The 144,179-nt window shown below is 43.6% G+C and overlaps 9 protein-coding genes across 9 annotated transcripts; 5 read left to right on the top strand and 4 right to left on the bottom strand.

Annotated features, from left to right (window-relative positions):
- Positions 1–15,204: 15,204 nt before the first annotated feature.
- LOC105945923 (protein spinster homolog 1-like) lies at positions 15,205–19,694 on the top strand. Its single transcript, XM_031906578.1, has 11 exons — positions 15,205–15,388; positions 16,014–16,079; positions 16,205–16,347; positions 16,522–16,673; positions 16,771–16,834; positions 17,621–17,760; positions 18,175–18,327; positions 18,597–18,786; positions 18,979–19,044; positions 19,314–19,412; positions 19,509–19,694. The coding sequence occupies exons 1-11, from the start codon at positions 15,283–15,285 to the stop codon at positions 19,692–19,694; spliced, it is 1,365 nt and encodes a 454-aa protein (XP_031762438.1). The 5' UTR covers positions 15,205–15,282.
- An 11,425-nt stretch (positions 19,695–31,119) lies between these two features.
- Positions 31,120–119,416, top strand: LOC116412189 (zonadhesin-like). The gene is made up of 5 exons (XM_031905844.1): positions 31,120–31,209; positions 31,288–31,333; positions 35,374–35,424; positions 36,726–37,079; positions 119,101–119,416. Exons 2-5 carry the CDS (start codon positions 31,294–31,296, stop codon positions 119,298–119,300), a joined length of 645 nt encoding a protein of 214 aa, XP_031761704.1. The 5' UTR covers positions 31,120–31,209; positions 31,288–31,293; the 3' UTR covers positions 119,301–119,416.
- On the bottom strand, positions 42,397–46,035 carry LOC116412192 (chymotrypsin inhibitor-like). Its single transcript, XM_031905850.1, has 3 exons — positions 45,972–46,035; positions 44,295–44,369; positions 42,397–42,731 (listed from the first exon to the last, which is right to left on the bottom strand). Exons 1-3 carry the CDS (start codon positions 46,009–46,011, stop codon positions 42,544–42,546), a joined length of 303 nt encoding a protein of 100 aa, XP_031761710.1. The 5' UTR covers positions 46,012–46,035; the 3' UTR covers positions 42,397–42,543.
- On the top strand, positions 58,300–72,299 carry LOC101734301 (flap endonuclease 1). Its single transcript, XM_004916405.4, has 11 exons — positions 58,300–58,484; positions 60,992–61,082; positions 62,030–62,132; positions 62,561–62,588; positions 64,274–64,335; positions 65,366–65,502; positions 66,750–66,810; positions 66,962–67,090; positions 68,348–68,496; positions 70,388–70,562; positions 71,774–72,299. The coding sequence occupies exons 1-11, from the start codon at positions 58,403–58,405 to the stop codon at positions 71,852–71,854; spliced, it is 1,098 nt and encodes a 365-aa protein (XP_004916462.1). The 5' UTR covers positions 58,300–58,402; the 3' UTR covers positions 71,855–72,299.
- Positions 73,603–78,619, bottom strand: LOC116412190 (serine protease inhibitor swm-1-like). The gene is made up of 3 exons (XM_031905846.1): positions 78,551–78,619; positions 75,104–75,148; positions 73,603–74,041 (listed from the first exon to the last, which is right to left on the bottom strand). The coding sequence occupies exons 1-3, from the start codon at positions 78,588–78,590 to the stop codon at positions 73,701–73,703; spliced, it is 426 nt and encodes a 141-aa protein (XP_031761706.1). The 5' UTR covers positions 78,591–78,619; the 3' UTR covers positions 73,603–73,700.
- Positions 91,300–93,614, bottom strand: LOC108648061 (SCO-spondin). The gene is made up of 3 exons (XM_031905845.1): positions 93,510–93,614; positions 92,786–92,830; positions 91,300–91,748 (listed from the first exon to the last, which is right to left on the bottom strand). Exons 1-3 carry the CDS (start codon positions 93,547–93,549, stop codon positions 91,402–91,404), a joined length of 432 nt encoding a protein of 143 aa, XP_031761705.1. The 5' UTR covers positions 93,550–93,614; the 3' UTR covers positions 91,300–91,401.
- Positions 111,017–112,934, bottom strand: LOC116412191 (zonadhesin-like). Its single transcript, XM_031905847.1, has 3 exons — positions 112,865–112,934; positions 112,145–112,180; positions 111,017–111,438 (listed from the first exon to the last, which is right to left on the bottom strand). Exons 1-3 carry the CDS (start codon positions 112,902–112,904, stop codon positions 111,104–111,106), a joined length of 411 nt encoding a protein of 136 aa, XP_031761707.1. The 5' UTR covers positions 112,905–112,934; the 3' UTR covers positions 111,017–111,103.
- Positions 119,417–125,485: 6,069 nt separating the features above from the next.
- LOC116412193 (chymotrypsin inhibitor-like) lies at positions 125,486–129,136 on the top strand. Its single transcript, XM_031905852.1, has 4 exons — positions 125,486–125,541; positions 127,288–127,352; positions 127,811–127,846; positions 128,744–129,136. The coding sequence occupies exons 2-4, from the start codon at positions 127,313–127,315 to the stop codon at positions 128,935–128,937; spliced, it is 270 nt and encodes an 89-aa protein (XP_031761712.1). The 5' UTR covers positions 125,486–125,541; positions 127,288–127,312; the 3' UTR covers positions 128,938–129,136.
- Positions 129,137–132,267: 3,131 nt separating this feature from the next.
- On the top strand, positions 132,268–135,813 carry rdd3 (riddle 3). The gene is made up of 4 exons (XM_031905851.1): positions 132,268–132,313; positions 133,935–133,999; positions 134,382–134,417; positions 135,423–135,813. Exons 2-4 carry the CDS (start codon positions 133,960–133,962, stop codon positions 135,614–135,616), a joined length of 270 nt encoding a protein of 89 aa, XP_031761711.1. The 5' UTR covers positions 132,268–132,313; positions 133,935–133,959; the 3' UTR covers positions 135,617–135,813.
- The last annotated feature ends 8,366 nt before the right edge of the window (positions 135,814–144,179 follow it).

Below are 144,179 nucleotides of genomic sequence, written 5' to 3'. Positions count from 1 at the left end.
GTCCAAGTCAAAGGAGCTACTGTAGCTCTATCAGTGTGTGCTAATGCTAATATGGAGCCTGCTTTTCGGCTTTGCTGTTTGTATGTCCTACCTTGTGTTGGTTTCCTTTGGCTGAGAGTGGTTTATATCTAGCTGCCCTTTCCAGTCAGTTATATGGGTGTAAAAGGTTTGTGTGTGTCCCCAACAGAGGCTCTATAAGGAGGTTGGCATGGGCACACTGGGATACTGTGATGGTGCAGTTATGAGCAATAGGAGGCTGAGATAGAAGTAATGGAGAAGTACCAGGCTAGTAAAGGATTTAGGTTAATTGACTGGTACATAGTTTAAAGCCCTGCGCAGAGCCAATTTTTGAAACCCAGACTTGTGGGCCACAACCCGCTACCCGAACCCACATTTTGACCTGCTTGTACCCGTCTCCCGACCCACAAATGCCTTATCTGTAACCCAATCTGCGACCCACTGACCACCATTAAACAGGAAGTGCTGTTGCTGCAGACTGGAAATGCCATCATCAGAAGTAGGCAGTAGTAGAACAAAAAAGGTTTTAAATGTTTGAAGCAATAAAATACAGGTAATATAGATAATATAATACATTATAAATAAGAAATATAGGTAAGACCTGCAACCAGACCCGCAGACTCACATCTATACCTGCATCCAACAATCCTACCCACAACCCACCACAGGGTACCTCCTTTTTTAGCGGGTAACCCGCAAGTACCCGACCCGCTGCAGGACCAAACACCTTGTTGAAACCACATCTAAAGCTGCCTCCAGCTTGCCCCAAAATGGCCAGAGTTTAGAGTCTAGAGTTTTTGTCAGAGCTGCAAATCAAATAGTGATGGTAGGACCTGACCTGAAGGTTGAATGGTAGGACTTGACTTAAATGCTCTCATATATAGGTATGAGTGGTGCTTCTATCTACAACAAATTCCAGAAAAAGAGGACAAACCTTACCCACAACTGTAACAGCAGTGAATGCCTCCTGAGGGGGTCCCTGTAGTGTTGACAGATATATTGTCCACCATCTTTACAGAAACATTAGGGGGAGACATTCAGTTTGTTACCACAGAAATCTACCAACTGGTATCAGCTGTCCCTCAGGGCTGGAAAAAACAGCAGCATTAATGAGAACCGCTAAGTGACGTATAATCAGTATACAGTCATAGAGATTCATTGCAACACAGTCAGTATTTATTGTAGCACCATCATTTGTACCTGAGGAGCTTAGGACAGAATAAACATTAGGAGGAATGAGCCTGCTCCTGTGCACTGAAATAGGGCATTTTCCCAGTAAAGCAGTTGCAAGGAGAGTAACAATTAGATAGTAACACTGGGAACAGCACTTATGGATACAGGATACTACTAGAACTATTGCACAGTCACAGTCAGGACATTATAGGAGTCATACTTACAAAAATTTCCAGGGGGGGGCAAAGTCATCAATCAAAAACAGCCTGTTTTATAGACTAAGCCTGCACACAATAACTAGGTTTCAAGTTTGTAGGAAATTAATTGGTTGGAAAAGACCATAAAGTCATTCACAACAAGCCAGAATAATCACTACAGAAATGTCCTATGAGCACGCCTTTAACCCCAGACATGCCAATAAAAAAATTGCAGAAAGCATTTCGTCACCTACACTTGCAGGATCAGAAAACCTACACCAAAGTTTTCCCTGCTGCTCCCAAGCTGCTTGTCTCTCTTTCTTTATGCCTCCCTCCTGTACTAAAAAATCCAAGATGGATGAGCGTGGCCATCTAGGATTTTTTTTCTCAAGTAGCAGGTTGCTGAGAAGAACCAAGGACAAGCAGAGCAATGTGGGACATTTAAAAAGGGATCTGGGCTTGTAAAATCCCAGGAGGGGACAAGTGCACCCCTCTTGCCCCTATTTGTGGACATCCATGCCAGGAAAAATTCCAGTGGGCCCCGGTCCTAAGAGACCCTGATTTCCATGGGCCCTGGCAATGGAGTGAAGTACAAAAGGGAGCACACACTTTGCAGGCACAACTGTGTACAACTTTGTTTGCACAGTGTGAGGGAATGTATAGACAATACTGTATAGCACCACAAAGTAAATTAGAAGGTACAAAGAGCTTTTATATTTAGAGTTACAGGTGCAGCTGTTTGGCAGAAGGATAATTTCCATTGTGTAATGCTGTGATGTTACGGCTGCACAGTCGCTTCCTTGTGGTTTCATTTAGTAGATGGATACTGCGCTCTTCTGGCTGGCTGAGGAACAGGCACATGATACATTGCACTAGCTGGAAAAAGTGCCTGCAAATATAAAAGGTGAGGATTTAAAAGGACAAAGGCTAGAGGAGACTGGAAGAGGGGTAACTGAACAATGAAACTTATACCAGCAACAAATTAAAGCAGAAGGGGCAGGAGAAATGGGGACTGAAGACACAGTTAGAAAAGAATGGGAGAAGAGAATAGGTGAATTTAGGAAAACAAAATCCTGCAAACTGTAATATAGTGTTTAGCAGGGGGTGGATCTTCCTTTTTGCCCCTACTGTGTCTTGCCCTACTGAGCCTACTTTCCCTGGTCTATTCCCCTTTTCCTACCCAAAACTCTTTCTCTGCAGAGCTCTGCTAACCCTACTTATATCCCCTACAGCTCTGCCCCCTGTTACAGACAATATATTGCTTAAAATGATTTGTTTCAAAGGTGTTATTTTATTTTATTGTTTACTAGCAAATATAGAGCCCTTTTAGCAATCATGGATTTTGCTTGTTAGACATTTTTAAAATAGAAATAAATGCCCCATGTGCATTAGTTTTATTTAATAAAGACAGGCAGGTAGATTTGGGGACCTCAATGTAAATCCACCCATGATGTAGCCCCTATGCAGTGCTGCCTAACTCATTGTTGTTACATGTATAGATATTCACCTGTCTTTGTTGTTCTTTTTGACTCTTTAAAAGGTTCTCTGCTCTTTACAGTTGTTCAATGCAAATATTAGTGATAGGATAACTCACCTACTGACTTGGTCACTGCTCCGAGCACCCAGCAGACTGGCAAGAAAGGAAGGACTGACTGAAGGAAGAAAGAGGCTGTAATATAATATATATCCATATAATAAATAATGGAGGGAAGGAAATCTACATACAAAGGTACCCAGGGACAGGTAGTAACGCCACAAACTGCTCTGTTAAAAAAACAGAGAAATGAATTCCATGCAGTCATACATAAATCACTGGCATCATTATAGTAACATAGCATAAACAAACATAAAATAGAGCAAGACCCATACACAGATTAACGTTTAGTATGATATAATGGCCTGTTCTTTGCAACTTTTCAATTGGTCTTCATTTTTCATTTTGTAAAGTTCTTTTAATTATTTTACTTCTACTTCTGACTCTTTCCAGCTTTCAAATAGGGGTCCCAGAAGCCAAAAACGAATGCTCTGTGAGGCTATAATGTTATTATTACTTTTTATCTTTCTATTTAGGCCCTTCCCTATCCACTGCCTGGTTGCTAGGTTAAATTGGATCCAAGCAACCAGATAGCTACTAAAATTCTAAGGAGCTGCTGAACAAAAATAAAAAAACTGCAAATATTAAAAAGTGAAGACCAACTGCAGATTGTCTCAGAATAGCATTCTCTACATCAGTGACCCCCAACTAGTGGCTCGGGGGTAACATGTTGCTCCCCAACCCCTTGGGTGTTGCTCTCAGTGCCCCCAAACCAGGGAGTTATTTTTCAATTCCTGACTTGGATGTAAGATTTGGTTGAATAAAAACAAGATTTCCTACCAAATAAAGCCCCCTGTAAGCTGATAGGGTGCATAGAGGCCCCTAATAGCCAATCACAGCCCGTATTTGGCTCCTCCATGAACTTTTATGGTGCTTGTGTTGCTCTCCAAGTCTTTTTACATTTGATTGTGGCTCACGAGTAAGAAAGGTTTGGGACCCCTGCTCTACATCATACTAAAAGTTAATGTAAAGGTGAACACAGTGGGGTGGAACTACATGGGTGGGTTTATTTTTGAGACCATACTCTCCCTAATTTTTTTCTCAGAAGGCATATCACTACAGTATACTGCCATGATCCCAATGATACGTGCAACAGTAACAGTTCCTTCATGCTTATTGTTAGCATAAATTAAATAATTTCATCCGAACAAACTCAATACACAGGCAAAGTAGAGAAAAAATCATATAATTAATTGTGGGTGAGAGATGGGTCTGCAGCTGTTGCTAAATAAAAGAGCATTATTTCAGCCTCACCCAGAATTAATCACTCATTAATCCCAGTGCACAAAATCATATAGAAAGTCACGTTTGCCTAAAGTGATACTTTACCTTTAGCCCCTGACTTGGGAAAGTTGCTCTGAGAAAGGCACAAAATTATTGCATGCAGTAATTAAGCTTTGAGAGGGTCGTAATTAGGGAGGTACTAAACATAGCAAGTCAAGTGCAGGCTCCGGTAGCTAAATGGATTTCTGCCAAAAAGTTTCTGTTTATTAGCAGTACCCTATAACTAAACAGTGATAAATATATATATATATATATATATATATACCATTCTTCCTTTACAAGGTTGAAAGACTCTATAGAATCCCCTTGCTACTTGTTCTCTGTGCTTTTCTGCTGTAAATACAAGTTACCCTTTTCAATCCCACAGGATGGGCGTCAGGCAGCTGGGCCTAATGAATGGCCTTTGCCTAGGGACTAGGGTAAGATGTTTATGCAAGAAAAGTAGATAATGCTAATATCTATTTTAAGTACAAACTGTATTGCATCCATTAAACATAAAGCATTTTTATTGGGCTTGTGCTCATTTTAGGTTATTATTGCCCAATTGGCATGTTTATGAGCCCAGCACAAAGGTCTCTTTATTCGGTGGGGCAGGCAGAATATCCCACCGGCTAATGATTGCATTGAGTTGTCAGCACAGAGGTTAGTTCCCTTCACAAGAGAGTCATCCAATGTAAACTATTATACTTTATCATCCCTTTATGTGATGGAATGGATTCTGGGCGAGACTTTTATATACTGTATCTGTAACCTTGTTTTAACGTTGGGTATAAAAACTATATTCTAAGTATGCATTTTCTTCTGCAGAAAAATATACTTACTTACATGTCAAATAGTTTGGTGCAAATACCTGCCCCAAGCATAGATCATATTATAGACCATATGGAGTAATAATTTCCTGTTGCTGCCAGGAAGAAATACACTTAGCAGGTAACACATGGCAATCAGTTGTCCCTCAGAAATTAAAGCTGTTTCTAAGGTATTGTAATGAATTGTTTCACTATAATTTGTACGTTGGGGTCTAGATAGAAACTGCTCCTTTCTGTAAACATGGGGCAATAATAATATTTCCAGTTACCTATAATACTGAAAATCTCAGATGAACCAAGAGGATTTCTAATTTCCAAAAGTTCACTGATTTATCCATCAGTGGCAAATTATTTAAAGAGATTGTTCACCTTTAAACCAAGTTTTAGTATGTTGCATAGAGTAACATTCTGAGACAATTTGCAATTGGTCTTTTTTATATTACTGAGTTGCTTTTTGTTCAGATCTCCAGTTTGGAATTTTGAATGAGATGCTAGAAAGATATGTAATAAAGAGTTACAATAGCAATAATATTGTAGCTTCAAAGAGCAATAGATTTCAGCTGCCAGGGTCAGTGACCCCCATTTGAAAGCTGGAGAAAAGCAAAAAAAGTCAAAAACTATAAATAATTATCACCAATTGAAAAGTTGCTAAGAACTGGCCATTCTATAACAGACTAAAACTTAACTTATGATGAACCACCCCAGTAATATAAATAGTTCAAATGCATCAATAACGTGTTATTTACCATATGAGCCATGGCCCTCATGCTGCAAACATTCCCTTGACTCAGGCCCAGATTTATTGTAAGAAATATGGGGCAGCTTTTATATGATACAAAAATAGGCAACAGATCTGACAAACCAGCCAGAATGAGTTTTAAAATTTTTTTGAGTTTTTAAATTCAAAATGCACCAAACGTTAGATTATGTGCTCTGTTTTGTAGCAGTGGGGCCCATTGTGGCCTCATCCAGCCTATATCCCTTTACCTGTTGTTGAACTGCAGACTCTAAATGGCTGCTGCGAGTTGTATTTTACCAACAATAACAACAGGATGCAGACTGGGCTACACTGATGTAAAGTGTTACTGTTGGCATCTAGCCCATCAGTCTCTATTCTGATCAATTATCTCTAACTCGCCCTACCATAGCAACCTTACCTCAGACTTCCCCTTTTGTTGCCATAGTGCCCAAATGTAACCAGATTGTAACTATCATACCCTACTGTTGGCATACTGTCCTACTATCGTCATGACTCACTGTCACCATCATACTCATGTTGTTGCCTACTTTCACTACTTTTTCCTGCTATTGCCATCCTGCCATTCTGCTGCCACATTGCCCTGTTCCTAGCTTGCCTCTTATTCTGGCCAACTGATCCTTCTGTCTCTGTCCTTCTGTTGCCATTTTGTCCCAATGTCTCCATGACCCATGTGTTTTTCCCTACTGAGCCTGTTTCCCACCTACTCTATTCCTCTTTTCCTTAATATAGAAATTAATGCCCCATGTGCATACATGATTACCCAATGAGCACTAGTGTTCCTAGCAATGTGGTTAAAATGTAATTCAAATTAGAGATGTTCAGCAAAATAAAGTCAGTATTGTTAGTTAGAAAGTTGGGGGCAGTTAGCCAGAAAACTGAGATGAATGGGGCACAGTACTTGCCCCCAAACATTTTGTGACAGACACAGTACATGTCCCCCTGCTATTTCATGACAGACACAGTACCTGCCCCCAAGCATTTCATGACAGACACAGTACTTGCTGCAAAAATATTCATGACGGACACGATACTTGCCCCAAAACTTTCTTGACAGACAAAGTACTTGCCCCCAAGCATTTCATGACAGAAACAGTACTTGCCCCCCTGTTATTTAATGACGGACACAGTACTTGCCCCCAAACTTTTCATGACAGACATAGTACATACCTCATAGCAGTTTATGACAGGCACAGTACTTGCCTCAAAACATTTTATAGACACAGTACTTGCCCCAAAACATTTCATGATGGACTCAGTACCTGCTCCCAAGCATTTCATACCAGACACAGTACCTGCACCCAAAAAATTTATGACGGACACGGTACTTGCCCCAAAACTTTCTTGACAGACACAGTACTTGCCCCCAAACATTTCATGACAGACACAGTACTTGCCCCCAAACGTTTCATGACAGACAAAGTACATGTCCCCCTGTTATTTCATGACGAACATGATACATGCGCCCAAACATTTCATAATGGACACGGTACTTCCCCCAAGCATTTCATGACAGACACAGTACTTGCCCCAAAACTTTTCATGACAGACACAGTACATACCTCATAGCAGTTTATGACAGGCATAGTACTTGCACCATAACATTTCATGACGATCACATTACTTACCCAAAGCATTTCATGGACCCAGTACTTGCCCAAAACATTTCATGATGGATACAGTACTTGCCCCTAAACATTTCATGACAGAAACCATGCATGTCCCCTATTATTTCATGACAGACCCGGTATTTGTCCCTCTGCCATTTCATGACAGACACAGTACCTATCCCCAAACACTTCCTGATAGACACAGTACATGTCCCCCTGTTATTTCATAAGACACAGTACTTGTCCCCAAACATTTAATGTCAGACACAGTACATGTCCCCCTGCTATTATATGACGGACAAAGTACTTACCCCCATGTCAGTACAATTTTGTGATAGACGCAGTACTTGCCCCAAGCATTTCATGACAGGCACAGTACATGTCCCCAAATATCTCCTTATAGACACAGTACATGCCCCCCTGTTATTTTATGACAGACACAGTACTTGCCCCCAAACACTTCCTGACAGACTCAGTATATGGCCCCCTGTTATTTCATGAAAGACACTGTACTTGTCCTCAAACATTTAATGTCAGACACAGTACATGTCCCAGTACAATTTCGTGACAGACGCAGTAATTGCCCGCAAGCATTTCATGACAATACATGCCCCCCTGTTATTTCATGACAGATACAGTACTTGTTCCCAAACATTTGATAACAGACGCAGTACTTGCCTCCAAAAATTTCATGAAGTTCACATTAATTGCCTCCAAATATTTAATGTCAGACACAGTACTTGCCCCCAAACACTTCCCGACAGACACAGTACATGTCCCCCTGTTATTTCATGATAGACACAGTACATGTCCCCCTGTTATTTCATGATAGACACAGTACATGTCCCCCTGTTATTTCATGATAGACACAGTACTTGCCCCCAAACATTTAATATCAGAAACAGTACATGTCCCCCTGTTATTTCATGATAGACACAGTACTTGCCCCCAAACATTTAATATCAGAAACAGTACATGTCCCCCTGTTATTTCATGATAGACACAGTACTTGCCCCCAAACATTTAATATCAGAAACAGTACATGTCCCCCTGTTATTTCATGATAGACTCAGTATATGGCCCCCTGTTATTTCATGACAGACACAGTACTTGCCCCCAAACATTTAATATCAGAAACAGTACATGTCCCCCTGTTATTTCATGACAGACACAGTACTTGTCCCCAAACACTTCCCGACAGACACAGTACATGTCCCCCTGTTATTTCATGACAGACACAGTACTTGCCCCCAAACACTTCCCGACAGACAAAGTACATGTCCCCTTGTTATTTCATGACAGACACAGTACTTGTCCCCAAACACTTCCTGATAGACTCAGTATACGTCCCCCTATTATTTCTAGACAGTGCTGAAGTAAATCAGGAAAGCGCTGAGGGACTGTGGAGCTAGCCAGGGGCACGAGGAGTTAACTGCTCAGGTTACTGGGCAGGAAAAAGAATCACTGCTCACCCCCCTCCCCTTTGCCTGCCAGCTCTCTCACAGCAGCGTCTCACCTCCCCTGCAGCACGGAGCGGCATCTCCCTCCCCCCGCCCTTCTAGCTAGTGAACTTTTAGGCCCGTAATTCCGCTTAATTCACATGTTTATTTTTCCTTTCAGGTTCTGATTCTTAAAAAAAAAAAAATTTATAAAAATATCTGATATATGGTTATTATTTTGTGGTCTGTCACAGCAAAGGGCGGGTGATAGTCCTTGGCCATTTAATTTCTGCTGTTGTTTGGTGGTTTCCACATGCCCACTGTGTTCACAGTGGCCGGCATTCGTTATAATAACAAAAAGTTTGTTGTGAAGTTGGGAAAGTTTGAAATTCATGGCAAGGACTATTTCTGATGTTGGATTCTTTAATAAAGCTGTGGCGGAACACCACCCACAAAAAATTGGTATCAGCGTGTCTTTCTTGTGTCATGTGCTTATATTGGGGGGAGAAGGTTGGAAGGGAGGGAACAAGTCTCCGCAGTCACCGCAGTCATAACAAACACAGTACTTCCTACACTTCCTGATAGACTCAGTATACGTCCCCCTGTTATTTCATGACAGACACAGTACATGTCCCCCTGTTATTTCATGACAGACACAGTACATGTCCTCCTGTTATTTTATGACAGACACAGTACATGTCCCCCTGTTATTTCATGACAGACACAGTACATGTCCTCCTGTTGTTTCATGACAGACACAGTACATGTCCCCCTGTTATTTCATGACAGACACAGTACTTGCCCCCCTGTTATTTCATGACAGACACAGTACATGTCCCCCTGTTATTTCATGACAGACACAGTACATGTCCCCCTGTTATTTCATGACAGACACAGTACATGTCCCCCTGTTATTTCATGACAGACACAGTACATGTCCTCCTGTTATTTCATTACAGACACAGTACATGTCCTCCTGTTATTTCATTACAGACACAGTACATGTCCTCCTGTTATTTCATGACAGACACAGTACATGTCCCCCTGTTATTTCATGACAGACACAGTACATGTCCCCCTGTTATTTCATGACAGACACAGTACATGTCCCCCTGTTATTTCATGACAGACACAGTACATGTCCTCCTGTTATTTCATTACAGACACAGTACATGTCCTCCTGTTATTTCATGACAGACACAGTACATGTCCCCCTGTTATTTCATGACAGACACAGTACATGTCCTCCTGTTATTTCATTACAGACACAGTACATGTCCTCCTGTTATTTCATTACAGACACAGTACATGTCCTCCTGTTATTTCATGACAGACACAGTACTTGTCCCCCTGTTATTTCATTACAGACACAGTACATGTCCCCCTGTTATTTCATGACAGACACAGTACATGTCCTCCTGTTATTTCATGACAGACACAGTACATGTCCCCCTGTTATTTCATGACAGACACAGTACATGTCCCCCTGTTATTTCATGACAGACACAGTACATGTCCCCCTGTTATTTCATTACAGACACAGTACATGTCCTCCTGTTATTTCATTACAGACACAGTACATGTCCTCCTGTTATTTCATTACAGACACAGTACATGTCCTCCTGTTATTTCATTACAGACACAGTACATGTCCTCCTGTTATTTCATTACAGACACAGTACATGTCCTCCTGTTATTTCATGACAGACACAGTACTTGTCCCCCTGTTATTTCATTACAGACACAGTACATGTCCTCCTGTTGTTTCATGACAGACACAGTACTTGCCCCCCTGTTATTTCATGACAGACACGGTACTTGTCCTCAAGCATTTCACAGCAGACATGACATAGCGCCTACACATTGCTGTATTGAACTGATGGAAGGAAATATACATACAAATATAAATTAAGTGCAGCAATACATAAATCACTGGTATCGTTATGGTAATATAGAATAAACAAGGATAAAAAGAGAGCAAGGCCCATACACAGATGCCTTTTGCCTGCCGGTGCCCAGCCAGATTCAGCCATTACTAACAGCTGTGTGTGTGGCTGTAATGAATCACTGAGCTCTCACACAAACTAAGGGCACACATACAGTACGTGCTAGCTGCCATGCCATGGCTAGAGCTGTGCCTGCTATGTGTTACTATTTGAATGACTGGATTGGTACTTGGTATGTGGCTGGCATTAGCCAAGCTAAAAAATTGCCAGTGCTGAAATGCTGAATTTCACAACCAATCCATAGCTGCTGACAAATTCCCTCACCACTAGTTTTCTCATAACAGCTGCTGATATTTGTTTATATCCGTGCTGTATGTAACAGTGCCATAGGTTCTGTATATGTGACCGATACATAAGATAAAGACAACCCATATAGGTCATTTGGGGTTTTATTATGAATCTCTTGATCTGTGGCTGTTGGGGGTTGAAATTTAAATTGCTATCTGTTTACTGTTTGGGGGCAAGTACTGCACCCACCCTAACTTGGCCCTTTGCAAGCCAATCTTTTGCAACTTAGGCCGAAGCCTAACCATCCCCCTCAGAAAGGAATTAGATTTAATATCACAGGGGGTCATGCAATGCACATCAAGATCTTAAAGCAATAAATACAGGGTGCTCATTGTAAGGGGGTACCTGTAAGTCCCCATAATGTAATAACTAAAAAACAAGAGAAGCAGAGCACTCCATTACAGGCATGGGACCTGTTATCCAGGACCTGGGGTTTTCCGGATAAGAGATCTTTCCGTAATTTCAATCTCCATAACTTAAGACTACTAATAAATAATTTAAATATTTAATAAACCCAATAGACTTGTTTTGCCTCCAATAAGGGGTAATTATATCTTTATTTGGAATCAAGTACAGGTACTGTTTTATTATTACAGAGAAAAGGGAATCATTTAACCATTAAATAAACCCAATAGGGCTGTTCTGCCCCCAATAAGGGGTAATTATATCTTAGTTGGGATCAAGTACAGGTACTGTTTTATTATTACAGAGAAAAGGGAATCATTTAACCATGAAATAAACCCAATAGGGCTGTTCTGCCCCAATAAGGGGTAATTATATCTTAGTTGGGATCAAGTACAGGTACTGTTTTATTATTACAGAGAAAAGGGAATCATTTAACCATGAAATAAACCCAATAGGGCTGTTCTGCCCCCAATAAGGGGTAATTATATCTTAGTTGGGATCAAGTACAGGTACTGTTTTATTATTACAGAGAAAAGGGAATCATTTAACCATGAAATAAACCCAATAGGGCTGTTCTGCCCCAATAAGGATTAATAATATCTTAGTTGGGATCAAGTACAGGTACTGTTTTATTAACAGAGAAAAAGGAAATAATTTTAAAAAATTAAAATTATTTGCTTTTTATGGAGTCTTATGGGAGGTGGCCTATCTGTAATTCAGGACTTTCTGGATAACAGGTTTCTGGATAAGGGATCCTATACCTGTATATGAAAAAAAATTTGCTTGCTTTATTTTACACCCAATGCATATTACCTTTATTTTTGTATTTCTTATGCACGCGCCCCTGATGAAGACCCCCTCGGTGACCCCCTTGGTATCTGAGCAAGCTGAAAATTACGGTTGTCACTATTGCACTTGCTTGAGAATGCATAGAAAACAGCCATTTGTGCTATTTTTCCATTCATTTTCATGCAACATGCATAATGCTGATGAACCCATGCATATTATAAATATATGGAACATCACAGAAAAAGACATGGATCAGGACATAAACTGTAGTCTCCAATTTATTTTTGCATTATTTATTTGCATTATATTTATATAATAAATGTACCCCTTGGTGTTCATTCCCACTTCTACTTATTGTTTTTTTTTTTAGGGTAAATTATTACTGATTTACACTTTCAAATACTGTATCTGTTTCATTTTTTTTTTAAATACCACATGTGATGTCATCACAATATGTTGATGGAAGGTTGTCCCAGTTTGTGATTGATGCAATCATTTACAGTTGGGAGGCAATGGAGTGTAAGCGGGAAAGCTAAAATGGAGCTGTCAGCTGCTAGAAACCATGTATTCCTCATTGGCATTACTTGAAACAATGGCATGTATCCATGGCAACCCACAGAAGAAGTGTTGTGTGTGATGTCACAACAGGTTGAAAAGAAGATCAGAGTTGATTGTGATGTCATAATGCTGATAAGAGAACCATGGCTACTTATTGAGTTAGTGATAGATTCAGTCAAAGCTGAGATGTGATGGCGTGTAGGTAAGAAAGATTAGTTGCTAGAATCCATATATTAATTCCTTTGTATGTATGTATGTATGTATAATTTTATTTATAAAGCGCTACTTATGTACGCAGCGCTGTACAGTAGAATACATTAATACAAACAGGGGGTTAATAAGATAAAAGATAAATAAAAGTATAACAATAAATACAAATAAATACAAGATACAGTTACAATAATTTAAGCGTCAAAGACACAAGAGGATGGAGGTCCCTGCCCCGTAGAGCTTACAATCTTTGTATTACCCGGTACAGTGGACAGGGATTTTGATATAAAATGTAGATTTGTATGGAGTGGGATATTTTCGATATTTATGTGGGCTGTTCGAACACCAGTAGTGATGAGTGGATTTTTTTGCCAGGCCTGGATTCGCAGCGAATTTCTGCATTTCAGCACTGGCGAATTGTTTTGCAAAACTTTTGTAAAATTCCACATGAAAATTCACAGTTACGTAAAAAAGGACACGGTTACGTACAAAGTGTAGCTGCATCACAAAATAGGCATGTTCATATCACAAAATGTCATGCACAAGAAAACGTTATGTGGCACCTGCATTGCGCGAATTTTTACATAGCGAATTTTCTGGCGAAACAGGACAGATTTGCTCATTACTAAACACCACTTTAGTTTTTCTATGTTCCACCAGAAGAAAAACATGTGAAAAATTATGCATTTTTTTCCACGGCAAAAGGGCGCAAGTTTTGTTGCTTTTTTTTTATGCCGCATAATTTATAGTCATGAGCGAACCTGTCCCTTTTCGCTTTGCGAAAGAGCGAAAATGTTGTGCGCATCATTTTTTGACATCACAAATTTCGCCGCCCGTTTCGCAAAAACATCCACCAATGGCGAAACGCGGAAATTCGCTGCAAATCCATGCCTGGGGAATTATTTCACCCATCACTAATACTATATCTAACCCTTATGTCCATTGGCGCTGTTTAATTATATTATGACATTATATTTCTGACATTGATTTATAATACTATTTATAATGACTAATAATTATTAGTAATATTATTATTATTATCCGTATTATTATCATTAATAATGATATAATTTATTATATTATTGTATTTATATTTCTGACATTCCTGGTTGCTTTAGGTTCCCTATGGCAGCCAGGAATATTGTGTTTTTGTTGCTTTTTTTTATGCCGCATAATTTATAGTCATGAGCGAACCTGTCCCTTTTCGCTTTGCGAAAGAGCGAAAATGTTGTGCGCATCATTTTTTGACGTCACAAATTTCGCCACCCGTTTCGCAAAAACATCCACCAATGGCGAAACGCGGAAATTCGCTGCAAATCCATGCCTGGGGAATTATTTCACCCATCACTAATACTATATCTAACCCTTAAGTCCATTGGCGCTGTTTAATTATATTATGACATTATATTTCTGACATTGATTTATAATACAGGTATCGGACCCCTTATCCGGAAACCCGTTATCCAGAAAGCTCTGAATTACGGAATGCCCATCTCCCATAGACTCCATTTTAATCAAATAATTCAGAATTTTAAAACTGATTCCCTTTTTCTATGTAGAAATAAAACAGAGCCTTGTAATTGATTCCAACTAAGATATAATTAATCCTTATTGGATGCAAAACAATCCTATTGGGTTTAATTAATGTTTTATTGATTTTTTTGTAGACTTAAGGTATTGAGATCCAAATTACGGAAAGACCCCTTATCCGGAATACCCTTGGTCCCGAGCATTCTGGATAATGGGTCCTATACCTGTACTATTTATAATGACTAATAATTATTAGTAATATTATTATTATTATTCGTATTATTATCATTAATAATGATATAATTTATTATATTATTGTATTTATATTTCTGACATTCCTGGTTGCTTTAGGTTCCCTATGGCAGCCAGGAATGTTGTGTTTTTGGTCAGAGCTCAGAGCCTACATTTTTTTTAGTCAGATATTTGGTTTGTAACCGACGTCTTTGTTTCCTGTCCGTTCTCCCTCACGGAACATGAGACAGAGATGAGGGTTTTTTTGCCAGAAGCCTAATTTTATTCTCTATTTATTGCAGTTCTACTACATCCCATCAAATCTCAGACGATTCTATTCCCAAAAACATTAAATCTAAACCTATAAAAACACTTAAAGAAGAAATGAATGAAACAAAGCCGGAAATCTCCCGTATCAGAAGTTTCCTGAATTGGGGTCTGATACTATTTATAACAGTAGTCATGGTTTTTGATAGATATTTTACAGAAGGTAAGGGGCAATGCAATCTGAACAACTTTAGTATTCTGTGTCCTGAGCATACAATTAGCAAGCTAATTCCCTTAGAAAAAGCAGATTTCTTCTCTCTCATCTGCTTAATGCCCTGGCATAGTCTTTGGCTCTTCCACAATTCCCTCTTCTTTTGCTGCTTTTCCCAAAGCTCTAATTTCAGACGGGTCATTTGGACCTATCAATATCACCCATTTTTATATAACTGACATTTGCCGTGTTAGATCCAAGCTTTGGGGGTAATTCTAGCATGCAGCAAGGGCCAACGCCAATTATTTTCTTGAATCTCTATGCTGGCATTTACCCCCACTCATTCAACTTTTCCCTCTGTTGTTGAACTGGATCATATAAGCTATACTATAGTAAAACTATTATTAATGTGGACCCCAAACAAAGTCCTCTGCATAAAAGCACCATTTGTATGAGATGGACTTGTATGAGCTGCGGGTGAGGCTACAATCAATGTGCGTTTATCAGTATATAAGCTGAGGGGGCTATTCTTCTTCCCAGAGTCCTTTATAGCTTTACCATTATCTCTATGTGTAATGTGAAAAACTACCATGTTACTAACTTCACTTCATTGTTTGTCCTTTTATTGTATTTATAGCCGTGACGCCATTAATTGAAGAAGAATACGGCATCGATACAAAGAACACTGCACTAGTAGATGGACGTAAGGGCACATTTCCTTGTGTTACTATAATGCTATGTCTTTCTTTCCATTGTTGGCTTTGTGTTTGCTCCATCTCTGGCTCTTACTAGCTATGTCTCACAATCTCATTCTTTCTCCCCCTACAGTATTTGCACTTGCCTTCACCATTCTGGCTATAAGTCCTGTCTTTCGATTTTTTGGAAATCGGTTAAGCCAGAAGGTTATAATGTGTATAGGGATGACACTTTGGGCCCTGCTAGCTTTCGCCTTCTGTTTTGTACCCAAGCAGGTAATATTCAGTGTTTTTTCTGCTCATATTCTGTGATATTCAGATACAATATGAAACAATGTAAAGTCATGGCTAGCAGTAGATTTACTAAACATATAGTGAATAATTCCGCCATGGCTCTTAGCCTGAATCATATCAATGTGTTTAATAAGGATTATGTCCCTTTTCTTGTAGTGGTTCTGGCTCATCCTACTCCTGCGAGGATTAGTGGACGTGATAGCAGATTTTTTCTTAAGCTGTGCGTTACCACTGATTGGACACATGTTCTCAGCGTCCAATCGAAGACTCGCCATATTTGGATTTCAGCTGTGTAGCTTTCTTTTCAGGTAAGTACTAAGTCTTACATGTGAGTGTATATTGGTTTCTTCTGCTTGTGCTCATTCTTTTATATTAACCCTGAATTCTTTCCATTCTCCCCTTCAGGCTAATAGCAATATGCATAGCAGCATTAGTGGCCAACCAATACTCCTGGCACGTGGCACGACTGGTAAGTGATATATTCAGCGCCATAAAGCTTAGAGTAAGATATCTGTTAGCATTTAGTTCATTGAATAGACATATAACTCATCTGGCATCTATAAAATACTGTTTTGTATATCACAGCACATAAATATAACTTTCAGAAAAAAAGCACAACTAACTGAAAACAATCTTCAACGTAGGCATTATAGTGACCGACTGGCTAGATGATTATTTTTTCTGGCATTAGGCCTTTGAAATGCACCAGGAACCATAGTCCCCTTTGGGCTGTTTCTGGTAATATATGTGGTCCAGATTTAGAGGGAGCAGAGTATCTGCTCAGCCATTGGCCAGTTCTTTTGCTTTTACATTCAGCCAGTGTTAATCACGCAGTCGGCTAAAGGTGGCCATACACGGGCCGACTATAGCTGCCGATATCGGTCCCTTGGACCGATATCGGCAGCTAATCGGCCCGTGTATGGGGAGAGCAGATCGGCCTGGCCGACCGATATATGGCCTGAAATTGGCCAGATCTCGATCGTCCAGGTTAGAAAATCTGGTCGGATCGGGGACTGCATCGGCTCGTTGATGCGGTCCCCGATCCGACTGCCCCATTGCCGCCCACATAATCCGATCGTCTGGCCCCAGGGCCAAACGATCGGATTATTATTTTTTTTACCTAAATGGTCCCGATATTGCCCACCCGTAGGTGGGGATATCGGGGGAAGATCCGCTCGCTTGGCGACATCGCCAAGCGAGCGGATCTGCTCGTGTATGGCCACCTTAACTGTCAGTTGTCTTTATCTGGATACAGATAGCGCCATGCCTTGGAGTCCTTTGTTTGAGCTTACTACTGGTATTTATGAAGGACCCACTTGGAGGCAACACGGAAGATGAGGATGATGAACCTCAAGAGAAATGTTCCCCTTTTTCAAATTTGAAGCCTCTGCTGACGTGAGTATCTCTTTATCTTTAGGCAAAAGGAGCTGACTCTCTAGTCCCTCTGACATGTTTAGTTTAGCGAATACAAAAGCACTCATGTTATGTGGGATTGCAATGATTAATGTGACAAGAAGCCAAAGTAAATAAATAGAAGCTACAGAATTTCTATTAAACATTTGTATTGTCTATATCTAAATAAGCTGTATGATGTCTGCACTGAATGGGTGGGCATTCAGATTTATGTGACAATAAAAATGTCTCCCATTGGGGAACATTAAAGCAAATATATTTGCAATAATAACCAGAAGCTCAGTTTTATGGAAACTATTTTGATATTGTTATTACAATGTAATATCTTTTCATTTTTTTGATGAATATGAAATAAAACTTATTCATGTGCCACTAATGTCACCTTTCCTCTTTCAGGTGGAGCTTTGCCCTTATTATGATAGGTTCCCTTAGTGTGGACTTTATTCATGAGGGCATGTTTGAAATTATTCCTGATTTCTTGGTCAGAAGAAGAAATGAGACGGAGAAACAATGGCCCCTTTTCTTGTCTCAGAATTACTACAGTGACTTGTAAGTTTCATTTTCATACTCTTTTTGGCTTAATCCAAACTTCTGTATATTATTATTATTATTACTATTATTATTAATAATAATACTACTATATATGTGTTAATAAATCTCCAACATATTTGTAACTTGTATTTATGTTATATAATCCTATTGGTAACCTAGCAATGGTTTTCCTGGCAGTAGAACATACACAAGGAATCTAGATATAATATGGTGCAACACAGAAGTCTGCAGTTTGGACTCAACACCCTTGTCTTTCTTTCCCCTAGTATGATCTACTCAGTAATCAAATGTGCAGCGGATGTACTCGGCATGCTGTTAGGGATGGGGTTCAGCAAGCTATTAAGCAGAGAGCCTCACAGTGCAGATCCATGGGTCTGCGCCGTAGGACTCTTTGCCTTTGCACCCCTCTTCTCTTTGTTTTTGATCTCCATAAAAGATGGCCTTGTCCTTCCATGTGTGAGTATTATCCATTCAATCTAACATGGGTTTATGTTTATTTCCTTGCACTGTGTATGTAGATGTGGCTTTAGGACAAGGGTACAGGGCTAGCAGTAGGTGGGTGATAATACCCAATGGCAGATTTAGGGCATTTTTGGAAGGAATGACGTTTGCTTTCTATATCTGATTTTCCCTTCTCTCGCCCTTCAGTTATTCCTCTTTATCAGTGGAGTTTTCCTGAGCTTAAATGAGGCCCTATCACAGGATATGATGTTGGTAAGGATCAGAACTTTTCACGCACTTTGTCTGTTTCTCTATAGCATGATCCATAGCTGGCTAGGGCAATATCATCCTCGATTTGGGACCAAAGTGATATGTTGGTAAATCTGTTCTGCTAATGATAATGTTATACCATCATTGGCAGTCATCTGTCAGGCTCCTTTGGTCCCTCAGTCACTAAGTAATGCAATTCCTCTAATATCTGCCTTTGTGCTGTTCCTTGTGAAGCAATCCCCAACCTCACTGGCACTTTTCTCTCCCCCCAGTCTATAATACGGCCAAAATTCTACACAATTGCTGGACAGCTACAGTCCTTCCTGATGCGGTTGATTGCAGGTGTAGGTGCTCCATTTATCATTGAATATGTAAGTACAATCTGTTCTGCTTTATATTAGAAATTCAAAATATGTCAGAACTCTATAAAGAATAGTAATAATTACTCTATCTTTTCTATCTGTCAGATATCTGATAAGATCCAGGAGTTGAATCCTGAGAAGACTTCCTTTGAATGCATGAAATTTGCCCTAATTATTTTAACAATAGTGGCAGTGATTGGAGGAGGCTGCTTCCTTTTTTCAAATTTGAGCATCAAAAAGGATCGGGAAGCAGTGGACAAGAACTCTACCCCAAGCCAATCTGATGTGTAGAAAAGCTTGTTCAAGGTACAAGGGGGTATAGGGAGATACAGGGGACAGAGGACATCCTTACCCCAGCGGCTTCACAACAGTTCACACTTCCAGTCATGTACTTTGAAGGATTAACCCCTGCATCAATGAGAATCATGGTACCATTGTGATTGGATCATACCTTCTTACACCTGTTGGTTTCAGCCAACACCTAACTGAATAAGTTTAACGGAACAGTTGTGATTGGATGTCCGTGGCTGTACTACCCCTCAAGGGTTTAAATGCCAGGGAATTCCCTACCTGTCATTTGAACTGAAGAAGCCACTCGGATGAGGGGTGAAACGTTTTCAAGAAAAACTGAGAAAAGTCCAGTTGTTTTAGACTTAATTCTACTAGATACTGTATTTTATCTTATTGTTTGAAGAACGTATTGGTTATAGCACCCAAACTGCCCAGTTTATTCTCTATGAACACTTAAAAGTGCAATCATTAGTATAGGTATTACGTATAATCACTAATAGTGATAAGTGGCATGGATTCGTGGAGAATTTCTGCATTTCACCATTGGCTGATTTTTTTGTGAAACGGGCGCAAAAACTTCGCCATGGAAAATTCAGTCAATAAAATTGTCACGTGCGTCATTTTTTTGCAGCTTCGCAAATCTTTTGAAAGATTCGCAAATTTTTCAGCAAAGCTAAACGGGACAGATTCGCTCATCACTATCACAATTACTTCAGTCCGTTCCATGCCCCTTGACTCAAGTTGCCAAGTAATTAGTTAATATTGGTTATATATTCGCAGGCATTATTTGGAAAACTCAATCAAAATAGCAGGAAAATAGCAAGAAAAGCAGCACTTGTTGCGATTCCATTAATGGGCTTATTTATCAGTTTTTGACCTTGTGAATTTTATTTTGTTTTTCTAAATCAAACTTGCATATCGACTGCTCACGTATTTATTAATAAAGAAAACTCATTGAATAAAAAAACCTGAATACCTCAAATTTTTCGAGTTTGTAAATATGGATTTTGCCATTGCCTAGGACAGCGGTTCTCAACCTGGGGGTCGCGACCCCTTTGGGGGTCCCGGTTTTTACACCGCGTCCCGCTGTCCCGGATTGTTTAATGAATGTCCCGCATTACGGAAATGCAGAACATTCATTAAACAATCCAGGCCAGCGGGACGCGCTGGCTGCAGCCGACCGCTCCGGCACCCTTCTCTTCGGGCTCCTGCTTCTTATTTGGCTCCTCGTACGGCGGCGATAGTTCCTTTTATAAGGTTGCGCCCGTGCGTACGTGTGACGCCACACGTACGCACGGGCGCAACCTTATAAAAGGTCCTGTCGCCGCCGAGGAGCTGAATAAGGAGCAGGAGCCGAAGAAGTCTGGGGGAATGTTCTACTGGAGGTAACTCTCTATGGGGGCAATTTGGGGGCTCTGTATATGGGGGGGTACTGTGTATGGGGGGCACTGTATGGGGGACACTGTAAGGAGGGCTTCGGTGTATGGGGGGGCTCTGTGTATGGGGGGGCTCTGTGTATGGGGGGCCACTGTGTACGGAGGGCTACTGTGTATGGGGGGCACTGTATATGGGTGCATTGTGTATGGAGGGTACTTTCTATGGGGGCTACTGTCTGGGGCAATTGAGGGCATGGTCTATGGGGTCAATTGGGGGCACTGTCTATGGGGGGGTACTGTTTATGGGGGCAAATGAGGCACTGTGTATGGGGGGCACTGTATGGGGGTGCTGTCTAATGGGCCATCATGGGTACTATTTTAAAAATGGGGTGTGGCAATCGGGGTGTGGCCACAAAGTGGGCGTGGTCACCACAACATGAGGAAATGTATTAGAGGGTCGCGGCATTAGGAAGGTTGAGAACCACTGGCCTAGGACAACTCCCATTGACTTCTGTAGAAACTCATAAGCTTTTAGATGGCAAAGTTTCACGTCCGAATTTTTAGGTATTTTGCACTTAATAAATATAAGACATTTGAATTTTTAAAGCAAAACTCATATTATGAGAATAAAATTAAACATCGATAAATCACCCCCTGAATGTTTAGCAAGCCCTATATAGGTAATATAGTACCTTAGGCTGATGCCATACGTGGCGTTTTTACGCCGCGTATTTTCTAATTCTCTCAGCGGCTGAAAAACGCCCAATTTCATCATCCATAGAAATAACTTGAAAAGACTCGAAGCAAACCACACAATGCGGAAATACGCTAGAAAACGCCTTAGCACGGATTTTTCAAGCGTTGGCCGAAATACGCCAGTATTTGTACAGCAAGCTATTCCTATGTGTACACAAAGGCAGCTGCCAGACCTAGCGGAAATACGCGCGTTCGCACTATTAGCACCATGGCAACGGGATTTGCTACGTCACCAGTACTAGGCTGAAAAACGCCATAGTCAGGGGCTGTGTGGCTTGTGCGGCGTTTTTAGGCTGAGAAAATACGCAGCGTAAAAACGCCATGTGTGGCATCAGCCTAACCGCACCTAATGATAGTGCTTATCCATCTGTTCTACCCAAAAGTAACTATATATAGGCTACCATTTTACAAGCTAATGTGAGACTGAACACTAATTATCAGTGCAAACGTTATAATTGTGGCTTATCATTTCTAATCACTTTGTTAGCTTTGGTATGTGGTTTTGAACAGATCCCAACGAAGCTGAGAATTCTGTAAATATAATTTAGAAAGTTCCGACTGCGATAAAGCTCTTTTTGGGCATTTCTTTCTGTGCTAACCGTATCAGATCTCTATGTAGCTTAAGCTCTATTACATAATAGTGGGTACAGCCATGGTCACACCTTACTGAAAATTAAAACAAACCCCTGTGTGCACTAACCTATGATAACGATACTAAAGCCATTGCATTGTGAATATCTAGGCAATCAGCTACTCATTTGGCCAGAGGGCACTACAGCCCTACTATAACTTATAAATACAAATAGCATCTTAGGTATTAATTCTTCCAATACCCAATAAAGCTCCCTAAGTAAATGCTGAAATATAGAACAAATCCTTTGGTGGGTTGTGCTAATGTTCATGCATTAGGTAGATTCCTCCCTAAATTCCCCTATAGTTGTGCTAATGACAAATGCAATGAGACAAGAACCTGCAGAACCATACAGGGCTGTGCTAAGATCTCTGCAGCCCCACATTGGGGAGCCTATTTATGACTGTGTGTTAAAAGAAATTTGCCAGAAAAGTGCACAAAACTGTGTAAAATAGTAAAATATTTGAAGGTTTCACTTTACACTGTTTGAACGGCAGATTTGACACCATTATATTATGCAGCTTCAGACCTTGTATAAGTTCCAGCCTTAGTCAATTTAAGAAAAAGCATGTTAAAAAAAAATCCCGGGTCAGGTCAACCACTGAGAATTGGACAGCACCCCGTACAAACTTGCCATCCCCAATAGGCCATACCATCTCTTAAAGAGATACTGACACCTCAAATTCAACTTTTAAAAAAATATTTCATAACATTGTCTTTGAGTGTGAGTTATAATTTTACCATAGAATAGAAATATTTGCCCAATGTTTTTATGTTCCCTATCATATTCCCCACGTTCCTATATAAGGGGGCGGCCATATTTGTGCAGCAGTAATTCGTTAGCATTAGAAGCTATAACTGACAGGCTGAGAAGGGACAGTCTGGTTGGCAAAACAGTCAGGTTTAGGGATTTCAAGTAACAATTACTTACAAAAGCAGCCCTATCAGCAAAAAATGATCAACATGACCTATAGGCAACTTTTTAGGTAGATTCATATTTTATAAAGTAGTTTTTTAGTGTCAGTATCATACGCGGTAAGATCCGCTCGCTCGGCGAGATCGGGAGATCTTCCCCCGATATCCCCACCTATGGGTGGGCGATATCGGGGAGCTTGAAGTTAAAAAAAAAAATAATCCGATCGTTTGGCCCTGGGGCCAAATGACAGGATTATGTAGGCGGCAATGGGGCAGTCAGTTCGGGGACCGCATCAACGAGCCTATGCGGTCCCCGACCCGACTTTCTAACCTGGCCGATCGATATCTGGCCAATTTCAGGCCAGATATCGGTCGGCCAGCCCACTCGTTTCTGCCCCTACAGTACACGGGCAGATAAGCTGTCGAGTCGTTCCAAGGGACTGATATCGGCAGCTTCTATCGGCCCGTGTATGGGGCCTTTAATCCATTAAACCAACTAGAATAGCATCGTGAACGAAATCTACCAAACTACAACTAGAAACATGACTGATTGTTTAATTTTCTCCCCCCCTTTCTTTTTTTTTTTTTTAGTTTTCTCCGTGTTCTCGACTCTCACTAGAACAAAGGGGAACCGATAACATTGCAAGTTATGTGCCTATTATGTACGTTCCCTACACACCTGTCTAAAAATAACCCCATTCAATTGTATTTCATACGCATTGTTTGTATGATTCTTTTTGTTTTCTCCCTTCCGGAAAAAAACTTAAAAATAAATAAAAATTGAGTTACAAAAGAAATAAAAATCCTGGAAGTGGGAGGAATTTTGTTGCCTTTTTTTCACACTGTATATTCTGCCCCTTGATATAGTCCTCCATTACAGAGGTTCAGTTATGGGCACAAGAAAAACGCAAAACATACATTTATATTTGTCTGTGGAGACAAGTTCCTTAACTAAAAGCACCGCATTAACTACCCCATAGCGTGGATTCCCCCTCAGAACAAATTGTGTATTAATCTTATGTGCCTGTGCCCTGCAGCCAGGGAAAACCCGGGGCCTGCAGACTTAAACCCCTCAGCAATGCGGAGTCAGACAGCGGCGCAATACTGTAATAAAATTGCAAGTAAACAGAATATATTGTACATAACAGCCTATTTAATATTTTGGGAGCCGAATGGCGTAAAGCACGTAAAGCTCCTTCCCGACATCCCACCCCTCCGAAAGCCACACACTGAGTGAGGCGCCGCCGGATCTTTTTATAAATGTACTGAGTTACGTCACTTTCTCCTCTCGCGAGATTTCAGGGAGATTTTTTTTCCCGCGTCGCAGTCGGTTGTCAGGGTTCGCCTGTTGCTAACGTGTTTAGGCATACTGCTGCAGTTTCAAAATAAAGTGTAATAGCCGCCAGCATTAAACTGGGTTGTAGAATAGGTATATAGACGGGGAGTGAGGGCTGTATGGGGGCCGGCTGTATCACCCTGTAATATACTGTGGGTTCACATACACATTAACTCTTAATTATATTAGTAGTTGGGTGCAAATGCACATTATCAGTTTTAAGTGATTATACATGTGTAAGTATCCAGTGTTTTTCAATGAGCATAATAACCACTATCTTTCCTTGTCTGTAATGTATGGGTGCCCATACCCACAGTCTCTCCCAGTATATAATGCACTTGGGTGCCCATACCCACAGTCTCTCCCAGTATATAATGCACTTGGGTGCCCATACCCACAGTCTCTCCCAGTACATAATGCACTTGGGTGCCCCTACCCACAGTCTCTCCCAGTATATAATGCACTTGGGTGCCCATACCCACAGTCTCTCCCAGTACATAATGCACTTGGGTGCCCCTACCCACAGTCTCTCCCTGTATATAATGCACTTGGGTGCCCATACCCACAGTCTCTCCCTGTATATAATGCACTTGGGTGCCCATACCCACAGTCTCTCCCAGTATATAATGCACTTGGGTGCCCATACCCACAGTCTCTCCCAGTATATAATGCACTTGGGTGCCCATAGTCTCTCTCAGTATATAATGCACTTGGGTGCCCCTATCCACAGTCTCTCCCAGTACATAATGCACTTGGGTGCCCATACCCACAGTCTCTCCCAGTACATAATGCACTTGGGTGCCCATACCCACAGTCTCTCCCAGTATATAATGCACTTGGGTGCCCATACCCACAGTCTCTCCCAGTATATAATGCACTTGGGTGCCCCTATCCACAGTCTCTCCCAGTACATAATGCACTTGGGTGCCCATACCCACAGTCTCTCCCAGTATATAATGCACTTGGGTGCCCATACCCACAGTCTCTCCCAGTACATAATGCACTTGGGTGCCCCTACCCACAGTCTCTCCCAGTATATAATGCACTTGGGTGCCCATACCCACAGTCTCTCCCAGTACATAATGCACTTGGGTGCCCCTACCTACAGTCTCTCCCAGTATATAATGCACTTGGGTGCCCCTACCCACAGTCTCTCCCAGTATATAATGCACTTGGGTGCCCATACCCATAGTCTCTCCCAGTATATAATGCACTTGGGTGCCCCTATCCACAGTCTCTCCCAGTACATAATGCACTTGGGTGCCCCTACCCACAGTCTCTCCCAGTATATAATGCACTTGGGTGCCCCTACCCACAGTCTCTCCCAGTATATAATGCACTTGGGTGCCCATACCCACAGTCTCTCCCTGTATATAATGCACTTGGGTGCCCATACCCACAGTCTCTCCCAGTACATAATGCACTTGGGTGCCCATACCCACAGTCTCTCCCTGTATATAATGCACTTGGGTGCCCATACCCACAGTCTCTCCCAGTACATAATGCACTTGGGTGCCCATACCCACAGTCTCTCCCTGTATATAATGCACTTGGGTGCCCATACCCACAGTCTCTCCCTGTATATAATGCACTTGGGTGCCCATACCCACAGTCTCTCCCAGTACATAATGCACTTGGGTGCCCCTACCCACAGTCTCTCCCAGTATATAATGCACTTGGAGTGCCCTTACCCATAGTCTCTCCCAGTACATAATGCACTTGGGTGCCCATACCCACAGTCTCTCCCAGTACATAATGCACTTGGGTGCCCCTACCCACAGTCTCTCCCAGTATATAATGCACTTTGGTGCCCCTACCCACAGTCTCTCCCAGTACATAATGCACTTGGGTGCCCCTACCCACAGTCTCTCCCAGTATATAATGCACTTGGAGTGCCCCTACCCACAGTCTCTCCCAGTATATAATGCACTTGGATTGCCCCTACCCACAGTCTCTCCCTGTATATAATGCGCTCGGAGTGCCCTTACCCACAGTCTCTCCCAGTATATAATGCACTTGGGTGCCCCTACCCACAGTCTCTCCCAGTATATTATGCACTTGGGTGCCCATACCCACAGTCTCTCCCAGTATATAATGCACTTGGAGTACCTATATAGTTTTATCAATTTCACAAAAGTTTTATTCAGTGTTTTTTCCACAGAGTGTGGGTGATGTATTTTCTGGTGTCAGGTAACAATCAGACCCTTACTGTGCCCAGAGTGTAGGCCTGCCCAATAGGCAGCCCAAAGCAGTCAAGGGGGAATAACATAAAGACTGTTAAGGGTGAGTTTTAGGGTAAATGGTTGTTGGCCGGGCTAGATATTTGTGTGAGTTGACCATGTGGGCCAGGTAGAGTGAGATTTGAGTTGAATGGATAAAGGAGAAGGAAAGTCATTTTGGCATTTTACTGCCAATAGATTTGCCACATTAGTGCAACCTAGAACCCTATATTTATTCTGCAGAAAGCTTTACCATACCTGAGTAACAGCCCTAGAAGCTCCATCCGATAGCAGCTGCCATTTCAGCTTGGTCTTGGTAGCTTCCTGCTGCAGTTATAGCCGTTGGAAGCTCAGATCACACATTCCGAAAGGAGGGGGAAGTGAGTTCTTATGCATTCTTATGGGAGGGGGAGCAGGAGAAGGGAGGGAGAGAGCAGACTCAAGCCCCAAACCTGAATGAGCCCTAAAAGAGAGGAAGTCTGACACAGAAGAACATGCTTACACAAAAGGAGACAAGAAATCCTGTTTTTCTTTTGATAGAGGACTCAGCGTTTCTGTGAGCGCTTATGGCTGTATTTACATAGACCTTTCTGATAAACCTTACTTAGTTTTTTCCTTTCCTTCTCCTTTCATTTATTAAGTATATTGGAATTACTGCCTGTAACTGGCTACTGCTGCCTGAGGCCCCTGATGCCGCCCTCTCTCTGATGCCCCCCTCTCTCCAACTCGCCCCTGTGCCCATGCACTGTTCAGTTGTGGGGGGGTCATTGCCTCCACCACGTAATGGCAAACAATGGGGGCAATGACAAGGGGGTGCCCCTTCTGCCTACCCCTAGTTTTGGCCCCTGATAATTGGCAGCTCCCTGCTGCCCGAGGCATAGTTCTCACCCTGGGGACTGGGAGTGGCTAGACTGGGTTACGCTATGTGTTTATGAAGGGTGGGAGCTGTATGGAGTCATGGGCTAAATACCGACTGCAATGAGATCATTTACATCACTCAGTAGCACCCACAGGCCTACAGGGCAGAGTTCAGCGACAGTTGCTGTTCCCTCTACGAAGGTATAAAGGCCTGAAGCCTAGTAAAGCATTTTGGTAAATTAAAGGGTTCATTAAAATCTTGTTAAAAATACATGTTGTAAACCATTCCCAGGGTGTTAAAATATGCGCTGTAGTTTAATAACAGGCGTAACCAGACATTCACAGTAACTTGTTTCCAGTTATTGAACAGTGATTTATCAACCCCAGGCAAATCTGCACCTACATCTGCTGTATCCCATGGCAACCAATCACATTTTTGCTTTTAATGTTCCTTAGAAAAAGGTAATCAGTGGTTGGCTGCAATGGATTCCTGCCCAGGTGCAAATTTGCCCACTATGGATAAAAAATACCCAACTTTCACTTATTCTATCGCTTATGTTTTGGTTCTTGGTTAACCCAGGATAGCCTGGGCCTATGATTAAGTGCGGGTACGCACGAAACGCGTCAGGCGTTCTGGGTTTTTAAGAATGTAAATAAAGTTCGAGTTTTATCCATTTTCTGGCTGACCATGGTGCTTTGCGAGCCGCTTTCTTCAGAGACCAGGATAGCCTGGCCAACCAATTAAATGCATCTGCTTGGTTCAGGGTTCATATTAAAAGTCTTTTCTCATAAAACATTTCCAATAAACAAGTTGCTTATAATTATATTTCCTTTCATTATGAATTTTTTTTTTTTGGAAATAGTCACCTAAAGTACAACTAAACCCATTATAATCAGCCAATGAATGGGCAGAGTTCTGCCTGTTGCTCCCACACTACTTCCTGTTACAGTTAGAGCTGCATCACTTCCTGTCAGCTGATCTCTGATGGGGCACACAGCCCATCACTAAATGGCGGCTCAAGGGAAAGGCTGTAAAAGGGCAATATTTACTGATATATATATTCCAGTTTGGGGAGATTGTTTAATAGGCCACTTAACATAATATAAACTCTCTGTTGGTTACGTATTCATTCTGGGGGTATAGTTTCCCTTTAATGGGGCCCATGGACTCCTTGCACCCTGACATTAAGAACAACATAATGAAACAGCAAGAAGCATACAGAGCTGATAGGAGTGCTGTTTGGAGCATAAGAGCTTTGTTGAATATTGTGTGTGGCAGTTGTAAATCCCATTGACTCCTTACTCACATGGAATAGGAGTTCCCATAGTAAAATACATGTGAATGTATTGGGAGCTCCTTTCCCATAATGACTAACCAGTATCTATTGTATTGTGACTCAAACATCTTGTCGGTCACCTAAAGCTGGGAGGGAAGATTAAGGTATAATTGTGTCTCAACCCCTTCTCCTTGTAGATTGTAAGCTCTTTTGGGCAGGGCTCCCTTCCCCTCCTGTATCGGTTATTGGTTGCTTTATATGTTACTCTGTATGCCCAATGTATGTAACCCACTTATTGTACAGCGCTGCGGGGTATGTTGGCGCTTTATAAATAAATGTTAATAATAATAATAATGTAGAGTGTAAGCTCTTTTGGGCAGGGCTCCCTTCCCCTCCTGTATCGGTTATTGATTGCTTTATATGTTACTCTGTATGTCCAATGTATAGAACCCACTTATTGTACAGCGCTGCGTGGTATGTTGGCGCTTTATAAATAAATGTTAATATTAATAATAATAATGTAGATTGTAAGCTCTTCTGGGCAGGGCTCCCTTCCCCTCCTGTATCGGTTATTGATTGCTTTATATGTTACTCTGTATATCCAATGTATGTAACCCACTTATTGTACAGCACTGCGGGGTATGTTGGCGCTTTATAAATAAATGTTAATAATAATAATAATTGTGTGTTATCAGATTGTGCATCATTAGTACAACCTAAACATGTGATTAAAAGTGGGTGCATTCAGATATAAACCCCCTTCTTCCTTAGGGTGGCCATCCAAGGGCCAATAATAGATCCACTTCCAGACTCAGCAGAGAACTTTCTCATTCAGTTTTCAAAAGATCAACACAGTGGGAGCTATTTTCTGATAGACGTTAGTGCTCAGGGCTAGTGATGGGCGAAATGTTTCGCCAGGCATGGATTCGCAGCGAACTTCCGCGTTTCGCCATTGGCGGATTGTTGCGAAACGGATGAAAAAATTTGCTGTGCGTCCAAAAATTTACGCGGGCGTCAAAAGAATAGCCGGGCGACAAAACAATAGCTGGGCGATAAAAGAATAGCCGCGCGACAAAAGAATAGCCGGGTGACAAAACAATAGCCACACGACAAAAGAATAGCCGCGCAACAAAAGAATAGCCGGGCGACAAAACAATAGCCGCGCAACAAAAGAATAGCCGGGCGACAAAACAATAGCCGCATGACAAAAGAATAGCCGCGCAACAAAAGAATAGCCGCGCAACAAAAGAATAGCCGCGCGACAAAAGAATAGCCGGGCGACAAAAGAATAGCCGGGCGACAAAACAATAGCCGCATGACAAAAGAATAGCCGCGTAACAAAAGAATAGCCGCATGACAAAAGAATAGCCGCGCAACAAAAGAATAGCCGGGCGACAAAACAATAGCCGCATGACAAAAGAATAGCCGCGCAACAAAAGAATAGCCGCGCGACAAAAGAATAGCCGGGCGACAAAACAATAGCCGGGCGACAAAACAATAGCCGCACGACAAAACAATAGCCGCGCAACAAAAGAATAGCTGTGGGCGATGAAATAATAGCCGCGCGACATAAGAATAGCCACGGGCGACAGAATAATAGCCGCGCGACTAAATAATAGCCGCGGGCGACAAAAGAATAGCTGCGGGTGACAATTTTTTTTTGACACACAACATTTTCGCTGTTTCGCGAATTTTTCGGCAAAGCAAAACGGGACATATTCGCTCATCACTACTCAGGGCTGCTATTGATCTGCCCTGAGCACTAATACCTCATAGTAAATAATTCCCACAGACATTCCTCTTGCAAGTGTGAGCCATTGGGTGACTATGTTGCACTCCCAATAACACCTAGGTAGGAGTGCTCCAAGTAAGTGAAGGGAGTAAAAGAGATTACCATAACAATAATTATACCATAGGGTGACATCAAGCCGGGAAATTATACTGTGTGGAAACAATGGTCCCAGGTTGATGTTTGTCATTGGCTGCCAGTGAAATGGGTGTACACCTCCAAAAACAAAGAACAGTAATTTAATGAGCTGCACCGCCCGTCTGTATCCAGCATATAAGTAATTACAGTCTGCGGCGTCGTGTCTCCCAATGCAACAGCATCGCAGAAGCTGAGAGACGCGGCCGCTACGAGGAGAGAGGTGAGACGGGATTCGGCCCAAATAGGGGGAAGGAGGGACACTGCTGCGCCCAATGTTTAACCGGCCCTTTACTTGCAGGTCAAGATGCTGAAGGGCAGACCTCTGAAATTTGTGCTCATTTTGGGTGAGTATTGGAACTATCATTAACTGAAATCCCCAAGTGAAATATGGCCTTAAAGTGATACTGACACTAAAATACTCTTCAAAATATAAATGTACATAAAAAGCCTATAGATTATGTTCATTATGATAATTTTTCACTGATAGGGCTGCTTTTGTAAGTACAGGTATGGGACCCATTACCCAGAATGCTCGGGACCTGGGGTTTTCTGGTTTTCCGTAATTTGGATCTCCTATCTAAAGTCTGCTAAAAACATTATTTAAACGCAATAGGATTGTTTTGCCTCCAATAAGGGGTAATTATATCTTAGTTGGGATCAAGTACAGGTACTGTTTTATTATTACAGAGATAAAGGGGATCATTTAACCATTAAATAAACCCAATAGGGCTGTTCTGCCCCCAATAAGGGGTAATTATATCTTAGTTGGGATCAAGTACTGGTACTGTTTTATTATTACAGAGAAAAGGGAATCATTTAACCATGAAATAAACCCAATAGGGCTGTTCTGCCCCCAATAAGGGGTAATTATATCTTAGTTGGGATCAAGTACAGGTACTGTTTTATTATTACAGAGAAAAGGGAATCATTTAACCATTAAATAAACCCAATAGGGCTGTTCTGCCCCCAATAAGGGGTAATTATATTTTAGTTGGGATCAAGTACAGGTACTGTTTTATTATTACAGAGAAAAGGGAATCATTTAACCATTAAATAAACCCAATAGGGCTGTTCTGCCCCCAATAAGGGGTAATTATATCTTAGTTGGGATCAAGTACAGGTACTGTTTTATTATTACAGAGAAAAGGGAATCATTTAACCATTAAATAAACCCAATAGGGCTGTTCTGCCCCAATAAGGGGTAATTATATCTTAGTTGGGATCAAGTACAGGTACTGTTTTATTATTACAGAGAAAAGGGAATCATTTAACCATGAAATAAACCCAATAGGGCTGTTCTGCCCCAATAAGGGGTAATTATATCTTAGTTGGGATCAAGTACAGGTACTGTTTTATTATTACAGAGAAAAGGGAATCATTTAACCATGAAATAAACCCAATAGGGCTGTTCTGCCCCAATAAGGGGTAATTATATCTTAGTTGGGATCAAGTACAGGTACTGTTTTATTATTACAAAGAAAAAGGAAATCTATCTAATCTAAAGGAGTCTATGGGAGATGGCCTTTCCATAATTCAGAACTTTCTGGATATCAGGTTTCCGGATAAGGGGTCCAATACCTGTAATTATTACTTGAAGTCCCTTGAAGTCCCCCCTGACTGTTTTGCCAACCTGACTGTCCCTTCTCAGCCTGTCAGTTACAGCTTCTAATGGTAACAGACTACTGCTGCACAAATATGGCCGTCCCCTCATAGAGGGACATGAGGGATCAGATAGGTAATGTTCTATATATATAAACAGCATGCAAATATAATGTTATGATAGATGTAAAAAAAGGTTTAATTTCTGGTGTCAGTATCTCTTTAAGTTGGGGCACAGCCTATAACCCAATGACATTTGACTAGTGCAAAATTCCTATTTTTTTTTGTGAAACAGATCACTTGTTACACCACTGACCCCCCTCGCCTGGGCATAACTTCCAGGTCGTTGGATGATTTGAACCATATCCAAGTTATGTGCATGCCTGGGCTGCTTTCAAGCTGTCACATGACATTCCAAAATAATTGGCACTCTAGATGAAGAGGAAGTGGTGACACCCCAAAAAGATCTAGAAAATATGTGTGCATAAGGCTGATGTATCTGGCACTGTACACAGTCCTGTGCATACAGTATATGGTCATATATTGCTAGGGTTTTAGTTGCCCTTTAATGAGATAACAAGCATTCCAATTAGGTATTATAATTAAAGTTGCAATATTTACCCAGGGCTATCATCCCACTAAACCAATCAGATGTTTGCTTACTGGAATCTCAGCCATAAAGCAGGGCAGGACTGCTGCTTACAATGGGGGGATCAGATAGGATCTGTGCCACTGTGACAGAATGCTCTGTTATACAGATAGCTAGAATCTCAGCCATAAAGCAGGGCAGGACTGCTGCTTACAATGGGGGGATCAGATAGGATCTGTGCCACTGTGACAGAATGCTCTGTTATACAGATAGCTAGAATCTCAGCCATAAAGCAGGGCAGGACTGCTGCTTACAATGGGGGGATCAGATAGGATCTGTGCCACTGTGACAGAATGCTCTGTTATACAGATAGCTAGAATCTCAGCCATAAAGCAGGGCAGGACTGCTGCTTACAATGGGGGGATCAGATAGGATCTGTGCCACTGTGACAGAATGCTCTGTTATACAGATAGCTAGAATCTCAGCCATAAAGCAGGGCAGGACTGCTGCTTACAATGGGGGGGGGATCAGATTGGATCTGTGCCACTGTGACAGAATGCTCTGTTATACAGATAGCTAGAATCTCAGCCATAAAGCAGGGCAGGACTGCTGCTTACAATGGGGGGATCAGATAGGATCTGTGCCACTGTGACAGAATGCTCTGTTATACAGATAGCTAGAATCTCAGCCATAAAGCAGGGCAGGACTGCTGCTTACAATGGAGGGATCAGATAGGATCTGTGCTACTGTGACAGAATGCTCTGTTATACAGATAGCTAGAATCTCAGCCATAAAGCAGGGCAGGACTGCTGCTTACAATGGGGGGGATCAGATAGGATCTGTGCCACTGTGACAGAATGCTCTGTTATACAGATAGCTAGAATCTCAGCCATAAAGCAGGGCAGGACTGCTGCTTACAATGGGGGGATCAGATAGGATCTGTGCCACTGTGACAGAATGCTCTGTTATACAGATAGCTAGAATCTCAGCCATAAAGCAGGGCAGGACTGCTGCTTACAATGGGGGGATCAGATAGGATCTGTGCCACTGTGACAGAATGCTCTGTTATACAGATAGCTAGAATCTCAGCCATAAAGCAGGGCAGGACTGCTGCTTACAAAGGGGGGATCAGATAGGATCTGTGCCACTGTGACAGAATGCTCTGTTATACAGATAGCTAGAATCTCAGCCATAAAGCAGGGCAGGACTGCTGCTTACAATCTGGGGGATCAGATAGGATCTGTGCCAGATAGCTCAGTCATACTAATGCTATGCAGGCTCAGATTTACATTGGTAGAGAATTAGAAAAGTCTTGTGCAAGTATTGCCCAGTCAGAGCATTACAATTCTCACAATGCAAGGCCAACTAGTAGCCTAAACATAACTAGACCAGGTTGTGATCAGAACATAAGCATTTTGTCAGGGTTGGACCAACTGGAGTCACATTTGTCACATGGCCGGAGCAAGTGTCAGCCAACGAGAGCACGAGGCTACACAAAATGTTTCACAAGAATATATTAAATAGACCATAAAATGTTACAATTATAATTAACCTTTTTTTCTATTCAAGATATTATTGCCCCTAAAAATAACCCAGAACTTTTTTACTTAAACTCCACCTGTACATAACATATTATTATGTATGTGATCCAGTGTTATTGGAGGGGTGGTACCATACTCCGCCTTCAGCTTAGTACAATAGAGTGCATTCTATTGGGCGTATTTATATGACACCACAAATGTACACAGTGCTTTAAAGGGGACCTTTCACCCTAAAAAATAATTCCAAAAGGCAGAACTCTGCCCATTCATTGGCTGATGGGGCGTAGCATGTATGTGTGCCTTGGCTTGTTTGTGGGCACTGTGACTCCTATGATCCCAGGGGGCGGCCCTTAGTACTTAAAATGGCAGTTTCCTATTTAGGATTACCCAATGGCACATACTGCTAAATAAGTATATTTATATGAAAATGGGTTATTTAGATGCAGCAGGGTTTTACATATGAGCTGTTTATGCAATATATTGTTATAGAGACCTACATTGTTTGGGGTAACAAATCCTTGGCAAGAAGAGCAATCTGATTATAATACAATGGCTTGAAATGATATGTATTGTGCAGACAATGGAGTAATTATTCTCATTAGATGGAATGGTACAAATCTGCTCCATACCTGCTACATTCCTATTGTCTTTTTAGAGTCGTGTTTGATGCTGGTGACGGCCCAAATGCCAACTGTTTCCCATCCAGGTAAAACACACCTTTCCTTCCTCCTTCCAATAGCCACAGATAAGGAGACACCTCCAGTTCTTTTTTTATTGATCTATCTGTTGTGTTGTGCCCCCATAAATAAGTGCCAAACAAGTGAGGAACATGTCGGACTTTCTTTTATGGCTCAAATTGTACATTTTTGGTAATAAACATGCTCTAATCATTTGGTGTTTTTGAATCATTTTTGTGCAGGTGTTTACATTGGTTTTTTGCATTGTATCCAGGAGCCATTCCAAAATGTTCTTCCCCTTTGCTAGTTCTGCAGAGGCCAAACCAAGATGATTCAGAGAGTATGTTAAAGGAGAGGGAAAGGCATTTTACTGCCAATAGATTAGTTACATTAGTGCAAGCTAGTACATTATCTTTATTCTGCAGAAAGCTTTACCATACCCCGAGTCAATAGCCCCAAAAGATCCCTCTGTTTGTTTAAGATATCAGCTCCCATTTTAGCTTGGTCTCAGTAGCTTCTGTGCTGCAGCTCTGGCTGCCTGTTCAGTTTGCTCCTCTCACCCCCTACCCTCTCTGTCCTCCCCCTCCCAACTGTGCTGTACAGGGGAGGGGGAGAGATGAGCAAACTGAGCAGACTCGTGCCATAAGCACTCAGGAGTCATCTATCAAAAGAAACACAGGATTTCTTGTCTTCTTTTGTGTACACATGTTTTTCTGTATCTGACTTCCTTTTCTCAGAGAAATCCTTCAGGGAAGGGCACGAGTCTGCTCAGTTTGCTCCTCTCACCCCCTCCCCTCTCTGTCCTCCCCCTCCCAACTGTGCTGTACAGGAGAGGGGGAGAGAGGAGCAAACTGAGCAGACTCATGCCATAAGCACTCAAGAGCCCTCTATCAAAAGAAACACAGGATTTCTTTTCTTCTTTTTTGTACACATGTTTTTCTGTATCTGACTTCCTTTTCTCAGAGAAATCCTTCAAGGAAGAGCACGAGTCTGCTCAGTTTGCTCCTCTCACCCCCCCTCTCTGTCCTCCCCCTCCCAACTATGCTGTACAGGGGAGGAGTAGAGAGGAGCAAACTGAGCAGACTCGTGCCCTGGCCTGAAGGATTTCTCTGTGAAAAGGAAGTCAGATACAGAAGAACATGTGTACACAAAAGTAGACAAGAAATCCTGTGTTTCTTTTGATAGAGGGCTCTTGAGTGCTTATGGCTGTATTTACATAGACTTTTCTGTTAAAGCTTACTTAGTTTTTACCATTCTTTTTCCCTTAAACCTCAAGCATTGTATTAGTAGGTGAAACCGACAAAGTCCCATTTGTATTGTTTCATTTCAGACGATTACTGTGAACCCAATAAGAAGTATTATCAATGCATGCCGTGTACTAAAGTTTGCGGAAAGGCGGAGCCGGTGTGTCAAACGAGCTGCCGACCAGCGTGCTATTGCAAACCCGGCTACGTCCTGACGTCGCTGACATCCGACACCTGTATTCTGGAGAGCCAGTGCGGTACTTGTGGACCCAATGGAAGGTTTGATAACTGCAGCCCCCCCTGCCAGGCCACGTGTGCAAATTATCTGCAGCGTAACCAGCCCTGTGCAATGATGTGCAGTCCCAGCTGTATCTGCAACAGTGGCTATGTCTTACACAAGGGCACGTGCATCCTGCCCACACAGTGCCCAACAAACTCCCGCTCCAGCCCAATCCTTATAGCCCTATTAAGCAGGTATCATCAGCGATAAATACACTATGTTGTTACCCCAATGTCTGCACTTTATCCTGGTACTGTGTCACCTAAATGCTCCTTTTGTTTCTCTGTACTGCCAATAAACTCACTTTATTTAAAAACCTACGTTTGTAAAGAATAAAAACGAACGAATTGTCAGTGCATCAGTGAATCCATTTGGGCATCATCACTAATATGGGTGGCAATAAATAATAAGGGTAAAAAAAAAAAAACATTTGAAAAGCTGTTTAGTTGCATAGTGTTTTTTTCCTGCTACTTTTACGAATCCGAATGGAGGAAAAAAAATCTGATGGTTAGTAAATGGGCCCCTAAGGGTACAAATAACAAAAGAAAAGGAGAAAACTGTAGAGGAAGACAAGACAAGTTTTTGGCTCTCTTCTCATTTAAGAAAAATAAATGATGATGATAATAATAGAGCAAAACAAATGTCGTACAGTCATTGAGATTATGTACAAAATGTAATTCTACCAAAATAGCAGAACAGTTTGGTACTAAGCCCTACTTCATTATAATTGTGTTGCCTATGAGCCGAGCTCAGATTACATAGTTACATAGGGTTGAAAAAAGACCAGAGTCCATCAAGTTTAACCCTTCCAGCACCCACAAACCTATACTTACCTATCTATACTATCACATACATAAACTATATATACAAATATTAATACTAACTGTAGATATTAGTATCACAATAGCCTTGGGTACTATGCTTCTTCAAGAACTCATCCAGGCCCCTCCTATAGGCATTAACAGAATCTGCCATTACCCCATCACTAAGAAGGGCATTCCCCAACCTCACTGCCCTCACCGTGAAAAACCCCCTACCCAACATCCCCCCGGCAGGGCATTCCCCAACCCCACTGTCCTCACCGTGAGGAACCCCCTACCCAACATCCCCCGGCAGGGCATTCCCCAACCTCACTGCCCTCACCGTGAGGAACCCCCTACCCAACATCCCCCGGCAGTACATTCCCCAACCTCCTCACTGCCCTCACCGTGAGGAACCCCCTACCCAATATCCCCCGGCAGGGCATTCCCCAACCTCACTGCCCTCACCGTGAGGAACCCCCTACCCAACATCCCCCGGCAGTACATTCCCCAACCTCCTCACTGCCCTCACCGTGAGGAACCCCCTACCCAACATCCCCCGGCAGTACATTCCCCAACCTCCTCACTGCCCTCACCGTGAGGAACCCCCTACCCAACATCCCCTGGCAGTACATTCCCCAACCTCCTCACTGCCCTCACCGTGAGGAACCCCCTACCCAATATCCCCCGGCAGGGCATTCCCCAACCTCACTGCCCTCACCGTGAGGAACCCCCTACCCAACATCCCCCGGCAGTACATTCCCCAACCTCCTCACTGCCCTCACCGTGAGGAACCCCCTACCCAACATCCCCCGGCAGGGCATTCCCCAACCCCCTCACTGCCCTCACCGTGAGGAACCCCCTACCCAACATCCCCCGGCAGTACATTCCCCAACCTCCTCACTGCCCTCACCGTGAGGAACCCCCTACCCAATATCCCCCGGCAGGGCATTCCCCAACCTCACTGCCCTCACCGTGAGGAACCCCCTACCCAACATCCCCCGGCAGTACATTCCCCAACCTCCTCACTGCCCTCACCGTGAGGAACCCCCTACCCAACATCCCCTGGCAGTACATTCCCCAACCTCCTCACTGTCCTCACCATGAGGAACCCCCTACCCAGCCTTGGGTACAAGAACTCATCCAGGCCTCTCTTATAGTCATTAACAGAATCTGCCATTACCCCATCACTAGGAAGGGCATTCCCCAACCTCGCTGCCCTCACCGTGAGGAACCCCCTACCCAACATCCCCCAGCAGGGCATTCCCCAACCCCCTCACTGCCCTCACAGTGAGGAACCCCCTACCCAACATCCCCCGGCAGGGCATTCCCCAACCCCCTCACTGCCCTCACCGTGAGGAACCCCCTACCCAACATCCCCCAGCAGGGCATTCCCCAACCCCCTCACTGCCCTCACAGTGAGGAACCCCCTACCCAACATCCCCCGGCAGGGCATTCCCCAACCTCCTCACTGTCCTCACCATGAGGAACCCCCTACCCAACATCCCCCGGCAGGGCATTCCCCAACCCCCTCACTGCCCTCACAGTGAGGAACCCCCTACCCAACATCCCCCAGCAGGGCATTCCCCAACCCCCTCACTGCCCTCACCGTGAGGAACCCCCTACCCAACATCCCCCAGCAGGGCATTCCCCAACCCCCTCACTGCCCTCACCGTGAGGAACCCCCTACCCAACATCCCCCAGCAGGGCATTCCCCAACCTCCTCACTGTCCTCACCATGAGGAACCCCCTACCCAACATCCCCCGGCAGGGCATTCCCCAACCCCACTGTCTTCTCCGTGAGGAACCCCCTACCCAACATCCCCCAGCAGGGCATTCCCCAACCTCACTGCCCTCACCGTGAGGAACCCCCTACCCAAAATCCCCCGGCAGGGCATTCCCCAACCCCCTCACTGCCCTCACCGTGAGGAACCCCCTACCCAACATCCCCCGGCAGTACATTCCCCAACCTCCTCACTGTCCTCACCATGAAAAACCCCCTACGCTGCTTCAAATGGAAGCTCTGTCCCTTGAAATCTAAACGGGAGGGCCTCTGGTGCGCTGATTGATCCACCTTCTCACACCATACAGCTCTGCAATAGATAAGTACCGGGATTTGACTGAATTTAAATAGATTTCATGTCTTATGGCAGTGATCCCCAACCAGTGGTTCAGGGGCAACATGTTGCTCACCAACCCCTTGGATGTTGCTCCCAGTTGCCTCAAAGTAGGTGCTTATTTTTTAATTTCTGGCTTGGAGGCAAGTGTTTATTGCATAAAACCCAGTGTAAAGCCAAACAGAGCCTTCTATAGGCTGCCAGTCCACATAGGGGCTACCAAATAGCCAGTTATAGCTCTTATTAGCACCCCCAGGAACTCTTTTGTGCTTGTGTTGCTCCCCAACACTTAATTTTAATGTGGCTCACAGGTATAAAAGGTTGGGGATCCCTGTTTTATAGCATACCCTTGTACCAATAGGTGAGCATTAGTCAGATGAATGGGAAGCATTCATGGGCTGGTCGAGGGAATCATTGTTGCCATTTTTGACATTACAAGGACTGTGGCACTCTAAATGTCCATTGGCATTAGCCTTAAACTTAAGTTAAGGGACAATGAACCCTCCATAATGAATGACTTTTTTTCTGTAGTAGTGCGATAGAAATACAGCCTAGGCACCTACCAAAGATGTGTGCTCAATTCCCCCAGCGGCTCAGTAGCAATTAGGAAGTAGGATCCTAGTGTTTAGACAACATCATATTTGCTGGAACAGCTTTTCCGAGGCTGAAACCTGGACCCAAATGCATGTGAATAAAGGTCCCCATACACGGGCCGATTATAGCTGCCGATATGGGTCCCTTGGACCAATTCGGCAGCTAATTGGCCCGTGTATGGGCAGAACCGAGCGGCCTGGCCGACCGATATCTGGCCTGAAATTGGCCAGATCTCGATCGGCCAGGTTAGAAAATCCAGTCGGATCGGGGACCGCATCGGCTCGTTGATGCGGTCCCCGAACCGACTGCCCCATTGCTGCAAATGTAATCCGATCGTTTGGCCCCAGGGCCAAACGATCGGATTATTTTTTTTTAAGCTAATTGCTACCCGATATCGCCCACCCGTAGGTGGGGATATAGGGTGAAGATCCGCTCGCTTAACGACATCGCCAAGCGAGCAGATCTTATAGTGTATGGGCACCTTAAGGTACCATTCTTATTAGGCATATGTACTCTAGCCACTCAGTGATCAGCACTAGTCATCACTCGGGTCATCAAAAACCCTATCTGCCCACCTCCGTGATCAGTTTTATCCAGTCAGGGTCTTCATTCCAAGACATCCTGCTGTCCCGCTCCAATTTGTGACTGACCCAATTAGCCGCCATAAAGCTGAAAGATCCATTGCTGACAGTTTTTCCACGGCTTTTTATTGCAATTTAGCCTTTTTAGATTTCACGTCTTGTACATGGACTACAATAAATAATAAGCTAATTATTCCCGTTTGAATTTGAGAGTTTTCTTCTAAATCAAATAAAGAAATAAGCATTTAAAAAAAAACCTTGAATTGTCGCTTATTTATTCATCTGGAAAACTTGGTTTCAAAAGAAAATTTGACACTACCATCAAAACAGTTTCCTAACGTAAATTCTATCTACATTTAGATTGTGTCATTTTGGGGATTGCATCACTTTCAGCAAGGCCAGAAACAGGTAGTGTGAGATTTCTTAGGTACAACATACAAAGGCATCCCTAGCAGTAACGCCCCAGATGTTAATTCTATGCTCCCCCACAATGCACTCTCAACTCTGCATCTTATACACAGTACAGATTTCTTGGTCTGGAACTATAGCGGGGTGACTGTTACCCCAATGTTTCTATATATCTGTAACCTTGTTATGGGCTAAGGGGGCCCAGCCTGAAGGCCAGTTAGGGGGGATTTGGGGTGAGTGCTTATTTGTGCCCTGGGTACCCCTGGAACTATAGCAGGGTGACTGTTACCCCAATGTTTCTATATATCTGTAACCTTGTTATGGGCTAAGGGGGCCCAGCCTGAAGGCCAGTTAGGGGGGGATTTGGGGTGAGTGCTTATTTGTGCCCTGGGTACCCCTGGAACTATAGCAGGGTGACTGTTACCCCAATGTTTCTATATATCTGTAACCTTGTTATGGGCTAAGGGGGCCCAGCCTGAAGGCCAGTTAGGGGGGGATTTGGGGTGAGTGCTTATTTGTGCCCTGGGTACCCCTGGAACTATAGCGGGGTGACTGTTACCCCAATGTTTCTATATATCTGTAACCTTGTTATGGGCTAAGGGGGCCCAGCCTGAAGGCCAGTTAGGGGGGGATTTGGGGTGAGTGCTTATTTGTGCCCTGGGTCCCTCTGGAACTATAGCAGGGTGACTGTTACCCCAATGTTTCTATATATCTGTAACCTTGTTATGGGCTAAGGGGGCCCAGCCTGAAGGCCAGTTAGGGGGGGATTTGGGGTGAGTGCTTATTTGTGCCCTGGGTACCCCTGGAACTCTAGCAGGGTGACTGTTACCCCAATGTTTCTATATATCCATTGAAAACAGGAAAAATGATGCACCCTAAAGCAGTGCCTGAAACCAGAACTCCATAATACATATTCACATGTGCATAAATGTTCCACCTTGTAATTTGTTGTAAAAACTATTTTATTGTGACTTTCTAAAAGAATGGTCCAAATGATATTTGATAGAGAGCTACTATAAATATTTTATGAATGAAACTACATACACAGGATTTATTAAGTCTAGAGACCATTAATTTTTAAGAGTCAATCAGTTATTTTCATCTTTTTAACTATAAACAGCTGGTTATGGGCATTCAGTGGGCAGAACACAGGGGCCAGAGTGCCCAGACTGAAAGACGTGGGGGGGCCTGCAGACGCATCCTCGCCTACACATTTCAGTACAGATCCTATTTGGGTTATTCTTGTTCTGACAGTTGGAGGGACAGGAGGATCCACAGTTGCTCCAAACCTGATTACTCATGCACTTGTCTGCTGTGAGAGAAAATATAATGATATTTATTGTTTATAAACAAACAACAACATATTCCACAACTCTCTACATCAGAGTGACTTACTATCAGATCTGGAGTGGGAGACTGGTAGGTCCCGGCCACCCAGCGCTGTAGTCATTGGGGCAGTTGCTGCTCCCTGAGCTCTGAAACGGACTTGCTCCAGTATTGCCATAGTGAAGACTAAATTTAAAAAAACACAGCCAAAACCCAGCAATTTTTCAATAACAAGACCATTCCTAGGATTATTTTTGTGTGTATAGTATAGTGGTATCAGCATGTTTACTGATTACCCAGTCAATTCAATCTCTATAACAGTGATCCCCAACCAGTGGCTCGGGGGCCCCAACCAGTTGCTCACCAACCCTTTGGATGTTGCGCCCAGTGGCCTCAAAGTAGGTGCCATTTTTAAATCTCTGACTTGTTATGGGCTAAGGGGGCCCAGCCTGAAGGCCAGTTAGGGGGGAATTTGGGGTGAGTGCTTATTTGTGCCCTGGGTACCCCTGGAACTATAGCGGGGTGACTGTTACCCCAATGTTTCTATATATCTGTAACCTTGTTATGGGCTAAGGGGGCCCAGCCTGAAGGCCAGTTAGGGGGGAATTTGGGGTGAGTGCTTATTTGTGCCCTGGGTACCACTGGAACTATAGCAGGGTGACTGTTACCCCAATGTTTCTATATATCTGTAACCTTGTTATGGGCTAAGGGGGCCCAGCCTGAAGGCCAGTTAGGGGGGAATTTGGGGTGAGTGCTTATTTGTGCCCTGGGTACCCCTGGAACTATAGCAGGGTGACTGTTACCCCAATGTTTCTATATATCTGTAACCTTGTTATGGGCTAAGGGGGCCGAGCCTGAAGGCCAGTTAGGGGGGGATTTGGGGTGAGTGCTTATTTGTGCCCTGGGTACCCCTGGAACTATAGCGGGGTGACTGTTACCCCAATGTTTCTATATATCTGTAACCTTGTTATGGGCTAAAGGGGCCCAGCCTGAAGGCCAGTTAGGGGGGGATTTGGGGTGAGTGCTAATTTGTGCCCTGGGTACCCCTGGAACTATAGCGGGGTGACTGTTACCCCAATGTTTCTATATATCTGTAACCTTGTTATGGGCTAAGGGGGCCCAGCCTGAAGGCCAGTTAGGGGGAGATTTGGGGTGAGTGCTTATTTGTGCCCTGGGTACCCCTGGAACTATAGCAGGGTGACTGTTACCCCAATGTTTCTATATATCTGTAACCTTGTTATGGGCTAAGGGGGCCCAGCCTGAAGGCCAGTTAGGGGGGGATTTGGGGTGAGTGCTTATTTTTGCCCTGGGCACAAGCAAAACCTCCATCAGGCCAGTAGACCCCATGGGACTACCAAATAGCCAATCACAATCCGTATTTGGCACCCCCAAAGGACTTTTTCATGCTTGTGTGGCTCCCCAAAATATTCTACATCTGTGTGTGGTTCACAAGTAAAAAAAAAAGGTTAGGGATCCCTGCTCTATAACATAGACACAGAAACCCATTCATGTCAGTAGGGGGTTTCCCAGTGTGATAATGGACACTTACATTCATCAGAATCAGAGTCGGAAGAGTCGGAAGAATCTTTGCCATCTCTCCCATAGACACAGAGAGGATACAAAGCTACAAAACAGACACACATTATACACATACATATTAGTCTGCACAAACAAGATCATTATTGGCTGATTTTTACTAAACACTGCAGGTCTAATGCAAGGTATTCACATAACTAACAGATATCTAGAGGATTTCTAAATGCACAGGTCAATAAGCTGCCAACTTGCTCTGGGTGGGGGCAAATCAGCTGCTTGTATTGGCCTCTGTACCGCCTAATAACAAAATAAAGTTTTAAACATCAGTTTATATAAAGATCATTTCGCTGACAATATATAGTTGATTTAGATGTTTAGCTTGCCCTTTAATCACCTTGTTAGGATATTCAGAAAGGACAGGCTTGATAGATTTATCCCTTTATTCAGACTCATTTATTATCCATATTTTACTGCCCTTCATTAACTTAATATGCATCTGTAGATAATCCCGGCTGTACCAAAAGAGCCATGATGAGCAAATCTGTCCCAAAACATGTGAAAACCTTTGCATAACGGCGAAAAATACGCAAAAACTGCAAAAATGTTGAATGTAAAAAAAAAAGGTGGTAGGGGCCATTGGGGGGTGCAGGGGCCCCTGAGGCAGAAGCCCCAGTGGGCCCTATACTCCCCAGTCCGACCCCACTCAATTTTAATCCAGTCCCTACGGATGTAGATAGGAGGATTGTGGGCAATAAACCACAAGAAAAAAAATGCTTTCAAGTAAAATATTCGGATTTGCGCAATTGTAGTGGTTCCTTAAAGGAGACATATCCTATAAAAATTAACAATGTACAAGGGAATTATACTCCTCTAGATATAGAAGGATTGTGCTAAAAAAAGTTGTATTTCAGACTGATTTATTGAGAAATTAACCCAAAACCCCACTAGCCCCGCCCATCCATTTCACTTCCTGCTGGCTGAATTCTCTGGATGAGCTGGGGAGCCGGCGGCACTGTAGGATAGGAACCAATCAGCAGCTAGGCTGACCTGATAGGGAACTGAAGCCTGTCTGTGCTTGTGTGACTGCAGGGCTGTGATTGGCTCTCCCCCTCCTACTGTGCTTCTGGCAGGGACCGTTAGGACACGCCCACCCCTCATTTCCCAGACAGGGACCTGAGAGGATCTATAGGGAGCTCCAATACAGGGGCCATTGTTACAGATAGGGTTAATGTTTATTTCCTACCAAATAAAGCCCCTGTAAGCTGATAGGGTGCATAGAGGCTGCCTAATAGCCAATCACAGCCCTTATTTGGCTCCTCCATGAACTTTTATGGTGCTTGTGTTGCTCCCCAAGTCTTTTTACATTTGACTGTGGCTCACGAGTAAGAAAGGTTGGGAATCCCTGTTTTACAAAAATGTACTAAGGGGTATACGTGTATCATACTGTGGAGTGAAGCATCACCGGTGATGTTGCCCAGGGCAACCAATCAGCATTTTGATTTCAACAGTTAGAAAACCAAAGCAAAGCATCTGATTGGCTGCTATGAGTAACATCACAGGTAATGTTTTACTCCACTTTTTACACAGCATGATAAATATACCCCTAAATACACGATTTTTAGTGCTAAAAAGTTTTATTTGGGGGGGAAAAAGTTGATAAGTGCCAAAAAGTTCTTGACCCTTTTCTCACCCAGAGTGCAGATTAGAACCACAGAGCTGAATATCTTCATTTTTTTCAGTTATCTAGAAGTTCTCTAAAGAAATAAATAAGACAATAATAAGATAAAGACAAGCAGTTCAGAGCAATTACAGAAACCAGAAATATTTAATTGTATTAAAAATGTAATTAAGTTTGTTGAGTGCAATGGCATTCCTAAGCCATGATTACATCATTCATATAATAACTGTAAATAAAATAAATGAAAATGAATTCTTTTAATACTGACATCACAATGTTTCAGTAAACATTTAATTCTTTAAAAATGACACAACATTTTAGTTTGTTGACTGAATTCATTTTAGACAACGTCTTTCACGTAATCACTGTAAATAAATGACGTTAATGCGATTGTGAAGTCTCCGTTTAAAAGATTAAGGGCACAAATAATAACAGAGGAAAAAAAGAGCTATAGAAAGTGTATTTAAATAACCAGTGCATCTCACAATCTCACAAAAAATATTATTATAATGGAAAGTTAATACAGGCATAGTATCGCTTATCTGGAAACCCATTATCCAGCAAGTTCCATTTTAATCGAATTCTAATTTTTAGAAATGATTTCCTTTTTCTCTGTAATAATAAAACAGTACCTGTATTTGATCCCAACTAAGATATAATTACCCCTTATTGGGGCAGAACAGTCCTATTGGGTTTATTTCATGGTTAAATGATTCCCTTTTCTCTGTAATAATAAAACAGTACCTGTACTTGATCCCAACTAAGATATAATTACCCCTTATTGGGGGCAGAACAGCCCTATTGGGTTTATTTAATGGTTAAATGATTCCCTTTTCTCTGTAATAATAAAACAGTACCTGTACTTGATCCCAACTAAGATATAATTACCCCTTATTGGGGCAGAACAGCCCTATTGGGTTTATTTAATGGTTAAATGATTCCCTTTTCTCTGTAATAATAAAACAGTACCTGTACTTGATCCCAACTAAGATATAATTACCCCTTATTGGGGCAGAACAGCCCTATTGGGTTTATTTCATGGTTAAATGATTCCCTTTTCTCTGTAATAATAAAACAGTACATGTACTTGATCCCAACTAAGATATAATTACCCCTTATTGGGGCAGAACAGTCCTATTGGGTTTATTTAATGGTTAAATGATTCCCTTTTCTCTGTAATAATAAAACAGTACCTGTACTTGATCCCAACTAAGATATAATTACCCCTTATTGGGGGCAGAACAGCCCTATTGGGTTTATTTTATGTTTAAATAGTTTTTTAGTAAACTTAAATCATGGAGATTCATACTATGGAAAGACTCCTTATCCAGAAGACCCCAGGTCCCGAGCATTCTGGATAACAAATCCCATATCTGTATAGTGATTGGGTTTTACCAATTTAATTGGTAAATTTGGTAATTTAATTTAGCAAAACAACAAAACTATTCTTATACTCAACCTTACTAACCAGTCTATGAGCCAAGCTCAGGTTAATCCACCTTCTCGCCCCATACAGCTCTGGGATAGATAAAGTTAGTGAATTAGAACAGATTTCGTACTTACATTAGATGTTTCCTTCAGCTGACAATGTCCTTCTATAGAAAAGCACAAACACGCCAGTATTTATATATGTTATATGATCTATGCCGTGTGTTTGTTCCTATATAGAGAAAGGAACACAATGACACACTTAATTGTAGGACATGGTTCCATAAGGAAGTCATTAAAAAGGGAGAATAACTGCAGTTTATGTGCATCAATGAAAAGCTCTTATGCAACAAGTTTCTGTTGCCTCATACATATGTTATTATACAATAAACCCAAACAGATCTACACATAGTAAACACATTTTCTCCATAGGCTGAGGACACCTTGTCATGTGGCTGCTCAGGGAGAACGTGAAATGCCTGAAATGGGTAAAAGCCTATGTTATACACTTATACCAATGGGGTAGGAACATTTGAGTAGACAGTAGACAGCATGTCCAGTAGGTCCAGTAGACAGCATGTTCCCTCATTAGATGAATGGGAAGTATTTGTGAGCAGGTCAGGGAAATTGTTATTGCCATATTTTGCCTGGAAAGGAATAAGGCAATATAACACAGTACAACATAGGAGATTGAAGTCCAAGTGTAGATAATCTTGGGTCAAGGTTAATTGAAACTAGCTATGATATGGCAGACTCAGAGCTTTGAGCTAGGCCGGTGTTGGGCCAATATAATTTATGAAGCTCACTAAGATATCTGGTGAGACCCAACTGAATGCTCTCTAGATGCCTCCTCCCCTATATAGAGCCTTTATACTGCCAACTATAGCATTCCAGGTGCTCTAGTTACTCCTTAATTGGGTCTTCAAATACACAAAGGCCCAGGGCACTACTATAACAGGCTAGAGTAAAAAAGTCAAAGTATGGTGATATAGACCCATTACTAACACGTGTTTTTGGACAAGTTTTTGCCATAAAGTACTGTTTCTATTCAGGTGAATGCGAAAGAGAAGGGTTTTCGTTATTACCAGCTTAAGGCAATATAACACAGTACAACATAGGAGATTGAAGTCCAAGTGTAGATAATCATGGGCCAAGCGTTTATAGGTTGATTGAAACTAGCTATGATATGGCAGACTCAGAACTTTGAGCTAGGCCGGTGTTTGTAAAACTGTTGGGCCAACATTATTTATGAAGCTCAGTAAGATATCTGGTGAGACCCAACTAAATGCTCTGTAGATGCCTCCACCCCTATATGAAGCCTTTATACTGCCAACATATAGCATTCCAGGTGCTCTAGTTACTCCTTAATTGTGTCTTCAAATACACAAGGGCCCAGGACACTACTATAACAAGCTAGAGTAAAAAAGTCAAAATATGGTGATATAGACCCATTACTAACAAGTGTTTTTGCGCAAGTTTTTGCCATAAAGTACTGTTTCTATTCAAGTGAATGGAGAGTCACTCGCTACAGAGAAGGGTTTTCATCATTACCAGCTTAAGGCAATATAACACAGTACAACATAGGAGACTGAAGTCCAAGTGTAGATAATCATGGGCCAAGCGTTTATAGGTTGATTGAAACTAGCTATGATATGGCATACTTGAGCCTTGAGCTAGGCTGGAATTTCTAAAACTGTAGGGCCAATATAATTTATGAAGCTCACTAAGATATCTGGTGAGACCCAACTGAATGCTCTGTAGATGCCTCCTCCCCTATATAAAGCCTTTATACTGCAAACATATAGCATTCCAGTTGCTTTAGTTACTCCTTAATTGTGTCTTCAAATACACAAAGGCCCAGGACACTACCAGACTAGAGTAAAAAAGTCAAAGTATGGTGATATAGACCCATTACTAACAAGTGTTTTTGATATCCACTCTCTTCTCAAAGCAGATTGGCTTTCAAGTGATGCTTTCCTACAAGGACAAGTTTCTGCCATAAAGTACTGTTTGTATTCAAGTGAATGGAAAGTCACTCCCTACAGAGAAGGGTTTCCCTTTGTTTCTTTCCTAAGGCAACCAAGTTCCCTTTGTGCTATTACCCCAACAAGGTGTCTGTGGAGGTTCTCATTAATCTAGCTCATTGTATATCTATAGTAATAAGTCAGATCAACCGAACTTGCTGTATTGTTTTTCTCTCTTGAAGATGTTTCAGTAGTCATCTGGCTTTCTTCATTCAGAATGATCAATTGTTAATTGTGACCTACAACATGCCAACATCCAAGCCCCTTTGGTTTGTATATTTATTATACACACTTCCCGCCTACAGAGATACTCAAGGAATAGGACAACAAATCTCATGGAATTCAGTAAAATCAGATCTTGTTTGTTATTATTCCTAGTGCTGCAGGTCATTTGATTTTCTAATCACTAACGTTTGGGGTGAGGGATCCATGCCACCCATTTCTCTGGGTATTGAACTGTACAGCTCCCCCATTTCTGTCTGTATTGCATTGAATTCATTCCCTCATTTCCCCCTTTCCTAGACTGAATGCCCCCCACCCATCCCTTGTATTGGGTTAAATGGCTTCCCTGCATTTACCCTGGTATCAAGCCCATTTCTCCCTGTACTATACTGGGCTGAACAGATTCCCCTATTTCCTCCTATACTGATTGGCTTCTTTCAACCTGCGCCCCTGTATTCGATTCAATAGCTTCCCATTATTTATAGCTCTATTGGATCAACTGCTTTCACCCCATTTCCCCCTACCGACTGAATTTTCTATTTGATTGGATCACACAGATCTGTTAATTATACTGCATTAGGGAATGTATTTCCTACTCTCAGCCACACCCTGTAATAGAACAATCTTCCTATTATTGGATCCACATTATTGCCTTCCTGGGAAATACAATAACCCAGTACAGCCGCCAGTCAGTCAGTAATGAGCCCCATCTTATCAGTGTTACCCAAGGCACAGGGCAGACATAAGATAGGGAAGAGCTCATTAGACAAAGCTGATCTGTATAGAATATTCATAGGGCAGGGTTTTTTTCTGATGAAAGAACAGGCAGAACATGGTTTCAAAGAAAAGCTTTTTTTATTGGGTTTTTGTTGACCGCAGGTTTATATGGCCTTTATAGTCCACGTGCACCCTAGGCGTGGCGGCTGTATAGAAGGAGCGGGTTTTAAGGGCAATAGACTCATGACTGATGCCAGAAACCCATTATAATTATCAGCAGAAATGTTTCCCTGTGGAAGTTGGTTCTGTTGTGAATGAGAGTATTATTGGGCGGCCAACACACCAGCATCTCATTGGTGGTTCTGTAGTGAATAAAAGTATTATTGGGCAGCCAACACGCCAGCATCTCGTTGGTGGTTCTGTTGTGAATGAAAGTATTATTGGGCGGCCAACACACCAGCATCTCATTGGTGGTTCTGTAGTGAATGAAAGTATTATTGGGAGGCCAACAAGCCAGCATCTCATTGGTGGTTCTGTAGTGAATAAAAGTATTATTGGGCGGCCAACACGCCAGCATCTCATTGGTGGTTCTGTTGTGAATGAGAGTATTATTGGGCGGCCAACACGCCAGCATCTCGTTGGTGGTTCTGTTGTGAAGGAAAGTATTATTGGGCGGCCAACACACCAGCATCTCATTGGTGGTTCTGTAGTGAATGAAAGTATTATTGGGAGGCCAACACGCCAGCATCTCATTGGTGGTTCTGTAGTGAATGAAAGTATTATTGGGCGGCCAACACACCAGCATCTCATTGGTGGTTCTGTAGTGAATGAAAGTATTATTGGGCGGCCAACACACCAGCATCTCATTGGTGGTTCTGCTGTGAAGGAAAGTATTATTGGGCGGCCAACATGCCAGCATCTCACTGGTGGTTCTGTAGTGAAGGAAAGTATTATTGGGCGGCCAACATGCCAGCATCTCATTGGTGGTTCTGTAGTGAATGAAAGTATTATTGGGCGGCCAACATGCCAGCATCTCATTGGTGGTTCTGTAGTGAATGAAAGTATTATTGGGCGGCCAACATGCCAGCATCTCATTGGTGGTTCTGTAGTGAATGAAAGTATTATTGGGCGGCCAACACGCCAGCATCTCATTGGTGGTTCTGTAGTGAAGGAAAGTATTATTGGGAGGCCAACACGCCAGCATCTCATTGGTGGTTCTGTAGTGAATGAGAGTATTATTGGGCGGCCAACACGCCAGCATCTCATTGGTGGTTCTGTAGTGAATGAAAGTATTATTGGGCGGCCAACACGCCAGCATCTCATTGGTGGTTCTGTAGTGAATGAGAGTATTATTGGGAGGCCAACACACCAGCATCTCATTTGTGGTTCTGTAGTGAATGAAAGTATTATTGGGCGGCCAACACACCAGCATCTCATTGGTGGTTCTTCAGTGAATGAAAGTATTATTGGGCGGCCAACACACCAGCATCTCATTTGTGGTTCTGTAGTGAATGAAAGTATTATTGGGCGGCCAACACGCCAGCATCTCGTTGGTGGTTCTCTAGTGAATGAAAGTATTATTGGGAGGCCAACACACCAGCATCTCATTGGTGGTTTTGTAGTGAATGAAAGTATTATTGGGTGGCCAACACACCAGCATCTCATTGGTGGTTTTGTAGTGAATGAAAGTATTATTGGGTGGCCAACACACCAGCATCTCATTGGTGGTTCTTCAGTGAAAGAAGGTATTATTGGGCGGCCAACACACCAGCATCTCATTGGTGGTTTTGTAGTGAATGAAAGTATTATTGGGTGGCCAACACACCAGCATCTCATTGGTGGTTCTTCAGTGAAAGAAGGTATTATTGGGCGGCCAACACACCAGCAAGAGAATATTTATCAAACACCGACTGCTTGGTGACGAACAATCAGCTAAACCAAGTTGCACTGAAAGGAGACGTAACGCCTGTTATTAAAATACATCACATGTGTGAACACCCTGGAAGTGCTCTACAAAGTATTTTTTTTAACAAAATGTTACACAACCCCTTTAATTTGTATTATTATGTTTTTATTGGCCTTTAGTCCTTTATACCTTAGTACAGGGAACAGTAACTGTCACTGAACTCTGCATTGTAGGCCTGTGGGTGCTACTGAGCCAATGACTCCACACAGCTCCCACCTGTCATAAAAACATAGCATAACTCCCCTCTAGCCACTCCCAGTCCCTACCCACAATCCTCTGCTGAATTAAACAAGATATACGTTAGAGGTTAGACTGTCAGATGGGGAACCCTACAGGCAGCTGCTTAAAGTCCATCCAATATAAAAGATATAGTTGGGATATGGGATCTGCTATCCAAAAATCTGTTATGCAGAAAGGTCCGAATTACAAAAAGCTCATCTCCCATAGACTCCCTTTTAAACAAATAATTCATATTTTTTTTAAATGATTTCCTTTCTCTCTGTAATAATTAACAAGTACCTGTAATTGATTGAACTAAGATATAATTACCCCTTATTGGGGCAGAACAGCCCTATTGGGTTTATTTCATGGTTAAATGATTCCCTTTTCTCTGTAATAATAAAACAGTACCTGTACTTGATCCCAACTAAGATATAATTACCCCTTATTGGGGCAGAACAGCCCTATTGGGTTTATTTCATGGTTAAATGATTCCCTTTTCTCTGTAATAATAAAACAGTACCTGTACTTGATCCCAACTAAGATATAATTACCCCTTATTGGGGGCAGAACAGCCCTATTGGGTTTATTTCATGGTTAAATGATTCCCTTTTCTCTGTAATAATAAAACAGTACCTGTACTTGATCCCAACTAAGATATAATTACCCCTTATTGGGGGCAGAACAGCCCTATTGGGTTTATTTAATGGTTAAATGATTCCCTTTTCTCTGTAATAATAAAACAGTACCTGTACTTGATCCCAACTAAGATATAATTACCCCTTATTGGGGGCAGAACAGCCCTATTGGGTTTATTTAATGGTTAAATGATTCCCTTTTCTCTGTAATAATAAAACAGTACCTGTACTTGATCCCAACTAAGATATAATTACCCCTTATTGGGGGCAGAACAGCCCTATTGGGTTTATTTAATGGTTAAATGATTCCCTTTTCTCTGTAATAATAAAACAGTACCTGTACTTGATCCCAACTAAGATATAATTACCCCTTATTGGGGCAGAACAGCCCTATTGGGTTTATTTCATGGTTAAATGATTCCCTTTTCTCTGTAATAATAAAACAGTACCTGTACTTAATCCCAACTAAGATATAATTACCCCTTAATGGGGGCAGAACAATCCAATTGGTTTTAATTAATGTTTTATTGATTTTTTTAGATATGGAGATCCAAAATTACAGAAAGACCCCTTATCCGGAATACCCCTTGTCCCAAGCATTCTGGATAATGGGTCCCATACCTGTACTGTTAAATGGGCTTATGCAAAATATATACTTTTTTATAAAAAAGTTTACATCTCCTTTAAGATACAATTAATCCCAAAAGCAAGCCTATTAGGTTTATTTAATCTTTTAATGTTTTTTAGCAGATTTAAGGTTTGAAGATCCAAATTACAGAAAGACCCCTTATCCAGAAAACCTCAGATCCTAATCATTCTGGGTAACAGGTCCCATACCTGTATATGGACAAAGAATCCCTGTTTTGTTTAAAGGGGAGGGTATTGCTTGGCAGCTTAATGCTTAGTGCCCTATATATATTGATAATGGGGGAGTGCAGGGGGGCTCTTGTTGTCTATATGAATTTTTGGTTGAACACAACCTTCTCTTTTAATACAGCGTGAGTTTTCCCTATGTACCAGGAGGCCGGACTGGTTATGTAAAAGAAAGAAAAACAGGATCATTAGGAATACAATTAGAGACCCGCAAGAATTAAATGTTACTGAATAGAGGTCGGCACAAAAATCCATATGGATAATATACGGCTGTGTGTATAAAGCCATACGCACTGTATGAGAGATACACATGTTTATATGAAAGTAGCCAAATTGCTCTTCTGATTTATTCTAGGAGCTGCCGTTGCCGGGACACGTATCATTGGCAACTTATTGCACTTATTCCTGGCACGGAGTCTGGTTCTGTTCTGTTACAGCCCTAGGGTTTCCTTAGTCAGAATCTTTCAATGCAGAACCCTATGGGAAATATTCAATTAAAGATATAACAGTGATCCATAAGCTCAAGGTCGCTATAGACTGATGAAGAATAATCTGATTAAGGATTTGGTTCTGGAAGTCTCTGTGGGTATGGTTCTGCCTGATATGTATGTTGTGCCATTGCAGGAGGTGGGGATGATGTTGGGCATCTCCTTAGGGGAATATAATGACAATAATAGAGCAGTGCACCCTGGGGAGGCCTGAGGAGGCATCTTTCTTATTGAAAACAACATCAGCACCGGCCCCAATACCTACAGATGTACGACATGCGCCTCACATAGAACTGGGCTCTGAACAAGCTGTTTCACTAATGTCGGCTGATTCGCTAGTGGAAAGTGGTGCCGTTTGTGCTATTGGAAATAATAATAATAATTGTAGTTGGAAAAGGCCACTTTCCTTCTTTTATAAAGGACATGTAAACCCTACATTTTCCTACAATGTATATAAGTTGGGCACATCTCCCCCACCCAAACCATTCCATTTGTACGACATTTATATCCCCTCCATTCGCCATCACGTTTTCCTAAAGCAAATAAAGACGGCCATTTTCCCTCTCACACATCTGTAAACAGCATATATGCACTGAAATGTTCATGTAATACAGAATGCAGGCTTACACAGGCAGAACTTATTTTGCAAAAACGTCCTGCTTGCATTGTGCCCTGTAACGGTTAAACTGAGTTTAGGACAAGAGGATACAAAACTATGGAAACCAAAATTCCATCTCTGACTGGAGGGTGTGTTTGGAAACTTGGGTTGAGAAGAACTGAGCATGCCCAGTAGCCCAAGTCAATTCCTATGGGAGGGGGCCGAGTGGGTTACAGGAGGAGAAGGAATACTAAGTGATTAGGGGGATGCTGCAGCCTTACTATTAACCCTTCAACACAGGAGTGCCAGGAATTTTAAGATTTCAAAGAGGCTGTTTTCTTTTTTGTGGGGGGGTTTACATGTCGTTTAATATGTTGACAGAACAGTACTGAATAAAGTTTAAATAACAGTCCAAGTGATCAGAGCAGAGAGAGAACAATGAGAGGGAAAATCACTGGGGGGTCAATTTGTCTGACAATCCCAATCCCCCCTGTACTTCAGTAATCTCCAACCTAGTGATGGTTGTGCTTTGCTCCGCTCATTAGGTGCAAGGCAAAGAAGGCAGGCCCTATCATACATCCAGGGCCCCCAATACAAAAGCCCATACAGATGGACCCCCACATCCCGTTAACTCCCCATCCAGAGGGCCCCAATCCCCACCCAAAGCGTTGTGCCTGACAAACTCTTGGGGGGAACAGTCCTTCACAGCAGTGTTGTGGGGTTGTGTATATCTGTACATACTGAGCCGCTCATCCCCCCACACAAGTAGCCCCTGTGGCCCAAGAGCCAAAAAGACCCAACTCAACATAACTTTCAGACATTCAAGTTGCCCCAGGGACTGGTACGATTGCCATTTTGGAGTCAGGAAAGAATTGTTTCCCCTCTGGGGAGAGACGCTTCAGATGGGGTTTTTGCCTTCCTCTGGGGCAACTAGAAGTTAGGCAGGTTATGGTTGAACTTGATGGATGTACGTCTTTTTTCAACCTAACTTACTATGTTACTATCCTTAGTAGTTTCCCCCATTAATATATTATTTTTATTCCATCCATGCCCCTGCTTAGCGCCCCATACTGGGGACAACCCCCTGGTGTTTTCCCTTGGTCTCTTAAGCCCCACCCATGCGGGGACATTCACCTGGTACTTAGTTGTGTGCTTATTGGTTGGACTTGTCCCTCCCTCAGTGGTTCCAACTGATTGAAACTATACAGCCCCCTGAATGTGCTGGGTGCGGAGACCCTAGGGCACGCGCTAAGGGCCCCTGGGCAGCAGGTGAGTAAGCACTAAGGTCCCCTGGGCAGCAGGTGAGTAAGCGCTAAGGGCCCCTGGGCATCAGGTAGGTAAGCGCTAAGGGCCCCTGGGCAGCAGGTAAGTAAGCGCTAAGGGCCCCTGGGCAGCAGGTGAGTAAGCGCTAAGGGCCCCTGGGCAGCAGGTAGGTAAGCACTAAGGGCCCCTGTGCAGCAGGTAAGTAAGCGCTAAGGGCCCCTGGGCAGCAGGTAGGTAAGCGCTAAGGGCCCCTGGGCAGCAGGTAAGTAAGCGCTAAGGGCCCCTGGGCAGCAGGTGAGTAAGCGCTAAGGGCCCCTGGGCAGCAGGTGAGTAAGCGCTAAGGGCCCCTGGGCAGCGGGTGAGTAAGCGCTAAGGGCCCCTGGGCAGCGGGTGAGTAAGCGCTAAGGGCCCCTGGGCAGCAGGTGAGTAAGCACTAAGGGCCCCTGGGCAGCAGGTGAGTAAGCGCTAAGGGCCCCTGGGCAGAAGGTAAGTAAGCGCTAAGGGCCCCTGGGCAGCAGGTGAGTAAGCGCTAAGGGCCCCTGGGCAGCGGGTGAGTAAGCGCTAAGGGCCCCTGGGCAGCGGGTGAGTAAGCGCTAAGGGCCCCTGGGCAGCAGGTGAGTAAGCGCTAAGGGCACCTGGGCAGAAGGTAAGTAAGCGCTAAGGGCCCCTGGGCAGAAGGTGAGTAAGCGCTAAGGGCCCCTGGGCAGCAGGTGAGTAAGCGCTAAGGGCCCCTGGGCAGCAGGTGAGTAAGCGCTAAGGGCCCCTGGGCAGCAGGTGAGTAAGCGCTAAGGGCCCCTGGGCAGCAGGTGAGTAAGCGCTAAGGGCCCCTGGGCAGCGGGTGAGTAAGCGCTAAGGGCCCCTGGGCAGCAGGTGAGTAAGCGCTAAGGGCCCCTGGGCAGCGGGTGAGTAAGCGCTAAGGGCCCCTGGGCAGCGGGTGAGTAAGCGCTAAGGGCCCCTGGGCAGCGGGTGAGTAAGCGCTAAGGGCCCCTGGGCAGCGGGTGAGTAAGCGCTAAGGGCCCCTGGGCAGAAGGTAAGTAAGCGCTAAGGGCCCCTGGGTAGAAGGTGAGTAAGCGCTAAGGGCCCCTGGGCAGCAGGTGAGTAAGCGCTAAGGGCCCCTGGGCAGCAGGTGAGTAAGCGCTAAGGGCCCCTGGGCAGCAGGTGAGTAAGCGCTAAGGGCCCCTGGGCAGCAGGTGAGTAAGCGCTAAGGGCCCCTGGGCAGCAGGTGAGTAAGCGCTAAGGGCCCCTGGGCAGCAGGTGAGTAAGCGCTAAGGGCCCCTGGGCAGCAGGTAAGTAAGCGCTAAGGGCCCCTGGGCAGCAGGTGAGTAAGCGCTAAGGGCCCCTGGGCAGCAGGTGAGTAAGCGCTAAGGGCCCCTGGGCAGCAGGTAGGTAAGCGCTAAGGGCCCCTGGGCAGCAGGTAGGTAAGCGCTAAGGGCCCCTGGGCAGCAGGTAGGTAAGCGCTAAGGGCCCCTGGGCAGCGGGTGAGTAAGCGCTAAGGGCCCCTGGGTAGAAGGTGAGTAAGCGCTAAGGGCCCCTGGGCAGCAGGTGAGTAAGCGCTAAGGGCCCCTGGGCAGCAGGTGAGTAAGCGCTAAGGGCCCCTGGGCAGCAGGTGAGTAAGCGCTAAGGGCCCCTGGGCAGCAGGTGAGTAAGCGCTAAGGGCCCCTGGGCAGCAGGTGAGTAAGCGCTAAGGGCCCCTGGGCAGCAGGTGAGTAAGCGCTAAGGGCCCCTGGGCAGCAGGTAGGTAAGCGCTAAGGGCCCCTGGGCAGCAGGTAGGTAAGCGCTAAGGGCCCCTGGGCAGCAGGTAAGTAAGCGCTAAGGGCCCCTGGGCAGCAGGTAGGTAAGCGCTAAGGGCCCCTGGGTAGAACCCGACAGCTCCCGTTTGAATTCCCCGCTCCAGGGGCGGTGCAGGCGGTTCCCCAGCCCGGAGGCACAAGCAGGGGACGCCCCCAGACCAGGAAGCCTGAATTTCCGCACCAACCCAATCGGGCAGCCCGGCACCCACACGCAGCAATGGGGATACAGAAGTTGGCCAGTCTCATTAAGAAGGAGGCTCCGGAGTCCATCTCAGCGGTTCCGCCCAGGGATTACCGAGGTACCGGGCGCAGAACGTAGGGGAGATGTGACAGGATCGCATTGGGCTTGCAGTAGGCGTGTCTCACAGGAGCAAAACATCACCGCGCAGGCATTGTGGGAGTTGTAGTTCTGGGCGCCAAATCCTCCGCTCATTATTATTGTACAGCGTGACTGAATAAACTACAGCTCCCAGAATTCCGTGCGACAGTTAAAGGGACACAAGGAATAGCTGCGCGTTTCTTCTCTCTTTATCTTATCTGTTCTGTCAGTAGCAATCTCTCTGCGTATCCCAATGTCATGTAGCCGAATTCTGCTTATATCCCTTACCCATAGCTATCCCCTGGGTGCTGGGCATGACTGCACTCTCATCTACTCAGAGGTCCCAAACTTTTATTAACACTAAAGCAGCCCCTTGGCCCCAACATTATCAGCCTTCTTGCTCAGACCTTCTTCCCCCCAGCCTTCATTCCCAGCACCCCCAGCCTTCATACCCAGCACCCCCAGCCCCCATACCCAGCACCCCCAGCCCCCATACCCAGCACCCCCAGCCCTAATACCCAGCACCCCCAGCCCCCATACCCAGCACCCCCAGCCCCCATACCCAGCACCCCCAGCCCCCATACCCAGCACCCCCAGCCCCCATACCCAGCACCCCCCATATCCAGCCCTAATACCCAGCACCCCCAGCCCCCATACCCAGCACCCCCAGCCCCCATACCCAGCACCCCCCATATCCAGCCCTAATACCCAGCACCCCCAGCCCCCATACCCAGCACCCCCAGCCCTCATACCCAGCACCCCCAGCCTCCATACCCAGCACCCCCAGCCCCCATACCAGCACCCCTCATACCCAGCACCCCCAGCCCCCATACCCAGCACCCCCAGCCCTCATACCCAGCACCCCCAGCCTCCATAGCCAGCACCCCCAGCCCCCATACCAGCACCCCTCATACCCAGCACCCCCAGCCCCCATACCCAGCACCCATAGCCAGCACCCTCAGCCCTCATACCCAACCTTTATACCCAGCACCCCCAGCCCCCATACCCAGCACCCCAGCCCTCATACCCAGGTTCTGTCAAACCTGGACACATAAGGCTCAGTTCCCCCACTCTAACAATCCTCTAGTTCCCCAGTTTCCCATACTCTATTGTTTCCTGCACTTCCCTGAACCTGACACTCACCTTTGTGCTTACCCATGGGGCCCCCAATCCTGTTCTCTCATTTCATATTCAGAAAATTAAAGGTTTTTGAACCCAAATTATTTCCAAATTTTTCCTGGGAAGACTTGTCCCCCTAACTGGCCTTCAGGCTGGGCCCCCTTAGCCCATAACAAGGTTACAGATATATAGAAACATTGGGGTAACAGTCACCCTGCTATAGTTCCAGGGGTACCCAGGGTACAAATAAGCACTCACCCCAAATCCCCCCCTAACTGGCCTTCAGGCTGGGCCCCCTTAACCCATAACAAGGTTACAGATATATAGAAACATTGGGGTAACAGTCACCCTGCTATAGTTCCAGGGGTACCCAGGGCACAAATAAGCACTCACCCCAAATCCCCCCTAACTGGCCTTCAGGCTGGGCCCCCTTAGCCCATAACAAGGTTACAGATATATAGAAACATTGGGGTAACAGTCACCCCGCTATAGTTCCAGGGGTACCCAGGGCACAAATAAGCACTCACCCCAAATCTCCCCCTAACTGGCCTTCAGGCTGGGCCCCCTTAGCCCATAACAAGGTTACAGATATATAGAAACATTGGGGTAACAGTCACCCCGCTATAGTTCCAGGGGTACCCAGGGCACAAATAAGCACTCACCCCAAATCCCCCCCTAACTGGCCTTCAGGCTGGGCCCCCTTAGCCCATAACAAGGTTACAGATATATAGAAACATTGGGGTAACAGTCACCCTGCTATAGTTCCAGGGGTACCCAGGGCACAAATAAGCACTCACCCCAAATCCCCCCCTAACTGGCCTTCAGGCTGGGCCCCCTTAGCCCATAACAAGGTTACAGATATATAGAAACATTGGGGTAACAGTCACCCTGCTATAGTTCCAGGGGTACCCAGGGCACAAATAAGCACTCACCCCAAATCTCCCCCTAACTGGCCTTCAGGCTGGGCCCCCTTAGCCCATAACAAGGTTACAGATATATAGAAACATTGGGGTAACAGTCACCCCGCTATAGTTCCAGGGGTACCCAGGGCACAAATAAGCACTCACCCCAAATCCCCCCCTAACTGGCCTTCAGGCTGGGCCCCCTTAGCCCATAACAAGGTTACAGATATATAGAAACATTGGGGTAACAGTCACCCCGCTATAGTTCCAGGGGTACCCAGGGCACAAATAAGCACTCACCCCAAATCCCCCCCTAACTGGCCTTCAGGCTGGGCCCCCTTAGCCCATAACAAGGTTACAGATATATAGAAACATTGGGGTAACAGTCACCCTGCTATAGTTCCAGGGGTACCCAGGGCACAAATCTCCCTGTCATATAAATGACACTTTCCCTGTTTCCCTACAGACCGAGTTCTCGCTATTGATGCCTCTGTGGCCATTTACCAGTTTAATGCCGCAATCCCTACTATAATAAACCGGGACGGGGAAGACCTGAGGTATGGATTTAACAGTGCAAGTTTACCTTTTGGCTGTTTAGCTACATACAGTATAACACACAATGCATCTGTAAAATATACTTATATAAATGGTGCTTATTGGTGTCAGTTACAATCAATGTTCAGTGATGTCCTTTGTACTATAAAAAAATTGGTATAGAGAGTAATAGTGACACTTTTTTTTACTGTATTCAACTATGGAGCATAAATAGGTCTGAACCATTGTATAGCATGACTATAGCAGTGCCAGCGGGAAGTTATAGGGGGGGGTTCACCTTTAAATTAATAGTATATGTATATCTTTATTTATATCTTTATTTATAAAGTGCTGCTTATGTACGCAGCGCTGTACAGTAGAATACATTAATACAAACAGGGGGTTATTAAGATAATAATAGATAAATACACAGTATAACAATAAATACAGATAAATACAAGATACAGTTGCAACAAGTTAAGAGTCAAAGACACAAGAGGATGGAGGTCCCTGCCCCGTAGAGCTTACAATCTAGAGTATATTATAGAATGACCAAGTCTTAGCTTTTGAATTATTTGCCTTTTTCTGTTTCCAGCTTTCAAAAGGGGGTTTACTGACCCCGGCAGCCTATAAACTATTTTTGTGAGACTTCATTGTTATTATTATTGCAATTTTTTATCCTATTTATTCCTATTCATATTCCAGTTTCTCATTTAAACCACTGCCTGGTCGCTAGGGTAATAAAGACCCTAGCAACCATATAGCTGCTCAAATACCAAACTGGAGAAGTACTGAACAAAAATGCTGAATAATTCCAAAACCACAGAAAATAAAAAGTCAAGACCAATTGAAGCATGTCTTAGAATATCAAGCTCTGCATTATAGTATAAGGTGGGCAAGCCCTTGATGGGTTTGGGCAGCCACAAAGAAAGCGTTTCTGTAACATTGCCCAATACTGCTCTCCTGTCAGTGCCTTGCAGGGAATGTTCTATCGCACAGTGTACATGCTGGAGAATGGGATCAAACCCGTGTTTGTATTGGAAGGGCCGCCTCCTGCTCTGAAACACAGAAAGGTAAGCACCCTAGGGCACTGGGCATTGTGATTAGGGACATTTTCCACTTGGTTAATCCATAGCTAACAAAGCTCATCTGATCAGATATTGACTGGGGATGGCAATTTGGGACAAAAACTTGGGTTTAATACTGGCTACACCTTCCATGGCTAATTAGTAATTAATTTAGATGCATGTTGCATGGCTGCACATAAATCAGGTCAGACTGCAGCACGTATATACATTAATAGCAAATGAGCCATGCAGGATGGGGACTCAATATGTGCCTGGTATTAAAGGGGCGAGGTGGGCTCTCTATTGACCTCTTCCAGCATAATTACTGCTAATTACTGTATGTGCTAATGCTCCTCCTGTTAAAGGTAAAGTACAAATCCTTTCATGTTAATATTCCGGTAACTGGCTTCTTTTTCTTCCATTTTCTTATTCAGGGAAACAGTGATGGTAAATCCACTCCAGGTAAGCCTGTGGCCTTGATATTGCCTTATGGCAGGGGTCCTCAAACTATGGCACTTGGGACGGATATGGCCCCCCAAGGTCATTTACGTGGGATGGATACGGCCCCCCAAGGTCATTTACGTGTGACAGATACGGCCCCCCAAGGTCATTTACGTGGGACAGATACACCTCCTTCCAAGGTCTTCACCCCTGGCTACTACCTGTCTGCCTCAGTGTGGTCCTTGGCCCCAGGGCACCACGTTGCTGAGGACCATACTGAGGCAGACAGGTAGTAGCCAGGGGTGAGGACGTGCCGAGCCGCAAACTATAGTCCGGCCCCCAACAGTCTGAGGGACCGTGAACTGGCCCCTTGTTTAAAAAGTTTGAGGACCCCTGCCTTATGGTAGTTATTGGGTTAACAGTGCTATGGTTAGAAAGTGCTTCGTTGGGCCATTTGGTGCTGAATTGGGTTGTCTGGTCAATTAAGTAATTTATTTGGTTATTAAGTTGTAAGTATGAGAAAATTTATGGTTTGTTGGAGCTGTGCTGGGTAATGCTTAATGGGTGTCTCTTAGGTTAAGTAGCCCCTGCCTTCAGTAAAATGGCTCCCCTCCACCCCATGGTGGCCACAAGCCTTCAGTAAAATGGCTCTCCTCCACCCCATGGTGGCCACAAGCCTTCAGTAAAATGGCTCTCCTCCACCCCATGGTGGCCACAAGCCTTCAGTAAAATGGCTCTCCTCCACCCCATGGTGGCCACAAGCCTTCAGTAAAATGGCTCTCCTCCACCCCATGGTGGCCACAAGCCTTCAGTAAAATAGCTCACCTCCACCCCATGGTGGCCACAAGCCTTCAGTAAAATGGCTCCCCTCCACCCCATGGTGGCCACAAGCCTTCAGTAAAATGGCTCCCCTCCACCCCATGGTGGCCACAAGCCTTCAGTAAAATGGCTCACCTCCACCCCATGGTGGCCACAAGCCTTCAGTAAAATGGCTCACCTCCACCCCATGGCGGCCACAAGCCTTCAGTAAAATGGCTCACCTCCACCCCATGGTGGCCACAAGCCTTCAGTAAAATGGCTCACCTCCACCCCATGGCGGCCACAAGCCTTCAGTAAAATGGCTTCCCCCCACCCCATGGTGGCCACAAGCCTTCAGTAAAATGGCTTCCCCCCACCCCATGGCGACCACAAGAAAGAAGTGCATACGTGGTGTGCAGGGGAGGGGGGTTGGGGTAGCTGTGATCCCCAACCAGTGGCTCAGGGGCAACATGTTGCTCCCCAACCCCTTGGGTGTTGCTCTCAGTGCCACCAAACCAGGGAGTTATTTTTGAATTCTTGACTTGGGGGCAAGTTTTGGTTGAATAAAAACAAGATTTCCTACCAAATAAAGCCCCCTGTAAGCTGATAGGGTGCATAGAGTCCCCTAATAGCCAATCACAGCCCTTATTTGGCTCCTCCATGAACTTTTATGGTGCTTGTGTTGCTCCCCAAGTCTTTTTACATTTGACTGTGGCTCACGAGTAAGAAAGGTTGGGGACTCCTTGTGTAGAAGGAGTAGGACCTTGCGACTGGGGTGGGGGGAGCCAAGGTGGCAGCCCCAGTAGGCCCCGGGCACCCCAGTCCGACACTGCCTTAGCGCTTACAGTACTATAAGACCCGTTAGTGGCGGCACTGCTCACATTTCAGCTCTTCTATCTGACCCACAGGGCACGGGAGGAGAGATGATTTAGAGAAAATGCTGAGATACCTCGGAGTCCCTTATATACAGGTAACGCCCTGCGTATTCTAACGGCAGTAAACATATAACACGGGTTCTATCCACACCAACCAATCACAGCCCGTCTCTTTGTGTAGAACGATCACATAATGGTGCAAAAATGATCTTGGTGAATGAATTACCCTATTCCGTTTTTAGTTGTGGTTTTTTTACAATAAGGGACAGAATTTCCATCTAAATTAAACATTAACTATTAATATCTTATAGAATGGTCAATTTTCAGCAGCTTTTCAATTAGTCTTCATTTTTTATCTGGGGTCACTGACCCCGGCAGCCAAAAACTATTGCTCTGTGAGGCTCCAGTTTTAGTGTTTACTTTTTATTAATTACCTCTTTATTCAGCCCCCTATTCATATATCAGTCACTCTCTCTCAAACCACTCCATGGTTACTAAGGTAAATTGGACCCTAGCAACCAGATAACTGCTGAAATTCCAAACTGGAGAGCTGCAGAAGAAAAAGAAAAAAAACAGTCATAAAAAATAAAGACCAATTGCAAATTGTTTTAGCTGGTCTTGATAACAGTGTCTACAAAATGGTGCCTCCCTGCTTGCTGCTGCCATACGAGCAGATTGTTCCCCAGTATGCCCACCTAAGGGGCTGAAGGATTGGATCACATTGCCGGGATAGAGGGCACTGGGGCGAGGACCCTATCAATGCACCGATGTGCTCGTCATCGTCCCGACAGGATTTTTAAACCTAACTAATTGACATTTTTATCCCAAATATAGGTTGGGTAGGCCTGTCTGAGGGCCCCATACACAGGCTGATAAACTGCCGCCTCAGACTGCCGCCAGCTTTTACACACATCTATCAGCTTTTGCCTCTCTACCCTCCCAACTTACTTAACTGACCCCCATGTCTCTCACTCCTCTTCATCACTCCCTTACCTCTGTCTCACTTTAGCCCCGCCCCACTCTGTCCCTCTTTGCCATTCGCTCCCTCTCGCCTGTCTCTTTTACTCCCTTAATCTCCGTTGCTGACTGTACCTGTTTAATGCCGTCTCCGTGGGACAAACACAGGCCACGGGTGAAGCAGAAGCCACCTGCGCGGCGCTAGTCAAACACTGCTTGGCATGGGGCACGGTGACAGAGGACATGGACGCCCTTCCGTTTGGAAGCACCCGCCTAATACGCAACCTGAAGGCCAATAACCTGGGGTGAGTGAGAGGCAGCAGGCAGAGGGTTAAATAAAACTCTCAATGTTATATTGGATGTAGACTATAGGCACCGACTCTTAAGGTGGCCATACATGGGCCAATTCTAGCTGCCGTTATCGGTCCCTTAGACGCTTATTGGCCCATGTAGGGGCACTAACGATGGGCTTGTCCGACCGACATTAAAAAATTTAGTCAGTTTGGGGACCACATCGACTCATTGAATCGGTCCCTGAACCGACTGCGCCTATTACGGCCAAACGACCGAATTAGCCTGAATTCGCCCGATATCGCCCACCCGTAGGTGGGGATATAGGGAGAAGATCTGCTCGCTTGGCAACCTTGGATCTTAACGTGTATGGCCACCTCTAGCACATACATTTAGGCACTGTTGTGGGGCGAATCGGCTCTGGTGTTGGCTGCACTGATTTCTATACAGCTATGCACTGCTCGCCTGAACTAATTAGTAATAAGCGAATGTGGATCTTATTAGTTCTGTGTATTATCCTAGCATGCCTTATTATTATAGTGCAACTGCTGTGAATCAAAAAGACAAAGTGCAACACTAGGTGCCAACCCAAAGGGGTTCCTGTTGCTTTAAAACCAAAGAAAACCCTTGTGTAACACAGAGAATGAGTTAACTTTTAGTATGATGTAGAGCGTAATATTCTCAGACAATTTGCAATTGGTCTTCATTTATTCATTACTGTATTTGTATTTTTTTTAATTATATCCATTTTTGTTCAGCAGCTCTCCAGTTTGGAGATTTATTATCTGTTGCTCTGTGAGGCTCCAGTTTTATTGTTATTGTTCATTTTTCCAACTTATTTTTCTATTCAGTCCCTCCCCTATTCATATCCCAGTCTCTCATTCAAACCACTCCCTGGTTACTAAGGTAATTTGGACCCTAGTAACCAGGGAGTGGTTTGAATGAGAGACTGGGATACGAATAGGAGAGGGGTGAATAGAAAAATAAATAGGAAATAGTAACAATAACAATAAAACTGGAGCCTCACAGAGCAATAGGTTTTGGCTGCCGGGGTCAGTGACCCCCATTTGAAAGCTGCAAAGAGTCAAAAGAATAAGGCAAATAATTCAAAAACTATAACAAATAAACAATGAAGACCAATTGTAAAGCTGCTTAGAATTGGCCATTCTATAACATACTAAAAGTTCACCACTTTAATATTAATCCATGTTGCAGATAACAGTAAGGGGGGCACTTGGTTATTCTGCACTTTGTATTGTAGGAATGTGGAAGAATACAATCTGCCGAAATTATTGAAACTGCTGAAACTGAGCCCGGAGCAGGTGGGTAACTGGGGGCAATGGCATCGGAAGTGTTTGCTACTATTGCCCCCTATGCACGAGACCCATGGGAGATAACTGTGGCTTGGGGGTCACTTGGCAAAATGGGGGTCAGTGATATTTCAGCCCATAATGTTGGCTTTTATCCCCCCAGTTTGTGGAGCTCTGCATATTGCTGGGGTGCGACTACTCTGGGAAGATTAAAGGACTGGGCATAAAGAAAGCTCTAGAGCTGATGCAGAAACACGGGAGCATTGAGAGGATTCTAAAGACCATTAAAAAGGTGAGGAATATCCCGCAGTGCCTTATGGGCCGGTACCGCCCTGCCTACTGTGCTCTCAGCAAAGGTTAATAAAGAGAATTGTTAAAAAGGAAGGAATCCTGTATTTACCATTAGTTAAAAACGCACTTAAAGTACAGGTATAGGATCCATTATCCGGAAACCTATTATCCAGAAAGCTCAGAATTTTTATCACATACATATTCCAATCTTTGGATCCAAAAGGATTCTCGAAATAACATTTTTTTTGCTGTATGACAACCCCTACTAAGCTGTGGCACTTGTTAAATCAAATACATATTTTTAAGAATGATTCCCCTTTCTCTGTAATAATAAAACAGTACCTGTACTTGATCCCAACTAAGATATAATTACCCCTTATTGGGGCAGAACAGCCCTATTGGGTTTATTTAATGGTTAAATGATTCCCTTTTCTCTGTAATAATAAAACAGTACCTGTACTTGATCCCAACTAAGATATAATTACCCCTTATTGGGGCAGAACAGCCCTATTGGGTTTATTTAATGGTTAAATGATTCCCTTTTCTCTGTAATAATAAAACAGTACCTGTACTTGATCCCAACTAAGATATAATTACCCCTTATTGGGGCAGAACAGCCCTATTGGGTTTATTTCATGGTTAAATGATTCCCTTTTCTCTGTAATAATAAAACAGTACCTGTACTTGATCCCAACTAAGATATAATTACCCCTTATTGGGGCAGAACAGCCCTATTGGGTTTATTTCATGGTTAAATGATTCCCTTTTCTCTGTAATAATAAAACAGTACCTGTACTTGATCCCAACTAAGATATAATTACCCCTTATTGGGGGCAGAACAGTCCTATTGGGTTTATTTAATGGTTAAATGATTCCCTTTTCTCTGTAATAATAAAACAGTACCTGTACTTGATCCCAACTAAGATATAATTACCCCTTATTGGGGCAGAACAGCCCTATTGGGTTTATTTAATGGTTAAATGATTCCCTTTTCTCTGTAATAATAAAACAGTACCTGTACTTGATCCCAACTAAGATATAATTACCCCTTATTGGGGGCAGAACAGCCCTATTGGGTTTATTTAATGGTTAAATGATTCCCTTTTCTCTGTAATAATAAAACAGTACCTGTACTTGATCCCAACTAAGATATAATTACCCCTTATTGGGGGCTGCGCTGAAGCTTTTTATTGTCTGTGGAAAACCTCTATGGAAATCTGTCCCCCTAAACTGGGTGTCTGTCCCTTTCTTGGCCAAGGATCGCATCCCTGCAGATTTCCGTTACCAGGAAGCAAAGCAGCTCTTCCTCCAGCCGTCTGTAGTGGATGTGAGCCGGGTTCAGCTGAACTGGAGGGCCCCAGATGAAGAGAATCTGGTTCAGTTCTTGTCGCATGAAAAGCACCTAAAGTAAGTCCTTCCAGCCGGGATTCCAGCTTTCTGCCCTTAACTTTCAGTCTGTCCTTGTTTTCTAGAGACTCTGGGTCTCTGGGAAACTGCCTCAACTATTAAAGGAAAACTATCCCCCCAAACAATGTAGGTCTCTATAACAATATATTGCATAAACAGCTCATATGTAAAGCCCTGCTGCATCTAAATAACCCATTTTCATATAAATATACTTATTTAGCAGTATGTGCCATTGGGTAATCCTAAATAGGAAACTGCCATTTTATGTACTAAGGGCCGCCCCCTGGGATCATAGGATTCACAGTGCACACAAACAAGCCAAGGCACACATACATGCTAGGCCCCATCAGCCAATGAATGGACAAAGTGGGCTGGTACAGTTGTGGGTGGGTGGGCTGGTACAGTTGTTGATTGAGTGGGCTGGTACAGTTGTGGGTGGGTGGGCTGGTACAGTTGTTGGTGGGTGGGTTGGTACAGTTGTGGGTGGGTGAGCTGTTACAGTTGTTGGTGGGTGGGTTGGTACAGTTGTGGGTGGGTGGGTTGGTACAGTTGTGGGTGGGTGAGCTGTTACAGTTGTTGATTGAGTGGGCTGGTACTGTTGTGGGTGAGTGGGCTGTTAGAGTTGTTGGTGGGTGGGTTGGTACAGTTGTTGGTGGGTGAGCTGTTACAGTTGTTGATTGAGTGGGCTGGTACTGTTGTGGGTGAGTGGGCTGGTACAGTTGTGGGTGGGTGGGCTGGTACTGTTGTGGGTGGGTGGGCTGTTAGAGTTGTTGGTGGGTGGGTTGGTACAGTTGTTGGTGGGTGAGCTGTTACAGTTGTTGATTGAGTGGGCTGGTACTGTTGTGGGTGAGTGGGCTGGTACAGTTGTGGGTGGGTGGGCTGGTACAGTTGTTGGTGGGTGGGCTGGTACAGTTGTGGTTGAGTGGGCTGGTACAGTTGTGGGTGGGCTGGTACAGTTGTTGGTGGGTGGGCTGGTACAGTTGTTGGTGGGTGGGCTGGTACAGTGGTGGGTGGGCTGGTACAGTTGTTGGTGGGTGGGCTGGTACAGTTGTGGGTGGGTGGGCTGGTACAGTTGTTGGTGGGTGGGCTGGTACAGTTGTGGGTGAGTGGGCTGGTACAGTTGTGGGTGGGCTGGTACAGTTGTTGGTGGGTGGGCTGGTACAGTTGTGGGTGGGGGGGCTTGTACAGTTGTGGGTCGGTGGGCAGGTACAGTTGTGGGTGGGTGGGCTGGTACAGTTGTTGGTGGGTGGGCTGTTACAGTTGTTGGTGGGTGGGCTGGTACAGTTGTGGGTGGGTGGGCTGGTACAGTTGTTGGTGGGTGGGCTGGTACAGTTGTGCGTGGGCTGGTACAGTTGTTGGTGGGTGGGCTGGTACAGTTGTTGGTGGGTGGGCTGGTACAGTTGTGCGTGGGCTGGTACAGTTGTGGGTGGGTGGGCTGGTACAGTTGTGCGTGGGCTGGTACAGTTGTTGGTGGGTGGGCTGGTACAGTTGTGGGTGGGTGGGCTGGTACAGTTGTGCGTGGGCTGGTACAGTTGTTGGTGGGTGGGCTGGTACAGTTGTGCGTGGGCTGGTACAGTTGTGCGTGGGCTGGTACAGTTGTGCGTGGGCTGGTACAGTTGTGGGTGGGTGGGCTGGTACAGTTGTGCGTGGGCTGGTACAGTTGTGGGTGGGTGGGCTGGTACAGTTGTGCGTGGGCTGGTACAGTTGTGGGTGGGTGGGCTGGTACAGTTGTGCGTGGGCTGGTACAGTTGTGGGTGGGTGGGCTGGTACAGTTGTGGGTGGGTGGGCTGGTACAGTTGTGCGTGGGCTGGTACAGTTGTTGGTGGGTGGGCTGGTACAGTTGTAGCCATGTTCTGTGCCCTTACAAGCATTTGCTGTGTGGGTCCTGCAGTGAGACAAAGATTCGTACCAAGCTGGCGAAGCTCCGCGCGATACAGCAGCCAAAGGAGAAGAAAACACCAAAGAAAAGGAGCGCTCAGTCCAGTCTTTCTGATCCCAATAACCAGAAGCAGCCAAAGATGACGGATTTCTTCATGGCCAAGAAAAAAAGCCAGAAGCAGCCCCAGGTGAGGTGTGGGTAGGGGGCAGAGTGTGTGTAGGGGGGCGGAGTGTGGGTAGGGGGCGGAGTGTGTGTAGGGGGGCGGAGTGTGGGTAGGGGGCGGAGTGTGTGTAGGGGGGCGGAGTATGGGTACGGGGAGGAGTGTGTGTAGGGGGCGGAGTGTGGGTAGGGGGCGGAGTGTGTGTAGGGGGCGGAGTGTGGGTAGGGGGCGGAGTGTGGGCAGGGGGCGGAGTGTGGAAAGGGGACGGAGTGTATCTATACAATGGGGATTTACAATGGGTATATGTCCCTAGAGGGGTCAAATAATAAAGGTGCTTGGGGGGCCATAAAAATATGGAAAATACAACCAGGTCCCCTCCATGTTTTCCTATTCCCATGTCCATTTATTGCATATCCTTATAGGTCCCACTTCTCTCAGTCCCCCCCTCTGTTGACCCCCAGTCTCCATCTTCTCCTCTCCATTGCTTTCCCTTCAGTCATTGTCATTGTACCCCCCATAAATACCTATAGTCACTTATTTGCCCTCTGTTTTTCTATTGATTGAGCCCTACATTCACTACACTCTTTTCCTCCGCCATTTTTTTCTTGTTGAAATATTTGGCTTCACCCATTTTGTAGCCAGTCATTGTGTGAGTGGGCCTTGATATGAATTTCTCCGCTAGGAGGCGCCGTCCAAAACTGGTAGAAGCTGAAGGCCCTGTTGGCTGGAACCTTATGGCCTGGTTTCTCCAGAAAAGGTCCCAACCCTATGCTGTCCTCCATCTTATCCCCGCCCCCTTAGGCTCACAGTGTAATGACACCTCTCCCTTACTTTATTCTATTGTGAGTTCTGGGACCTGAAGTCCATCTGTTTCTTTATAGAGGTGATGGCACTGAGGTAACGGAAGTCCCAGAATCCATCACTTCCCAAAGGAACAAAGCGAGGAAGGGGTTGTGACTTTTTTGACACAACCGCAAATTTTTCGCAGTAGAATTTTTTGCCCAATGGCAAAATGTGGAATTTGGGTGCGAATCCATGCCAGTCTCATTACTACATGTTTATTATATGTATGGTTGGCAGGTCAGACAGTGTTTAAGCACCTTTTCTAAATAACCGTGGCAAAAAGGGGGGTATACTTTCCCTTTAATCCCAATAATGATTGACACAAACATGGAAGTCTTTGACTGAAAATGTTATTTTCTGCAACATCTCATACCCAATATGTGCATTTCCCTTAGGGCAATATCCAGAACACAGACCCATCTGGGAATATCCCATCAACCTCCATGGGCACTGGATGCGGCCAAAGCACTCGCTGACCAGCCATCCCCGGAGGCGGGGCTTACGGTGGAACCAATTGTGGATAAGATTTTTTTGCACTTTATGTATTGAGGGACCATATTATGATACAATAATGTTACAATTATTATTTATTGCTTTTAAAATATAAACCCCACGTGTATTAAAAGACACAATTTGCCCAGGAGCAGTAACCCATAATCAGGGGACCAATAAATGCTGCCTGCTGATTGGTTGCTATGGGTTACTGCTCCTGGGCACACTTAGTGCCTTTCATTACATAACCACCTAAAACTCTTATGGGAAAATGTAACAAAAGAGCAAAGTTTTCTGCAGGACTAATAACCCATAGCAACCAATCATCTCATTGCTTTTAAAAGACAGCTAGATGCTGATTGGTTGGTTTTATTATGTCACACACTTAAAGGAGCAGTTTAGTGTAAAAATGAAACTGGGTAAAAAAGACTGTACAAAATAAAAAATATTTGCAATATAGTTAGTTGGGCAAAAATGCAATCTATAAAGGCTGGAGTGGCCAGATGCCAACATAATAGCCAGAACACTACTTCCTGCTTTCAGGTCAGATTCAAATGCAAACTAACTGAACAGTTATGTCCCATATGGCCCCCACTTAAGTCACTGATTGGTTACTGACTGCTAACAGCTTAGAGAGCTGTAAAGGAGGAAGTAGTGTTCTGGCTATTATGTTAGACATCAGCCCTTATAGATACATTTTTTTATTTTGTGCAGTCTGTTTTACCCAGTTGGGTTTTTACACTGAACTGATCTTTCAACATCTCACAGGGCTGAGGCATTAAAGTCTGATCATGCTGTAGCGACGGCCAAACTGTCACCCAATCCCATAGCCCTAGTGTCGCAGGGGCAGATTTCTAGTTGCTACTCGCTATAGATATAGGTGCTTATGGCAGAAACCATTGCTAGCCCCATAGACCATGTTAGTAAGGCCTATCTGTATTTTATTTCCTATTATGGCATTGCCCAAACATGCAGTGAGCTTCCTTGGGTGGTCCTGGCACCCTACAGTCTGGGGTGGTGCACCCTAGAGGCTGTGTGGATAGTGTGGGGGAGATTAGGGGCCCCTTGCCTGTGTGCTTATAGGACTGTCTGTATCAGAGATTCTAGTGCCTGCTTTGTAACACGCCTTGCAATAGGTTCCCTAGTTTTATTAAGAGGAACATTATTTTTTTTACTCCAATGTGGACTTTTTAATGTGTAAATGTAATTAGTAAAAATATAAAGAGGAAGGCTTGGGTGTTGTTTTTGCACACAGACACAATATGATACACGGTGCAACAAAATGTCAATAAATACTTTTGGTTCAAAATGCAATCCGTAAAGGCTGGAGTGGGCAGATGTCTAACATAACAGCCAGAACACTAATTCCTGCTTTCAGCTCTCTAACCTCTTAGTTAGTCAGTGACTTTAGGGGGGGCCATATGGGACATAACTATTCAGTTAGTTTGTGAGGACGCAGGTCAGATTCAAATGCAATTTAACTGACAGTTATGTCCCATATAACCACCCCCCTCCAAAGTCACTGACTATGAGGTTAGAGAGCTGTAAAGCAGGAAGTAGTGTTCTGGCTATTATGTTAGACATCTGCCCAAATTTTTACCTACATTTTTTTATTTTGCGCAGTCTGTTTTACCCAGTGGAATCACTGGAAGGCGCTGTTAGAGCAATGATCGCAGGAAAAGGAAAGAAGCATTTAAAAACACAGGGGGATTCCTAACTAATTGGGCCCCAATTAATACATAAGTAATACATGTATTTTATTGCAACATGCCAACCAACCCATGGTTACAATCCATCTGGCACAGTCCCGCCCAGGCACAGACATACCCGTCACTGTATAGCAGGGCACTCTGAGCGAGGGACACATCTTTCATTCAGCCAAACAAATCCTTCTTTGCAGATACACCCCGGCCTGCAGTCTTGAGTGCATATCGAGGGCTCACAGGTAGGCGGGCAGTGCCCATAGCACTGGGAATAGGTTTGCGGATCTTTGCAGTTGATACATTTATCTTCTGGGATACACTCAGTGGATTCGCGAGTCTGCTTCACAAATCCAGGAATGCAGGAACAGCCGGCTTCCAAGATCTTGGGGCAATTATTGTGTTTGCCCCCACATAGCTTTGGGCAGGGCTTGCATGGGTACCACTGCTGGTTCACTGGGCATCTTGGTCCTGTACAAGAAGAGCAAAGAAATGCACTAGGGACCGGGACAAGCAGAAATGTACTGTTATACAATTATATTTTGGGTCCCATTTACTAAGGTTTTCTGTGAAAAGTTTGTACTAAGCACAATTCAGCAGGAACAGCCCCCTAAGTTTGCTCATAGCCTGTACAGAGAGATACCATAAAACTATGGCACATAGGGATTCCCCTGTACTAAGCACAATTCAGCAGGAACAGCCCCCTAAGTTTGCTCATAGCCTGTACAGAGAGATACCATAAAACTATGGCACATAGGGATTCCCCTGTACTAAGCACAATTCAGCAGGAACAGCCCCCTAAGTTTGCTCATAGCCTGTACAGAGAGATACCATAAAACTATGGCACATAGGGATTCCCCTGTACTAAGCACAATTCAGCAGGAACAGCCCCCTAAGTTTGCTCATAGCCTGTACAGAGAGATACCATAAAACTATGGCACATAGGGATTCCACTGTACTAAGCACAATTCAGCAGGAACAGCCCCCTAAGTTTGCTCATTGCCTGTACAGAGAGATACCATAAAACTATGGCACATAGGGATTCCCCTGTACTAAGCACAATTCAGCAGGAACCGCCCCCTAAGTTTGCTCATTGCCTGTACAGAGAGATACCATAAAACTATGGCACATAGGGATTCCCCTGTACTAAGCACAATTCAGCAGGAACCGCCCCCTAAGTTTGCTCATTGCCTGTACAGAGAGATACCATAAAACTATGGCACATAGGGATTCCACTGTACTAAGCACAATTCAGCAGGAACAGCCCCCTAAGTTTGCTCATTGCCTGTACAGAGAGATACCATAAAACTATGGCACATAGGGATTCCCCTGTACTAAGCACAATTCAGCAGGAACCGCCCCCTAAGTTTGCTCATTGCCTGTACAGAGAGATACCATAAAACTATGCCATATTCCAATAAATTGTTAGTGTGTTATTTCCCGTATAAAAAAAAGACTGACTGAGTGAATCATATCGCCTACATTAAAATATTACATTTATAAGTGCATTTTTAGACAATGAATCTCTCTTACCATTAACTGTAAGGTTCTGGGATATCACCAGTGTGGCTGTAAGGGCTGTAGAAAAAAAGAAAATGACCTTATATATATTATATATCAATGTTAGCTGCATGTGGCAATGCTAATAGTGCAGAGTTACTTCTTCTAAACAATATATTTGTTATTATATAAGTATAAATAATATATTATATTAATAAGCCTTAATTTCATTGGGCATTAAAGGGCCAGTCAATGAGTGTAACTATTGAATGGCCAGAGCTCTGTCTTTAGGGCTTCACCTCTTCGTTAACTTTTAGTATGGACAATCCTAAGCAACTTTTATTTATTTGCCTTCTGCTTCTGACTCTTTGCAGCTTTCAGATGGGGGGTCACTGACCCCAGCAGCCAAAAAACAATTGTTCTCTATTATTGTTACTTTTTCTAACTTATTTTTCTATTCAGATCCTCTTCTACGTCTCTCTCATTCAAGCCACTCCCTGCTTGCTATGGTAATTGCACCCTAGTGACCAGATAGCTGCTAAAACTCTAAATTGGAGAGCTTCTGAACAAAAACAAAAATGAAAAAGCTACACGTAATTAAAAAAAAATAAGATTAATGGAAAATTGGCAAATTTTACTCTATAAATCATAATAAAACTTATAGGATAACTATACCCTCAAACAATGTACAAACCATTGCTTTATCCTTCCCCCAGCCCATGAGTTTGGATCATACACATACCATAAATAAGTGGGAATAAAACATAAATTGGAAAATATGCCTTATGGTTTTTATTGAAAGGTTATTGTGGGATCTGAACACTTTTAACCAACCACATCGCTCAGTTTGACGGATTACACATCTCGGCATTTATGCTATGAAGGGATAAAGCATTCTGGGACTTGTAGTCCAGCAACATTAAGGTATTATATATATTAATATAAATATACCGTATATACTCGAGTATAAGCCGAGTTTTTATACAGTAAATAATGCACTTAAACTAGATGCAATGCATTTGTTGCGCACCCCCCCCCCCCCCCCCCCCCCGTGGATGCACAACATCATGTGCTGCGCAGCACCACTGACGGACACTTGTTGTGCTCGTTGCGCACAACCCCCCCTCGAGACCTTATCTTCCAGCTTTAAATCTCACGTGCACTATTGCAATCGCACTGGATTGGCAGGAAGGCTGAATGCGCAGCCCATTACCAGGTAAAGGAGCCATGATGGAGTGCACACTGGCAGCTCCCTCAGGGGCAGCCCTGCTTCTTATACAGTGGCTTGCAAAAGTATTCGGCCCCCTTGAACTTTTCCACATTTTGTCACATTACAGCCCCAAACATGAATCAATTTTATTGGAATTCCACGGGAAAGACCAATACAAAGTGGTGTACACGTGAGAAGTGGAAGGAAAATCATACATGATTCCAAACATTTTTTACAAATAAATAACTGCAAAGTGGGGTGTGCGTAATTATTCAGCCCCCTGAGTCAATACTTTGTAGAACCTCCTTTTGCTGCAATTCCAGCTGCCAGGCGTTTAGGGTATGTCTCTACCCGCTTTGCACATCTACAGACTGAAATCCTTGCCCATTCTTCTTTGCAAAACAGCTCCAGCTCAGTCAGATTAGATGGACAGCGTTTGGGAACAGCAGTTTTCAGATCTTGCCACAGATTCTCCATTGGATTTAGATCTGGACTGTGACTGGGCCATTCTAACACATGGATATGTTTTGTTTTAAACCATTCCATTGTTGCCCTGGCTTTATGTTTAGGGTCGTTGTCCTGCTGGAAGGTGAACCTCCGCCCCAGTCTCAAGTCTTTTGCAGACTCCAAGAGGTTTTCTTCCAAGATTGCCCTGTATTTGGCTCCATCCATCTTCCCATCAACTCTGACCAGCTTCCCTGTCCCTGCTGAAGAGAAGCCCCCCCAGAGCATGATGCTGCCCCCCCATATGTGACAGTGGGGATGGTGTGTTCAGAGTGATGTGCAGTGTTAGTTTTCCGCCACACATAGCGTTTTGCATTTTGGCCAAAAAGTTCCATTTTGGTCCCATCTGACCAGAGCACCTTCTTCCACATGTTTGCTGTGTCCCCCACATGGCTTGTGGCAAACTGCAAACGGGACTTCTTATGGTTTTCTGTTAACAATGGCTTTCTTCTTGCCACTCTTCCATAAAGGCCAACTTTGTGCAGTGCACTACTAATAGTTGTCGGACAGATTCCCCCCCCTGAGCTGTAGATCTCTGCAGCCCCCCCAGAGTCACCATGGGCCTCTTGGCTGCATTTCTGATCAGCGCTCTCCTTGTTGGGCCTGTGAGTTTAGGGTGACGGCCGTGCCTTGGTAGGGTTACAGTTGTGCCATACTCCTTCCATTTCTGAATGATCGGTGGAACAGTGCTCCGTGGGATGTTCAAGGCTTTGGAAATCTTTTTGTAGCCTAAGCCCGCTTTAAATTTCTCAATAACTTTATCCCTGACCTATCTGGTGTGTTCTTTGGACTTCATGGTGTTGTTGCTCCCAATATTCTCTTAGCAACCTCTGAGGCCGTCACAGAGCAGCTGTATTTGTACTGACATTAGATTACACACAGGTGCACTCTATTTAGTCATTAGCACTCATCAGGCAATGTCTATGGGCAACTGACTGCACTCAGACCAAAGGGGGCTGAATAATTACGCACACCCCACTTTGCAGTTATTTATTTGTAAAAAATGTTTGGAACCATGTATGATTTTCGTTCCACTTCTCACATGTCCCACTTTGTATTGGTCTTTCATGTGGAATTCCAATAAAATTGATTCATGTTTGTGGCTGTAATGTGACAAAATGTGGAAAAGTTCAAGGGGGCCGAATAATTTTGCAAGCCACTGTAGCAGTAGTGTTGTGGGTGCCCGGGGTGTGCAGAGGTGCCCAGGCTGAGAGCGGGGTGAGAGCTGTCACTTTCACTGGTCAGCACTGCTGGAGGGGGAGTGGATGATTAAATTGTGAGTATGGGTACGGGTCCCTATAACTACTGACTTTTCCCAGCAAGCGCTGGCTCTCCAGGGTCGATGGGAGATGTAGTGCCGTGTGCCGGCATAGCTGAACTATTTAGCCTTCCCAAACTTGCTTTTGTCTGCTGCTGTAGCATTTTTCTTTTCCTAAAGTTATCTATTTATTTATCTGTTATTTGATTATTGAAACTTAGCAGTAGCGGCTGCATTTCCCACCCTCGGCTTATACTCGAGTCAATACGTTTTTCCAGTTTTCTTAGGTAAAATTAGGTACCTCGGCTTATATTCGGATGGGCTTATACTTGAGTATATACGGTAGTTTGATAAAGCTTTCCCTCAGCTCTCCAGGGTCGGCGATGCCATTATAATACAAACATTTCCTCCAATAACCAGTAATACAATAAATAACATTTGGGATCCAGCCCCAAACCCATAAGGGGGGTCGTTTGATATAAAATAGCAGTTATAAGGATTTCCTTACCCAGTGCCAAAACCAGTGGGATTGGAAGGGGGCGCAACATTGTGACCTATAGAGATAGGGAGAAAGTTATTGCCTTGGAATAAAGGGCACATTAACCCACTGTCCCGAAGCTCTATAATGTCTCTCCTTACCTGTCTCTGCAGGAGCAGTGATGCCGACCGAACGTTCAGCTTCTATTTATCCTCAGACTGCAGAAAAAATAAGGCGGTGCCTCTTGTACTAATAACATAATATACAGATAATTATTGGGAAATCGTAATTAAATTATAATTAGATCTCTCTCTGCTCATTGCTGTTACTCAATCTGATCACTGCGATTCACACAATGGCAGACAGGGCGGCAGATTCTGCCTAGTGATGACAGTCACAACATTTAAAGTGTTTTTTAAATATATCATAACGTTGTCTTTGCATGAGCTTTATAATAATAATAATAATAATATATAGGTTGGCAAAACAGTAGGGTTTAGGTCTATGAAGATTCTCATTCATCCAGGTTGTGATATACAGTATCTAGTAGAATGAAGTCTAAAACAACTGGACTTTTCTGAGTTTTTTCTTGAAAACGTTTCACCCCTCATCCGAGTGGCTTCTTCAGTTCAAATGACTGGAAGGTATTTAAACTCTTGATGGTAGTAGAGTCACAGACATCCAATCACAATGGTTCCATTGAACTTGTTCAGTTAGGTGTTGGCTGAAACTGACAGGTGTAAGAAGGTAGGATCCAATCACAATGGTGCCATGATTCTCATTGATGAAGGGGTTAATCCTTCAAAGTACATGACTGGAAGTGTGAATTGTTGTGAAACTGCCGGGGTAAGGATGTCAAAGCGGCATTGTGTGTTGGTGACAAGCGGTGTCGCAGGCCCCCTCCTCTGTTCACGGATGGTTTTTCCAGGCTGGCATAAATGGCCTCTTTCAAACCATCTGTCCTCTCGGTCCAAAATATGCACGTTACTGTCCTCAAGAGTGACCTTTAGGAACTAGGGTTTAGGAACTCCAAGTAACAATTACTTACACAAGCAGCCCTATCAGCACAAAATGATCAACGTGACCTATAGGGAACTTGTTATGTACATTCATATTTTGCAACTTTCCTACTAATTACTTGCCCAGCAGCAGATCTGATGTCATTCTATTGCTAAAGAATTTATTAGGCTTGAGTCCCAAGGCCCGAGTGATTGTTTCAATACAGAACAAAGGGAACTGGGATTTAGTTATGATCATAAATCAAACAATTATGAAGACATATACGTTCAGGAAAGTCAACGCCCAGATGTAAATATTCTATATATATAAAGTGGCCTTACTCAAGCATAATTACTCTTTGCAAACACGTGTAGTCTGAGGGAAACCTCAATACAGTATAGCAAAAACAGGTGAATCCATTTCTGTTTGTGGCCGGGTTTGTTGGCTGAATAATTGTTCATCAGCATGCCTTGGCAATAGAACAAGGAACTCTACGGGAAAGATTTATCAAAATGTGAGTTTGGAGCTTAATAAACCCATGTTCTATTCATTCCTATGATATTTTAAGAAGTGTATTTATCAAATGGTGAGTTCTGGGGTTATCATATAAAGCTATTATCTATATCTATTATCTATAGCTATCTATTGTCAATATTTATCATCTATATCTATCTATTGTCAATATCTATCATCTATAACTATGTTCTATCTATCATCTATAACTATGTTCTATCTATCATCTATATCTATGTTCTATCTATCCTCTATATCTATGTTCTATCTATCCTCTATATCTATGTTCTATCTATCATCTATAGCTATGTTCTATCTATCATCTATAGCTATATATTGTCAATATCTATAATCTATATCTATGTTCTATCTATCATCTATAGCTATCTATTGTCAATATCTATCATCTATAGCTATGTTCTATCTATCATCTATATCTATGTTCTATCTATCATCTATAGCTATGTTCTATCTATCATCTATAGCTATGTTCTATCTATCATCTATAGCTATCTATTTTCAATATCTATCATCTATAGCTATGTTCTATCTATCATCTATATCTATGTTCTATCTATCATCTATAACTATGTTCTATCTATCATCTATATCTATGTTCTATCTATCATCTATAGCTATGTTCTATCTATCATCTATAGCTATATATTGTCAATATCTATAATCTATATCTATGTTCTATCTATCATCTATAGCTATCTATTGTCAATATCTATAATCTATATCTATGTTCTATCTATCATCTATAGCTATCTATTGTCAATATCTATAATCTATATCTATGTTCTATCTATCATCTATAGCTATCTATTGTCAATATCTATCATCTATATCTATGTTCTATCTATCATCTATAGCTATATATTGTCAATATCGATCATCTATATCTATGTTCTATCTATCATCTATAGCTATATATTGTCAATATCGATCATCTATAGCTATGTTCTATCTATAATCTAAATCTATGTTCTATCTATCATCTATAACTATGTTCTATCTATCATCTATAGCTATGTTCTATCTATCATCTATAGCTATCTATTTTCAATATCTATCATCTATAGCTATGTTCTATCTATCATCTATAACTATGTTCTATCTATCATCTATATCTAAGTTCTATCTATCATCTATAACTATGTTCTATTTATCATCTATAGCTATGTTCTATCTATCATCTATAGCTATATATTGTCAATATCTATAATCTATATCTATGTTCTATCTATCATCTATAGCTATGTTCTATCTATCATCTATAGCTATCTATTGTCAATATCTATAATCTATATCTATGTTCTATCTATCATCTATAGCTATCTATTGTCAATATCTATAATCTATATCTATGTTCTATCTATCATCTATAGCTATATATTGTCAATATCGATCATCTATATCTATGTTCTATCTATCATCTATAGCTATATATTGTCAATATCGATCATCTATAGCTATGTTCTATCTATCATCTATAGCTATATATTGTCAATATCGATCATCTATAGCTATGTTCTATCTATCATCTATAGCTATGTTCTATCTATCATCTATATTTATGTTCTATCTATCATCTATCGCTATGTCCTTAAAAAAATCTGCTTAATATGAGGAAAAACCTGTCAACTATCCAGCAACAAAATACAAGCAAAGAGCACAAACAGCTCTGATATTAAAAACCAAGATCTCTACAGAAACGTAGTAATTATGACAAGAACATAATGTTCTATTTCAGCTGCTCAACTTTCAGGTTAAATTCTAATAAGATCTTCAAACATCAGAGCCTTAGATTGAGAAACCGTCCCTCACACAATACAAAGGGAGTGATTTGTTCATGAAGGCAGGAAAGCTGAGTGTCTGCTCCTGTAAAACCTGTCACTGTGTCAGATCAGTCACCGGCCTAAATAAACTGAGTCAGGGACCGTGGGCAAATTGGCAATGATATTGGCTCAGACTGGGAGGAGCAGTGGAGAGCGGAGGCACATTAGGCTGTTTCTCTGCCATAAGTATTCTATTCTAAACCATGAGTTAGAAGCCATTTAAGTGCCAAAGAAAAGAATATTTTATAGGATTCTTATGGACACATTTGAGGAGCAAGGAGCGCCGCTGGACCCCAGTATTGCCAGTGAGCCCTTACAGCTTGAAAAACACAGCACTAAATCATTATATATAGGCCTCCAGACTTTGAAAACAAGACAGTTCCAATAAATGTATCCTAAACTGCTTGGTGGTCAGAGCCCTACTGGGCCATCTATACCTACTAGGGCCCTAGCAACTGCTTCCCCTATAGTTTATATAAATACCCCGCTGTGTAGCCCCGGGGGCAGCCATTCCTGCACTGGTACAGCTGGGGTGTTTGCTACAGAAACCCTACTATAGTTTATATAAATACCCCGCTGTGTAGCCCCGGGGGCAGCCATTCCTGCACTGGTACAGCTGGGGTGTTTGCTACAGAAACCCTACTATAGTTTATATAAATACCCCGCTGTGTAGCCCCGGGGGCAGCCGTTCCTGCACTGGTACAGCTGGGGTGTTTGCTACAGAAGCCCTACTATAGTTTATATAAATACCCCGCTGTGTAGCCCCGGGGGCAGCCATTCCTGCACAGGTACAGCTGGGGTGTTTGCTACAGAAGCCCTACTATAGTTTATATAAATACCCCGCTGTGTAGACCCGGGGGCAGCCATTCCTGCACTGGTACAGCTGGGGTGTTTGCTACAGAAACCCTACTATAGTTTATATAAATACCCCGCTGTGTAGCCCCGGGGGCAGCCATTCCTGCACCGGTACAGCTGGGGTGTTTGCTACAGAAACCCTACTATAGTTTATATAAATACCCCGCTGTGTAGCCCCGGGGGCAGCCATTCCTGCACTGGTACAGCTGGGGTGTTTGCTACAGAAACCCTACTATAGTTTATATAAATACCCCGCTGTGTAGCCCCGGGGGCAGCCGTTCCTGCACCGGTACAGCTGGGGTGTTTGCTACAGAAACCCTACTATAGTTTATATAAATACCCCGCTGTGTAGCCCCGGGGGCAGCCATTCCTGCACTGGTACAGCTGGGGTGTTTGCTACAGAAACCCTACTATAGTTTATATAAATACCCTACAATTCAGCAGGAACAGCCCCCTAAGTTTGCTCATAGCCTGTACAGAGAGATACCATAAAACTATGGCACGTAGGGATTCCCCTGTACTAAGCACAATTCAGCAGGAACAGCCCCCTAAGTTTGCTCATAGCCTGTACAGAGAGATACCATAAAACTATGGCACGTAGGGATTCCCCTGTACTAAGCACAATTCAGCAGGAACAGCCCCCTAAGTTTGCTCATAGCCTGTACAGAGAGATACCATAAAACTATGGCACGTAGGGATTCCCCTGTACTAAGCACAATGCAGCAGGAACAGCCCCCTAAGTTTGCTCATAGCCTGTACAGAGAGATACCTTAAAACTATGGCACATAGGGATTCCCCTGTACTAAGCACAATTCAGCAGGAACAGCCCCCTAAGTTTGCTCATAGCCTGTACAGAGAGATACCATAAAACTATGGCACGTAGGGATTCCCCTGTACTAAGCACAATTCAGCAGGAATAAAGTCCAAAAACACAAACATGTTCCACAGAGACCCAGAACCATCTGCTCCCCCTCTCCCTCCCTTTATATCCCAAAAAATCCAACTTCACTCAGTTTTGTGAACAATTTCTTTTATTGTAAGGTGCCAACCCACCCAACCGTAGGATCCATCTGGCACAGTCCTGCCCAAGTACAGACTATTGGGGTAACATCTAATTGTTTTGCTGTATTGCTGGGCACTGTGAGCGAGGGATGCACTCTCCATTGTGCAATACAAGACCATCCCTGCATATGCACCCCTTTATGCACCTTAGACTTGGGCAAAATCTGCGCTGACAGCTGGGGGGGCAGAGACCTTGGCAGGGGGTATAGACTTTCAGCCCTTCGCAGATGATACAATTTTTTTCTGGGATACACGGAGAGTCGGGAGTCTGCTTGGTATATCCGGGTTTGCACGCACAGCCGGGGGGATTGGTAGCCGAGCATTTGGCTTTGACCCCACAGAGCTGCAAACAGGGCTTGCTTGGGTACCACTGCTGGTTCTCTGGGCATCTTGGTACTGTACAAGGAGAGCAGAGAGATGTGTCAGGTACCCACAGGCTGTATTATATACTCTGGATCTGTGTGTAACAGTAATATAGCCATACATTGAACTCAAAATTAAACCCAACTGACTAGTGATGGGCGAAATATTTCGCCAGTCATGGATTTGAAAAATTCGCAGAGCGTCCAAAAATTGTCGCCCGCGACAAAAGAATAGCCGTGGGTGACAAAAGAATAGCTGCAGGCGACAAAAGAATAGCAGCGGGCGACAAAAAAATAGCCATGAGCGACAAAAAATTAGCCGTGGGTGACAAAAAAATAGTCGCAGGCGACAAAAGAATAGCCTTGCGACAAAAAAATAGCCATGGGTGACAAAAAAATAGCCGTGGGCGACAAAAAAATAGTCGCGGGCGACAAAAGAATAGCCTTGCGACAAAAAAATAGCCATGGGTGACAAAAAAATAGCCGTGGGCGACAAAAAAATAGTCACGGGCGACAATTTTTTTTGACGTGCGACATTTTCGCCGTTTCGCAACTTTTTGGCCGTTTCGCGAATCTTTTGAAAGGTTCGCAAATTTTTTGCCGAAGCGAAACAGGACAGATTTGCTCATCACTACAACTCACCACTCAGTTGGGTTTAATTTAACTTATTGCAATTGTACCTTGTATTTATCTGTATTTATTGTTATACTGTGTATTTATCTATTATTATCTTAATAACCCCCTGTTTGTATTAATGGATTCTACTGTACAGCGCTGCGTACATAAGTAGCACTTTATAAATAAAGATATACATACATACATACATACATACATACTCAGTGAATTGCTGCACTCCCCGAACAGCATGTAGACCTGTGGCTGCCCCCATAAATACAGAGCAGAATATATCTGGCAATGGCAGTGCTGTATTCCAGTAAAGGAGCAGTTGCGGGCTCAGCCTACAATGGGGAACTCCCTACGGCAAGCGGTAAGGGCCAGTGCTGAGCTGCATCTGTTGCGCTCCGCACCTTTTGATGGATTTTCAGTACAGCGTGAGTTGCAGATCGGAACCCCCACCGCGCACCAAACAGGAATAAGTGCCAAGTTGCACGTTTTTGTGCCCCATAGGCTTGTGCCCAAGAATAGTATCCGCTACATCATGCTAAACTTCTAGTTTAACTGAACTTCCCCTTTAAATACACTTTTAGAAAATGAATCTCTCTTACTTGGAACTATAGGATCCTGTGATACCACCAGTGTCGCTGTGAGCGCTGCACAAAAGGGAAAAAATACACATTTTCAGTTATTTTAGCTGAGTCTGATAATGCACATTTGTGGCAGCAAAACTCATATCTAAACTGTATTCTCCTTATCCCTGGTGCAGCCCCCCCTCCCGCCCCCACTGCCCCCCAAAACTTCCCCCCAGTTTAATATTTATCCCCCGGCGCACTTGCTGCCAGCAGTAGGGTTTGTGTTGTTCCATGGGCACAGTTTACCGCAGCCCAGTAACATATACCAAGGAACCATATATTTCATTCTTACATGTATTTCTAACGGCTCTGGTTCATTAAAAGCAACGGTTTGGTTGCCATGGGTTACTGGGCAAGAGTACAAATCTATAAATATTGTTACATACATTACATACGATACATTGGGGCGAGTCCCCTTTGCCTGACATTATATTAGAGCTAACTGCCTTTCAGAATAACCGACTCCGACACAAAGCTGCATGTAGGCAGACACATTGCTGAGAGGGGGACAATGCAGTGACTTTTTTTTCAGAAATAGAACAGAATTTTTAAGTGATTATATTCAAACTGCCCCCTGTTTCCATGAGATAAAGTTTGTATTGCATATACATTTTTACATTGTAATAAAACCACGACTCAGTAATATAATAAAGGTCGCTGTTATCGGAATTTACTTACCGAGTGCCACGAGCAGCCTGATTGGAGAGTTGAGCAGCATTCTGACCTATGGGAGGGGAAGGGGAATATCAGTGGCACAGAATAAAGGCCACACTAACCCACTGTCCCGACTCCTTCAGTATAATGTCTCCCTTACCTGTCTCTCCAGTAGCAGTGATGCCGGAATAAATGTTCTGCTTCTATTTATCCTCAGTCTGCAAATGGGCGGGGCCTCTTGTACCCAAATAAAGTATGACGAGTAATAATTAGGCAACTTAATGACCTATTTTGAAATCACATTATTATATAATAAAAACAGTCTCTTTGCTCATTGCTGTTGCACAATATGATCGCTATGATTCACACACTGATGCTATTGCTAGCGGCCGGTAATGGAATCACAATGTGCAGTAATGAATTCTGTGCCCCACACACTGTATGATAATAAAACACAGGGCACAAACACAACAGCAGCAACAAAACTATACATTATCTCACATATAGAAAAAGCTACTAATGTGTTTCTTGGTTGGGGGTCCCTGTTATAGAATGAGGTGCTACAGGCTGACCAGCTGGGTTTCATAAACCCTAAAGTAGTTAATCAGTAACCCTTGCTGCTACTGGCTGAATAAAAGACATTTTTCTTTATAGGGGTTGTTCACCTTTGTTTGCCTAATGTAACTATATAAATTATACCCAAATTACTTTGGACCCTATGAAAAGTGCTTCCATAAAAAAAAAAAACTAACTTTAAAATTCCCAATCGGCCAATCGGGTTCCGCCCGAGTCTGTAGCCGGGCGGGATGATGTCACAGACAGAGAAACAGGGGAAAGCGTTCTCTGATCCCCTACAGGTGATTTGCAGCGAATTTCCACAGTTTGTCATTGGCAAATTGTTTTGCAAAATTTCACCGAACTTTAGCCACAAAAATTTGCAGTCACATAAAAAAAAAGACGGCAAAAAATTAGGCACGGTCACTTCAAAATAGGCACGGTCACAGCAAAATAGGCGTGGTCACAGCAAAATAGGTGCGGTCACAGCAAAATAGGTGCGGTCACAGCAAAATAGGCACGGGCGCATCAAAATAGACACGGTCGCATCAAAATAGGCGCGGTCGCATCAAAATAGGCGCGGTCGCATCAAAATAGGCACGGGCGCATCAAAATAGACACGGTCGCTTCAAAATAGGCGCGGTCGCATCAAAATAGGCGCGGTCGCATCAAAATAGGGGCGGTCACAGCAAAATAGGCACGGTCACAGCAAATTAGACGCGGTCACAGCAAAATAGGCGCGGTCACTTAAAAATAGGCGCGGTCGCATCAAAATAGGCGCGGTCGCATCAAAATAGGCACGGGCGCATCAAAATAGACACGGTCGCTTCAAAACAGGCGCGGTCGCATCAAAATAGGCGCGGTCGCATCAAAATAGGCACGGGCGCATCAAAATAGACACGGTCGCTTCAAAATAGGCGCGGTCGCATCAAAATAGGCGCGGTCACAGCAAAATAGGCACGGTCACAGCAAATTAGACGCGGTCACAGCAAAATAGGCGCGGTCACTTAAAAATAGGCGCGGTCGCATCAAAATAGGCGCGGTTGCATCAAAATAGGCACGGGCGCATCAAAATAGACACGGTCGCTTCAAAATAGGCGCGGTCGCATCAACATAGGCGCGGTCGCATCTAAATAGGCACGGGCGCATCAAAATAGACACGGTCGCTTCAAAATAGGCGCGGTCGCATCAAAATAGGCGCGGTCGCATCAAAATAGGGGCGGTCACAGCAAAATAGGCACGGTCACAGCAAAATAGGCACGGTCACAGCAAAATAGGCGTGGTCACAGCAAAATAGGTGCGGTCACAGCAAAATAGGCACGGGCGCATCAAAATAGGCGCGGTCGCATCAAAATAGGCACGGGCGCATCAAAATAGGCACGGTCACAGCAAAATAGGCGTGGTCACAGCAAAATAGGCACGGTCACAGCAAATTAGACGCGGTCACAGCAAAATAGGCGCGGTCACTTAAAAATAGGCGCAGTCACAGCAAAATAGGTGCGGCAACAGCAAAATAGGCGCGGTCACAGCAAAATAGGCGCGGTCACTTCAAAATAGGCGCGGTCGCATCAAAATAGGGGCGGTCACAGCAAAATAGGCACGGTCACAGCAAAATAGGCACGGTCACAGCAAAATAGGCGTGGTCACAGCAAAATAGGTGCGGTCACAGCAAAATAGGCACGGGCGCATCAAAATAGGCGCGGTCGCATCAAAATAGGCACGGGCGCATCAAAATAGGCACGGTCACAGCAAAATAGGCGTGGTCACAGCAAAATAGGCACGGTCACAGCAAATTAGACGCGGTCACAGCAAAATAGGCGCGGTCACTTAAAAATAGGCGCAGTCACAGCAAAATAGGTGCGGCAACAGCAAAATAGGCGCGGTCACAGCAAAATAGGCGCGGTCACTTCAAAATAGGCGCAGTCACAGCAAAATAGGCACGGGCGCATCAAAATAGACACGGTCGCATCAAAATAGGCGCGGTCGCATCAAAATAGGCGCGGTCGCATCAAAATAGGCACGGGCGCATCAAAATAGACACGGTCGCTTCAAAATAGGCGCGGTCGCATCAAAATAGGCGCGGTCGCATCAAAATAGGGGCGGTCGCATAAAAAAAAAAAAAGGCTCAGTCGCATCAAGAAAAGGCACGGGCGTGTCCAAATAGGCACAGTCACATCAAAATAGGTAGAGTGGCGTCATAAAAATCGCAGGTGCATCAAAAAAAGGCACAGCCACATAAAAAAAGAGTGATCGCGTCAAAAAGGGACATGGTTGCGTATAAATAGGCACGGTCGCATAAAAAAAAAGGTGCGGCCACTTAAAAAGGCGCGTGGCGCCCAAGTTTTGTGCATTTTCCACCGTTTCATGAATTTTCTATAGTTTCGCAAATTTTTCAGCAAAGCGAAACAGGACAGATTCGCTCTTTACTATAATTAAGTTAAGTAACTGGCGCAGTATTGCCTGAGGTACTAACCCCAATCGCTACCTCCTTGTTGGCGTCAAAGACTGCCTTTGCTACCTACTCACTTGTGAGGTGGTCCTGGTACCCAGTGCTACTACTTCCTCTAGTCCTAACTAGGTGCAGCCCCCTTATGGTCCGGCCAGTTGCTTGCCTTGCCATCAAATCTCCTTAGGCCAAAAGAGAAAGTGCCTGGGGTTCTGTGCTTCCTTATATTAATTCTGAAGGGGAATCCCCCTACAGGCCAACCCTAATGGGTGGTGCCACCTACTGGCTGACTAACATGTTGCCTATCTATTTACATTTGAAATAAATCTTTATTTTACCTCCTTGCAGCCAGCTGGAATGAATAGAAATAAATACCCGCTGCTGAGCATTTGGCCAGTTTAAAAATAGAAGGAACTTAGTCAGGGACAATCATTCTCTGGGGCAAATATTATGAAAGTTGGGGCTGTCCCTGGAAATGAGAAAAGCAAATGAGATGCTGACACGGGTGTTACTTGGTGCCGTCACAGTAACGGCTCATTATGTGCATTGGTCCTCGTCATACTTCCACCAATTACATGGGCAATGAAGGAATGTTCTGGGCTCATAGGTAGTGTCTGACCATCCTGGGACTTGATGCAATTGCAGTAATGTCCTTCCATAGCCCCACCCCTGAGGGGCCCACGGCTGCACAGCAGTGACAACTCTCCAGTTGCCTTAAGCTGCCCATACACGTACCAATAATATCATACTAAACAACGTTTCATTTGATTATTGGTAAATGTATAGGGGTCCCCCAATCCTAGGAAGGAGGGAACCGGAGGAGTTTACGTTAGAAACTTTGGGTGTTGTAGGTCATTGGGTTGCCTGTTAGAAGAGGTAGAGACACGAGGGGTTAAATGAGGAAGGAACTGATGGTGCAGTGGGTGGGGCTTCATGGGGGTTACTGGTGATAGGGGTATGAAATGTAGGGCATAACAGGGGTTAGATTAGGGGCCAAAGTGATGGAAAAGGCCTGAGTAATGGAGGAAAGCCATTCCTAGGAGTGACAACAGATGGGCCCCTCACTCTTGGTTATAATTGTTTGCGGGCGTCAGCGGCTATCCGAGGGTACGAGAAAGTTAATTGTTAAAAATTATATATATGTAATTATTTACATTGCCCTTACACTGAACTGATGTTTATATGTTGGTAATAACAAGCTGCAGGTTTTTTTTATCCAAAGTATTTCATGTAGTCTGGTATGTTATCTTAATAAAGGGGGGAGGAGCTTGATGTCATTGGGAGGGGCCTGACAAATTTACACTGCCCCTGTTAGGGCCTGTATCAAAGTCAGCTCATTTACGTATAAATACCATTGGCCCAGGGGTAAGGTGACTTCTTCTCGTCACACTTTGAGATGTGCTGGGAGAAGAGTGGTGGTGCCTTCTCTTTGGTTTCCACCTGAGGGACAAGGTTAATATCTGCTAGGATCCTGGGACTTGGGTCTAGTAAAGGAGAGGCCTCAAGGGTAGTAAGACCCTTGGTAGGGAACAGAGACCCATGAATAAGGTGTAGTCAGGACAGTTTCTCTAATAGCACCTTCTATGAAAGTAAAGGAAGACAAAATTAGTTTGCACAAGTAGCTTGTGCTCCAACAAGGATTGATAGCTGGAGGTATCTATCCCCTCAGGCAGTGTAGGGATCAGAGAACTGAATAGGGATTTAGGTTATATTTATTTCCTGATCCAATGTAAGGGATCCAGGCCAATAAGAGAGGCTCTGAGGGTGCATCTAGAAACCTGGCAAGCTGTTTCCACAGGGTATAAGATGATACTGTCTCTGTGATTGTGACATATTAAATACCTTGAGGATTTACAAGTATAACAGCCCTGTGCCGCACAACACCTCCCCTTCACCCTATCATATAGTGAAGGCCAATCCCAAAGATGTAACCGATCTTCTATCTGTTCCCTAGCTGGACAAGGGGTAGCCTAGTCTATATGGGATTAAATCAGTATAGAGAGATACCATAAAACTATGGCAGCATAGGGATTCCCCCGTAAGCACTATTCAGAATTATTGGCCATATAATAGAATGTGTAACACAATACCCACAAATCAAGCTACAATGAAGTCCAAAAATGTAATAAAGTAAATCTGCACAGGAAACCTCACAATTATTAACACAAACATGTTTCACAGAGACCCAGAACCATCTGCTCCCCCTCTCCCTCCCTTTAGATCCAAAATAATTCAATTTCACTCAATTTTGTGATCAATTTCTTTTATTGTAACGTGCCAACCCGCCCAACCGTAGGATCCATTTGCCAAGGTCCCACCCAAGTACAGACTATTGGAGTAGCATTTACTTGTCTTGCTGTTGCACAATAGGGCACCGCCAGCGAGGGATGCATCTTTCATTGTGCCAGGCGTATCCCTCTCGGCATATGCACCCCTCCACACACATATAACTGCACATTTTGGGCTGACAGGTAGGTGGGCAGTGACCTCGGCAGCGGTCATAGACTTTCAGCCCTTCACAGATGATACATTTATCTTTTGGGATACACGGCGAGTCGGGAGTCTGCCTCAAATATCCAGGTTTGCACGCACAGCCGGCTTCATGGATACCCGAGCAATAGGCTTTGATCCCACATATCTGAGAACAGGGCTTCTCTCGGTACCACTGCTGGTTCTCTGGGCACCTTGGTTCTGTACGAGGAGAGCAGAGAGATGTGTCAGGTACCAGGACAAGTGGAAATGTTCTGCTGCTCTTATACACAGCTCTATTATATACTTTGGATCTGAGTATTAATAAAATATTCCTTTATACTACTAAATATTAATGCCAAGCACATAATATAAGAGAGAGAGGGGGCCCCGTGGCTCCTAGGGGACCCGGAAGCATTAGGGTCCCAGTGTGGCTCCTGACTGATATGGAATTTCCATAAGCACCAAACTGCCCATTTCCCAAGGGCCCCTTAGAAGAGGGATGGACGGTGGAGCCCAATCATTTCTAGATGCCGCAGTGGCTCAGTGCACAGGGGCATATACTAAATCTGCCCATTAGTTCCCTGTCTATAAAACTGATTTTCATGCATTACTCTCTCCAGCTAAAGGGAAACTACACCCCCAGAATGAATACGTAACCAACAGACAGTTTATATTATATTAAGTGGCCTATTAAAGAATCTCCCCAAACTGGAATATATATATCAGTAACTATTGCCTTTTTACATCCTTTCCCTTGAGCCGCCATTTAGTGATGGGCTGTGTGCTCCCTCAGAGATCAGCTGACAGGAAGTGATGCAGCTCTAACTGTAACAGGAAGTAGTGTGGGAGTAACAGGCAGAACTCTGCCCATTCATTGGCTGATGGGGCCTAGCATGTATGTGTGCCTTGGCTTGTTTGTGTGCACTGTGAATCCTATGATCCCAGGGGGCGGCCCTTAGTACTTAAAATGGCAGTTTTCTATTTAGGATTACCCAATGGTGCATACTATGAAAAAGTATATATTGTTCATTTAGATGAAGCAGGGTTTTATATATGAGCTGTTTATGTTGTGTTATGGAGACATTGTTCAGGGGTATAGTTTCCCTTTAATGCAGCTTAAGCTCAAGCAGGAATAAGAGCCAAGTTACACGCTTCTGTGCCCCTTAGGGCTCCTGGACTCCGCCACATCATGCTAAAATTCCAGTTTAACTGAATTTCACCTTTAAATACACTTTTAGAAAATGAATCTCTCTTACTTGGAACTATAGGATCCTGTGATACCACCAGTGTCGCTGTGAGCGCTGCACAAAAGGGGAAAAATACACATTTTCAGTTATTTTAGCTGAGTCTGATAATGCGCATTTGTTGCAGCAAAACTGATGTCTAAACTGTATTCTCCTTATCCCAGGTGCAGCCCCCCCTCCCGCCCCCACTGCCCCCCCTCCCACCCTCACTGCCCCCCCTCCCACCCCCACTGCCCCCCAAAACTTCCCCCCCAGTTTAATATTTATCCCCCGGCGCTCTTGCTGCCAGCAGTAGGGTTTGTGTTGTTCCATGGGCACAGTTTGCCGCAGCCCAGTAACATATACCAAGGAACCATATATTTCATTCTTACATGTATTTCTAACGGCTCTGGGTCATTAAAAGCAACGGTTTGGTTGCCATGGGTTACTGGGCAAGAGTACAAATCTATAAATATTGTTACATACATTACATACGATACATTGGGGCGAGTCCCCTTTGCCTGACATTATATTAGAGCTAACTGTCTTTCAGAATAACCGACTCCGACACAAAGCTGCATGTAGGCAGACACATTGCTGAGAGGGGGGCAATGAAAAGTAACTTGATTTTTTTTTACATTTCCCATGACTTAATGTTTGTATTACATTTTAATGAAAGTTCCCCTTTAAAGGGATAATGTAGTAAAACCACGACTCAGTAATATAATAAAGGTCGCCTTTATCATAATTTACTTACCGAGTGCCACGAGCAGCCTGATTGGAGAGTTGAGCAGCATTCTGACCTATGGGAGGGGAAGAGGGAATATCAGTGCCACTGATTAAAGGCCACATTAACCCACTGTCCCGACTCCTTCAGTATAATGTCTCCCTTACCTGTCTCTCCAGTAGCAGTGATGCCGGAATAAATGTTCTGCTTCTATTTATCCTCAGTCTGCAAATAGGCGGGGCCTCTTGTACCCAAATAAAGTATGACGAGTAATAATTAGGCAACTTAATAGTCTGTTTTGAAATCATGTTATGATATAATAATGCTCATTGCTCAATCTGATGCTGTTATTCAACTCTGGCAGCTGTGGCTACTGCTAGCGGCCAGTACTAAGCTGAAATACAATATCTTCATGTAGGAGCCGCTCATATCATTCAGTAAATAGATCCCAATACAAACAGCTGATATGACTCTATAATAACCAGTCATTCCCCTGCTGGAAAGTTCATGTAGGAGCCGCTCATATCATTCAGTAAATAGATCCCAATACAAACAGCTGATGTGACTCTATAATAACCAGTCATTCCCCTGCTGGAAAGTTCATGTAGGAGCCACTCATATCAGTCAGTAAATAGATCCCAATACAAACAGCTGATGTGACTCTATAATAACCAGTCATTCCCCTGCTGGAAAGTTCATGTAGGAGCCGCTCATATCATTCAGTAAATAGATCCCAATACAAACAGCCGATGTGACTCTATAATAACCAGTCATTCCCCTGCTGGAAAGTTCATGTAGGAGCCGCTCATATCATTCAGTAAATAGATCCCAATACAAACAGCTGATGTGACTCTATAATAACCAGTCATTCCCCTGCTGGAAAGTTCATGTAGGAGCCGCTCATATCATTCAGTAAATAGATCCCAATACAAACAGCTGATGTGACTCTATAATAACCACTCATTCCCCTGCTGGAAAGTTCATGTAGGAGCCGCTCATATCATTCAGTAAATAGATCCCAATACAAACAGCTGATGTGACTCTATAATAACCACTCATTCCCCTGCTGGAAAGTTCATGTAGGAGCCGCTCATATCATTCAGTAAATAGATCCCAATACAAACAGCTGATGTGACTCTATAATAAGCAGTCATTCCCCTGCTGGAAAGTTCATATAGGAGCCGCTCATATCATTCAGTAAATAGATCCCAATACAAACAGCTGATGTGACTCTATAATAACCAGTCATTCCCCTGCTGGAAAGTTCATGTAGGAGACGCTCATATCATTCAGTAAATAGATCCCAATACAAACAGCTGATGTGACTCTATAATAACCAGTCATTCCCCTGCTGGAAAGTTCATGTAGGAGCCGCTCATATCATTCAGTAAATAGATCCCAATACAAACAGCTGATGTGACTCTATAATAACCAGTCATTCCCCTGCTGGAAAGTTCATGTAGGAGCCGCTCATATCATTCAGTAAATAGATCCCAATACAAACAGCTGATGTGACTCTATAATAACCAGTCATTCCCCTGCTGGAAAGTTCATGTAGGAGCCGCTCATATCATTCAGTAAATAGATCCCAATACAAACAGCTGATGTGACTGTATAATAACCAGTCATTCCCCTGCTGGAAAGTTCATGTAGGAGCCGCTCATATCATTCAGTAAATAGATCCCAATACAAACAGCCGATGTGACTCTATAATAACCAGTCATTCCCTGCTGGAAAGTTCATGTAGGAGCCGCTCATATCATTCAGTAAATAGATCCCAATACAAACAGCCGATGTGACTCTATAATAACCAGTCATTCCCCTGCTGGAAAGTTCATGTAGGAGCCGCTCATATAATTTACAAAGCCAACACTTCCAAATGAACTAGATAAATTAATGACTCTCTTATATAAATAAATTGAGTCAGAATAGAATCTGGGCACTTTCCTTGTCAAGGGCAAATAAACAAATTAGTGGGATTTTTGGGGGAAATGACTGTCTGTATTTGATGACAAATAACAGTTAATTATAGGCTGGTATCCTGCTAATTATATGTCCAGCAGCAGATCTGATGTAATTCAGTAGGTAAGGGATTAATGTGGGAAGGTGTTGCAAGGAATTAGTTATAGCAGTGATCCCCAACCAGTGGCTCGGGGGTAACATGTTGCTCCCCAACCCCTTGGGTGTTGCTCTCAGTGGCCTCAAAGCTGATACATAACAACCAAGTTTAATGCCAAACAGAACCTTCTGTAGGCTGCCAGTCCCCATAGGGGCTTGTAGAGTGTAAGCTCTTTTGGGCAGGGCCCTCTTCACCTCCTGTATCGGTTATTGGTTGCTTTATATGTTACTCTGTATGTCCCATGTATGGAACCCACTTATTGTACAGCGCTGCGGGGTATGTTGGCGCTTTATAAATAAATGTTTATAATAATAGGGGCTATTAAATAGCCATTATAGCTCTTATTGGCACCCCAGGAACCTTTGTCATGCTTGTGTTGCTCCCCAACACTTTTGCCATTGTCATTTGCAATGTCAATGTGACCAGTGCAAGGGAATGGTCTCAATTTGGTGAGGGATCTACTGGGCTTATGGAACCTCAAGGCTTTGTGTACAATTGAGATTGGCTTGGGGCCCAATGCTTATTTACCCAATGCTCTACTCATTTTATTTGCCCTTTTGCCAAAAGCCCTTGGTTACATACTACTAGGCAGGAGTGACCAAATCCTGAGCCCTTGAGGGCCCATCAAAGCTACATTTGCCTTGGCTCAATTGCTTATGTGGGACAAACACCAAGAAGATGGAAGGACATTTGGAAGTAATGGAGGCAGGGGTTGATATCGGTATTTCATTTTATTTGGCAATAGAACATTTTTTGTACAATGTTTCATGTCTCTTTACATTATTTGTACTTTGTTATCACTGACGGTAGACATTTATAAACAGAAAAAAAAAAGGCAAGAAAAGCAAAACAGGAACAAAATAATGGACCGTTGTTGGAGTTATAGAGTGACAAGGTGAGGCAGATTTTGTGATGTTGTCACTAGTGATGAAAATTAGCTAACCGGCGAAAATGTCGTGCGGCAAAAAAATTGTTCGCCCGTGACTATTCTTTTATTGCCCGCTGCTATTATTTTGTCACGCGCCTATTATTTTGTGCCCTGCGGCTATTATTTTGTCACGCGGCTATTATTTTGTCGCCCGCGGCTATTATTTTGTCGCCTGCGGCTATTATTTTGTCGCCCGCGGCTATTATTTTGTTGCACGGCTATTCTTTTGTCGCCCACGGCTATTATTTTGTCAAGCGGATATTATTTTGTCGCCCGCGGCTATTATTTTGTCACGCGGCTATTATTTTGTCGCCCGCGGCTATTATTTGGTCACGCGGTTATTATTTTGTGCCCGTGGCTATTATTTTGTCGCCCATGGCTATTATTTTGTCACGCAGCTATTATTTTGTCGCCCGCAGCTATTATTTTGTCATGCGGCTATTATTTTGTTGCACGGCTTTTCTTTTGTCGCCCGCGGCTATTATTTCGTCGCACAGCTATTCTTTTGATGCCCGCGACTATTCTTTTTTGACGCCGGCAACAATTTTTGGACGTGCTGCGAATTTTTCCACAGCAAATTTTTTTATCCATTTCGTAAAACAATCCACCAATGGCGAAACGCGGAAATTCGCCGCAAATCCATGCCTGGCGAAACATTTCGCCCATCACTAGTTGTCACTGGTTTTACTGGATTTGTTTAGTTGGCCTCAGTTTCTCCATGGGGGATATACAGGTATGAGGTTCTCCGCTTAGTTTCATTGGGTGGCTTTCTGAGAAGGCCCCATTTTCAGGTAGGCGGAGTGTTATTATTTTCCATGGTTTTGAAGTAATCCCAACTATCCCAGATATTTTTATGTCTTTGTAGTGTATTGGATATTCGTGCTGTCATTTCCTCAGATTTTTTATTGTTTTCTACCCTGGAAATGACTTCTTGGATGGCGGCGATTACTGTAGATTTCCATTTTGTCTAGCCGCAGTGGCTATTTGGTTAACCAGTTTTTGGGTCGAGTTGGGGAGGGGGAGTCCCAATAGTAGGTGGGATAGTTCTATGTTTATTAGTGTTTTTAGGACTGTTTGTATTAGGTTGCCCACTTCCAGCCAAAAGTTGGAGATTTTAGGGCAGGGATCCCCAACCTTTTTTACCCGTGAGTCACATTTAAGTGTAAAAAAACTTGGGGAGCAACATGACCATGAAACATGTTCCTGGGGGTGCCAAATAAGTACTGTTATTGGCTATTTGGTAGCCCCTTTGTGGACTGGCAGCCTATAGGAGACTCTGTTTGGCAGTACACCTGGTTTTTATGCCTCCAAAACTTGCCCCCAAGCCAAGAATTCAAAAATAAGCACCTGCTTTGAGGCCACTGGGAGCAACATCCAAGGGGTTGGAGAGCAACATGTTGCCCCAGAGCCACTGGTTGGGGATCACTGCTTTAGAGCAAGCCCATAATATATGGTGTAGAGTATCCCTTTGGTGGCAGTCTCTCCAGCAAATGGGGCTGCTCTGGGGGTAGATTTTGGAGATTCTGTTTGGGGTAAGATACCATTTCTTTAACACCTTATATGTGCTTTCTTTCTCCTGGGTGCAGACTACCATTTTACCCGTGTTCTCCCAGATTGCCCCCCATGTAGACCTGGATAGTTCCGTATCCATGACCGATTCCCAGTAGTGCATATAGGCGTGTTTTGGGAAGGGGTCTTCGGGTAAAGTATTCATTAGGTAATATAGATAATATATATATATATACAGTATTTATGCAGTATCACCCTACAGAGAAACAGGAGGAGGTCTGTTCCATGTGATGCAGGGGCCATAGGGGCAGTAATAATAATAGAGCAAGTGTGAAACAATACAGAGTGCTGAGAGCAGGGTACCTTGGAGATACAAGGTTTGCCCAGGCACGCTAATCCATTTCCACCAATGAGGCGTTTTTAAATACGTGACCAGTAAATGCTACCGGCTGATTGGTTGCTATAGGTGATTAAACCTTTAACAAGCTTTGAACCTTTATTACATGTAGCCCACTTTGTCTTTACTTGTGGCACTACCTGCTGATAAGTTACTATATTTGGCGCTTTCAGGAGTCCTGAGCCCCGCTTACTTTGGGGAACAGCTATTACTTTATGCTTTGGCGTGCCTCCACCCAGGATAGGGATAGAATGAACTATAACTCCCCTCCTGGGACCTTAATACTGTACTGCAGTGTGGGGACTCCCAGCACTCCTGGCACCTTGCCCCCTCCCTGGGGTAGTTGCTTACCAGGCAGGTGGATCCTCCAGATACGCAGAGACAGGACACTGGATGGATATTTAACCAGTGGAACTTATTTATTGTCACAGATGTATCAGACAGGCAGGTTACACACAGGAGCAATGTTACAGTCAGGGTATACTCCCTTTTCCTTAAGAGACCCTCTCTCCACGAGATATTAGCAGTACTACACGCCAGATGATTCCCTTTAGGGGTTCCCTCCGGTACTTCTCGCCAGAAGCCCCTCTCTAGGGCACTTCCCGGTACTCCCGCCAAGCGGACACCCCCTCAGCAGACCTCACCCCGGTACTTCCACTTAGATACCCCTGGATTAGGCTAATCTCCTATACTTAACACTTTATACCCTGACTCCAGCTATGAGTGCTGGTGGATCTTAATCCATTACACCTCCTGTCGGGGCCACGCTGCCCAACTAGATAACCTGTCTCCCACTCCTAGAGTGGTCTATAACAAATCTCTAACTGTCTAACTCTAACCTGTTGTTAACCTCTTCTCCAAGAGGGGTCCCAGGCTGAAAGACCTGGCTGCACAAGGCTGCACAGCCTTATATACTGTGTGCACCACCCTGTGGCCATAACCCTGAACTGCAGGGATACTCCCTTTCTTAACACAAAAACAACTAGGACCACCCTTAGGTGTCCAATTCCCTAAGGCCACCCTCTAGTGCCTTTCAAAGGAGAACCATCCTAGGGGCCCAATTTTGGAGATCCCTACATTCTCCCCCTTGACGAAAAATGTCACCTCCTGGCTGACATACCATATACCAACATTATACCTTTAACATCCACTTCAACAGCCCCTCCCAGGGTCTGCACAGGTACATTGGGTGACCTAGGAGAAAAAGTTAAACACAATAAACATTTCCCACAGTCTTTGTGTAAGTCCCCAAAAAGAGTCTCTGTCCCTTTAAGAAACTTCACACATACTCAAAAAAAACTGAAAAGATCAAAGTCTCCACCTCTCCTTGAGGGAGTCCATGTCCCAAGGCAATCAGTGCCCTGGGATACCTCCAACCAACAGGTTGGGCACTTGAATCAGTCCTCAGCTTGACTGACGGACCCTCCTGGGTCAACTTTGGGCCTGGCATCCTCCATGGCCAACACAAAAGAATTCTCCTCTGGGAATTTAAACAGGAGCAGTCCTTGCCTCCCAACCAGCCGGTTGGCTGTGGTGCAGGTAACCCTCACCCACCCCCACAGTCCCTTCTTGGGAAAGCACAAGTCCCTCCTGAGGGGTACACCAAAACTGTAGGTGCTACTTCCCCTTTAAACTCAGTCCCCTCCAGGGATTAAGCATGCCCCTTGGGCCCTCACACCATGTAGGTGAATCTCACCTTGGCATCCTCATATGATGCATAGTACTTGGGGTGAGGCTTTTCCACTCTGTCTCCATTTGGCAGGGTGACTTCTGTGCTGCAGTACCTGGGCTCAGGATTCTTTCTGTCGCAGCTGTGCATAGTGTGGCGCAAGATAGTGCACCCCCACAACCACTCTTTCTCCAGGGCCTTGACAAACCGCCAGGCTGCCATCCTTTTTGCTTGGGCAGGCTCCAAAATCTGCATACACTCTTTTACACAATACTTCTCTGTGGCTGACTCACGCTGCTCTAAGATGGCCACCGTGATGTCACACTCTCACTCGTGGCTCACAACGCTCTGCGCTGTTCCCAAGATGGCCGCGGTGATGTCACCGGCCGTAGTCACGCCCACTCACTTTGGCGCACTTTTCCAAGGATTCTGTAGGCTGCTCGCTCAAGGGGGCGGCAACGACACTTAGTATGGCACACCTCTCTCCTCCAGGCGCGTGATCTAGCGCCTCTTCCTGGCTCTGTTTTGGCGCCACCACCCTGCAATCCAGTTGGCCCAGAGCCTCTCCTGCTCTATTTGGCGCCAAATATCCCTTATGGACACGGATCAGGGGGGCCCAAAATGTAACCCAGACGGAGGGCAGGCTTCCACACTCACACTAGGCCTCACCTCAGTTATTGGCCCTTCCTTCTTTACTGTTTCAGATCTCAGCAGTGCCTCCAAATGTAGCCCACTTTGTCTTTAATTGTGGCACTACCTGCTGATAAGTTACTATATTTGGCGCTTTCAGGAGTCCTGAGCCCCGCTTACTTTGGGGAACAGCTATTACTTTATACTTTGGCGTGCCTCCACCCAGGATAGGGATAGAATGAACTATAACTCCCCTCCTGGGACCTTAATACTGTACTGCAGTGTGGGGACTCCCAGCACTCCTGGTACCTTGCCCCCTCCCTGGGGTAGTTGCTTACCAGGCAGGTGGATCCTCCAGATATGCAGAGACAGGACACTGGATGGATGTTTAACCAGTGGAACTTATTTATTGTCACAGATGTATCAGACAGGCAGGTTACACACAGGAGCAATGAGGCAGTCAGGGTATACTCCCTTTTCCTTAAGAGACCCTCTCTCCACGAGATATTAGCAGTACTACACGCCAGATGATTCCCTTTAGGGGTTCCCTCCGGTACTTCTCGCCAGAAGCCCCTCTCTAGGGCACTTCCCGGTACTCCCGCCAAGCAGACACCCCCTCAGCAGACCTCACCCCGGTACTTCCACTTAGATACCCCTGGATTAGGCTAATCTCCTATACTTAACACTTTATACCCTGACTCCAGCTATGAGTGCTGGTGGATCTTAATCCATTACACCTCCTGTCGGGGCCACGCTGCCCAACTAGATAACCTGTCTCCCACTCCTAGAGTGGTCTATAACAAATCTCTAACTGTCTAACTCTAACCTGGTGTTAACCTCTTCTCCAAGAGGGGTCCCAGGCTGAAAGACCTGGCTGCACAAGGCTGCACAGCCTTATATACTGTGTGCACCACCCTGTGGCCATAACCCTGAACTGCAGGGATACTCCCTTTCTTAACACAAAAACAACTAGGACCACCCTTAGGTGTCCAATTCCCTAAGGCCACCCTCTAGTGCCTGTCAAAGGAGAACCATCCTAGGGGCCCAATTTTGGAGATCCCTACATACATAACACCCAAGGGCTATTTTCTTGAACAGTCTAATACAGGGGTCCCCAACCCTTTTACCCATAGCCATATTTAATTATAAAAAAATTATAGGTGCTTTTATGGGGATGAGACGCCCCAGTGATGCTGGAATGGTGCCACTTGTTATAATGCACAAACCATAACAAATCCATATGAATAATAAAGCCCTGTGAGGGGCAGAGGGAAGGGAACCCAGTCAGTGCTGGGGGAGCCTCGTGGCCATAAATACGGCTTAATCCAAGGGAAACTTGCCAACTGTGCTGCAACCGAACCCAAGCAACGAGCTCAGGCGGCTCTGATAGTTACAGGGAGCTGTATATATAGGTAGTTATTATTTTATGGCAGTAACAGGAAGATAAATGCTCCAATTTAGCCGCTCTAATTACAGGGGAAATATTTAATTATCTTCCCAAACGTCAGAGAGTTACATATCTCATGCAATACAAAGGGAGTGATGTGTTTATAAAGGCAGGAAAACCCAGTGTCTGGTCCTGTAAAACCTGTCACTGTGTCAGATCAGCCACCGGCCTGTTATTCCACTAAATCAGGGGCCACATTCAAAGGTAAAAGAAGTTGGAAATCAACACAAGTACAGTATGTACCTGGGGGTGCAAAATATATGTTGTGATTGGCTACAGGTAGCCCCTATGTGGAATAATAGCCTACAGGAGGGTTAGGGCTAGGCACTATGCATGGTTTGCTACAGTGGTTATAGGTAAAGTCTGAACCTGCTACAGGGGTTATAGGTAAAGTCTGAACCCGCTACAGGGGTTATAGGTAAAGTCTGAACCCGCTACAGGGGTTATAGGTAAAGTCTGAACCCGCTACAGGGGTTATAGGTACAGTCTGAACCCGCTACAGGGGTTATAGGTAAAGTCTGAACCCGCTACAGGGGTTATAGGTAAAGTCTGAACCCGCTACAGGGGTTATAGGTAAAGTCTGAACCCGCTACAGGGGTTATAGGTAAAGTCTGAACCGCTACAGGGGTTATAGGTAAAGTTGAACCCGCTACAGGGGTTAAGTACAGTCTGAACCCGCTACAGGGGTTATAGGTAAAGTCTGAACCCGCTACAGGGGTTATAGATACAGTCTGAACCTGCTACAGGGGTATAGTAGTAAAGTCTGAACCCGCTACAGGGGCTATAGGTAAAGTCTGAACCCGCTACAGGGGTTATAGGTAAAGTCTGAACCCGCTACAGGGGTTATAGGTAAAGTCTGAACCCGCTACAGGGGTTATAGGTAAAGTCTGAACCCGCTACAGGGGTTATAGGTAAAGTCTGAACCCGCTACAGGGGTTATAGGTACAAGTCTGAACCCGCTACAGGGGTTATAGGTAAAGTCTGAACCCGCTACAGGGGTTATAGGTAAAGTCTGAACCCGCTACAGGGGTTAGAGTTACCTAAGGGTAAAAAGTCTGAACCTGCTACAGGGGTTATAGGTAAAGTCTGAACCTGCTACAGGGGTTATAGGTAAAGTCTGAACCCGCTACAGGGGTTATAGGTACAGTCTGAACCCGCTACAGGGTTATAGGTAAAGTCTGAACCCGCTACAGGGGTTATAGGTACAGTCTGAACCTGCTACAGGGGTTATAGGTACAGTCTGAACCTGCTACAGGGGTTATAGGTAAAGTCTGAACCCGCTACAGGGGTTATAGGTAAAGTCTGAACCCGCTACAGGGGTTATAGGTACAGTCTGAACCTGCTACAGGGGTTATAGGTAAAGTCTGAACCCGCTACAGGGGCTATAGGTAAAGTCTGAACCCGCTACAGGGGCTATAGGTAAAGTCTGAACCCGCTACAGGGGTTATAGGTAAAGTCTGAACCCGCTACAGGGGCTATAGGTAAAGTCTGAACCCGCTACAGGGGCTATAGGTAAAGTCTGAACCCGCTACAGGGTTATAGGTAAAGTCTGAACCCGCTACAGGGGCTATAGGTAAAGTCTGAACCCGCTACAGGGGCTATAGGTAAAGTCTGAACCCGCTACAGGGGTTATAGGTAAAGTCTGAACCCGCTACAGGGGCTATAGGTAAAGTCTGAACCCGCTACAGGGGCTATAGGTAAAGTCTGAACCCGCTACAGGGGCTATAGGTAAAGTCTGAACCCGCTACAGGGGCTATAGGTAAAGTCTGAACCCGCTACAGGGGTTATAGGTAAAGTCTGAACCCGCTACAGGGGCTATAGGTAAAGTCTGAACCCGCTACAGGGGCTATAGGTAAAGTCTGAACCCGCTACAGGGGTTATAGGTAAAGTCTGACAGCTGTATAACTAGCAAACAGCAGCCCTAAAGGGGATCTAATGCCTACGGCCAGTAGAGATGTAGCGAACCTCACAAAAAAAGTTTGTGAACTTCCGCCAAAAAGTGCGAACTTTGCGAACCCCATAGACTTCAATGAGAAGGCGAACTTTAAAACCTAGGAAAGCCATTTCTGCCCAGAAACCTGATTTTAAAGTTGTTTAAAGGGTGCCACGACCTGGACAGGGGCATGCAGGAGGGGGATCAAGGGCAAAAATTTCTCTGAAAAATACGTTGTTGACACAGCGTTGCGTTTTGTGCTGTAAAGGGAAGAAATCACACTACATTTCTAAACTTGTGTAATAAACTGCTTTAAAACGTCCGGCGTCTACATGCCAATCAAGTCGTGTAAAGGTTACAGCCGGTTCAATGTGTGGTTGGTGCTTAGTGCCCTACTATGTGCAGCACACCTGTCTCCAACACACACAGACGGAGCTGCAGTACACAATGAAAAGAAGAGTAACAGTAATCAGAAAATAAAAGCAGTCCTTACAAGGACTATTGGGTTACAGCAGATGATCAGCAGGACAGCTGTCCCCAGCAGTTACATACAGAGCAGTAGAAAGTAGATCACTAGTCAGCAAAGCTACCTAAACTGTCCCTCAAACCCCTGCACAGCTCTCTCCCTATGCTAACTCATCAAGCACACACAGGCAGAATGTAAAATGGCTGCTGGGCTTCGGTTTATATATGGAAGGGAGTAGTCCGGGGGTGGTCCAGGAGGGAGAGCTGCCTGATTGGCTGCCATGTATCTGCTGGCTCTGGGGTGAGAGGTCAAAATTTGGCTCCAGCTAAGGCGAACCCAAAATTGCGAACTTGCGAACACCCGATTTTCATGCGAATTAGTTTGCCGGCGAACAGTTCGCTACATCTCTAACGGCCAGCTGTATTGTATAGGTTTCATTCTAACCAGGTGTATATATTCACATGTATGGCAGCTCTCTGCTATCTAGAGAGACTAATGTGCAGCAAATTGGCTAATTTTATAAAACAATCACTCATTTCTCTGTTCCTTCAATAATGTCGATAATGGCCACATTCTCCCGAGTCTGCACTCACTAATTAAGGGCCTGCTTCTCATGAAACATCACTACTGAAATTACATGTATGGCCTGAAGTACCAACATTCCTTCTAAATACGGGGCTCCCAGCAATATCTGAGCATTATGTGACAATCAAAGCAAAAATGCAGGTCCGCAAATGTCAATATTATTAATACTCTTCTGTGAGGAGTTATATTGATTCCATTGCAAATTCAAGAGAAAGGCTTTTGTTTTACATGATTCTTTTATTGGATATGATAGATATTGCTGGAGGGTCTACATGAAATATATCCAAAAAATGGCAGATACTGCCCACATTTGCACCCAATGATGAACTCTTAATGGTGCATATACATAACCGCTTTCCTATCTACATCAGGGTGGTGGTTGAACCCCTTATGAAAGAAGATTTTTTACAGGGCACAGCTGCCCCCCCCCCCCGATAGTAAGTAGCCCTGGTGGCTATCTAAGCCTAATTCTGAATGCCCCTTTATATACCATGATTGACTGTTTTCCATGTATCCAGCCAACTATTGGTCTCATTTCTTGCATTGAATATCTTTAAATACACTTGTTTGTTGAAAGATGAAGTATAAATAAACTTATGATGGCTGTTCCCTATTCATTTTTACATCTTTTATTTTATGAGGATATTGTACCCCTTAATATTTGGGTTCCTGGCAGCTAGTTCTGATTGTTTTGTGAGCTCACTCGGTGTCCACAAGCGCAATATAGTGTTTTTTAGTTATTACCACGGCCTAGACTGGGCAATTGCCTAAAGTTTAAACAGTTAAGCAAGAAAAAGTTTAGTTGATATTTAGAAAAAGGACAAGCTAATTAGTGCAACCTATCTATGTTCAGAGATCTTGAATCTAAGTTGAATCTAAGCCCTACCCAAAGGAAAACTTAATATTTCAATCACACTCCCAACTTGGTAAATATTTTGGGAAATGCACATATGGCCTCTATGTGTCCAACCACTAGGGAGGATATTAATAAAATAAAGATGAGATGGTACCATACCCTAGTGTACAAATTGTGCCCACAAACCTTCTCAATGAGGTGCTAGAGGGAACCTAGAACATATCTATTGGGACTGCCCAAAACTACATACCTATTGGGAGACCCCTAGAAGAGCTCAACATTACTATTTACTTTATTAGAACAAATGTTCCTTAAGGATGGTCCAGGGCAGTGCCTGGATCATATGTTTATAGGGCATTTCTTTATTTCCTGCTTTAATATCTTATATTCAAGTTCTTCTGCTTGAGGGTAGCCCATTTACAAATAAGGCCTATCAATTTTTAGCTTGACTTGAAAATAGGATTATAACAAAAAGTTCATTATTTATGTAGCCCACCTGTGCAAATACTGTGGTACTACTTGCTTACTTTGGCGCTACAGAAGCCCTGAGCCCCGCTTATTATGGGGACAGGCGTTTCCCAGCAATGGCGTGCCTCCACCCAGGGATAGTGGTATGGACTTATTTCCTACCCCCTGGGAACTTCATAGGTTGATGTGCCCCTCCGGACTAATAGATCTCACCACACGGGTATATAAATGAAGTAAATGAAAAGGTTTATTGGACGGACACCTCTCCAGGAGCAGCTTAACCATAGTATACAGTGCAGGGTATATCTCCATACATCTCATTGAGTACCATCTCCTGTTGGCCTACCCAACGGTACTCCCGACATGTGTTCCCATCTAGGGGCTCTCCCCGGTACTCACGGTAAGACACTCTACCATAGAGTTCCCCCGGTACTCACGCTAGGACGTTACCCCACAGGGACCCACACCGGTACTCTCACGGGGCATCCTCAGATCCGGCCTCCTGGACTGGTGGTGCCTTGGTACACCTTCCCTAGCCTCTTGATTCCCTGCACTCCGGCTGATGTACTGCCGGGAGGTCTTAACCTCGCTTACTACTCCTGGAGGGGCCATGTCCGCCCATTCTAAACTCGCTACTCTACATATCACTCCTAGAGCGATCTATCACAAAACTCCTATCTCAGAACTGTGCCCGGGACACCCACTCCATTACTGGAGCAATCCCAGGACTAACCCCCCCACAGCACATGGCTGCGTTACTTATATGGGCCTATACACCACCCTGTGGCCATAACCCGAACTACAATTGTACACCCTATTAACCATGTGCAACCCAGTCATCCCAGTGTCCCTGTTTCCCAGCACCACCCTGGAGTCTGTCCTAGGGGTTCCTGTCCTAAGGGCCCGTTTTTGGTAAACCCCTACATTCTCCCCCTACAAGAAAATTGTCACCTCCTGGCTGACACACATTCTACTAAATACAATACATTTACCATATTGTTTTCACATCACGCTTCACAGTTCCTCCAGGAGACTGCCAGGGTACAATGGGTGACTGAAAAGGAAAAGTGAGACATAAAAACATCCCCACCCTCCATAGTCTTGGTGAAAGTCCCCATAGAGTCTCTGTCCCTTAGACATTTCACACTCAATGAAGAACCGGACAATTTATTTGCCCAAAAACCAAAACACTTTCTTTTATTTTACAGCAAAGAAAATAAAGGTAAACTTTCCTTTTCCTGGCCCTCCCCTCCTCCTTGAGGGAGTCCAGTTCCCAAGGTGATCCCACCTTGGGTCCATTCATCCACCAACGGGTGGGCATTAGGCAACTTGCGCCCTCTTGGGCTAACTCAGAATCTCCCTTCCGGGAATCGTGACAGAAGCGACACTTTCCTCCCAACCAGCCGGTTGACTGCGACGTGGGTGATCCTTACCCATCGCCGACGGTTCCTCCCTGGGAAAAGGACAAGTCCCTCCTGAAGACTCTCTCACACCATATACGCAAAACGCATCTGTATATCAATATATGAAGCGTAGTAGCAAGGGTGTGGCTTTTCCACTGGTACCCCACTGGGCAATTCAACTTCCGTACTAAAATAGCGCGGTTCTGGGCTCTTTCTCCCGCAGCTATATACTGTGTGGCGTAGCACAGTGCGGCCCCACCACCACTCTTTTTCCAGCGCCCTGACAAACTTCCAGGCCGCCATTTTCTTCAGGGGATCAGCGTGGTACAGGCACTTCCCAGCCTTCTTTTCCTTGGCTGCTATCTCCGCCACCACCCAATCGTCCATTAGGGACTCCATTTTATCATACACCCAGAGGGGTGCGTATGGCATATAGTATCCCCATAGCCTAAATATCTTGTAATTCATGACCCGCTGTATTCTGGACACTCGGCAGAATATATCAGGGTCACCCTTACCAGGCAGAACCCAGAAGTCCTTCTCCTCCTCTTTCGTAATTTTTCTAGGAGCTAGGATACTATTAGGTAGTTTAAACAACTGAGGACTATAGAAGTCTTCCTCCTCCGTCTCATCCAGGTTATCCCAGCCGGGATTAGGGGTACTAACTGCCCCATTGGCTCCTTCAGAGGCTTCATTTCTCTTTTTGAGAACCTCTATATAGGGTGGTAGAGACTTTACTTCGGGTGGTCCCCCTTTATCACTAGTGGACTCGGGACTCTGCGCGGCCTCCTCCGGGCCTTGCTGCACCCCTTGGGGTTCTGGCTCAACCGCAGCCTGGGCTTGACTGATACTAGGGGCTTCAGGTAAAATGGCTGCAGGCTCACTCTCTACCCGTTCGGCCTGGGATTCCCAACCTTGGGACTCCTCATTCACCCCCTGGGGTTTCTCACTACTTACATCCCCGGAGGCTACGGCCCCCGAGATCTCCACCTTCCAGGGATACAACTGTAGTGGCCCGGATACCAGGGTAAGGTCGCCGTCCCCTAGGTATCGCCCATATACGGCTGGACTTGGCTGGTTGGTATTTAGAGTCGTCAACATTGCCAGCATGGTTCTGTATCCATCATTTAGCTTGTCCTCTCTCAAAGGTCCCATCCAGCCTCTGTGTCCACAGCTTGGGCAGCGACCCAGGGCCTGTTTTAGAGCTGAATGGAATTCGGCCCCGCAGTCACCACATATTGGCACCATGATGAATTCTCCCAACGGCGTGGGCTTCTCTACAAAAGATCCTAGCCACACGTAACGAATATTGGCATCATACAGGCTACCAACTTCCGGTCTAGAAAGCATGGGTGTCTCACTCCCTCTTTCACTTCCGGACTTAATCGACATGCTTGCTGTGAAGTTGTAGAGAAGCTCACTCTCACGACTCACTGCCAACTGAGAAAGTCCCAAAATGGCCGCCGTGACGTCAACTAGCATCGTCACTTCCTCAGCCCTTGGCGCACTTTCTAACGTGTCCTATTGGCCGCTGAACCTCACGGGGCGGTCGGTATGCAAATCAGGTACTTTCCCTTCTGGCCCGCCTAAATCTCACGTGTCTTCCCCGGCTCTCCCTTGGCGCCAATCTTCCTGCAATCCTATTGGCTAGGAGCGCCCTTGCTCCTCTTTTCGCGCCAAATCCCACCTGGGGATGCGGATCAGGGTGGCCCAAATCTAGTCCAGTCGGGAAAAGGGTTTCACAGACACACTAGGCCTCAGTTCCTTTAGAGCCCTGTCTGGCAAAAAGTTCCTGCTCTCATCTCAGCAGTGCCTCCAAATGTAGCCCACCTGTGCAGATACTGTGGTACTACTTGCTTACTTTGGCGCTACAGAAGCCCTGAGCCCCGCTTATTATGGGGACAGGCGTTTCCCAGCAATGGCGTGCCTCCACCCAGGGATAGTGGTATGGACTTATTTCCTACCCCCTGGGAACTTCATAGGTTGATGTGCCCCTCCGGACTAATAGATCTCACCACACGGGTATATAAATGAAGTAAATGAAAAGGTTTATTGGACGGACACCTCTCCAGGAGCAGCTTAACCATAGTATACAGTGCAGGGTATATCTCCATACATCTCATTGAGTACCATCTCCTGTTGGCCTACCCAACGGTACTCCCGACATGTGTTCCCATCTAGGGGCTCTCCCCGGTACTCACGGTAAGACACTCTACCATAGAGTTCCCCCGCTACTCACGCTAGGACGTTACCCCACAGGGACCCACACCGGTACTCTCACGGGGCATCCTCAGATCCGGCCTCCTGGACTGGTGGTGCCTTGGTACACCTTCCCTAGCCTCTTGATTCCCTGCACTCCGGCTGATGTATTGCCGGGAGGTCTTAACCTCGCTTACTACTCCTGGAGGGGCCATGTCCGCCCATTCTAAACTCGCTACTCTACATATCACTCCTAGAGCGATCTATCACAAAACTCCTATCTCAGAACTGTGCCCGGGACACCCACTCCATTACTGGAGCAGTCCCAGGACTAACCCCCCCACAGCACATGGCTGCGTTACTTATATGGGCCTATACACCACCCTGTGGCCATAACCCGAACTACAATTGTACACCCTATTAACCATGTGCAACCCAGTCATCCCAGTGTCCCTGTTTCCCAGCACCACCCTGGAGTCTGTCCTAGGGGTTCCTGTCCTAAGGGCCCGTTTTTGGTAAACCCCTACATTTACATTTGTTTTCCTGACTGCTAAGCGGAAAGAATATTAAACTTTAGTAACCGCCAGTTCAATATTTAATAGGATGGCTGCCTGCGGTACAAACACAGACATACGGGAATCATTTGGATTGAACAATAGTGGGGCGTATAAGGGATAAAGTGTGGGGAAAACATGAAACTATACAGATATACAGACTATGTTAGGGAACATTATTGCCCATATGATATAGTGTATAGCACAATAGCCTCTTACCAAGTTACAAAAAAGTCAGTAAATCTGAACAGGAAACCTTACAATTATTAACACAAACACGTTCCCCAGAGACCCAGAACCATCTGCTCCTCCCCTTCCTCCCTTCAGATCCCAAAAAATACAACTTCACTCAATTTTGTGATTAATTTCTTTTATTGTAACGTGCCAACCCGCCCACCCGTAGGATCCGTTTGGCACAGTCCCGCCCAAGTACAGACTATTGGGGTAACATTTAGATGTAACTATTTGGGACACTCTGACTCAGGGATGCACTTTTCATCGTGCCACACGTATCCTGGTTTGCATATACACCCCGGGGCGCATATTGCGGGGCACATTTTGGGCTTACAGCTGGGGGGGCAGAGACCTCGGCAGCGGTCATAGACTTTCAGCCCTTCGCAGATGATACACTTATCCTTAGGGATACACTCAGCGGAGTCGAGAGTCTGCGTGGTATATCCGGGTTTGCACGCACAGCCGGGTTCACAGACAGCCGCGCAAGAGACATGGGCCCCACAAGGCTGGATACAGGGCTTGCACAGGGGGTACCACTGCTGGTTAACTGGGCATCTTGGCTCTGTACAAGGAGGGCAGAGAGATTATACAGTATATTTAGATCCGCGCGTAAGAGTTCTAATGAAATATTTCTTATACCAAGCACATAATATAACACAGAGAGAGGGGGACCTGTTGCTCCTACGGCACCCAGAATCATTAGGATCCCAGTGTGGCTTCTGGCTGATATGGAATTTCCATAAGCACCAAACTGCCCAATTCCATAGGGTCCCTTAAAAGCTGTTACTATGGAGCCCAGTCCCACCCAGCATTCTCCAGCTCCATTCCCCAGCATTCTCCAGCTCCATTCTCCAGCATCCTGCAGCTCCCCACCCCAGCATCCTCCAGCTCCACTCCCCCAGTATCCTCCAGCTCCACCCACGGCATTCTACAGCTCCCACCCAGCATTCTACAGCTCCACCCCCAGCATCCTCCAGCTCCCTCCCGGCATCCTCCAGTTCCACCCCCAGCATCCTCCAGCTCCATTCCCCAGCTCTTCCCAAGGGTCCTTTAGAAGCTGTTACTATGGAGCCCAGTCCCCTCTGCCCCCCCCCCCCCCCCCCCCCCCACTGCCACAAGCCAAGCAGGAATAAGCTCCAAGTTGCACGCTTTTGTGCCCCTTTGTATTCTGGACTTGTGCCCAAGAATAGTATCCGCTACATCATGATAAGATTCCAATTTAACTGAACTTCCCCTTTAAATACATTTTTAGTAAAAGAATCTCTTACCTTGATCCTGTGATACCACCAGTGTCGCTGTGAGCGCTGCACAAAAGGGGAAAAATACACATTTTCAGTTATTTTAGCTGAGTCTGATAATGCACATTTGTTGCAGCAAAACTCATGTCTAAACTGTATTCTCCTTATCCCTGGTGCAGCCCCCCCTCCAGCCCCCACTGCCCCCCAAAACTTCACCCCAGTTTGATATTTATCCCCCGGCGCTCTTGCTGCCAGCAGTAGGGTTTGTGTTGTTCCATGGGCACAGTTTGCCGCAGCCCAGTAACATATACCAAGGAACCATATATTTCATTCTTACATGTATTTCTAACGGCTCTGGTTCATTAAAAGCAACGGTTTGGTTGCTATGGGTTACTGGGCAAGAGTACAAATCTATAAATATTGTTACATACATTTCATTCGATACATTGGGGCGAGTTCCCTTTGCCTGACATTATATTAGAGCTAACTGTCTTTCAGAATAACCGACTCCGACACAAAGCTGCATGTAGACAGACAGATACTGATAGAGAGACAATGAAAAGTAACATCATTCTTTTCAGAAATGAATTAAATATTTTTTTATTATTTTTTTTAGACAGTTCCCTATTTCCATGAGATAAAGCTTATATTACATTTTCATTTTTACTGTAGTTCCCCTTTAAGAGTATAATGTAAAAAAACCATGTATCAGTAATATAATAAAGGTCACTGTTATCAGAATTTACTTACCGAGTGCCACAAGCAGCCTGATTGGAGAGTTGAGCAGCATTCTGACCTATCAAAAGGGAAGAAGGAATTTTAATGCAACTGATTAAAGGGCACATTAACCCACTGTCGTGACTCCTTGAGTATAATGTCTCCCTTACCTGTCTCTCCAGTAGCAGTGATGCCGGAATAAATGTTCTGCTTCTATTTATCTGCAAAAAGGTGTACAATTACTAAAATATGATGAATAATAATTAGGCAACTTAATTGTTTATTTTGAAATCATGTTATGATATAAAAAGGACTGTCTCATTGCTATTGCTTAATCTGTTGCTATTGTTCTGGCAAACGTCCAGCAATGAAATTTATAAAAAATGTAAGCAAATTACAGGTATGGGATCCCTTATCCGGAAACCCATTATCCAGAAAGCTCAGAATTATGGAAAGGCCGTCTCCCATAGACTCCATTTTCATAAAAAAATTCATAACTTGAAAAATTATTTTCTTTTTCTCTGTAATAATAAAACAGTACCTGTACTTGATCCCAACTAAGATATAATTACCCCTTATTGGGGCAGAACAGCCCTATTGGGTTTATTTAATGGTTAAATGATTCCCTTTTCTCTGTAATAATAAAACAGTACCTGTACTTGATCCCAACTAAGATATAATTACCCCTTATTGGGGCAGAACAGCCCTATTGGGTTTATTTAATGGTTAAATGATTCCCTTTTCTCTGTAATAATAAAACAGTACCTGTACTTGATCCCAACTAAGATATAATTACCCCTTATTGGGGCAGAACAGCCCTATTGGGTTTATTTCATGGTTAAATGATTCCCTTTTCTCTGTAATAATAAAACAGTACCTGTACTTGATCCCAACTAAGATATAATTACCCCTTATTGGGGCAGAACAGCCCTATTGGGTTTATTTCATGGTTAAATGATTCCCTTTTCTCTGTAATAATAAAACATTACCTGTACTTGATCCCAACTAAGATATAATTACCCCTTATTGGGGGCAGAACAGCCCTATTGGGTTTATTTAATGGTTAAATGATTCCCTTTTCTCTGTAATAATAAAACAGTACCTGTACTTGATCCCAACTAAGATATAATTACCCCTTATTGGGACAGAACAGCCCTATTGGGTTTATTTCATGGTTAAATGATTCCCTTTTCTCTGTAATAATAAAACAGTACCTGTACTTGATCCCAACTAAGATATAATTACCCCTTATTGGGGCAGAACAGCCCTATTGGGTTTATTTCACGGTTAAATGATTCCCTTTTCTCTGTAATAATAAAACAGTACCTGTACTTGATCCCAACTAAGATATAATTACCCCTTATTGGGGCAGAACAGCCCTATTGGGTTTATTTCATGGTTAAATGATTCCCTTTTCTCTGTAATAATAAAACAGTACCTGTACTTGATCCCAACTAAGATATAATTACCCCTTATTGGGGCAGAACAGTCCTATTGGGTTTATTTAATGGTTAAATGATTCCCTTTTCTCTGTAATAATAAAACAGTACCTGTACTTGATCCCAACTAAGATATAATTACCCCTTATTGGGGCAGAACATGGTCTATCTCTGGGACCCTAGCAGTTGCCTTCTCTGTAGTTATGATTGCAACTGTGGCTCACTACTCAGTGATACATTATGGGAGAATTAAATGGATCCATATATTTTTTTTTTTGGAGAAATTTCAACTTCTAACGCCCTGTGGGACTGGGCCCCTCGTGGGCGCTCACAGCAATAGGTGAGTGGGCTATTATGTGACATCCAAAGCCAAAGTGCAATTCCTTCATACAAATATTATTAGATTTTCTTCTCTTTGATGGGTTTTGTCGATTACTCAAAAATTCAATGGAAATGCCACTGTTTCATATGATCCCTCGGCCGGATGGGATTGTGACTGTTATACTGAGTTACAGTTGAGTTGAGATGCAGGGAAATTACATTCTGAGAGTTTACAAACAAGAAACTTGGGGGACAATAAATTCTGTGGGACAAATGTTACAAAAATAGGGACTGTCCATGGAAGCTAGAAATGTAAATAAGATCCTGCCATGGGAGTCGTTTCCTGGCTGGTCATTAAGTCCTTTCTATAATAGAAGCCAATAATTATTCCCCAGGGTGTAATAATTATTCCACTGTAACAACTCTGACAGCTGGGGAAAGTCTCTCTTGCACCAATGATGAAGGAATGTTTTGGGCTCATAAGAAACTCAGTCAACCCTAGTTTCTGGCCAATGGTATGCCTTCCTTATCAGCCTGGGCTGGACCAAGTATCAGGTGACTTCTCAGATTAGTGCTACATGTTGTCATTGTATGCTGTGCCATTGCACTCTGGGTTTTCTGGGACACTGCCATGGCTGCTTGACGGGGAAGAAGAAAGACCCTGAAACAATGCTAAAAGTTTTACATGTATTGCCCTAGAAGATAAAAAACTAATGTACAGAAGGCAAATAAAGGAAATGGATACATAATAATAACAGAAAAGTGCCCAAGGGCCAATGCACAGCCATCCTGCCCCATCCCCTATGGTGCTGGTCACTTTACCCCATGCCACCAATGCCACTACCCTCAATGGTCACCGCCTTGCTCATGTAACCTCATGTAACCTGCTCTGGTGAGTAACCTACTGACTTCCAAGTGTACCCCCCAATGTAGCTAAATTTTTTCTTTTGCTCGTCAAATTGGGGCATGGTCATGTCCCCAAAAAAAAATGAGGGCGTAAAAAAATAGACGCTGGCGACAAAAAAATAGACGCGGGCGACAAAAATATAGAAGCAGGCGACAAAAAAATAGATGCTGGCGACAAAAAAATAGACGCGGGCGACAAAAATATCGAAGCGGGCGACAAAAAATAGATGCTGGCGACAAAAAAATAGAAGCAGGCGACAAAAATATAGAAGCGGGCGACAAAAAAATACACGCAGGCGACAAAAAAATAGAAGCAGGTTACAAAAAAATAGACACGGGCAACAAATAAATAGAAGCGGGTGACAAAAAAAAATAGAACCAGGTGACAAAAAATAGATGCTGGCGACAAGAAAAATAGACTCGGCTGACAAAAAAATAGACGCTGGTGACAAAAAAAAATGTATATTGATAGTTTCGCACTGGTGAAATTTCACCTGCCAAAAAGAGGTGAATGTTGTCAATTTAAAGAGAATTTTGGGGGAAAGTATTTGGTGACTCTAAGGGGCAAATTTACTAAAACTGGAATTTATCTTGTTTTCTTTGAAACCACAAATAAACTAATTTCCATGACTGTCAGATATATATCAAAAAAGTGAAAAAGCACATTCGGGAAAATGTTGCGAAAATCGTGACTAGTGTTGAGCAAAGTTTTTCGGCAGGCTTTGATTTGCAGCAAATTTTGCCATTGCCGAATTGTTTTGCGAAAATCCGGGAACAAATTCGTTGCGTGTCAAAAAAAGTCACAGTCACATAAAAAAAATAGTCGCGGTCACCTAAAAAAAAAGCAGCGCGCAGCAAAAAATTTCACGTGATAAATGAGTTTACCGGATTTTGTGCCATTTCACGAATTTTCCTAGCGTTTCGCTAATTTTTTCCCGAAGCAAAACGGGACAGATTCGCTCATCACTAATCGTAACTTATTTGTCTTGTTGCATGAGAACCATAAACGATAACCATTACATTTTCTTTTTCTCAATAACAATAGATTATGTTTTACAGGTTCATTGTATTTAATAGACGAACGAACATAATATTTCCCTTTATTTATTTTTTTAATTTTATATCCACTTTGCATTTATGGACAAGATGATGGTAAGTAAAATACCTAAATACCTATAAGGAAATATCAAATAATCTATTCATTCTTTGTTACATTCACATGCATTAGCTATACTATAATATAGAATTTGGAATGCAGTATTTTGTATTCCAAACAAGTATTTTATACTTTTTTTTGTATATTTATCTCTTTGTTGGGGGATAGGAGCTTTAAAAGGTTCAGTTTACTGTATCCATGGCCAAAATGAGCCAGATAAATACGTTTCAATGTTAAAAATGTAGTATTATTGTAAAACAAAATGCAAATGCACATTTTTGTTTGCAAATTTGCTACTTCTTATGCCCCAAAAAGTGATACACAACTGGGTACATTTATACCCCTTTACTTTGCAATCTGCTGTTTGTGTCTCAGGCTTATAGATACATATATTATAGAAACAGGGTTCGTCTCTGAGGAAGAGCACTGGTCGTGCTTGAAATGTTGGAATTTTTCCAATAAAACAAAAATTTCTTTTGTATCAAGCCCCTGTGTGTGCGGCACTCTTTTTATTATATGATCAAAATACATAGAAATACATAAACTTAGGTAATAATTTCCCCTTTTCCACCACCCGCCATATAAACTCAGTGGTCTTTCAATAAACTATTCATCTCTTTATGATCCAACAAAAACTTTAGTTTTTTGGTGTCTCCCCAGTGGTCAGAGAGAGGACTGTGAGCAGCCGGTGTCTGTATTGCTACGAATAGACAGATCCTGACCAGGAAGAAACTTGTTATACTGGGGATTAAACTAGAAATGTGAAAACTTATTTAAGGCACTCAATTCTCTACCAGAAATCATCTAAAATATAATTAAAACTCGACGAAACACGGGTGCCACGTGCCCTTTTTTTACGTGACTGCGAAATCCATGCCTGCCCAAAAAAATCTGTTCCATTTTGCTTCGACGAAAAATTTGCGAACCTTTCAAAAGATCCGCGAAATGGCAAAAAATTCACAAAACTGCGAAAATGTCATGCGGCAAAAAAAAATTGTTGCGGCTATTCTTTTGTCGCCCGTGGCTATTCTTTTGTCGCCCGTGGCTATTCTTTTGTCGCCCGTGGCTATTATTTTGCCACCGTGGCTATTATTTTGTCGCACGGCTATTCTTTTGTCGCCCGCGGCTATTATTTTGTCGCACAGCTATTCTTTTGTCGCCCGTGGCTATTATTTTGTCGCACAGCTATTCTTTTGTCGCCCGTGGCTATTATTTTGTCGCACAGCTATTCTTTTGTAGCCCGCGACTATTCTTTTGTCACCCGTGGCTATTATTTTGTCGCACAGCTATTCTTTTGTCGCCGTGGCTATTATTTTGTCGCATAGCTATTCTTTTGTCACCCGCGGCTATTATTTTGTTGCACAGCTATTCTTTTGATGGCCGCGACTATTCTTTTTTGACACCGGCGACAATTTTTGGACGTGCGGCGAATTTTTCCGCAGCAAATTTTTTCATCCGTCTCGTGAAACAATCCGCCAATGGCGAAACATGGAAATTTACCGCAAATCCATGCCTGGCGAAACATTTCGCCCATCACTACTCATTACTAGTATCTACTTTACCAGGAATTTGTTCATGTGACTCTTAATGGTCGGGAGGGGGCCTTTGTGTAGGGTGGGGGCAAGGTATAAGGTGGAACTGTATGTCTAGAGATAGTAGAAGCAGAGGCTGCTGGTTCTTGATAGTCACAAGTTAAATTTTTTGCCAGGCATGGATTCGCATTTCGCCATTGGCAATAACCCCGTAGTATATGTACTCACAAACTCTTCAGAACTGAATAACTGCACAACGATTAATTGCCTCGTAAGCATTACTCTAAGCTTTTTTTAAAGAAAAACCTAGGCAGGACAATTCTACCCCTAGGGGGCAGATTTACCAAAGCACGAATTTGAATCCCGAATGGCAAATATTCGGATTGGAAACACAAATTTCACAGTCTTTTCATCGCCGTCGCGACTTTTTCATATTTTTCGCGACTTTTTCATTGCTGTCGCGACTTTTTCGTATTGAGGGATTGTAAACGGCGGAAAAGTCGCAGAAAATATACTAAAAAGTTGCGGAAAATACGAAAAAGTCGCATCGGCGATGAAAAAGTCGCAAAAATACAGATCATTACGAAAAAAACGCATTCGGACGCCTTCGAACCGTTCGTGGATTAGTAAATGTGCCCCTAGGTCGGTACACTGTACTCTAGGGCGGTATAACCAGGACTTGGTGGAGTGCAGACTCATCTCTATCTGATATATTCCTGTTATCATTGCCACAGTGATCTATGACAGATAATAACCACACAACTAGGCCTAACGTTGCCTAGGTTACAAGCTTCTTCCCCTCCTGCCTGGGGGGGGGTAACTATTTTATCAGTCCTCTACAAACGTTTCAGACCTATTAAAATAATGCAGAGATGAGGCATTTCCCCATAATTACGATGATATTTTTTCTCACAGAGGAGAGCTGCCCGGCTAACCAAGTCTGGAAAGAGTATGGAACTGCCTGTCCCTTGAATTGTCAGAACTTTGAAAACCCACCTGAGATGTGCATGATGGTCTGCAAGACTGGGTGTTTCTGCAAGGGACCCTATGTCTTTCAAAATGGCACTTCGGGCCCCTGTGTTCTGCCCAGGCACTGCCCTCCTTGTAGGGGTTAAGGAAAGCTCTCAGCTTTGAAACTGAAAGTACATATTTGGCTCTTTATCATTGACATTTCTTGTTTTTTATTCGTTTCCATGTTTAAAGCTCTAAGGGAGAAGGAAAGGTAAAAACTAGTAACAAATAAGTAAGCTTTATCAGAAAGGGATGTAAATACAGCCATAAACACTTACAGAACTGCTGCTCTGAGTCCTCAGTGAAAAGAAACACCACATTTCTTTCCTTCTATTCTGTATACATGATCTTCTGTGTCAGACTTCCTTGTCTCAGAAAAATCCTTCAGGGCACAGCACGAGCCTGCTCAGTTTGCTCCTCTCTCCCCCTCCCATCTCTGCTCTCTCCCCCTCCCTTCTCCATCCTACCCCCTTCCCACCTCTGCTTTAATTTGAGCTGTTCCCTGCCTGTATCAATCAACCCCTAAAAGCCCAAAGTGGCGCTAATAAAAGGAGGGGCCCCTTCCTAACATTCAGTAGACTAAATTGTCTAAAGGTATTTCACTCCGGTGAATGGAAAAGATGGAAATATTCTGTATTATTAATAAACCAGATTTTTACGAACCTATTAATTTGCTTATTCGTTTTCTCATTCTCTCTTGTGACTCCAGGTCATCAGTCTCAGCAGTATTAGGGCCAATAGTTCTCTAATTTTCAAAATAATTCATTATTTTCGATTAAAAACAGTGTGCAGGTTTCATGGGGGACATATATTCAACTTTTATGGGGATGAGACGCCCCAGTGATGCTGGAATGGTGCCACTTGTTATAATGCACAAACCATAACAAATCCATATGAATAATAAAGCCCTGTGAGGGGCAGAGGGAAGGGAACCCAGTCAGTGCTGGGTGAGCCTCGTGGCCATAAATACGGCTTAATCCAAGGGAAACTTGCCAACTGTGCTGCAACCGAACCCAAGCAACGAGCTCAGGCGGCTCTGAGAGTTACAGGGAGCTGTATATATAGGTAGTTATTATTTTATGGCTCCATTTCAGCTGTGCTATTAAAATAACAGGAAAAGTATTTCATTATCTTCCCAAACATCGGAGAGTTACATTAAGGAAACATCCCTCATACAATACAAAGGGAGTGATGTGTTTATAGAGGCAGGAAAACCCAGTGTCTGGTCCTGTAAAACCTGTCACTGTGTCAGATCAGCCACCGGCCTGTTATTCCACTAAATAAACTGAGTCAGGGATTGTGGCCAAATTGGCAATGATATTGGCTCAGACTGGGAGGAGTAAGAATGAACCTGCTACAGGGGTTATAGGTAAAGTCTGAACCTTCTACAGGGGTTATAGGTAAAGTCTGAACCTTCTACAGGGGTTATAGGTAAAGTCTGAACCCGCTACAGGGGTTATAGGTAAAGTCTGAACCCGCTACAGGGGTTATAGGTAAAGTCTGAACCCGCTACAGGGGTTATAGGTAAAGTCTGAACCCGCTACAGGGGTTATAGGTAAAGTCTGAACCCGCTACACGGGTTATAGGTAAAGTCTGAACCCGCTACAGGGGTTATAGGTAAAGTCTGAACCCGCTACAGGGGTTATAGGTAAAGTCTGAACCCGCTACAGGGGTTATAGGTAAAGTCTGAACCCGCTACAGGGGTTATAGGTAAAGTCTGAACCCGCTACAGGGGTTATAGGTAAAGTCTGAACCTTCTACAGGGGTTATAGGTAAAGTCTGAACCCGCTACAGGGGTTATAGGTAAAGTCTGAACCCGCTACAGGGGTTATAGGTAAAGTCTGAACCCGCTACAGGGGTTATAGGTAAAGTCTGAACCCGCTACACGGGTTATAGGTAAAGTCTGAACCCGCTACAGGGGTTATAGGTAAAGTCTGAACCCGCTACAGGGGTTATAGGTAAAGTCTGAACCCGCTACAGGGGTTATAGGTAAAGTCTGAACCCGCTACAGGGGTTATAGGTAAAGTCTGAACCCGCTACAGGGGTTATAGGTAAAGTCTGAACCCGCTACAGGGGTTATAGGTAAAGTCTGAACCCGCTACAGGGGTTATAAGGAAAGTCTGAACCTGCTACAGGGGTTATAGGTAAAGTCTGAACCCGCTACAGGGGTTATAGGTAAAGTCTGAACCTGCTACAGGGGTTATAGGTAAAGTTTGAACCCGCTACAGGGGTTATAGGTAAAGTCTGAACCCGCTACAGGGGTTATAGGTAAAGTCTGAACCCGCTACAGGGGCTATAGGTAAAGTCTGAACCCGCTACAGGGGTTATAGGTAAAGACTGAACCCGCTACAGGGGTTATAGGTAAAGTCTGAACCTGCTACAGGGGTTATAGGTAAAGTCTGAACCTGCTACAGGGGTTATAGGTAAAGTCTGAACCTGCTACAGGGGTTACATATCAAGTCTGAACCCGCTACAGGGGTTATAGGTAAAGTCTGAACCCGCTACAGGGGTTATAGGTAAAGTCTGAACCTGCTACAGGGGTTATAGGTAAAGTCTGAACCCGCTACAGGGGTTATAGGTAAAGTCTGAACCTGCTACAGGGGTTATAGGTAAAGTCTGAACCCGCTACAGGGGTTATAGGTAAAGTCTGAACCTGCTACAGGGGTTATAGGTAAAGTCTGAACCCGCTACAGGGGTTATAGGTAAAGTCTGAACCTGCTACAGGGGTTATAGGTAAAGTCTGAACCCGCTACAGGGGTTATAGGTAAAGTCTGAACCCGCTACAGGGGTTATAGGTAAAGTCTGAACCCGCTACAGGGTTATAGGTAAAGTCTGAACCTGCTACAGGGGTTATAGGTAAAGTCTGAACCCGCTACAGGGGTTATAGGTAAAGTCTGAACCCGCTACAGGGGTTATAGGTAAAGTCTGAACCCGCTACAGGGGTTATAGGTAAAGTCTGAACCTGCTACAGGGGTTACATGTCAAGTCTGAACCCGCTACAGGGGTTATAGGTAAAGTCTGAACCCGCTACAGGGGTTATAGGTAAAGTCTGAACCTGCTACAAGGGTTATAGGTAAAGTCTGAACCCGCTACAGGGGTTATAGGTAAAGTCTGAACCCGCTACAGGGGTTATAGGTAAAGTCTGAACCCGCTACAGGGGTTATAGGTCAAGTCTGAACCTGCTACAGGGGTTATAGGTAAAGTCTGATAGCTGTATAACTAGCAAACAGCCGCCCTAAAGGGGATCTAATGCCTACGGCCAGCTGTATTGTATAGGTTTCATTCATGCAGGTGTCAAGTTATTCATCCATCCATGTGCAACCATGTTCATTCATCCAACCATTCATTAATTCATTCAACCAACCATCAATCCTTTCATTCATCCATTCATTCAATCAACCATCCATTCAACCATGTCTATGCAGCCATGTGCAACCACTTCCTTCCACCCGTCCATCAATCCATCCATGCATCTATGTGCAACCATGTCCATCCAAGTGGCACACACAAATTAATGATGGCTACTAAGTGTTTAAGTTTTTGCATAAGGCTTATGTGCAGCCACAGTCTCCAGAGCTTGCACTCACTAACTGAGGGGCACACAAACCTGCATCTCATAGTCATTACCCAGCACCCTTTGACATGGGAACATCACTACTGACATTACAGTTATGGCCCTAGGTATCTGCCAATATTTCTTATTCTTGTCTCCATGAACCCAGACTTCCAATACAATGATTTAGCTTAGATATATTAAAAAAAAACAACCTTTTTTGGACTTTCTAGAATTAAACCATGAGTCAAAACCTATTTAGGTACAGAAGAAGACTTCTTTTACATTTTATATGGTTCTTGTGGACACATTTGAGGAGCATCCAAGGACCTCATCAGAATTACCACTGAGTCTCACAGTTACAATGTAGTTGGGCCGCTGCTGTGCATTTGGTCAATTTAAAAAATCACGACAATAAATTCATTGGAACAAATGTTACGAAAATAGGGATTGCATTCAGAAATGGAAATGAGATCCTGACGTGGGTGTTATTTCCAGGCAGATCATTCCCTCCCTTCTATAATAGAAGCCAATCATTATTACATCAGAATAATAACTCAAAATCAGACAGGAGATGAAGGAATGTTCTGGGCTCACAACCAACTCAATCCAACATGGTACTTGAAGTGATTGCAGCAATGTTCCCCAAAACTCCAACCCCTGTGGGGCCCATATACAGTCATCATCCCATGAATCTATTGCTGGGTCATCTCTCCAATCCCATTGTTAGGGGCGACTTCAACGCTATTGGATCAGGGGTTGTACTTGTTTGGGTGCCAGGCAGATGAGCCCATGTGTATGTAGCTTCTCATGATACTGTCTAGTTTGGGCCAGAATAGTACCCCACAGCAGCAACATTATATGCCAGAGGTTCCATTACCACTACAGAATAAGTTGGGGGGCACAGACATTGTACTCTTGGGGTCACTCTACCAATATAAAGCATGGCATGGGTGTGGCTATAATGGGTTATTCACTCAGACTCTCTACTGTAATGCCATACAGGCTAAGGGTTCTTTTAGAGCAGCGAGAACAAAACTCATTGCATTTTATACCACCAAACTATATCAGTGCATACTGTATAGACCAGAAAATAACATTGAAATATACAGTTACAGAACAGTTCATAAAAGGAGAGACAAAATGGCTTCACTTCCAACTAGGGATGCACAGAATCCCGGATTCGGTTTGGGATTCGGGCCAAATACAGCTTTTTTTTGATGGATTCGGTATTTATATGAATCCACAGTCCTGGCCGAACCTAGTTATAGTTATAATTAGCATTCGGAAAGGGTTAAATGGTAGGGGGAACAAATTTTCGCCCCGTGACAACTTTTAGCCCTTCCCAATGCTGATTCAGATATGCTGGTTAGGGTTCAGATTCGGTTCGGGATTCAGCAGAATCCATCAGGGTGGGTTCAGGGGGTCGGACGAACCAAAAAAAGTAGGTTCGGTGCATCCCTACTTCCCTCTGAAGTAGATCAAATTCTTGCCCAATAGTCGGCTGTTTAAGCACAAGTCCAGGGTAGTGTTGGGCAAAAAAATTTGCCAGACATGGATTTACGGCGAATTTCCACGTTCCATCATTGGCAGAAAATTGTCTCCTGCGTCCAAGAATTGCCCCGTGTGGCATTCTCGCCTGTAACTCTTTTGGGGAACTTAATAGAGCAATGATATTAAATGTATTATATAATTTTTTCAAGGCTGTGTGACTTGACCCTGCCCAGATATTCCTATATACCATATATAATCGAGTATAAGCTGATCCGAATATAAGCCGAGGTACCTAATTTTACCTAAGAAACCTGGAAAAACGTATTGACTCGAGTATAAGCCTAGGGTGGGAAATGCAGCCGCTACTGCTAAGTTTCAATAATCAAAATAAATACCAATACAATTACATTAATTGTGGCATCAGTGGGGCATATGTTTTTCAATATTTATCTCAAAGAAAAACGGTAAGTTAGCTCTGTAAGTGGAGAAGAGGTTAACAAAAACAATATGGTCTCAACAATGATAACTTAAGAGTACTACCCCCTTTGCTCAATCCTTCAAAACTGTATATAGTTTATATAGAATATAAAGTGCCATGCCTAGTGCAGAATGGGACAGGTGAGGATGGTAGATAAAGATGAATTTGGGTGCGGGCCAGGGCACTGGAGGGTCTGGTTGCGGGGGGGCACACAAAGGACAAAGGGTGCTAGTCTGGAGGGACCCATGGCACCCGACTCGAGTATAAGCCGAGGGTGACTTTTTCAGCAAATTTCAGGTGCTGAAAAACTAGGCTTATACTCGAGTATATACAGTATCCGATTCCAAAGGTTGGCCATGTTTGGGCTCATTTGGTAGCTAATACTGCATACTACTTATATAGAAGTAAATGTTGATTTCTTGTGTTTCTATTAACCAGCAAAGACCATGGATTTCCTACTTTACCCATTTGATGGACCTATGCTTTATGGGGAAGGGCGACTTGCACGTGTATCTCTTTTAGGGTTGACGTTTTCCATTTACAAAAACAATTATTATTCTGAGTGACTGATTGCTAATAGCTCTTGCACCAAAACTTCCCGGAGAACATCTTGTAATGTTTAATTGTATGGAATATTAATGTACAGGATTATACAAGGACATTGGGAAAGAAACAGCAATTGGCAGCAATTAATTATATGATGTTCTTATATTGCTTCACGGGTTCCGGCTGTGCAATAGCAGTGTAGCACATATAAATACTGCCGGCCTGGGTCGTTATCATTGGGCAAGGCACTTCCAGGCTAACGAGTCCTTCTAAGGTAAGTACAGAGTCACTAATAGTACCTAAGTGCTCTCATGTAGATGTCAGGGATTGAGAATTACTATGGAGAGAGTATTGTGGGTTCTAGTAGGAAAGAGAACTGTAAAGAGATACAATGAAATTTTAGCATGTTAACATTTTCACATACATTCAAAAATGTAATTAAATTCAATTTTAATTTTAGTTACAATTTTAAAATAGTTATTACCAATAGGGTTCGACTAACTAATATTTTAACTGGGCAATTCTAAAGGAGTATTGACTCATTTTTAGAACATTGTTCTATTACAGTTGGGGGTTAGAGAACAGCGGAACATTGTTCTATTACAGTTGGGGGTTAGAGAACAGCAGAACATCGTTCTATTACAGTTGGAGGTTAGAGAACAGCGGAACATCGTTCTATTACAGTTGGGGGTTAGAGAACAGCGGAACATTGTTCTATTACAGTTGGGGGTTAGAGAACAGCGGAACATCGTTCTATTACAGTTGGGGGTTAGAGAACAGCAGAACATCGTTCTATTACAGTTGGAGGTTAGAGAACAGCGGAACATCGTTCTATTACAGTTGGGGGTTAGAGAACAGCGGAACATTGTTCTATTACAGTTGGGGTTAGAGAACAGCGGAACATTGTTCTATTACAGTTGGAGGTTAGAGAACAGCGGAACATCGTTCTATTACAGTTGGGGGTTAGAGAACAGCGGAACATTGTTCTATTACAGTTGGGGTTAGAGAACAGCAGAACATCGTTCTATTACAGTTGGAGGTTAGAGAACAGCGGAACATCATTCTATTACAGTTGGAGGTTAGAAAACAGCTGAACATTGTTCTATTACAGTTGGGGGTTAAAGAACAGCGGAACATCGTTCTATTACAGTTGGGGGTTAGAGAACAGCGGAACATCGTTCTATTACAGTTGGGGGTTAGAGAACAGTGGAACATCGTTCTATTACAGGTGGGGGTTAGAGAACAGTGGAACATCGTTCTATTACAGTTGGGGGTTAGAGAACAGCGGAACATTGTTCTATTACAGTTGGGGGTTAGAGAACAGTGGAACATCGTTCTATTACAGTTGGGGGTTAGAGAACAGTGGAACATTGTTCTATTACAGTTGGGGGTTAGAGAACAGCGGAACATTGTTCTATTATAGTTGGGCGTTAGAGAACAGAGAATAATTTAGGCAAACCTTTTGTGTGTCGGGACAAATCTGTCCAGAGATGAGGAATAATAATACACTTATTAATATTATAGTTATACTTATTAATACATAATAATGCTTAATAATAAAGTAATGGCTCTTAATGAATTGTCCCATTATCACTAGTGATGAGCACATTTTTGTTGCGAGGTATAAATTCCCAAAATTCCCAATTGGGGATTTTTTTTTTGCAAAAATTTTGCAACGTAAATTCGTGGTTGCAGCCAAAAAAAATCACAGCACCTGCGTTTCACGCTCATCGCTAATTATCACTGGCTTAGAGTGTTTCATGAAAGTTTTGGAGAAAAGCAAAAGTATTTAGTGACCTTGTCCTTGTTTGTGAGCGGAGCAACAGCCTTTGCCTGTGTTATTGGGTTCAATATGCCCAAAGGTTAATTTGTATGCAATTAACGAGCAAACTGTGATTTACATTCTCCACCTAAACCCCCCATTTTTTTTGTATAAATACCTCAGTCACTTGTAAATAATCCAATTTATTTTGTCATGTTCGATTGGGAATGAAATCATTTCAATGTGTTTTTTCTTTAGACAACCACAATAAAACAACAGCAAAATGCTGAGAGTGACTATCGCGTTTCTTGTCTGCACTGTGGGTAAGCGTCATCTCAAATCCTGGCATATTTGTACCATAAAGGAAAGTATTAACTGTAATTAATAGAGAGAAAAAATGTCAGTTTTCCAGTTTTTCTTAAGGCTCCTCCCCTCTATCCCCCTCTCAGCAATCTCTATTCATGCAGGAGTTGGAGTCAGATTTTGATGAGCGGTTAGATTAGATTTATCAGGGTGTCATTCTTTTGCCGAGACAATGTATTCAAGACTATTTTCCAAAATAACCGACTCCGACACAAAGCTGCATGTAGAGAGACAGACTACAGTGAAGGAAATAAAGAACATTAATTTGGATTATTTCAGAAATGGCACAGAATTTAGAATTGATTATATTTAGAAAGTTTCTTCTTTCCCTGGTATGAAGCTTCTATTACAATTTCCTTCTTTGCATTAGCTCCTTTATATGGAGTGAGCATAACATTGTACATGATTTATTTTTTAGCCTTATTGCCTCTTTACGCCTATGGACAAGACGATGGTAAGTAAAATATCTTAACAGCAATATATCTAATAATTATATCATCTAAACATATACACATGCATTCTTACATTCATATACATTAGCTATACGGTCATTTGGAATTAGAATGCAGTGTTTTATACTCCTAACAATTCACTGATGCTGATTACTATCATTTTTTGGTATCTGTATCCCTTTCTCTGGGATCTGTAAAAGGGCCAGTATAGTGTACCCCCCATGGTCATAATGAGACACATACATAGGGCGTGCATTCAAAATGTAGTCCTTTTTTAAAATAAAATACAAATGCACATTTGTTTGGTTATTCATCTCCTTATGCCTCTTCCGGCCTTTCCCAAAAGTGATACCTTTTGTGTCTCAGGCTTACAGATAAGGAGTTTATTATAGGACATATCCATAGAAATATATCAGCTGATTTTATAACTCCCCCACCACCCCCAGTTGCTGTAAAATAACGAAATATAAACTCACAGAGGTCGTAAAATACACTTTTTTGCTCTGTGGGATCCAACAAATGTCTAAACAATGGGGGTCACTTATCAACACTGGGCAGATTTGCCCTTGGCTAACAGCCCATGGCAACCAATCAAATGGTTGCATTCATTGTTCTACCTGCAGCTGGCGCAAAAGAGCCAATCGCTGATTGGTTACTACAGGATAATGCCCATTGGCAAATGTTCCCCGTGTTGATAAATGAGCCCCAATGTATAAGACTTTCCATCTCCTCCGACTGAGATATTGGAGAGAGGACTGTAAGCAGCCTGTGTCTGTATTGATTCGAACAGAATGAAGGCACCTTATTCCCTACCAGACATCCATGCTGATGTATATTTAAAAAAGATATATATCTAATTTTATATCTAAACATAATTAAGACTGTATTTTCCATGACAGATGACAGATGCCCATCCGATCAATTCTGGGAAGATTGTGGCAGTGACTGTCCCTTGAATTGTGGCAACTACCAAAACCCACCCAAGATCTGTACGATGGCCTGTAGGATCGGGTGTACCTGCAAGGCACCCAAAATCTTTCTTCAGGGCAAATCTGGCGCCTGTGTTTTGCCCAGTGAATGCCCTTCTCCCTGAGGTTAAAAACTCCTAAATCCCATATTCGGCTCTTTATATGGATCTGTAATCATTACCCTGTGGGGAAGCTCTCACTAAATATAAAACGTACAAATTCTAAAATGAAACTACTTTTATCCATTCATCTTTTCCAATAAAAAGGAAATCATGGAGCTTTTGTGTAGTCTTAATAAACTTGACATTTGACACACACAAATAATTTGCTGTCTTTGTGTATTTATTTATTGTGAATCCAGACCATTAAGCTCGGCTCTATCAGCGCCAAAGGGAGCATCAAAGGGAACTGGCGTAGGGGGTGGGAAGCAGGCATAATTGGAATGGAAATCCCAACAAATCCCATTATGTATTTATGTTTTTCACATTCAGACATACACGACGCAAGGAAACAAAACAATATATTCTCCAATGTACATAACATACCGTATATACTCGAGTATAAGCTGATCCGAATATAAGCCGAGGTACCTAATTTTACCTAAGAAAACTGGAAAAACTTATTGACTCGAGTATAAGCCCCTCAATGGTGCAGCATGAAAAGCATCCACATACTGGTATAAAAAATCTTTAATCCCATAATTAAATATGGCATACACAATGAAATAGCAGACATGGATACATACAATACTATAGGGGTAATTTACCAAAAAGTATAAAAAACAGGCATAAGCCCTTTGCACCCTGAGCACATACAAATGCAGGTCTTTTACACAGTAGCCATGTTTCCCAAGTGTAGGAGTCAGCTCACATAAATTATAATTTCACAGTATTAATCTTTAGTTTATATTTTTTAATCTTTAGTTTATATTGTTCAGTAGAAGCATTACAGTCCCTTCCTTTTTTTTTTATAAAACATAACATAACCTCATTATTTTCAACTGTAAAATACACAGCTTTCCAACTGATACTCCTCAAGCACATCGTATTGTACAAGACTTGTACAGCCAACATGCTGCTTAGGGAGGGTGGGGGCTTGGGGGTGCTCCTCATGGCCGCGCCCTCTATACTGCTGCTCAAGGCCGACGAATGGTCATCCAGGAGGGGGGGGCTAAGGGGTGCTCCTCATGGCCGCACAGCTCCCTAATGTCGCGCGCACGCCGCGTATACGTGCCGCTCAAGTCGCACGCAATGACCGTATTACCTGTAGTTTGAGTGCAATTACCGTATATACCAGAGTATAACCCGATGCTTACTTTTTAAGCACATTTTTAGGGCTGAAAAACTCGGCTTATAGTCGAGTTTATACGGTATATACAATGACCAAACACTAATCTGCTCGGTGTCAGGAACAAATGTTATAAATAAGTGAGTAAATAAATTAATTGCCCTTGGATGAACAGAAGAAAGTAATTGCACCAGTCAAACAACTCGGAATTCTTATTATATAGATTTTAATAATCTCCATCCCTCTCCTTTGGCTTAATAAATGTTAAGGGACATCGTTATTTTAATACTGCAGATCAGCATGTCTGATATTAGTAGACAAATCTTTTAGAAAGTTATAGGTGGTGATATACTGTATGCCAGAGAGTATTTCGATTGACCACAGAGAGTATTTCGATTGACCACAGAGAGTATTTTGATTGACTACAGAGAGTACTTTGATTAACCACAGAGAGAATTTTGATTGACCACAGAGAGTACTTTGATTGACCACAGAGAGTATTTTGATTGACCACAGAGAGAATTTTGATTGACCACAGAGAGTATTTTGATTGACCACAGAGAGTATTTCGATTGACCACAGAGTGTATTTCGATTGACCACAGAGAGTATTTTGATTGACTACAGAGAGTACTTTGATTAACCACAGAGAGAATTTTGATTGACCACAGAGAGTACTTTGATTGACCACAGAGAGTATTTTGATTGACCACAGAGAGAATTTTGATTGACCACAGAGAGTATTTTGATTGACCACAGAGAGAATTTTGATTGACCACAGAGAGTATTTTGATTGACCACAGAGAGTATTTTGATTGACCACAGAGAGTACTTTGATTGACCACAGAGAGAATTTTGATTGACCACAGAGTGTACTTTGATTGACCACAGAGAGAATTTTGATTGACCACAGAGAGTATTTTGATTGACCACAGAAAGTATTTCGATTGACTAAAGAGAGAATTTTGATTGACCACAGAGAGTATTTCGATTGACCACAGAGAGTACTTTGATTGACCACAGAGAGAATTTTGATTGACCACAGAGAGAATTTTGATTGACCACAGAGAGTATTTTTGGCTACAGAAATATACACCAATATTTTACCGCACCTCATAGTTGGTGTAATCCATTAGATCGATGGGACTGAGCAGAAGGCCTTGAGTAAACAGTGGTGTGAAACATGGTCAGTCCCCACTTGGACTCTCCATTTCCCCACAGAAAGTTCCATTATGCCTCACTAACTATCTAATATCCTCGTACATAATTAACGTTCGGTGCATTACCTTTTGTTACATAACCTTTGGGTGTATTGACTTTTGTAAGTTTTAGCAGTGAATAATGCTGCTCCCCTATGAGGAGGGACTGGGCCCATTCTGTAATAAGGTTTTATGAGACCTGGTATTTGGTAACCTTGGTTTTCCCTGGGGCCTAATTACTTTTCATTTTCCTGGTGGTCGGCTCATAACCTGCCCTCCCTAAATACCCTTCTGAGTCCTTGTGGGTGGAAGCCTTTATATGCCCTCCCAGAACCCCTTAAAGCTCTACAGCCAAAAAGACTTTTGAGTTGTAATATTTAACCTTTAAGTTAACTTTAGGTATGTTATAGAATGGCTAATTCTAAGCAACTGGTCTTCATAATTTACTTTTTATAGTTTTTGAATTATTTGCCTTCTTCTAACTCTTTGCAGCTTTCAAATGGGGGTCACTGACCCCGGCAGCCAAAAACTATTGCTCTCAGTTTTATTGTTTTTGTTACTTTTTTATTCCTTATTTTTCTATTCAGTCCCCTCCCCTATTCATATACCAGTCTCTCATTCAAACCACTGCCTGGTTGGTAAGTTAATTTGAACCCTAGCAACCAGATAGCTGCTGAAACCCCAAACTGGAGAGCTGCTAAACAAACTGAAATAATTAACTGCAAATAATAAAAAAATAATAATTTACAATCAAGCTGGCTGCAGGAGTGCTTGTCCACTTAACAACAACTACTGGCCAATGTTTTCCCCCAAGAATATCTTTATCATAATGTTACCATTTGACACCTTTTATTTGCTTTTGCCTCAAGAACGATGCGTCTTCTGCAATATTGTCATAAAGCAAATATGATTGTGTCAATGTGTTTCTGTGCCAAACAAGCTACTCAGCGCCACATGTATAAATAGTGCCGGCGTGGGTCGTTAGTATGTAGCAGGGCACCGCCAAGCCTTCCCGTGTAAGTACGGAGCTACGTCTGATTCATTAGGGCTTATTAACCTCTCTCCTATGGGCGGCAGGGATTGGGGCTTGGGAGGAAGGATCTGGGTAAGTAGGGAAGGGAACGTACAGGTTTTATTATCCTTTATGATTAGAACGTGGTGAATCCCGGCAGTTCCAATTCTTACGACAGGCTGCCGGGTGTTTAACGAATGGCATATATGTATCCGACCAGATGAACCCGTCAGTTCCACGGAATGTTCTTGGCTGCTTTTATCAGCCGGACGTTGGTTTGTTCAATGGGGGCCTTAGAGCTCAGAGGCCGAGGGTTCAGTCTCCCATGCACATTGCAAGCCAAGTGAGCCCTGTTCGAGTTTGATATTTTCCCCATTCAAGTTTTTTTTTGCCCCTAACTTAAGTCATGGTTCGAAAACTTGAATGTAAAAATTCTCCATCTATAAGCTTGAGAGTTTCTATAGAAGTCGATGGGAACTGACCGAGGCAAAATCAAGCCAAATTTTGAATTTGAGAAATTCTGGGGTTTTTTTTTTTTTCGAGTTTGCAAACTTGAGATTTTGAGGTATTCAAGGTTTTTTTTTTTCATCATAATGAGTTTTCCTTAATTAATAAATAAGCGAGCCGTTGATATGCGAGTTCATTTGATTTAAAAAAACAAACTCAAATTCATAGAGTTGAATTTATCAATTTGGATGAATTTGTAATGGGGCAGATTTGCTAAAGGGTGCATTTTTGTCCTCACCAACCCCCCCAAATATTGCCTCAGTTTGCCAGGCATATAGTCACAATAACATCTCATCATTTCTTAAGATTGTAGGTCTGTTATTGGGGTAAAACGTTGCTGTTGTAAATGTGCTATCTAACTGGCGGCCCGCGGGCCTGGCAGGGGGGAATATGTTGTTCTGGGAGTTTGTTGGCATTTGGAAATATTTGTTAGGGGGTCCCTGGGGTGTGTAATCATATGCTGGGGGCTGCTGTGCTATCCACGGGGGAGGAGGAGTCCTATGGATTTATGGGTGTGTCTTAATGTGACTTAATGAACTTTTTTCACATACAAGCGATGGGGATATCCTTGCAGTGAACACCAAAAGTGATGAGCGAATCTGTCCCATTTCGCTTCGCCATAAAATTCGCCAAACGACAAGAAAATTCGCGAAATGCATGTCGCGTCAATTTTTTTGTCGCCCGCGTCAATTTTTTTGTCTCCCGTGTTTTGTTGCCCAATTTTGACGTGACCGCGCCCGATTTGACGCGACCGTGCCCTTTCTTGCTGGGACCGCACCCAATTTGACGCGCAGTGAAATACAAATTCCGCGTGACGAATTTTTCCAAGGCGAATTTTCACGGAAGTTTCACGAAACAATTCACCAATGCGGAAATGCGGAAATTCACTGCGAGTCCATGTCTGGCTCGTCGCTAAACACCAACCATTTGGGTTTTTCTGGGCAAATTTCACTTGGCAAAAATTTTTTAGAAAACTTAAATAATTACCAGATTTAGCAAAGTGTGAAATTCGCTCAATACGGAAAAATGTTTAAATACCTCAGTCACTTGTAAATATTCCAGTTTATTTTGTCATGTTTGATTGGGAATGAAATCATTTCAACGTGTTTTTTCTATAGACAACCACAATACGACAATAGAAAAATGCTGAGAGTGACTGTCGTGTTTCTCGTCTGCACTGTGGGTAAGTGTCAGCTCCGATCCTGGCAGATTTGTACCGTAAAAGAAAGTATTAACTGTCGTAAAAAAGCAGTTTTCCTTAAATTCCTCCCCTTTATCCCCCTCTCAGCAATCTCTATTCATGTAGTAGTTGGGAGACAGATTGTGACGAGCGGTTAGATTAGATATATTGGGGTCTTCTTGCTTCGAGAATGTATCCAAGACTTCAAAAAAATAACCGACTCTGACACAAAGCTGCACGTAGAGAGACAGATTGCTGTGAGGGGAATTTATTTTTTTCCTTGGAATGAAGTTTCTATTACTATTTCCTTTTTTGCAATTGCTCCCCTTTAGCAACAGATTCAATAGTGTAATGAGCATAACATTGTACATGATTTATTTTTTAGCCTTATTGCCTCTTTACGCCTATGGACAAGATGATGGTAAGTAAAATATCTTGACAGAAATATATCTAATAATTATATCATCTAAATATATACACATACATTCTTACATTCACATAAATAAGCCATACAATCTTTTAGAATTTTTGGTATCTGTATCCCTTTTTCTGGGATCTGTAAAAGGGCCAGTATAGTGTACCCCCAAGTTTATAATGACACAAACATAGGGCTTGCATTCAAAATGTAGTCTTTTTTTAAATAAAGTACAAATGCACATTTGTTTGGTTATTTTGCCCCTCATGCCTCTTTTGATCTTTCCCAAAAACGATACAGATCTAAATATGATCAGAACCCTCTACTTTTTGTGTCTCAGGCTTACAGATAAGGAGTTTATTATACAGAAAATGTCCATAGTAACACATCAGCTGATTAAATAACTCCCCCACCACCCCCAGTTGCTGTAAAATAACTAAATATAAACTCACAGAGGTCTTAAAATACACTATTCTGCTCTGTGGGATCCAACAAATATCTAAGCCAGTGATCCCCAACCAGTGGCTCGGGGGGAACATGTTGCTCCCCAACCCCTTGGGTGTTGCTCTCAGTGCCCCCAAACCAGGGAGTTATTTTTGAATTCCTGACTTGGGGGCAAGTTTTGTTGAATAAAAACAAGATTTCCTACCAAATAAAGCCCCTGTAAGCTGATAGGGTGCATAGAGGCCCCTAATAGCCAATCACAGCCCTTATTTGGCTCCTCCATGAACTTTTATGGTGCTTGTGTTGCTCCCCATGTCTTTTTACATTTGACTGTGGCTCTTGAATAAGAAAGGTTGGGGATCCCTGATCTAAACAGTGTCTCTTTAAGACTTTCCATCCCCTCAGACTGGGACATTGGAGAGAGGACTGTAAGCAGCCTGTGTCTGTATTGATTCAAACAGAATGAAGGCACCTTATTCCCTACCAGACATCCATGCTGATGTATATTTAAATAAAAAAAACTATATATTTTAATAAACATAATTAAGACTGTATTTTCCATGACAGATGACAGATGCCCATCCGATAAATACTGGGAAGATTGTGGCAGTGACTGTCCCTTGAATTGTGGCAACTACCAAAACCCACCCAAGATCTGTACGATGGCCTGTAGGATCGGGTGTACCTGCAAGGCACCCAAAATCTTTCTTCAGGGCAAATCTGGCGCCTGTGTTTTGCCCAGTGAATGCCCTTCTCCCTGAGGCTCCTAAATCCCATATTCAGCTCTTTATCTTGGAAATCTCTGCAATCATTACCCTGTGGGGAAGCTCTCACTAAATATAAAACGTACAAAGTCTGAAATGAAACTACTTTTATCCATTCATCTTTCCGAATGAAAAGGAAAACATGGAGCTTTTGTGTAGTCTTAATAAACTTGACGTTTGACACACACAAGTAATTTGCTGTGTTTGTGTATTTATTTATTGTGAATCCAGACCATTAAGCTCGGCTCTATCAGCGTCAAAGGGAGCATCAAAGGGAACTGGCGTAGGGGGTGGGAAGCAGGCATAATAGGAATGGAAATCCCACCAAATCCCATTATGTATTTATGCTTTTCACATTCAGACATATACGACCCAATGAAACAAAACAATATATTCTCCAATGTACATAACATATATACAATGACCAAACACTAATCTGCTCGGTGTCAGGAACGAATGTTATAAATAAGTGAGTAGATAAATAAATTGCCCTTGGATGACCAGAAGAAAGTAATTGCACCAGTCAAACAACTCGGAATTCTTATTCTATAGATGTTTATAATCTCCATCCCTCTCCTTTGGCTTAATAAACGTTAAGGGACATCGTTATTTTAATACTGCAGATCAGCACGTCTGATATTAGTAGACAAATCTATTAGAAAGTTATAGGTGGTGATATACTGTATGCCAGAGAGTATTTAGATTAACCACAGAGAGTATTTAGATTAACCACAGAGAGTATTTCGATTGACCACAGAGAGTATTTAGATTAACCACAGAGAGTATTTCGATTGACCACAGAGAGTATTTTGATTGACCACAGAGAGTATTTTGATTGGCTACAGAGAGTATTTTGATTGGCTACAGAGAGTACTTTGATTGACCACAGAGAGTATTTAGATTGACCACAGAGAGTATTTAGATTAACCACAGAGAGTATTTTGATTGACCACAGAGAGTACTTTGATTGACTACAGAGAGTATTTTGATTGACTACAGAGAGTATTTTGATTGACTACAGAGAGTATTTTGATTGGCTACAGAGAGTACTTTGATTGACCACAGAGAGTATTTAGATTGACCACAGAGAGTATTTAGATTAACCACAGAGAGTATTTTGATTGACCACAGAGAGTACTTTGATTGACCACAGAGAGTATTTCGATTAACCACAGAGAGTATTTTGATTGACCACAGAGAGTACTTTGATTGACCACAGAGAGTATTTCGATTAACCACAGAGAGTATTTTGATTGACCACAGAGAGTACTTTGATTGACCACAGAGAGTATTTAGATTAACCACAGAGAGTATTTAGATTAACCACAGAGAGTATTTTGATTGACCACAGAGAGTACTTTGATTGACTACAGAGAGTATTTTGATTGACCACAGAGAGTATTTTGATTGACTACAGAGAGTATTTTGATTGGCTATAGAGAGTACTTTGATTGACCACAGAGAGTATTTAGATTGACCACAGAGAGTATTTAGATTAACCACAGAGAGTATTTTGATTGACCACAGAGAGTACTTTGATTGACCACAGAGAGTATTTCGATTAACTACAGAGAGTACTTTGATTGACTACAGAGAGTATTTTGATTGGCTACAGAGAGTACTTTGATTGACCACAGAGAGTATTTCGATTGACCACAGAGAGTATTTAGATTAACCACAGAGAGTATTTTGATTGACCACAGAGAGTATTTAGATTAACCACAGAGAGAATTTCGATTGACCACAGAGAGAATTTCGATTGACCACAGAGAGTATTTAGATTAACCACAGAGAGTATTTTGATTGACCACAGAGAGTATTTAGATTAACCACAGAGAGAATTTCGATTTACCACAGAGAGTATTTTGATTGACCACAGAGAGTACTTTGATTGACTACAGAGAGTATTTTGATTGGCTACAGAGAGTACTTTGATTGACCACAGAGAGTATTTCGATTGACCACAGAGAGTACTTTGATTGGCTACAGAAATATACACCGTTATTTTACCGCACCTCAGAGTTGGTGTAATCCATTAGATCGATGGGACTGAGCAGAAGGCCTTGAGTAAACAGTGGTGTGAAACATGGTCAGTCCCCACTTGGACTCTCCATTTCCCCACAGAAAGTTACATTATGCCTCACTAACTATCTAATATCCTCGTACATAATTAACGATGGGTACGTTACCTTTTGTTACATAACCTTTGGGTGTATTGACTTTTGTAAGTACAATGAAGAATGCTGCTCCCTTATGAGGAGGGACTGGGCCCATTCTGTACACCATGAAGGAACTTTGTTGTCATTAGGGTTCAATAAATAAGGTTTTATGAGACCTGGTATTTCAAAGCCATGGGGTCTAATTACTTGTCATTTTCCTGGTGGTCGGCTCATAACCTGCCCTCCCTATATACCCTTCTGAGTCCTTGTGGGTGGAAGCCTTTATATGCCCTCCCAGAACCCCATACAGCTCTACAGCCAAAAAGACTTGGGTTGTAATATTTAACCTTTAAGTTAACTTTAGGTATGTTATAGATTGGCTAATTCTAAGCAACTGGTCTTCATAATTTACTTTTTATAGTTTTTGAATTATTTCCCTTCTTCTTCTAAATCTCTGCAGCTTTCAAATGGGGGTCATTGCCCCCGGCAGCCAAACCCTATTGCTCTGTGAGGCTCCAGTTTTATTGTTATTGTTACTTTTTATTCCTTATCTTTCTATTCAGCCCCTCTCCTATTCATATACCTGTCTCTCATTCAAACCATTGCCTGGTCGGAAGGTAATTTTAACCCTAGCAACCAGATAGCTGCTGAAACACCAAACTAGAGAGCTGCTAAACAGAAACTGAACTAATTAAACTGCAAATACTAAAAAATGAAGACCAACTGCAAATATAACTACAAATGCCTATATAATGTCATGACTTAATTCTAAGGTATCTCCCACCATTAAGGTGAGCGATTTAAGGATTAGGAATAGCTCTTGCACCAAATATCCTGTAGAATATCCTTAATATTAATCATCATGTTACCATTTGACACCTTAATTGCTTTTGCCTCAAGAACGATGCGTCTTCTGCAATATTGTCATAAAGCAAATATGATTGTGTCAATGTGTTTCTGTGCCAAACAAGCTACTCAGCGCCACATGTATAAATAGTGCCGGCGTGGGTCGTTAGTAGTAGGGCACCGCCAAGCCTTCCCGTGTAAGTACGGAGCTATATCTGATTCATTAGGGCTTATTAACCTCTCTCCTATGGGCGGCAGGGATTGGGGCTTGGGAGGAAGGATCTGGGTAAGTAGGGAAGGGCACTGTACTGGTTTTATTATCCTTTGTGATTAGAACGTGGTGAATCCTGGCAGTTCCAATTCTTACGACAGGCTGCCGGGTGTTTAACGAATGGCATATATGTATCCGACCAGATGAACCCGTCAGTTCCACGGAATGTTCTTGGCTGCCGGACGTTGTTCTGCTCAATGGGGGCCTTAGAGCTCAGAGGCCGAGGGGTCAGTCTCCCATGCACAGTGCAGGCCAAGTGAGCACTGATATTGCCGCCAACAAAAATAAAGAGAAAATGGGTCAATATATTCAAATTGAAGTTTGTTTTTATTCATGAATCAAGAAAAAAAGGCAGCAAAAAAACGCCATATTCTTAAGAATTCAATAATAATAAGGAAAAGTCGCTAGAAACAACTCGCTAAAGTAAAAGCCAGCGAGGTTCAATTGAACTCAAGGGGAATTGTCTCTTTAATTAGTTCCCTAGTTTATTGAAATAATTTAGCCTCGTTGAAAATGAATGGAACACTGTGAATTTCATCAGCGAGTAGCGATGAGCGCATTTTAGTGCCAGGCATGGATTTGCTGCAAAATTCCACATTGGACCACATTGTGACAAAAATCCGCCAAGTGAGGGAAAAGCCGCGGTCACGGAAACAAAAATGTTCCGGCGAAAAAGTTGAGGAAAATCATCATTACACAAATTTTTCCGAAGTTTCGCAAATTTTCCAGGAAACTGAAACGGGACAGATTCGCTCATGAGAATAGTTTCCATCGTGCTTGGATTATTGATTGAAAATGTTGGTATTTAGCAGACGTATTTAGTAGCAGCTGTTGTTTCTGGGGGGTGCGGCTGCCTCGGAGTGGCTTATTGGGATCACAGAACCCTCAGTACCGTGGGACTAAGGGTGAAGACACACGGAGCTACTAGTAGCAGCTACTTGTCACGGCTACAGAAACAGACAATGCTGATCATTTACTGATAACTGTCTCTACGTGTGTTTTAGCAGAGGCAATTCTCAGTATTGTCTATGGCAGGGGATTTTCTGCCTGCAAAAAACCCGGTGGGCCCTAATGGGTCCCCGGCGGCCCAGATCTGATCCCCCCAGGGTGCTCCCGCGATCTCTCCCGACAAGCCGCAGGTAAGTTTCTTTTAGGAGCCCTTGGGGGAGGGGGGCGGAGGGTGTTGGGGGCCTCTGCAGGGGAAGGCGGCCGAAGCCCCAGTGGGCCCTGCACCCCCAGTCCGACCCTGGTAGCCTAACAAGTAGCTACTACTAAGTTGCTCTGTGTATCTTCTCCCTAAGGGAGGTGGCACAAAGAGAGATTATTCGCCTGTGATAAATCTTCGCTATTGTAGGCAACAGGGTTGAAATAGGGGGTGCAGGGCCTACTGGGGATTCTGCCCTTTAGGAGCCCTTGCACCCCCCAATGGCCCCCACCGCGGCTTTCACACACACACACACACATCCCTTCTCGGGGGCTCCCACCACCTGTCCGACCCCCTTTCCCTAGTGCAAGTAACTGAATTTACCTTCATCACGTCAAGGGAGGGAGACCGGCTTGATGGAGTGCTCTGTGGGGATCAGGTCTGGGCTGCCGACTAATCTCCGCGAAATGCCGTCCCACTGCCAAGAATGTAAATTGGCGGTTGGGCGGCATACATACACGCCGCTTTGGTTTTCCAAAGTCGCCTGAGGTTTCCTTGTGAGGCAACTTCGGAAAACCAAAGCGACTGGTATGCCGTCCAATCGCCGATTTACATTCTTGGCAGTGGGATGGCATTTCGGGGAGATTAGTCACCCTTAGTAGTGAAGTTTTACCTCCACGTACAGAGCTACTTAGTAGCAGCTACAGTACTTGTCACGGCTACTAAACGCCATAAAATCCCCTGCCATAGACAATACTGAGAATTGCCTCTGCTAAAACACACGTAGAGACAATTATCAGTAAATGATCAGCATTGTCTGTTTTAGTAGCCACGACAAGTAGCTGCTACTAGTAGCTCTGTGTGTCTTCAGCCTAAAGGTTCATTTGGATGCCATTATTAGTCATTTTATACATATTCCTATGTATTCTGATGCACATGATTGGGAATAAACAATTTTAATATCTCAGTCTGGTTTTTTTTTTTTTTAACATCATGACCTTTATTGATCGTTTATCATGTAATACATGTATATCCTTTATTACACATCAGGGTTGAAGCATTTGAAGTTTTTGTTACAGTTTTCCTCTAGGTGACAAGAGTTGTTACCTCTCAGTGTAGGGGGCAAATCTAGAGGTGTGAGGTTTGCCCTGGGCATGCAGTGGGTATGGTATATTAGTTGTTGCTTGTACAGTAATGGGGCTTTGGCTTCCTTAGGTCAGTGTCTGGGGGAGAGGCCAGGTACCCCACGTTTTGTCATACTTCTCAGGGGCTGCTCTTTTTGGGTATAGGTATTGCATACAGTCTATATATTTCTGCATTTGGTCCAGCCAGCTTTGGTGGGTTGGGGGATTCACATCTTTCCAAAGGTGTTTGGCTAGAGGTTAATAACAGGCCGGTGTTAGACAGAGATAGATATAAGTTTAGTCCGCTCTAGGAGTGGAAGACAGGCAAGCTAGCTGGGCAGCTTGGCCCCAACAGGAGAATTACTGGATTAAGATCCCCCAGCACTCATAGCTGGAGTCAGGGAACAAAGTGCTAAGTATAGGAGATTTGCCTAATCCAGGGGTATCTAAGTGGAAGTACCGGGGTGAGGTCTCAAAGGAGGTGTCCGCTTGGTAAGAAGTACCGGGGAGTGCCCTAGAGAGGGTCTTCCGGCGAGAAGTACCGGAGGGAACCCCTAAAGGGAATAATCTGGTGGGAGTACTGCTAATATCTCGTGGAGAGAGGGTCTCTTAAGGAAGAGGGAGTATACCCTGACTGTCTCATTGCTCCTGTGTGTAACCTGCCTGTCTGATACATCTGTGCTAATAAACAAGTTCCACTGGTTAAACATCCATCCAGTGTCCTGGTCTCTGCATACACGGAGGATCCACTCTGCCTGGTAAGAATCTACCCCAAGGGAAGAGGGCAAGGTGCCAGGAGTGCTGGGAGTCCCCAAGCCGGAGTACAATATCAAGTTCTCAGGAGGGGAGTTATAGTTCAAGCTATCCCTATCCTGGGTGGAGGCACGCCAATTAGTACAGTAACATCTGTTCCCCATAGTAAGTGGGGCTCAGGATCCTGTTAGCGCCATAAGATCTCAGCAGGTAGCAGCACTGTCACAAAAGTGGGTTACACTGCTATTGTAGCAAACCCCTTTTTCCAGTATAATTGCAGCTTGTTGCAATTGTTAAATGTACCTGGGGCTAGGCCACATCTAGTACAGTTAGGGGATATTTGGGGGTTAATCCTGTGAAGCCTTAGTGGGGTAAAGTATGCCCTGTGAAGGATATATTTCTGAATCATTTTGTGGTTGGCACTGGGGGGAACAAACCCAGGTGCCTCCAAGGCGTCCAACCATTGGTCATCAGTTAGTGTGGGGATATCACTTTGCCATGCCCTGAAGAGGCCAGCATTGGTCTTTTTGTATTTGCAGAATCTGAGTATACTATATAGAGTGGATATCAGGTGCTGGTTTGTTTGTACCTGCAGTATTCTGCCAAAGGGCGATTTCCCCACCTTAAAGGGGTCTGATTGGTAAGCATGTTGTACCTGCCTATATGTTAACCATTGGGTGCCGGGGATTACGTATTCCCTTTTGAGTCTGTCAAAGGGTTTAAGGGAGTTGTTTTGCACCAGATGTTGTAATAGTTGCACCCCTTTATTACTCCATATTCGCCCTGCCTCTATGTGGGTAAATTCACTAAGTGCTCTATTGTTCCATATGGGTGTGTCTGGGTGTTTAGCATGGTGTGCGCATACTGCTTCAGCTCGCGACTATATGGTGCGGGTTAGAGATATTATAGGGGGAGTTGCGTTTCGTGATTTCTCGGGTGGGGTTTTTAGCATTTCTTGCAGAATGGGTCTTTCTGAGTTGTTCCGAGCCAATCTCAGTCTGTTTTTACAGATTTTACTTGTTATTCTTTACATTTTCTTTCCTCAAATAACTGGAGGCAGAATAATAATTATTTGGAATCATCTGATAACTTTTGGGTTTCGCTGAACAACAGATTGTGTTCTATAGAGTAATGAACATAACACGGTATGTTGTTTTTTTCTAGCCCTGTATCCTCTTTATGTCTCTGGACATGATGGAGGTAAGAAAAATACCAATAAGGACATATAGCAAATACATTTAAAGGGGAACTAAACCCTGCTGCACAGCGCGGCTCAACCAAACGTTACTCAGCTGTTGCCGGACTACAAATCCCAGAATAATGTAACATATAATGAAGGGTGAGGCATGCTGGGAGCTGTAGTCCAGCAACATCAGGGTTGTATTCTTAAAGCAATATTGCCCAATAAAACTGCATTAAAATGCAAGAAATCCCCCAATGAGAATCCCAGCTGATGTGAGTAAATCCGGCTCCCTGTTCTCTGTTCCTGCAATTGGAGTTGGGAGCAATAAGCACAGTTTCCCAGCACTGAACAAGTCTGTCCCTTTATCCCCATGTCTGATTCCTGTGCCATATAATGAGGGGAAAATGCCATCATTATCTCTATATGTAAGGTACCAGCAAGGGGCCTGACACAGTGCTGGGAATCAGCATTCTCATTGGTCACTTCTCTTGCACTTACAGTCACATTGTTGCTCAGTAGAATTCTCATTGGGGGATTTCCTTGCTTCTATAATTACGTTTTTTTGACAACTTCTATAGCAAAACCAGGGGGCGCTGTGGGACAGTGTTATGGTTGGGTTTATATCCCCTTTAATATCATTCAGCCATTCACCTAAATTGCAATTTGCAATAATTAAATTTTAAACAAAATGTTTGTAAATTTTAGACAAAGAGCTTGAAATTACAACGAAAATATACACACTGAGCTCTTCCTTTTTCATATTTTTTTATATTATAGAAAATATCAGACTTAAACAGGTTCAGGACCTGGAGTTTTTCAGATAAGGGATCTTTCCATAATTTGAATCTCCAGACCTTAATCTACTAAAAAAAAAATAATTTAACCATTAAATAAACCCAATAGGGCTGTTCTGCCCCCAATAAGGGGTAATTATATCTTAGTTGGGATCAAGTACAGGTACTGTTTTATTATTACAGAGAAAAGGGAATTATTTAACCATGAAATAAACCCAATAGGGCTGTTCTGCCCCCAATAAGGGGTAATTATATCTTAGTTGGGATCAAGTACAGGTACTGTTTT

The sequence above is a fragment of the Xenopus tropicalis genome, chromosome 7 (assembly GCF_000004195.4).
Source record: "Xenopus tropicalis strain Nigerian chromosome 7, UCB_Xtro_10.0, whole genome shotgun sequence".
NCBI classification, from domain to species: Eukaryota; Metazoa; Chordata; class Amphibia; order Anura; family Pipidae; genus Xenopus; species Xenopus tropicalis.
Note: the sequence above shows the minus strand (reverse complement) of the source record. Positions and strands in the feature narration are given on the sequence as shown.

Coding starts and splice junctions, on each gene's coding strand:
- LOC105945923 (XM_031906578.1), top strand. CDS start 15,283: ATGAATGAAACAAAGCCGGAAATCTCCCGTATCAGAAGTTTCCTGAAT. Junction 17,761..18,174: donor AATTTGAAGCCTCTGCTGAC/GTGAGTATCTCT, acceptor TTCCTCTTTCAG/GTGGAGCTTTGCCCTTATTA. Junction 18,787..18,978: donor ATGGCCTTGTCCTTCCATGT/GTGAGTATTATC, acceptor CTCGCCCTTCAG/TTATTCCTCTTTATCAGTGG.
- LOC116412189 (XM_031905844.1), top strand. CDS start 31,294: ATGCTGAAGGGCAGACCTCTGAAATTTGTGCTCATTTTGG. Junction 31,334..35,373: donor GAAATTTGTGCTCATTTTGG/GTGAGTATTGGA, acceptor TTGTCTTTTTAG/AGTCGTGTTTGATGCTGGTG. Junction 37,080..119,100: donor ACAGTGCCCAACAAACTCCC/GCTCCAGCCCAA, acceptor TTTTTCTCACAG/AGGAGAGCTGCCCGGCTAAC.
- LOC116412192 (XM_031905850.1), bottom strand. CDS start 46,011: ATGAAGATATTCAGCTCTGTGGTTCTAATCTGCACTCTGG. Junction 44,370..45,971: donor GGTTCTAATCTGCACTCTGG/GTGAGAAAAGGG, acceptor TCTGTTTTGTAG/CTTTGTATCCTCTCTGTGTC. Junction 42,732..44,294: donor CGACTCTGATTCTGATGAAT/GTAAGTGTCCAT, acceptor TTTCTCTCACAG/CAGACAAGTGCATGAGTAAT.
- LOC101734301 (XM_004916405.4), top strand. CDS start 58,403: ATGGGGATACAGAAGTTGGCCAGTCTCATTAAGAAGGAGGCTCCGGAG. Junction 62,589..64,273: donor TGATGGTAAATCCACTCCAG/GTAAGCCTGTGG, acceptor TCTGACCCACAG/GGCACGGGAGGAGAGATGAT. Junction 70,563..71,773: donor AAAGCCAGAAGCAGCCCCAG/GTGAGGTGTGGG, acceptor CATTTCCCTTAG/GGCAATATCCAGAACACAGA.
- LOC116412190 (XM_031905846.1), bottom strand. CDS start 78,590: ATGTTGCGCCCCCTTCCAATCCCACTGGTTTTGGCACTGG. Junction 75,149..78,550: donor CCCACTGGTTTTGGCACTGG/GTAAGGAAATCC, acceptor TTTTTTCTACAG/CCCTTACAGCCACACTGGTG. Junction 74,042..75,103: donor CCAGAACCTTACAGTTAATG/GTAAGAGAGATT, acceptor CTTCTTGTACAG/GACCAAGATGCCCAGTGAAC.
- LOC108648061 (XM_031905845.1), bottom strand. CDS start 93,549: ATGCTGCTCAACTCTCCAATCAGGCTGCTCGTGGCACTCG. Junction 92,831..93,509: donor CAGGCTGCTCGTGGCACTCG/GTAAGTAAATTA, acceptor CCTTTTGTGCAG/CGCTCACAGCGACACTGGTG. Junction 91,749..92,785: donor ACAGGATCCTATAGTTCCAA/GTAAGAGAGATT, acceptor CTCCTCGTACAG/AACCAAGGTGCCCAGAGAAC.
- LOC116412191 (XM_031905847.1), bottom strand. CDS start 112,904: ATGCTGCTCAACTCTCCAATCAGGCTGCTTGTGGCACTCG. Junction 112,181..112,864: donor CAGGCTGCTTGTGGCACTCG/GTAAGTAAATTC, acceptor CCTTTTGTGCAG/CGCTCACAGCGACACTGGTG. Junction 111,439..112,144: donor GGTGGTATCACAGGATCAAG/GTAAGAGATTCT, acceptor CTCCTTGTACAG/AGCCAAGATGCCCAGTTAAC.
- LOC116412193 (XM_031905852.1), top strand. CDS start 127,313: ATGCTGAGAGTGACTATCGCGTTTCTTGTCTGCACTGTGG. Junction 127,353..127,810: donor GTTTCTTGTCTGCACTGTGG/GTAAGCGTCATC, acceptor TTTATTTTTTAG/CCTTATTGCCTCTTTACGCC. Junction 127,847..128,743: donor CGCCTATGGACAAGACGATG/GTAAGTAAAATA, acceptor TTTCCATGACAG/ATGACAGATGCCCATCCGAT.
- rdd3 (XM_031905851.1), top strand. CDS start 133,960: ATGCTGAGAGTGACTGTCGTGTTTCTCGTCTGCACTGTGG. Junction 134,000..134,381: donor GTTTCTCGTCTGCACTGTGG/GTAAGTGTCAGC, acceptor TTTATTTTTTAG/CCTTATTGCCTCTTTACGCC. Junction 134,418..135,422: donor CGCCTATGGACAAGATGATG/GTAAGTAAAATA, acceptor TTTCCATGACAG/ATGACAGATGCCCATCCGAT.